The 144,179-nt window shown below is 45.4% G+C and overlaps 1 protein-coding gene across 1 annotated transcript; it reads right to left on the bottom strand.

Moving 5' to 3' along the window:
• Positions 1 to 31,107: 31,107 nt before the first annotated feature.
• LOC147666114 (carnosine synthase 1-like) lies at positions 31,108 to 85,103 on the bottom strand. Its single transcript, XM_086949290.1, has 3 exons — positions 84,645 to 85,103; positions 32,311 to 32,515; positions 31,108 to 31,250 (listed from the first exon to the last, which is right to left on the bottom strand). The coding sequence occupies exons 1-3, from the start codon at positions 85,062 to 85,064 to the stop codon at positions 31,108 to 31,110; spliced, it is 768 nt and encodes a 255-aa protein (XP_086805416.1). The 5' UTR covers positions 85,065 to 85,103.
• Between the last annotated feature and the right edge of the window lie 59,076 nt (positions 85,104 to 144,179).

Here is a 144,179-nt window from a genome sequence, read left to right as displayed (position 1 = left end):
ACCGGCACCCAGTATGGCCGTTGAGTAAAATTCAAACGGAAGTAGGTATATTTAAATATCCAGTGATGGCGATAGGAGCTACCACGTCTAGCCTACAGAAAGGCTCTAAAGGGCTGCCATCTTAGAGTTTGTAGAAGTGATCATGTGTGGATGAGTTCAAATTGGGGAAAGCACATAATATTGGCCCCAGGAGATTATTAAATTAAGAACAAATGTTAGTTTGGCCAACTATAAAGATATCGAGGGCAAGAAACAGAATCATGTGATTCATGGCAAGAATATCAAAATGATATGATGTGCACTGACGATAAGGACCATAGTGCAGCTGTCAGCAATATTCAGATGAAAAGGGTCTGATGACGAACCAGGGAAACAAATGAATGTCAATTCATGGCAAGGATGCTGAGTTCATCGCAACACATGTACAATGTATGCCCTTATTTCAAAGTTAGTAGTGATAGAATAGAAGTACTGAATATATACCGTACTAAGAAAGAAAGGAAGAGAAGTGTCTATACACCCAGTGGAAAAAACGTGTGAGTTACAGCAGAATAGTATCAAGAATCCCTTAGTTGATTCTTAATCTGACCCTAATTCAGCATAAACAGTCAATGCACAAAACAGTGTATACAAATAAATTGCTTATGAATATCGCTATAGTACATCCATTGTGTAAGACATTAATCCTATTGAATTGAGACAGCAGTCACAATCAGAAACACATGTAGGCAGAATTGGGATATCAGTTAAATCCAACATTGCATCGTAATTTTATATTAACATTAGTGCGTAAATATGAGAATTGGGCTAACAGTTGATTACACCTTGTACACAATATGTCTTTAAAGAAAGGAAATAGGGCATAATATATTGTAACTGCATATCAGACACTTTGTCACATGGAACAATTAAAGATAGCATATGCAGTGAAAATGTTTGTCACAAGTTTATAGCGGTGGGGGGCGTGGCTTGCGCGCTGAGGCAAGATGGCGGACCCGATGTGAGCTCCGTCGCATTGTGGGACTCTGGCGTATTTTTTGTACCCTTCATCCCGGTTTTCCAGGCAGAACATAACGGTCCTGGTATTCGGAAGATGCGGTGAGTCTGGAAACCGCGTGTGGAACAATTTTCTACCATTTCTAAGCCACTTTGCAACAGCGGTAATTTTTTCCTCACAGAGACACGAACGGCCACCATTTTAGGTCGCTGCGCTAGCGTCTATAAAGTTCTGCTGTTTTTTGGGGGGGATATTGTCTCCTTATTACCTCCTTTCATACAATGTTTACGCTTGAACAATAATGGGGGTGTCAATTATTTTCCCCCTACATTTCTCTTTTTACATTCATTTCCTTTGAGCGTTTTAAAGCTTGCTCTTCTGCAATTCTCTTCATGCCACTTTACTAAGAGAAATGGAGCAGTTTTCTTGTCAAACAGTGCTTTCCTACATTATCTAAGGAGCTCCACTCAAGGTGCTTCTGCTACTAATACCTACTTTTTTGTCTTACGTTGAATGAACTATCACTACTACATTATTATTCTATGTTTGGGTTTTTCTACGACGTTTTGGTGCCATTAATTCACCTTTACTCCAGCTTTTTGCTGATTTCCTACACAATATACAATGGCTAATGATATCCACAATGCTAGATCCTCCGTATCTGGTACAAAACCAAAAAGACATAAAAATGATCCGCCTCCTCCTATTCATTCCTCTCAGAATCCTGTTTTGGACTCTATACTAGATGAAGTACGTGGTCTTCAACCCTTTATGTCCACTACAAATGAAAAACTAAAACAGATTGAGGAGAGGTGGATTATTATGGAAGGTAAGGTCTTGGATTTTGAACAACGTGTTAACGACTTACAGGATGTCTCTACAAAAATTCCATTACTTGAGCAGGAAATTCATCAATTAAAAATTCATACAGAGGACCTTGAAAATCGCAATCCTAGAAATAACTTACGCCTTTATGGTCTTCCGGAAAATATTGAAGGTCCTGACATGGTATCATTTCTACAAAAATTCCATCCAGAGCTCTTAGATCTTCAAGCTTCAACGAGTCCCCTCAACATACAAAGAGCACATTGTCTGGGTCATCTAAACCCTTCTGCAACTAAACAACATGGAATCATAATGCTTTTTTTCAGAATTTACCGAGCTGATGCACGTTTTGAAGGTGGTAAGACTTAAACGTCGACTTATTTGCTCTGTCCATAATATCTTCATATCTCAAGATATCTCAAAATATGTCCAATGCAACAAACGCACGTCGCAAAGAATTTCTTGCTTTACATCCTCAGATGAGACATCTCAACATCCAATATGGAATTCTCCACTCATGTCTCTGCAAGATGATGCATGATGGCCAATCATGTTCATTTTATGACCCGGAAAAACTTTAACTCTATGTTCATAACCTTTCTTCTCATGGAATGGATACTAATGTTTGATTTCTCTAAAGTTTAAGTTTGGTACCTTGAATCCAATTTATATGCATTCTTAATGTTCTCCGTTTATTAGTTTTTTCTTTTCTTATATTTATGTGGCTCTCTTCTTCTACTCTTTTTCTTATTATAGTGGTCCGTCACCATGCTCCACCTCTCTCGATTTCTTTTCTCTTCACAGATCTGAATGTTATTCCTTGATCTGTTTGTGTGCTTCTTCCTTCTGTTTCCTCTCTCATTCTTCCCTTCTTTTCCTTTCTACTCTTTTTGTTCTATCTCACTTTTTGTCTTGTTTCTTGGTAATTGCTTTATATTTGATAATTGGACTGTATCATCACATATTCAACATTGTCTTTCCAGTTTTCTCTTTGTTGTTTATGCAGCTTCATCGTCCTGTTTCCTGATGTATTCCCTAATCCTTCCTCATGGTTAATGTGGTCTCGTGGAATGTTCGTGGTCTTGGGCATCCTGTCAAACGTCACAAGGTATTGTCTCATTTAGCTAAACTTAACACCCATGTTGCTTTTTTACGAGAAACCCAATGTAATGATATTGAATCTCTTAAACTCAAATGCCAATTGGTAAGTCAAATTGGTTTCTCTCCTGCTATTGATCGTCATGGTGGCGTTGCTATATTGTTTCATGAATCTACTAATGTCCAAATTGTGTCATCAGATTGTGATCCTTCTGGTCGATAGGTGATGCTTGATGCTATCATTAACAAAAGACAAATTATCTTTTTCAATATTTATGGACCTGTTAAACCTGATCCAGAATTCTGGCAATCTATAAAATTGAAACTACTATCTGTATCTAATTCTAACATAGTGGTGATTTTAATAATTGGCTAGATCCTTTTTCAGACAGACAATCCAAATGCAAATTTAAACCAGATAAAACCCACAAATCTTTCCAATCTGCCTTGTCATCTCGTCCCCTATTTGATACTTGGAAAACGTGTAATCCTGATGTTTCTGAATTTACTTTTTTCTCTCTTGTACACCATACCAGGTCTCGTATTGATTATATTCTAATTTCCAAAGCATTATTACCTTGTGTCCACTCATCGGAAATTGGCTCTATTTTTATTTCTGACCATGCTCCAATTTTTACTTCTATTGATTTATCTATCACCACATGAAACAAGGTTGTTGGAGTTTTAACAACCACCTTTTATCAGATCGTTCCTTTTTTCCAGAAGCGACCTCCTTTATTAATGAATTTTTTGTTCTTAATGACTCTCTAGACACCTCTCTACACTATAATTGGGATGCTTTTAAAGCATCCTTTAGGGCCTACCCTTTTGCTTATTCCTCAAAGAAAAAGAAACTAATGAATGCTAAAGATGAAGAAACTCTATCACAATTCAAAACATTAGGACATAATTGTTACACATCCAAATCCTCTTCATCACTACAAGAGTTAATTAAAGCTAAATCTACCCTGAATACAATAGCTACTTTAGATGCTTGTAACATCCTTAGGGTTAAATAGAAATATCACGGAGGCCAAAACAAAGCAGGGAAAATGCTAGCAAATTATTTAAAAATCAAATCAGAACGTAAGGTAATTGGCCCTATCAAAGCAGAAATGAATAATACACTCCACTCATCTGATTCTGATATTATTATTATTACATTTCAATTATATTATAATCTTTTATACACAGAAACTACAAAAGCCGTCTGAAGAAGATTTTACCTCCTTTTTTTCAAGATATCCCTAAACCTAAAACTCTCCCGAATATTTTCACAAAACTTGAAGAGGATATTTCTCTTCAAGAATTATCTGATGCTTTGAAATCCTTGAAAAAATTGAAGGCTCTTGGCCCTGATGGCTTTTCAGCTGGATTATTTTTAGCCTTCTCATCAATTTTTGCCCCTAAATTATTAGAACTTTTTAATTCCTTTATATCCAACTCTAAGGCCTGTGGCTCTTTTTTAGAAGCCCTTAGTATTGTCATCCCTAAGCCAGACAAAGACCCCTCCTATTGCAAAAACTTTCGTCCTATATCACTAATCAATTATGATTGTAAAATGTTTGCAAAGATCTTAGCTTCTTGTCTCGAGAAAGTTATCCCTTCTCCTATTAACCCAGATCAAGCTGGCTTTGTCAAAGGATGTTTAGCCTCTGACAATGCCAGAATGTTTTCCAATATTCTTTCTATGAGTAAAAAATATCCCTCTCCCTTAGCTGCATTATCTTTGGATGCAGAAAAAGCCTTTCGACTGAATTATCTGGGATTTCATGATACGCGCTTTATAATGGTTCAGTTTTGGTCCAAAGTTAATTTCATATGTTAAATTATTATATACAAATCCAAAAGCATGTGTTTTTGTTAATGGTCGTTTCTCCCCATATTTCTCTCTCCAAAGAGGTACTCATCAGGGTTGGCCCCTCTCCCCACTTCTTTTCTTACTACGTATGGAACCCTTTCTCGAACGCATTATAAGCAACCCCCTTATTACTGGTTTTACCCTAAAGTCTCAACAAGTTAAACTTTCTGCATATGCAGATGATGTTCTTATTTATATGTCCAATCCGGCCTCTTTTTTACCCCCATTTGTACACAAAATCTCATTATTTTCTACTGTTTCAGGTTATACATTTAATTTCTCCAAGACTGAGATTTTGCCCTTAAACCCTTCATGTAATAGACATATGTTTGATTCTACCAATTTTACATGGTGTCCTCAAAAAATTAAATATCTAGGCACATGGTTCTCTTCTACCATACATGATACACTATCCCATAACTTTACTTCTTTAAAACTTAAAAGTACCAATATGTTAAATTCTTGGTCTCCTTTATTGTTATCATGGTGGGGCAGACTAGATACAATTAAAATGATGATTGTTCCCCAAGTATTGTTCACATTGTCAATGTTGCCATTCAGAATCCCCAAATATTATTTTACACAGGTTGATTCTTTATGTATTAAGTTTCTTTGGAATAATAAGCATGCACATATTGCCTTGTCTAAATTACTTCGTCCCAAGACTGAGGGAGGTGTAAGATTTCCTGATTTTAAATTGTATCACAATGCTTTCCTGATCCGTCAATGTCATGCTTTGTCTAAAGATTATCAAGATTAGCCTATACCTTCTTGGGTCAATGTTGAATGTTCATTATTAAATGATTTCTCAGTTAAAGATATTGTATATATGACTAATTGTACTTTTATATCCAAATATCCAACTTTGAAATATTCTCATTATCTGCTACACACACTTTTCTTTAAGAATTTTGATAAGTATTGTTTTTTGCTTGCCTCCTCAATATGGTTTAACAAACACATCAAATTCCGTCACAAATCATTTTATTACAAACACTGGAAAGAAAAGGGTATTTTTTATGTTAATCAAATGATTGTTCATAATGTGATTTTACCTTTTCATCAACTGCAAGTGACCTTTAACCTTCCTGATTCCTTCATTCAACAGTATAACATTTTAGCACCAATACTTCAGGATTGTTTACAGAGTTTCAATTCTCATCCAATTCCTACTTCTCTCATTCCTGATGCTTCCTTGTACCAAATTTCGTCTGACACTATTCCCAGTGCCTTCTTTGTTTATAAATCGTTATCTACTCCTAACTGCACACGGGTTAACCACATAAATGCTACAGCAATTCTCCATCTGTGCTGGGAGACTATGACTCCCATGGTTCATGGCGAGTTCAGCTCGTCATGAGCACACAAGCGTTGTACTGCATGACAAGCTGAGCTCGTCATGAGCATGGAAGGGTTTAAATCGAATATTGAACTAGAATGGGAACAGGATCTTTCTCAAACACTCTCTGTATCTCAGTGGGACAAATTGTGGCAAAAACTCTTCAAAACATCCAAAGCTGCAAATATTACACAATCCCTATATTTTATTTATAATAGAGTTGTTATTACTCCCCTTCTTTTACATACGTTTAACCAATCAGTCTCTTCATCTTGTTGGTCATGTCTTACTGCTGAAGGTTCTTTAATTCATTTATTGTTCTATTGTCCTAAGGTACAGGATTTCTGGAAAGCTGTTTTGTCAAAATGTGTATCGATTTTTTCCTATAAAATTCAATTTAACATTCACAATGTATTTTTAGGTACTTTGTCCCCTGACTTTGATCAAATTATCTCCAAATCAATTTTATTTGATCTATTTATTGCTATAGCTTTTAAGGTTATATTAACATGCTGGAAAGACAACTCTAAACTATCATTTTACTTTGATGGAATCTAATATGTGATAAACATAGAATTGCCTCGGTGCCCTATGCTTCAATTCATCTACAAATTAAATCTGATTTACTGTGGCTACCATTCACTTCTTTTCTATCATTGGATTCACCTTCTTTATAGTTTTCTCTTTTATACTATTTATTGCCTTCTTTTTCTCACTCCTTCTATCTTCTTTTCTTTCCATCTCCCCTTTCTCTCTTTTCTCTTTTCTATATAAAAAATGTTAATTGTTTTTCTTGAATACTGTTTACCTTCTCTTATTTCATGCAGGTTCTTAATTCACTAATACAAATTTTTATGTCCTAGTTCTATTCTTCTTATGTATTTTGCTTCATAGTCTTAAATTCAAGACTAGTAGTATAAGAATTATACAATCTGCTTTATATCACTTATTCTACTGATGCTTTGCATGTATACCTGTATACTTTTTCCTTCATAGGAACCAAATGATTTTATTTGTAGTCCTGTGTTATTTATCCTCAATAAAAAATATTTAACAAAAAAGTTCATAGCGGTGTCTTTATAGGGTGGATATCAACTATGTGCACTAATGTCACATACAGTCACAGTACTCTGACGTTTAATTAAGTCACTCTTCAACAGCCATGAATGGTCTGGACACTATGCCGTGATTTTACAACTCTGACCATTTGCTCCAACATAAGGGTGACTATTGATAAATTCTACAATGTGGGTTCCACTAGATTAATTGTGCAGTAGTAATTAATTTTGTAAGCATTACATTATGTTTTGGTTTTGTAACTTGTTTTCCAGTCCTGAGGAAGTCGTGGGTTACTCCCGGGCGACGAAACATGCATACTTTCACGTTCCCGTTCATCAGTCGAGCCAGAATTATCTTCGTTTTGATGTTGGTGATGACCACTTTCAGCTCCATGTCTTGCCCTTTCGTCTGGCTACTTCTCTGACAGTCTTTACCAAGTGGTGGCGCTTTTTCACTTACAAAGTATTTCTGTTTTTCTATACCTTGATTTCTGGCTCTTATCAGCTCCTTCTTTTTTTAAGGCTCAGTAAGACCTTCAACTGGTGCTTCGAACTCTGGGGGACTTGGGTTTTCTTGTCACCTTTCGAAAATCCCAATTGGAACGTACTCAGACCGAGCTGTTCATTCGAGTCCTGTTCGACACGGTGCAGGGGTTGGCTCACCTTCCTGCACAGAGAATATTGACAATTTGTGCCTCGTGGATAATCTTTTGGGATAGTCCTCCATTTTGGCTAGGGCTTGACTGAGGGTTTGGGGCCACTGGTGAATCATGTCCTTTGCTTTTAGAGTTCCGGCTCACAATAATACAACCATCTGATCCTGTGAATGTCTGCTGTCAGGAATGCTTTGACTTGGTGGCTGTCGGAGTCAAATCTGACGCAAAGCATGCCGTCCTGCTATCCCCCGCCTCTATATCTCACAACAGATGCCAGCATTTGGGCCTAGGGGCTGTGTTAGGAGATCGGGTGAGGCAGGGGGCCTGGTCGTTTTGGGAGGCACTTCAGTCCTCCAATTGGAGGGAGTTGTCAGCAGTCTGGCAGGTCCTGAGGGTTTTTTCGGCTCTGTTGATGAGGTATCATGTTGTGGTTTGTACAGACCATCAGGTCTTCAGTTCTTATCTGAACAGACAAAGTGGGACCCGATGTCGGAGTCTGAATGTCATTGCGGCTCAGATCTTTGCTTGGCCAGAGGCCCATCTTTTTGCTCTTGATGCTGTGTATGTTCAAGGCTCGCTCAACGTTCAGGCCAACTGTCAGAGCAGAAACATGCCATCCTCTGTGATGTATCACATCTCAGAACCAGAGTTCATTTGTCTGTGTGTTGTGCTCCCTGGCTGGATCTGTTTACGTCTCCACACAATGTGAGGCTTCCTCTTTTCTGTTCGAAGACTCCCGTTCCCAGGGTTTGGGCGGTTGATGCCCTCTTAGTCCCATGGCTCAAGGGGATTCTCTATGCTTTCCCTCCCGTTCCCCTTTTCTTGAGGGTGCTGCAGAGGATTTGAGAGGAGATCACATTGGTTATTTTGATTGCTCCTTTTTTGCCTCGGAGGCCTTGGTTCCTTCTCCTGTTGTCTCTGTATCAGGGGGTGTTTCTTCCTCTGTCCCTCCGACCGTCTACACTCCAGTTTCCCTCCCTACCTGTATCACACATTCGCTGCCGGCCTGGTTTGTGAAAGGGCCGGGTTTGATGGGTCTGGGGTGTTGTAGTGTTGTGGCTCTTGTGATTCTAGGAATCGCGTAAATCCTCGACCTTGAGGTCTTACAAGAATCACTGAAGTTTTTTTCAGAAATGGTGTGTTTTTAAGGATTCGGATGCACTGACTGTGGATAGTTTTTCTATTCTGAAATTTTTGCAGAATGGGTTTCTGAAGGGCTTGGCTCCGTCTAACCTTTGTGCTTAGTGGGCGCTGTTTGGGCGTTTCATGTACAAGGTTTCTCCCCTGGTGTCTTGTCTCCTTAAGAGTTTCAGGTTTAAGCGGCCGGTCGTTCTGAAATCTGTTTCTTCTTGGGATTTCTTAGTGGTCCTTCAAGGTCTCCAGCTGGCCCAGTTTGAGCCTTTGGATTCCTGTCCCCTGGCTTGGTTGTCTGCAAAGCCTCTTTTCCAGTTGCCATCACATCTGCTCAGCATTTTAGTGAGCTGGGGGCTCTACTGTCCTCTTTTCCCTTCTTACGCTTCTTTCCGGACAAGGTGGTGCTTCGCCTAAAATCCTACTTTTCTTTCTACAGTCCCTCGGATGTGGACTGGGTTCCGTCCTTCTTGGATGTGGGTTGCGCCCTCCCAATTTATTTGTTTAGGACCCGTCACTTTCAGAAGTCCTTAGGTTGGTTAGTCTACTTTGGCTCCGGTATTCTGGGTAACAAGGTTTCTTCCCAGTCTATTGGCTGATGGGCGAAACAGGCTATCCTTCAGGCTTCTGCTGATGTGTCTCCAACTTCTGGTGTTCAGGGGCATTCTACTCGTGTAGTGGCTGATTCCAGGGTTGAGGCTGAGGGCTCTTCTATTCAGAAGATCTGTTGTGCTGCAACTTGGTCTTCACAGCTGACTTTTGCACGTTATTTTCTGGATTTGTCTGGGGCTGAGCGTTCCTTTGGGATATCTGTTTTGTGAACAGCAAGGGTGTAATTATCATTCTCTAATAAAGACTTGCTGTATGTGAGTTTGGCGTCAGTGTGCTTCTTGCTTGGTATGTCCTCACAAGTCAGGACTGGGACGCGGAGGATGGAGGTGAGAAAGCAATGTCCTCTTACTTACCGGTAATCTTAATTACCCTGAACAGGAGTCCTCCTTGTCCCACTCCACTCCCCTCCCTTCCACCTTTTTTTGTTCGCCTCCACATGTTTTTCTCAGACTTGGTATTAAACAGGAGGATGGGCGGGAGGGGTGGGTCTTTATGCTTCTGTCATAGAGATGGAAGACAAATCTACAAATCCTATCATGTAAATATCTGTTGGAGGTGGAAATGCCTCAGAAGTCAGGGCTGGGATGGAGAGGACTCCGGTTTGGGTTCTGAAGATTATCAGTAAGTAATAGGACATTACCACCCTTTTTCTCAAACTCCTCATGGTTACTGACAGCTCCTTAATCAATGTAATGTAATACTGATTTGAAAACGTTTAACATGTCTGAAATCTTTTCTGTGTTAAAGCTGTTGTGAGTGGAGCAGGGGTCCACATATGATTAGACAGCAGCACTGACACAGGTACTTCTAGACAAAGAGCCGAGGCACCTCACAGCCCCTTTTATTTTCCCAGTTGGCTTTGCCTGGCCTTCGGGTGCCTGCAGACATGTTACATCATAGCGTTGGACCAGGTAGCACACTACATCATCAGCTCAAACAAAAAATTAACTGGGTAACTTTTACTTAACTCAAGGATCTTGACAGTGCACAAGTATTCACTAGACCTATGTGATTGTTGAGTGTTGTACTTCAGTTTGTCTCTTCCCTGACCTCGTTATGAGTTGACTCCCGCCTTATGGGATGGAACCTGTTTCTGATATTGGCCTCACTGGCCCATCCCTCTGCTGTCTTGAAGGAGTGGTGGTGAGAGCCGCTAGCCAGGTTCCCAGGAAGTGTGTCGGATCTTAATATGCTTCTCACTCAAATTCTTTTATCATATTCTTCTGTGGCCTCCTCCAGTGCTGAATGGAGTTACTCTTTTGCACAGTGGCATATTCCTGGTCACAGTTTTGTTACATCGTCGGGCTGTCACCATTGTACCATGCCTGGTCAGAATGGTCCATGGGGCACACTCAAACGACATTCGTAATTTGTTTCAGGATACCTGTTGTATACCAGTGCCAAGTCACCTACTCATATTTCACTTGCTTGCATTCTCCTTACTCGACTGGCATATGCTTTATTTTTAGCCTGCTTGTGTTCGGCTTGTTGTGGTTCATGCAGAGTTGTGGTCTTTTGCTAAGCTGCATGCATTACTTGAAGCACCGGTCTGCCTAACACAAGATGGATTGGTGCACAGTTTGTGATACATTGAAGAATGAGTCGATAGAGCTACAGGAAGTGATGTATGCCCCACTTGCGTTATAGGGCTAGATGTACAAGGTTTTTTGCATTCGCAAGCTGGCCGAATTCGCGGATCGAGCTGTTTGCGTATGCAAAACGGCCTTTCCAAATGTACAAACCCTAAATTGTTACCTGGTAATCTGATCCCGAATTGCAATTTGGTTTTGCGAATCGGTATTTAGAAGAGGGGTGTTTAGGCATCCCTTCCAAAAACCAATTCACAATGGTTTGTACTAAATTTTTGCAACCAAAATGTGATGTATTTCCCACTAAGTGTTATAGGTGTAGATGTTCGAAGCTTTTTTTGCATTTACAAACAGAATGTAGCTGTTTGCGTATGCAAAAAGGCCGTTCCAAATGTGCAAATCCTAAATTTCTACCAGGTAACTTGGGTTTGCAAATCGGTATTTGGAAGGATCATGTTTAGGGCGTCCCTTCCAAATAATGATTCGCAATGATATGTGCTAATATTTTGCTACCGAAAGGCACTTTAGTGCCAACTGGAAGTTGATGTTAACTCTTTCGCAAATGGCAAGAGGTCCCCAAGGGATTTCTACCCCTTTGTAAATGGATGAAAATGTGTTTTTAGAGCAGGCATTGGTACAAGTGACCACTGCCTACTCCTATAAAAATGAAACTTAAATGTTTCATTTTTTTTAAGGAAAACGGTATGCTTTTTAAAAAAAAGGGGATTTATTAAAAAGCAGTTACAGTCCTGGTCTGCTAACACCAACAGGCCACCGTCCCTCTGACATTAGCGAATCCTAGTGGGTCGCAAATTAAAACCTACCTCATTAATATTTATGAGATAGGTCTGTTTGAGACCCACAAGAGTCGCTTAATGAAACTCAATGAGTTGATTACATTAGAAATGTTAATTTCTTAATTGTGATTTACACAAAAATCGCAATTAGGAAATCGCTATTCCTAATCTTTGTACATCTAGCCCATAGTTCTGTTCTATTCCAGACTTAGGGCACAATGTAGGTAATTAGTATTTACCGTAAATAACGAATTTTACTGATTCGGTATTTACTAATCGGTAAATGCTATGTAGGTATTTTTACTGAATCAATTACCGAATCGGGAATATTTGGTAATTACTGAATCGGTATATACCGATTCGGTAAAATTACCGAATTGACAAGGGGGACAGGGTGTCACTTTGACACCCTGTTGCACCCCTGATTCAGGCTTGTGCACAGGTGTACATGCACAGATGTGCACGTACACAGGAATTCGTTATTTACCATGCAATAGTATTACATGGTAAATAACAAATTCTTAGGGGACTGTGGCACTGTTTCCAGCTACATATATGTTATGTTATGTTATGTTACATCTGCTTATATAGCGCGGCGGCTGCCCCAGCGAAGAGGCGTCCCGGCGCTGGACTAGACAGGAGAGAGCACAACATACAGACAGGCTATCAGGTCAACTTAGCAGAACAGGTGGGTCTTTAATGCCTTTCTGAAGGCAAGAAGGTCATTTATACTTCGGATCCACAGTGGTAGTGCGTTCCATAGTTTGGCAGCCATGTATTGAAAGGAACGTCCTCCAGTGCGGGCGAGTCTGACACGGGGAATCATGACCAGATTTTGTCAGATATAGTCCCACCTACATATAGATTTACCGATTCGGTTAATTTATTGAATCAGTATTTTACAGAATAGGTATTTTACAGAATCGGTAAATTTACTGTATCTGTAAATTTACCGATTCTGTAAAATATAGGCCCCCTACATCTCAATCACTAAATACCGGTCGGTAACGGCCAAAATCGGCCGTTACCGACCGGTATTTGGTGACCTACATCTGGCCCTTAGTGTCTTATTCAATGTGCTCATAAAACTTTCTGACTCCCCTTCACTTGTTGAGATTGTGGGGTAATATTTAGATGGGTGAAGACTAGTTCATTCACATATGCTGTGGATTCAGCTCCTTGAAAGAGCCGACCATTGCTCATCATTACTGATTCGGGATGGAGTATGAGGAGAAGTTTTTATTAGTTCTAGTTGGACTTGGTCAAAGGCTGTGGGGTTTAGGATTTCGATTGGTATTCTATAAACGCATCACTGATTGCCAACAATTTCTTCCCAAAGACAAAAGTCCACAATAAGAGTGTATCGGGGGTTTCACAGGCTTTGGGCTATCAGTTGGCAAAGGCTTCTTCCAGCTGGTTTCTTTTGAAGTCCGGCTTTGGGCTTGATGATCCCTTGGTGGCCTTGGTATGCAAGTTAAATCACGTGGCCTCTGACAGACAATGGGACTATGATTTTGGATCGTCCAACTACCATGCTTTATAGAGCTGATTAAATCCCTTAATATGCACAGGTTCAGGAAGGGGCAATGGTTTCAAAGTCTGTGTTCTATTTTTTTAATTTGAAATGTGTAGTGGCAATTGGAGGCAAGTGTCTTCTGCAGTAACCTTTTTGAGAACCCACATGTATATTTCTCTCAGACATGTTGACTGGGCCACCAAATTGATAAGTTTCGCAGCATCATCCGATGGGAGCAGCTGGCATTTTCTGGAGTAAAGATGGAGAAAGTTAGGTTGGCTCTTACAGTTGGGGTGTATGTGTTAAGCTAAACGGATACCGCTGCAGAATCCATTTCCCAATGCCAAGTGGTGGGGTGTGCCTGCAAAGAGGTATATTAGTGACTTGTGGTCAGTTGCTATTCTGAGTTCAAGTCCATGCAAGTAACGGTGGAAATGTGTGCAGCTACATTTTGTGATAGGTGCTTCTTTCTTGATCTGGGTGTATATAGTCTCTGTGCTTGCATGTTACTTGCAAATGCTACTGGGCTAATGTGGCTACCTGTTTTTCTTGCAGCAACACTACTCTTAGCCTGACTGGACTTGTACTAGTAACTAGGTTTGTCTTCAGCTTCAGAATTAAATATTTTAGGACCATGATTCAAAGTAGTGCATTCTTGACTTCTGAGTAGGCTTTAAGGTGTTCTTCATGATAATGCCAGGGGCTCGAGTTGGCGAAGAATGTAAATGTAAATGTAAATGTAGTGGTACTTGTATAGCGCACAACTACCCTGAGGCATCTCGGCGCTTGTACGAATACTGCTGAGGAACCCTTCCTGGCCTTTCCCCGTGAAGTGCCCACTCCTGGGCACCCCCAAGGTGAAGCTAGGCATCCTAGCATTATTGGGGCCATTGTGGAGATTAAGCAAGTTATTGCCCAGAGTTGCAGAGTGGGACCCATGATTAGAATAGGCACGAGGCGAGAATTATCAGGTCCGAGGAAGTAGAGCCCAAGACCCCGCTGAGGCGGGAATTGAACCCTGGTCCCGGGCTAGACCTCTGCATCAGGGTCTGCTGCTCTAACCATTATATATCGATATTTGTTTGTTGTTATGTATTTTATATGTATGTGTTATATGTTTTTTTTAAAGTATTTTATTTGTTTTAAATTATATGTGTACCATTTTTTGTACATTAAAAATTTTATTTTTTATTTAATTTTATGTTTTAGTACTGGAGCGGGTTGTGGGTTTATAGGGGAATAGGGTGGGAAGCAATTTAATTATAGTAAATTAAATATAAATTTTTAGTAATTGTAATTTAATTGTAATTAATTTTAGCGTTTAAGTTCTGTAGCGGGTTGTGGGTTTATAGGGGAATTGGGTGGGAAGTAATTTAATTGTAATTAAGTAATTATTGATTTTTTATTGGTATTGATAATTTCTTTATTTCTAATTAATTATTAATTGCTAAATAATTATTTTAATTGCTAATTATTTTTTTTATTGGTAATTAAGGTTTGTATTGGTAATTACATTTTGCAATTGGCTATTAATTTTTTAATTGGTAATTAAGGTTTTTAAATGGAAATTGCATTTTTTAATTGGCAATTATTTTTTTTAATTGGTAATTAATTTTTTACAATTGGTTATTGATATTTTTAATTGTTAATGACTTTTTATTAATTGCAAATTTGTTTCATTAATTGGTAATTAATTTTTCATAAACTTTTTATTTAAAAATAAATTTATTGTTTTCCATTTTTTATTTGTTAATCAATTTTTAATTATCAGTATGTTTTTGTTTTGAAAAATATTTTAGTGTTCAATATTTATTATTTGGTCGTTTATATTTATTAATTCATATTTATTGGTATTTATTGTTAATTTAGTGTTAATTAATTATTCAATTTTAAATACGTTTTTAGTAATTATTAATGGGTATTTGCAAATGATGTAGAGTTATTTAAAAATTAAGGGGCCGATTATGATTGCGGTGAATCCGCATCCTCTGGGCCGGCGGAAGCCACTGCCGGCCCGGAGTATGCAGATTCACCGCTGCGGTGTTTGTAAAGACCCCCCGCCAGATTAGGACGGCTGGGGGTCATCGGCGGACGGGGAGACCGTCTGCCGCTTTTCCGCCGCATGTCTGAAGCTCTAATATGGTGGCGGTGTCTGTCAGACACCGCCAGCCATATTAGGATTAGCCTTGGGACATGCCTTCCGCGGCGGCAATGCCGCCACGAAAAGGCACACAGTCTTTTCTTTGGGGGCCCGTTGCGGGCCCCCAGGGTGAAGGGGGGTGGGGGTGCGCATGGGGGGTACCTATGGTACCCCCCTGCAGTTGCATGCACATAGCGGCTGGCACCGCGCGGTGCCTGCCGCTTTGTGCATGCAAATCCACTGCATGCAGTTTTAACATTGCGACAGGTGCTGCTTTAAGCAGCACCCGCCGCAATGTTAAAAATACAGGATGTGACCGCCAGGGTGCCGGTCACATCATAATTCGCACGGAGGGACCGCCGCTGCCCCTGCGGACAGTCCCTCCACCTCTGGGGTGGCGGACGGACGCAGGTCCGTCCGCCATCATAATGAACCCCTAAATTTTTAAATATTTTATTTACAACATTTATTTATAAGTATGTGATATTTAACGTCTACGCTATCCAATGCTTTCCCTACTGTTGCACTCTCTGGAGTGGGAATAGTAATTTTTACCCCTACGCTAGCCAACGCTTTCCCTACTGTTGCACTCTCTGGAGTTGGAATAGTAATTTTACTGCTACGCTATCCAATGTTTTCTCTACTGTTGCACTCTCTGGAGTGGAAATAGTAATTTTTACCCCTACGCTATCCAATGCTTTCCCTACTGTTGCACTCTCTGGAGTTGGAATAGAAAATGTTACCTCTATGCTATCCAACGCTTTCCCTACTGTTGCACTCTCCTGAGTGGGAATAGTCATTTTTACCCCTACGCTATCCAATGCTTTCCCTACCGTTGCACTCTCTGGAGTTGGAATAGTAATTTTACTGCTACGCTATCCAATGCTTTCCCTACTGTTGTACTCTCTGGAGTGGGAATAGTAATTTCTACCCCTACGCTATCCAACGCTTTCCCTACTGTTGCACTCTCTGGAGTTGGAATAGTAATTTTTACCCCTACGCTATCCAACGTTTTCCCTACTCTTGCACTCTCTGGAGTTGGAATAGTAATTTTTACCCCTACGCTATCCAACGCTTTCCCTACTGTTGCACACTCACTGGAGTTAGAATAGTAAATTTTACCTCTACGCTATCCAACGCTTTCCCTACTGTTGCACTCTCTGGAGTGGGAATAGTAATTTTTACCCCTACGCTATCCAACGCTTTCTCTACTGTTGCACTCTCTGGAGTGGGAATAGTAATTTTTGCCCCTACGCTAACCAACGCTTTCCCTACTGTTGCACTCTCTGGAGTTGGAATAGTAATTTTTACCCCTACGCTATCCAACGTTTTCCCTACTCTTGCACTCTCTGGAGTTGGAATAGTAATTTTTACCCCTACGCTATCCAACGCTTTCCCTACTGTTGCACACTCACTGGAGTTAGAATAGTAAATTTTACCTCTACGCTATCCAACGCTTTCCCTACTGTTGCACTCTCTGGAGTGGGAATAGTAATTTTTACCCCTACGCTATCCAACGCTTTCTCTACTGTTGCACTCTCTGGAGTGGGAATAGTAATTTTTGCCCCTACGCTAACCAACGCTTTCCTTACTGTTGCACTCTCTGGAGTTGGAATAGTAATTTTTACCCCTACGCTATCCAATGTTTTCCCTACTCTTGCACTCTCTGGAGTTGGAATAGTAACTTTTACCCCTACGCTATCCAACGCTTTCCCTACTGTTGCACACTCGCTGGAGTTGGAATAGTAAATTTTACCTCTACCCTATCCAACGCTTTCCCTACTGTTGCACTCTCTGGAGTGGGAATAGTAATTTTTACCCCTACGCTATCCAACGCTTTCTCTACTGTTGCACTCTCTGGAGTTGGAATAGTAATTTTTACCCCTACACTATCCAACGTTTTCTCTACTGTTGCACTCTCTGGAGTTGTAATAGTAATTTTTACCCCTACGCTATCCAATGCTTTCCCTACTGTTGCACTCTCTGGAGTGGGAATAGTAATTTTTACCCCTACGCAATCCAACGCTTTCCCTACTGTTGCACTCTCTGGAGTGGGAATAGTAATTTTTACCCCTACGCTATCCAACGCTTTCCCTACTGTTGCACTCTCTGGAGTTGGAATAGTAATTTTTACCCCTACGCTATCCAATGCTTTCCCTACTGTTGCACTCTCTGGAGTGGGAATAGTAATTTTTACCCCTACGCAATCCAATGCTTTCCCTACTGTTGCACTCTCTGGAGTGGGAATAGTAATTTTTACCCCTACGCAATCCAACGCTTTCCCTACTGTTGCACTCTCTGGAGTGGGAATAGTAATTTTTACCCCTACGCTATCCAACGCTTTCCCTACTGTTGCACTCTCTGGAGTTGGAATAGTAATTTTTACCCCTACGCTATCCAATGTTTTCCCTACTGTTGCACTCTCTGGAGTGGGAATAGTAATGTTTATCCCTACTCTATCCAATGCTTTCCCTACTGTTGCACTCTCTGGAAATTGAATAGTAATTGTTACCCCTACGCTATCCATTGTTTTCCCTACTGTTGCACTTTTGGGAGTTGGAATAGTTATTTTTATTCTACGCTATCCAATGTTTTCCATACTGTTGCACTCTCTGGAGTTGGAATAGTAATTTTTACCTCTAAGCTATACAACGGGTTCTGTACTGTTGCGCTCTCTTGAGTGGGAATAGTAATTTTTACCCCTACGCTATCCAATGCTTTCCCTACCGTTGCACTCTCCGGAGTTGGAATAGTAATTTTTACCCCTACGCTATCCAATGTTTTCCCTACTGTTGCACTCTCTGGAGTGGGAATAGTAATTTCTACCCCTACGCTATCCAACGCTTTCCCTACTGTTGCACTCTCTGGAGCTGGAATAGTAAATTTCACTTCTACGCTATCCAACGCTTTCTCTACTGTTGCACTCTCTGGAGTGGGAATAGTAATTTTTGCCCCTACGCTATCCAACGCTTTCCCTACTGTTGCACTCTCTGGAGTTGGAATAGTAATTTTTACACCTACGCTATCCAACGTTTTCCCTACTCTTGCACTCTCTGGAGTTGGAATAGTAATTTCTACCCCTATGCTATCCAATGCTTTCCCTACTGTTGCACACTCGCTGGAGTTGGAATAGTAAATTTTACCTCTACGCTATCCAACGCTTTCCCTACTGTTGCACTCTCTGGAGTGGGAATAGTAATATTTTCCCCTACGCTATCCAACGCTTTCTCTACTGTTGCACTCTCTGGAGTGGGAATAGTAATTTTTGCCCCTACGCTCACCAACGCTTTCCCTACTGTTGCAATCAACCTAGAGGAAAGTCAAACTACAGGCTCCAGTGGAGGAACGTGGTATGCGGATCTAAATGCTGAACCAAAAATGAGTAGTAAAGAGGCAAAGGCATCCCTAGAAATAGACATAGTGCTACCTAACCAGAAAGAACACACTGAACAATATGATTAAAAAAAAAAAAATACACCGGAGGAAGGGGGGGGATTTAAACCCTTCTCCAAATCATGTCCCATTGTCAACTGGTAAAGAATCGCACTCAGCAAACCACTCTCTTTCTGATGAAGATTCTGAATCTGATCTATATTAGACAGGGATGTCTATCTCAAGCAACTCAAGCGATTCAAGTGGCTTTAGCAAAATGAGTAACTCAAGAGAATCTAGCCCAAGTGCACAAATGGGCACAGTACCACTGGAGATCTCTGACTCCAATGACTCGAGACCACTTAGTGAACTTAATCTCAGGGGGAAAAAAAGGAGTGGGGGGAAAAGAAGGTCAAAATATAAAAGAGAACAATATTTGCTGAATGAGGAAACAACTGATCCTGGTAATAATACGGACTATTCCATAAGCAGACCTAACTTTCCCCAAAGGAGTCCAAGGCATAAATCACCCAGAGAAACACCATGTCAAACTTCAAACTCACAAGAGAGCAAAGACAGATACCAAAAAACAACAGAGCCCTCACTGAGTCAGGTGCTTAGCTCAATTAAAAACTTTCACGCAGATGTAAAGAAAGATAGCCAAAAGAATCGCTTGGCTATTGAAAAATTACAAGTCTCAGTGAAAAAAGTGGGCAGCATTTGCTCTGAGATCTCTGAGAGAATGGGCATGGTGGAAACTCGTACCGAGAACCTTGAAACCGATGTTGTGATGCTCCAGAAAAAAGGAAAAGAGCAAGATGGAGCAATAAGGGATCTCTTGCTTAAAATGGAAGATCAGGAAAACAGATCCAGAAGGAACAATTTAAGGTTTCTTGGAGTTCCGGAGAATTTTGAGGGAAGCGATGCCAGAGGGGCAATCATTGATATTCTTAAAAAGTCATTTCCGGAGCTGGAAGCATGGGATATGAAAAGGGAAGTATTGCGGGCCCATCGCTTTCCCTTAATGATATCAAAGCATTCCAATAAGCAAAACCAATATCCCAAGGCAATGCTGGTCTGCTTTGGCCCTGAAGAGACTACAAGGGGTTCAAATTCTTTGTCAGACCTGACTTCGCTCACGCCACCGTGGAGCGAAGATGGAAAATGCGTCAGCTATTTGGACCTTTTGAAAAATTTGGAGCAAAAGTATTTTTGCAAAATCCGGCACGCTTGAAAATAATATTCAATGGCTCGACAAAAAGCTTTAATAGTGAAATACAGGCGGAGAACTATCTACATGAAATTTCTGAGTCCAACTCTCGAAATCCAGGGAAACAATCTTAACTCTAATTATATTAATGAAATGTTGTAGAAAGAACGGACAAGTTGAACTAACTATTTTCTTGTGAAGTTTTTTTTTTTGCCTCGCTTTCTCACACTAGGAAATGTGGACTATAATATAAGCCAAATGGTTGAGCAGCCTAGGGAAATTAAACCTGAGATATTATTAGAGCTTTCAGCTTTTAGTTCAACTGGTTGTAGATAAGCAAATTACTTATATTAACAATTTAGCCTAGCCCGTAGGGCCCGCTTGGCCGGAAGTCACAACCCTGGTCCAGATAGGCCCAGGTAACCTTCAAAGGTGGTGGTGGGTGGGGGTTGGGGAAGGGGAGGAGGGAAGGCAGGACAGGTTAGACACACAAGGTAGCAAATCTTATAGGGAAATACATATAGGGATCACAGGAAATCAGAAATCCTGGGATAAAAATTATGGCTCTTTCCAATTAGTAGCATGGCTGGGATAAAAATACTATCCCTGAATATTTGTGGCTTGAACGATCTTAAAAAAAGGCAATCAGTTGCAATTGGCCTACAAAACTGGGGAGCTAATATCATCTGTATGCACGAGACGCATATTGAAGGGTCCCAGAGTCAGCTGTTAAACACATTAGGATATAAATTGGTTTGTGCTACCTCACAAAGTGTAAAAATTCGGGGGGTTGCCATTTTGGCTAAAGGGAGTGGACTGGTGTTTAATAAATCCAAAACTGACAAGTTTGGCCGTTGGGCTATCACCGAATGCAGTTACCAAACAGGGCAGAAACTAACAATTTGTGCCATTTACGGGAGCAATACAGGCGACCCTGAGGTTTTTATGAGGTCTCTAATGAATTGTCCCACTGGCCTCTTCGAGTGATGATCGGTGGGGACTTCAATATAAACCTCCCGTCCAACTGGTCTTTGAATGATGATTGGGTGTATAAAGGACGTAAACCCAAAGTATTTCGGTCTCTTAAAATCTGTGCCTCGTACATGGTCTGGTGGACAGCTGGCAGACTTCTAATACTAATATTGGGGACCCTGGCTACACCTATTATTCAAACCCACATCGCACACATGCCAGAATTGATTATATATTACTCTCAAATTCACTAAGTAAGAACTGCCATACAATCAAATTGCCAAGGATACTATCCGATCATAATCCCCTTTTTTGTGCACTGACTATTAGACCAACAAAATCAGAGTCCATTCACTGGACATTCGAAAAAGCATTACTGAATGATCCTCAATATTGTCTCCATACGAAAGAATGAATCCCAAAGTTCCTTGTTGAAAACATTGACAGCATGTCAATAGAGATCGTCTGGGATCCCCTGAAAGCTGGGATTCGGGGTGAGACGATATCATATTCGCTTAGGTTGAATAGACGGGGGAAAGAGGAGATACAGAGATTACAGGAGGAGCTAATGCTAACTGAAGTAGGACTTGTAAATGCCACCAGTAACAGAGATACTATTGGGGATATCTCTAACACTTTAGCTAAAGTAGCAATTGCCAAGGCAGCGATCACTAACTTATTTACAGATAAGGCAATCCGGAAAGCCACGGCACGAAAAGAATTAATCTATGAAGTTAATGAACAAGTGGGCCATCAATTGGCGGTACGTCTACGTCAACAGGTTAATGCAAACTTAATTAGGGAGATAATAGATCCAGAGGCAGGGCAATTAAAAGACCCAGAACTGATTCGGCAAGCATTTTGGAGGTTTTATAAAGAATTATATCCGGAGAATGGTGAAGGGGACATGATGGACATTGAAAGGTACCTAGAGAATTGTGAGGGGGTAAGCCTTGAGGAAAATACGCAGCAGATATTAGAGGAAGTTCCTAATATGGAAGAGGAGTTGACCGCAGTCAAGAGCCTTCCTAAAGGGAAGGCAACTGGTTTTGATAGCATCCCATCTGAGTTCTATGCTATATTCACAGATGAAATTAAATATATCTTAAGGGATTTAATTATCCATATTTATTTGCGGGGGGAACCGCCCAGCTCTTGGTCTAGGGCCAAGATTGTAATTTTTGCTAAAAAAGGGAAACCCCCAGAACATCTAGGATCATATCGCCCTATAACCCTTATAAATGCCGATTCCAAAATATATTCTAAAATCTTGGCAAACCGAATTGCACCTATAATACACAAGGTAATTACTAAAAGTCAGCATGGTTTCGTTCCCGGAAGGTCAACTATTAATCATATTCAGAGGGTGATTACGCTATTTGATGGAACAGAAACTACAGGAGACCCTATGGCCCTAATTCAGGTCTCCTGGCAGTTTCTCTGGAAGGCAATGGCGATAATGGGATTCAGAATCAAGTTTATTCAGGCTATCCAAAAAATGTATATTAATCCCAGAGCTGTCGTATCTGTGAATGGAAGCCTAACCAAGGAAATTATTATTTCCAGGGGAACCCGCCAGGGATGCCCATGCTCGCCGTTGCTTTTCGCAATATATATAGATTCCTTTGTTCGTTATTTGGATAAAAACAATAACATAACACCCATTATGTCACAGGGGTTCACTACCAAAACATTAGCATATGCTGATGATATTGCCATAGTCACCGCAGATCTAATAGTTGCAATGTTGACCATCGAGGCCGAGGCCAGGAAATTCGGGCTAGTTTCTGGCTACGCGCTAAATCAAGGGAAGACGCAAATCATTCTAAACTCAAAAATTGCGATGGATGATCAAAGGGTAGTGAAAGAAGCGATATATCTAGGAGTCACAATTTCCTCAACGCTGGAGGAAGTTGTGGATATAAACCTTAAGCCAATGTTAAATACAATACAAAAAGATTTACAACGGTTAGATAATCTCCACCTCTTCCCTCCTCTTAGTTGAACCTCGCCACTCACGCTTTCTCCCTCCCTCACTCTGTCTCACAGCGCCAGGAAGCCTTTGGTGTCAGTGCGCTTTATAAATTGCTCTTAACATAACATAACACCTATCCATCATTGGGAGGGCAAATGCAATTAAAATGGTGTATTTTCCCAAAATACTATACTTATTTAGGGCAATCTTTCTAGAATTCTCGAGTCAGTGGTTTACATCAATAGAACGTATCTTTTCTAGATTTATATGGTCATATGCACAACCTCGCCGGGCATATAAATTTCTCACCCTTCCCAAGGATAGAGGTGGGTTAGCTCTTCCCAACTTAAGGAGATATTATTGGTCATGTGTACTACTATATAGCAAAGAATTATTGCAAGGGGGGGAAAATGCAGAGGAACAGACCGCTTCAATCTTTCAGCTATTGGTGGGGAATTCCAGCTATGGCTATCTTTGGAGGCACATACACGACAGCTACCACAAAAAGGTCAAATTTAAGACTCTATACAGCTGTTTTAAGGTTTGGAAGGTTGTCAAGAAAATATTAGGAATAGGACCAGTTTCACTCTATACTCCGGTATTGAATAATCCAATTCTTCCTCAAATAATATTTAACGACAACTGCGTAAACAAATGGTATAATTTAGGAATAACTCAATTAGGGGATTTTTACACTACGCAGGGGATTAAATCTTTTAATGATCTGAAAGAAGAATTTGACTTAGATTGGCGGGATTTCTTTAAGTACCTCCAAATAAGGGACTTCTTAACACATAAATTTGGGGCAAGGATACTTGGGGAAGAATGTACGGTAGTAGAGACAATAATGCACCCTAGAAAACATTCAATAGGCGGAGTTTATGGTTTATTGTTGGATATGTTCCCAGACGATCTAGATAAAATGGCAATAAAGTGGCAAAGCAAACTTGAAATTTCAAAGGAAGGATTTTTATATTCCTATCAGCTAGCCCAAACTATTCTTATTTCCACCAAATTACAGGCACAATTTTACAAAATCTGCTTTTTTCTCTATTACACACCTGACAAGATCGCAAAATGGGGAACTGGCAAGGGGACTTGCTTCCAGAGATGCAATCTATCAAAAGCAGATTCTGTTAATATTTTTGCCTCTTGTCTTGCGTTAAGACCCTTGATAGAAGATATAGAGAGATTTCTAACCTCAGTGCTTTGCAGAAATTTCACCCTTTCACATAATGTAATGGTACTTGGGACGGAAGATCTAGATAACCTCGAGAGTGGCCATGAATTTATATTTGTAGCTATGGCAGTCTTGCAGCTATGCCTAGCCTCGGCTTGGCTTGACACGTTACCACCCTCCTTTCAACAGTGGTTAGCCAGACTATTAGCTGTATATAATACTGAGATAGCTATATACAAGCAGAAAGGCAGATTGCAACGTAATAGAGGTAAGAAAATCTGGAGCCCTCTTACACAATGGCGAGACGCACAAAACTAATCATCATTATCAATTGTTATGTATAATATCGAGACAGCTTTATATAAGTTGAAATGCAGATCTCGATCCTAAGGGGTATGAAAACCTGGAATTTTCTCACACAATGACGAGATGTATAAAACAAAACTGATAATTTTCACTGTTGTTGCCTATGTAAGTTATAGCTTTTGTTGTTTTTCCGTGATACTGGGAATATATTTTTTTGAAAAATGTCTATAAGGATTATGTATGTACGATAAGAACAATGAAAAACACATGATGCTAACGTGTAAAATGCTTACCTGTCCGGGGGAGGAGGGGGGGGGTATATATATATATTTATATATATATGTCAAAAAACAATAAAAACATTTAAAAAAAAAAAAGGAATGTTGAGTCTGATGATGCCTCGGAATGCTGGGACTGAGAGAGGCAGAGCGACAGTTGGTCATGGGCTGAGCAGCTGACAGGCAGCTCCTGGTGGGGCTCTGGTGTACCACATAACTACATGATGTCCTGTACCTTACTACATGGTATCTTCATGGATAAAGAATCTTGAAATACTACCTTCCTGAGTGGACCTTCATCATTACATATTTTGGTGACGAAGAACCCACAGCTACAATCAAATTTCAGGTACCTGACTTACAAGTGGATCTGGAGATGGCACAACGTACAGAAATTACAGTGGGAACAACCACAATTTTAGGAAGAAGAGGTATCCACAAGAAGAAAATAACTGCGAAGAAGAAAAATGTGTTTTCTACACAGTACAATAAAGACAACTACAAGGAAGAAACAAGCTTCTCACATAAAAGAAAAGAAGACATCAAGAAACAAGTAAGCATAAAGCACTACGCCTTTATGCCCCACCAGTGGCCTCACCACCGGCCAGCCCTTGACCAGGCGTTCTGTGTTTGTAAAATATTACTTATTATGGATTTTGTGTTCCCAGTTATGTTTGCATCATCAAGCCTATCAAGATTCAACTTCCACATTTTTTTGGGTCACAAAGGTGCATTTCCTGCCACAGTATGTCTTACCCTAAGGACTCACAAAATCGTTTATTTACATGGAAATTTGTTTTCTACAAGCTGTGTTTCACACATCAAGCCTTTCAATCTACACCTTGCATATGCCGTCCACGCTGAAAACACTCAAAATCAGCAGAGTGTTTGGGAAGACATTCCTGCCATCGAGTATGGGAAGAAAGGTGTCTGCCCACTATCTTTTATGGCAAGTGACACAGCGCCGGTGATGGTGTGATTATGGGGCCAGGACTCACTGTAAGCAGTATGTCACACGGATTTCCTACGATTTTGTGTTTCAACAATATAAGGACTTTCTCTCCTTTATCGAGTCTGTCACTGTGGCAATGTTGTAACTGATTTTTCTTATCTCCGTATGGAAGTTGAAGCGTTTAACATTTCTAACATCTTGTGAGTCGGTTTTTTTTTTCATCACTTTTTCTCTCATCAAAGACCCAGCTCTTGTGGCAGTTAAACCGCAATTTTGCCGTTTGGTTTTTTAACGATTTTTCTGCTTCTACGTGCGAGTTCCTACCTTCATTCCTCATCGCGTGACGCTCATACATCATTGCCTAGTTGCTAGGCCGTTCCCCGAGCTGCTCTAGGACGCTTTTAAACATGAGCGCGCCGGGATCCTCCCGGCCCTGCGCATTTTACGTGCTGCCATGTTTCTGTTTATTATTCTTCCATTGCAGAGCTATGTTACTAGAGAACCACATTGGACTTGCCAGAAGAACCCGTGGGCGCTTAGTATCCCAGAACTAAAACATCGGTGATGCCGCAAATGTGAGGTTTGCATATTTCACACAACCTACTTGGGCACCAATTTCCATTAAACAATGCCTAGACCATGTTTAGGTTTCGACCTGGCGAGGGGCAAAGCCCCTCCCAGATCGAAAACTATTGTCTACAGTAGGGATGTTTGGACCGCCTCTGTCTATCATTGGCTAGCTCCATAAATGGAGGCTAGCCATTGGGAGACAGAGGCTGTCAATCGCGCTTTCTCCAGAAAACGCGATTCGGGGGCGTTTCTGGTGCTTTTTTTAAGCCCCGCCCCTTTGTCCCGGGCCGCGCTGCGATTGGCTGCCGGCCCGGGACACCCCCGTGACGTCATTCCCGGGCCGCGCTGTGATTGGCTGGCCGGCCCGGGACCTGACAGCCTCTGCAATTTGTGGCTTCAAAAATCGGGAGATTGCCGCTTGTTTTTATCATTTTCGGGAGGCGCACGCCGCATTTACAAGCTATTTGGGACATGCCAAGTTGAGCCACAGAAGTTAGCTTGTTTCCCTGCTTGACTGTGAAAACTTTCGTGGCTTCAAAAATTGGGAGTTTGCCGCTTGTTTTAATCGTTTTTGGGACGCGCACGGCGCATTTACAAGCTATTTGGGACACGCCAAGTTGAGCCACAGAAGTTACCTTGTTTCCCTGCTTGACTGTGAAAAACTTTCGTGGCTTAAAAAATCGGGAGTTTGCAGCTTGTTTTTATCGTTTTCGGGACGCGCACGGCACATTTACAAGCTATTTGGGACAGGCCAAGTTGAGCCACAAAAGTTACCTTGTTTCCCTGCTTGACTGTGAAAAACTTTCTGAGATAAAACAAGAAGCAGGCGCAAGAAAGAAAAGTGAAATCGGATGACCACGAGTTTGGCGTGTATCAGCAGAAAGAAAAGAACGGTGTCCGTGATACTGCTCATGCCTGTTCACAGATGGCGAGGCTGAATGAACAGCGACGACAAGAAAGGAGAGAAAACAGAAAGCGTCATTATGAGCCGCTTCAATTTACCCAACGAAGGCCTCATTACAGACGGAGAGAAACGAGCAGTGTCATCTCATTAACTGCGTGTACTTTATTTTCAGGTGCCGAGCATATTAACCGCTTCCATTTTGTGAGCCCTTTTGCATCTTTTTCCTCAAGTGGCACTGGGTCCGGCAGCAGAGACGTAATGTAAAATGATGCCCTCCCCCCTCCCCCTCCCCCTCCCAGAATGTGAAAGGGACCCCTGAGCCCCCCATCTCACCCCCCGCACCCCCCACAAACACACACAAGGATTAGGGCCAGCTTTGCTGCTGCGGTCTGCATTGCGGTCCGGTTCCACACGGACCATACTGGCACAGGCAGACGGATTTACTGATTATGGTCGCACGATCACATGTAGACGAGGACGACTTCCTTTCCCCCGGTGCTGCAGCCGCTCATCCTTCGAACTGGCAGTGCTTCCCCAGTCTCCTGGTGCCTTTGAATCCATTTATCACAGTACTTTACACTGCATCTCGCTCATGTCCACAGGACCCCTCAATCTCATATTAATTTATGGGCTTTAGGCTGAATGGAGATCCCTGAAGAGTGGAGGCGGTGGCTGTTTTGCAGGGAGTTGCAGGTAAGTGGCTCGTATTTTGCCTCTGCCGGAAAATAGGGGTCGTGGAAATGGCGAAGTTTCATGCAACCGAATCACACTGAATTACATCCAAATTCCGCGAGACTCTGCGGAATTCCGTTATGTGCGGGGGGGGGTGGTCATTTGGCGCTATTTACATAGTGCTAAATGCACCCTCTTGTCCCCCATTTTTTTTACGAAGGTGCATTTTGTACTATGAAAATAGCGCAGCCAAACATACCGTGGGGCATGTAGTGGTTTCTCCACGTTGGAAGCCATTGCATACTTTTAATCTCAGTGGCTGAATGTAATGAATCCGATTATTCCAAGTTAGAAGACTCCGCCGGCGGAATCAAAACCTCCCCAAGGCCCCTGCAAAGGTAGCGGGTTACAGCGACCACTGGCGGCGGAAAGAAGTCAAACTGCAGAATCCCGGACCTTATGTGAGAGGTGAAATTTGGGCAGAGTTGTCGATGCGCCTGGCCGAAATGCAGCTCTGGCTGCCCCTGCCCTGTGTTGGGTATTGATCACCAGCGCGTCCCGTGCCCTCTGTGCCCGCAGGCGGGGCAGTGGGGGCACAGACAGCCTGCAGTGGGGCGCAACCCTGGAGCTCACGTGCCCCGGCCCTCAGGGGTGCCTCAGGGCGCTGTCTCTGAAGCTGGCTTGTATTTTAGACCGTGTCATGCGCTATGTTTATTTCTACCTGCTATTACACAAGGACTTCCTGTCCCTTTACACGTGAGTCAGTGTGACTCAGTCGCCACGAGCCCTGTCAAAGGCGCTCTGTGTCGCTGGTTATTCTTCCGATATCGCCGAGCTGCATAATTTGGACTGGAAAATAATTCAACTTTCACTCGTTGGCTGGGAAAAGGTGAAGTTGAATCTGTCTGAAAGCCCTGAGGCCCTGGTTGTGCTCGCCTGGGGCTCACAAGTAGTGAAATGTCCGTGCTTGCTTCTGCACAGCATCTTCCCTGACGTCACTGTGGGTACAGCATCCTGTGTTCAGGCTGTCGTTGAATCGGTGAGCAGACTTGGAAAAGCGCAGGACTGCAAAGCCCATTCCTTCTAGGCGTCCGCAGGATCTTTTTGGGCATTTAGTTACTTTTCTTCATTTTTCTTCCGTGTCTGCACTGTCCAGGGTGTGGGCACTCTCCACACCTTGGGCATTCTAAAGTGATTGCTGCCTCTGTGGTCTCCTGTGCGAGCTGCGTCTCTTCCAGTGTTTGTACACACACTGAGCCTTAGTGTTCCACTCAATTTTTAGCAACATATGAGACACTTTTTAAGGTCGTAAAAATGTCACACGTGTAGGAATAGCACCGTCCCACCTATATCTGTACCCCCTTACTTACAAAAATACGACACCCCCATGTCCAATTCAACCCTGTAAGCTTAACAGCTGTGTAGGCATCCTAGAGCCTTGAAACAGTGAATGTGTACCCGCACAGTACAGCCCTTGCGATCGTTATGCAGTTGGCATGATTTTTTTTTTTCTGTTGCTGCTCATGCTCTGTGTGCTTCCACTTTAGCTGTTCATGAGGTGTGCGCCCCCTTCCTACCTGTGGGTGAAATTTCACAAACGATGTTTACATGCACACAGACAATGCAGACCCACAAAAGGCGAAACCATTGCATTGTAAATGCTTGGTTTTTTTTGCTGCGTCATTTACACTTGGTTAGAGTGAGGATCAGTTCTCTTTGACTCTGCCCTCATTTTCAGCATCAAAACGACTAGCAGTTCGACTAAAGATGTGGTCCTACTTTCTTTGCAACAACTTCATAAACATTTGATGTGGTAAGAAAAGCATTAAGCAGATGGTGGGATTGATCTTCAATAGTGTATTCACAAATTCACTATGTGTTCACGGTTTGTCACATCACTGCTGTAGTATTTATGGGGGTTACAATATGTTAAGTATTCCTCTATTTACGCTCCTCCACAAATGTATACAGTGCTTTGCTTATCTTGGATTGTATTTCAAAGCTACATAGCTGTCTAGTTACCCTGTCTGGGATTGTTTGGTGAAAGTTGGGGAACGTTATCTCACATTGTAACATTATCTTACATCTCTGACCTAGGGTACACACCTTCATGGATCCTTTTCGCAGTTGTTCACCATACTCTTTCTTCCCTACATAGGGACGGCAATGGGTCCTTGCCCCATTTGCCACTACACTCATGCCTACTTGGGCTTCTCCTTACACTCATGGACTGTGGGTACATATCTCCAAGTGTTCATTGTCTGTGTTACATGTGAATTTCTGTACACATCAATCATCCCTTCACAGGGACAGCAATAGGTCCTTGCCCCATATGCTCACATAAGTGCCTACATTGGCTACTTACGTTTTTCTCCCTTACACAGGGGACCGTCTTATGGGTTACAGTCCCATTTACTATTACATTTACATCATACCCTTACACAGGGCACAATTTGATGGATCTTATACCCATTTACATTTACACGGTCTCCCTACACAGGGCGTCATACGGGTTACAGTCTCATTCAAAGTTGTGCTTCACACTCTTGCATAAGAGTAGAGGACGGTCTTGGGTTTTAGTCCCTTTGGCCGACATTGTCTATTTACATTCTGTAATTTTGCTGTTTTGTATAACGCAATGTTACACTTACATCGTATTGTCAATGTTTAATGAAAATAGGGGGAAGTACTTGTTATACCGTAGGTATCTACTTTGCCTCTTCTCTGTTTTCCTTTTCGTCCAGATTTCCTCGTGGTGTCATTATTATTGTCATCCTTGGTTTCTGGATCTACACTTCTTGTTGTCGTCTTTTGTCTCCAGCCTTCTCTCGTTCGCATTTTCATTCTTTTCCTTCCCTGCTAAGGTGGAAATCCATTACTCCTTCTTTCCTGTGTCTGTGTAGAGGCTGGTGTCCGTTTGCGTTGTGCCTTGTTCTTTCTTCCCTTCCTGCCTACCTGGCCAGTGGGTGTGTTCGGGGGTTAGTCTCTGGTGCGTCTGTGTTCTTCTGCCCCTTGTTGTTTCCGACTTCTTGTTACTTGTTTTTTCCTCACACCTTTTCTATGTTCGTGAGGTTGGGTTATCTCCATTGGTTTCCGCTTAACTCTTCTCTTCCTCTTCTTCGTCTTCCTCCTCGTTTTCTTCCACCTGTCTCTTTGTGCTGCTTTGCTCACTTCTTTCCTTTACGTTGTATCTGTTCCTCTGCTGTTCTTCCTTGCTATCTCTTCCTTGGTTCTCTCTCACTATTTGTTATTCACTTAGTGGTTTAATGCTTCTGTTATAACGAAAGGGGATATGTAGTATCCTGCATATTATACTGTAAGGTCTTTTACCAACCCTGCTCAACCTAGTCCTGTGCTGTGACTCATTGGAATGTTGAGTCTGATGATGCCTCAGAATGTTGGGACTGAGAGAAGCAGAGCGACAGTTGGTCATGGGCTGAGCAGCTGACAGGCAGCTCCTGGTGGGGCTCTGATGTACCACATAACTACATGATGTCCTGTACCTTACTATATGGTATCTTCATGGAATAAAGAATCTTGAAATACTACCTTCCTGAGTGGGCCTTCATCATTACACAGTGTCGCATAGGATGGCTTGTGGATGGTGCCAGTGGCATTTGCTTTTTGGAGCTTGACCCATAGAGGCAGTGATTCCAGTTGAGTGGATCTCAGTTCTGATTTGTGGCATTCTCCCACTTATTTGTGGGCTTGCGGCTGGCAGGTGGGGACTAATTGGCCTGTGCTATGTTGTCCAGTCACTGAACCCAGTCCTTGATCCACTATCCTTTTCTACCCCCGGTTGTAGCTGCTGTCTTTCTCATGGGGACTGCGTTTTCAATCAATCAATCAATCAGTAATTGTTAAGCGCAACTACTCAGTGTTCAGGTATTACAGACACACGCCAGTCCAGTGTATTTTCCGAACTGAACTCTTCACAGTTATGCACAGTCACTCCATCTGACAATGCCTTACCTTTGGCTGTGGGCAGCCACCTTACATCATGGTATAGTGCCGGGTGGCACACTGCAGAAGCATGCCAATGGGTTACTTGTGACTCTTACTGAAATGCATGTTTTCTTTACTTACTGCTAGCTACAGAGTACTTTGTGGCACTAAAATACATTTTTGCAACATAACTTGTATTATTTACAATTAAAAAGAAGTCATACCGAGACATTACTGACAGTTAAAGATATAGAGTACATTTTTAAATGCTTGTGTCACACAAGTTCATGGATGCTGGATGCTTAAATATTCGGGTCCCTAATCCCACTGCCCACAAGTGTTGCGTTGCTCTTACTCTGAAAGGCAGCCGGGGTCTCCATAGCAGGTGCCCGCACTACTGGAAGGGGTGAATAAACTGCCTCTAACAGGATACTCTCTCCTTCCTCCAGCTTCTGCATCAGGGACTTGACTGATAAGAGGACTCCAGGGAGGTCACGGCTGGGGTGAAAGGTTGCGGTACATCTCTCGCTCCATCGTGGGCCTGTGGTCTCCACTAACACCTGCAGGGAAGATACACATGAGCTTCAGCAAACAATCGTTGGAGGGCTAGGCTATGTTTGTGTACCTTACACAACATGCCATGTAAAGGCCTCTAAGCACTAAAAGAATGGAGTGCTCTGAGCTTCTAATAGCCAGTAGAATCCCGGAGCATCAACATTCCAATGTTTGGTCACAGTGACAGTTGTGAACAAAGGCCTCACAGAGCCCGAGGGAATTTCAACCCCCTCGGGCTCCGTGAGGCCTTTGTTTTGCAAATTAGTACATTCTTCCCTCTAGGACAGGGGTCTTCAAACTGTGGGGCGCGACCCCCAGGGGGGCCGTGGAGTGATAGGAAGGGGGTCGCGCATTCCCTTCACACTTCTGCCCAGGCCCATAGCTTCAGCCCCCTTCCTTCCCCGTAGTGTCTCTTAGCCCGGGCTGCTGCAGTGCAGCTCGCGCTGCTGGTGGCTCGGCTGGGAGGTGTCTGGAGTCTTATCTCCGGCCGCCTGAGCTTTTCACAGGTCTTTAAAGACCATTTGCATATTTACATGCCTTTGTTAACTGGTTACATAGGCTTAATTTTTTTATTGGTTCCAGTACCCCCTGGGTCCTACTCTGCTTATTCCTTACATTTGTATTTTTACACTTACTGCTGTAGTGTGAGAATGCATTTAATGAAAAGAAATATAAAGTTGGGTAGCCAAAAGAAAAATGCCTGCCGTGTGTTGTTTAAAGAGCCCTCAGAGACCTGCTCTTCACACTAAATAGAGTTATAAATAAAAAAGTATGTATTAATTAGCTATGTGACTTTTCTGTCTTTGTTCTCTTTAATTATCAGTCATGGATCTTAGAGGCAGCCCTAGAACAAAATTAAAAGTGCTTTCTATTTATATTTGCTGTTCTAAGTATTGATAGATAAGTGCTAAACATACAGCTTTAGGTGACTGCTTATTTCTGGGCCATCAAAATAATGAGCTGTATCGGCACATTATTTATTTCCTCCACCCTCGATCCCTGATTAATGCCATCATAGCAATAGTTTAATTTATATCTGAAACCCTATGCTTCAAGTTTCTGGGAATGCACCCTGCATTCAGACAACTCACTCCTCATTCTCGCCTTCACTTTCACGCTCGCCCTGCACTCACACTGATCACCGTGCACTAATAGTGATCACAATGCACTCACAGCTATCACAATGCACTCACACTGATCACAATGCACTCACACTGATCACAATACACTCACACTGATCACAATACACTCGCACCATTCACCCACTCACCCTGTACTAACAGTGATCACAATGCACTCACACTGATCACCATGCTCTCCCACCATTCACCCACTCACCCTGTACTAACAGTGATCACAATGCACTCACACTGATCACCATGCACTCACAACATTCACCTGCTCACCCTGCACTCACAGTGATCACTCTGCACTAACAATGCGCTTGCGTTCTTCACCCTGTACCTCACCCTGCAGTCACATGAGCACACTACTCACCTTGCACTCATGTGACACTTCACTCACCTGTCCCCCCCTCACTGCTCAATCTGTAGCTCACTCAAACAAGGCCATCACTAACCATGCATTACTTTGTCCCACTCTGCACTTACAGCCGAACCCAAATTCATATGGTCACCTCACTCACCCTGCAGTCACTCCTTTTACCCTACTCTCACACTGTTGCATCGTTCACCGTGCAGTCATTTGGGTACTCTGGTCACCCACACAGGGTTTAGACATTTTTGTCAGGAGGGGGTCCTTACGCCTGAAAATGTTGACAGGGGTGTCTCGGCATCCTAAAGTTTGAAGACCTCTGCTCTAGGAGCAGAATGTTGTAACAGCCTTAGAGCCCATCGTAGCAGACTCTACTGGCCATTAAAGGCCTGTTTCATCGTTTAAGGCCCTTACCTTCAGCTCGGGCCTTTAACGCTGGAGTGGGCCTTTAATGGCTGATAGAGCCTGCTATGGCGGGCTCTAAGGCTCTAGCATGAAGCACTAATGCACTGTAAATTATTACAAAAACAAAATACCTCAAACATTACAATAGCATCAATGAAGAGGCCAAATGTTGCTCTTCTCCACATACTACTCACTACAGCACAAGGCTTGTATTTCATTTACACCACATCCAGACATTTATTTATATGTATGTCTGCAGTGCAGCTGATGATATTGAAATTCCCTTGATTAGTTACTTTGGGAGCAACACATACCTGAAGGAATGAATTACTTTAATTTTATACATTAATGAGTTGAATAATGATCTAAATCAAATCAAAAAATCTTTTATTCGATTAACGTATTGATAATCATAAAAAGTACATCATATAAAGTAATACATTTCCATAAAAACACATTATTATATTGCAGAATAAAAATATTAAAAGAATATTAAAAGATTATACTATAATTCATAATACAAGAATTGGTTGATTCAGAAGATCACAAACTCAATTAAACATTGTCTCCATGGCATTACGGATAGTTAAGCATGATTTTAGAAAAAGCAGTACGTTCTTTGCCACATATTGTGAGTCTAGATGCTGAAGAGCTAAGAATGCCGGAAGACAGGTTCTCAGCCCCATTTGGCGCAACAGTGGGATAATCCAACGCTTACGTGATTCATTATAATAACGACAAAACAGAACAGTGTGCATAGTCGTTTGGGGCGAGACATGATCACACGGACATTTAACTAGGTCTTGTGACCAGTTTGTCTTAGTCGGAAATGTGACAAGGCGGAAAAACAAATTGAAATGGAACCTTGTTAATAGGTATTTTTCATAGTTCGATAGATAAAAAGTGAGATAGGGCTGGATACCTGTAGAAACTTGGACCGACAGAACTTGCACATTAGTTTGTTTAAGTACTTCACCAGAAAGGCGCAGTTCTCTTAGGTGGGTGAGACATTGGTTTTTAAGTGCATTTCTGCTTATTTCTACTGTTGAAGTAGGATCCGTGAAGTAATGTGTAAGGTTCAGGTCCTTCAAAAAGTTAAAAACATACGTCAACCAGGGAATTTTCTTCCAGGACATCATTTTTAGACAATCTGAGATCAGGGCACGTGTTAGATGGCATTGGGGTTTGCTCCAAATGCGGTGCCATAAGAGGATTGGTTGACATTTGATGTTATCTGTGAGGTAGTCAATACCAAGCTCTATATGGCAGCCGTATATCGGAGCACTCTGCGGAAGTGCCAATAGGTATTTTATAAAACCGTTTTGGATTTTTTGAAAATCTTCAGTGTTTACATGGCCCCAAACACCTGCGCCATATGTTGCAATACTTTGACATTTAGCTTTATAAATTTTAAGCAACTCGGATGGAGCAGGTTTGCCCAATTTTCTGGAGAAGGAGACAAGCGCGGAGGTCGCTCTCTGGTAGAGCAGTTTCCTGCTTGCCGTTGCCCTTTTCCAGGTTAATTGGTCGTCGATTAAAATACCTAAGTAGGGATATTCCCTAGTTCGTTCCAATTTGGTTTGTTCAATGTACAGATTTTTGGGATTTTTAACCTTCGGTCCTGTGTACATGACAAAGGCCTTGCCTTTATTTACTTTTAGACCCAGAGAAAGCATATAGTTACAATATTTATCCAGTTGTTTTTGCAGCTGTACTAGGGTTCGGGCTAATATAACGGAGTCATCAGCATAGAGTAATGCTGGGATAGGGCGTTGGTTGATGGTAGGTAGGTCCTGGCTCCCCTCTAGCATGGCTATTTCCAGCCCGTTAGTGTATAAATTAAACAAAAAGGGAGCCAGGACGCAGTCCTGTCTGACTCCTCGTGTTATGGAGAATGAGGGTGTTAATTCTCCACCCACCCCGTATCTTACACAAGCTGATGCGTCAGAGTAAAGGTCTCGCAGAAAGTTGATAAGTGGGGGATCAACGCCCAGTTCCTCAAAAATAGACCACAACCTGGCGTGTATTACGCAATCAAACGCCGCACTAAGGTCGACGTAGACCATGTACAGATTGCCCCGTTTTACTCCCACATACTTGCCTATTAAAAGGGATAGATTTAAGGCCTGTTCGACGGTACCAAGTCCCTCCTGGAAACCATACTGGAGGTCGGTAATGATGTTCTTTTCGGTCGCCCAATCCTGGAGTCGTTCCAGAATTAGGCGTCCCGCGACCTTCCCCATTGAATCCAGGAGGGAGATGGGCCTATAACAGGCCGGGTTGTTTCTGTCGCCCTTTTTAAAGATTGGAAGGAGTATGGAGGAGGACCAAGAGTCCAAGAGACCTATTTTTGATACTGCCACCATCACCTGGGTGACGATAGGGGACCATAGGTCAATATTGGAGACAAAAATATCAAGGGGGACTCCGTCTGGGCCGGGGGCCTTTCCGGTTTTAGAGGAGGTTAACGCGTGAATGATCTCACTGAGAGTGAAGTGGAGATCTATTGGAAATACCTCAGTTCTGGGGGAATCGACTACCGATTCAACCTGTGCGATGCAGGCCGAGGGGGGGTCACTAAAGATCTTGGAAAAGTGAGTCACCCACTCGTCTGCAGTCACAGCCACATCCAAATGCTGATGCGAATTCGCTTCAGCCAAGAAGGGGGATTTAACTATCTTCCAGAACTGGGAGCAGTCCTTGCTGCGGCTGCTTGCGTGTAATTGAGCCCACAGTTTTTTCTTGTGGTCTCGTTTACAATTGATTTGGGCCTGTTTATATTCGGATCTAAGTTTAGCTACTTCAATTTTATCTCTAACTGGATTGTGTAAAGCCTTCATTAATGCGGTTAATGCTTTACGACAAGCCGAATTAAACCATCTTGGGGCTGTCTGGTTTCCTGTTTTGTGGTGGCGGAGTAATGCAGCCTGAATGACTTTTAAGATCTCCCGGAATCTAGATATAATTTGTTCGGGGGAGGAGTCATCCGCCAGACAGGTATTTATCCATGGGAGTGCCTTGGATATAACCTTTTTAGTGATTGTTAAAGGGTCAATCTTTGACCATTTCACGGAAAAAACGTTAGTTCTATCCATGGCCAGAGATTTTTGAGTCAGTAGACTCTTCCTAATGGGATGGAAATCGCTTGAAGTTAGCTTAAGAGTAATGCTGTTAGGAAAATGATCACCTGCAACTTCTGAACCAGTGGTAAACTGGATAAGTTTACCCTTTAAGAAATAGGAGCATAAGATAAAATCTATGGTGGTTGAACAGCCCCTACCGTGGAAAGTGGGACTGAAATCTACAGGGGGATCAGCAAGTTCGTTTACGAATGTCAATTCTAGCGAGGCAAGACTGTCGTTGAAAGAGTCGTTGAAAAAGTCACCTAGATGGGAATGGGTGAAGTGTGTCAACAGGCAGTCTTGTTCATCTAGAAGGCCGCACGTACCTAATAATGATCTATCCAAATTGACTAAGGACGTCCCAATGATTAATGGCAAAGTGCTACCCGATTTGTTGTACGCAGTCGATACGGTCCTAATGGGCTGCACACCCAATGCACTGCGCACTTTATTTGGGGGTTTTGTGGATTTTATGAACAAGCTGGACCTTTGCACAAATTTAAAAAAATCATTTTTAATGAGTTGTGGACCCAAAAAACATTCTGTAAATGTAATTCATTGTAGCTCTGAAAAATTAATGTGCACACGCACTTTTCCATATTTGGGCTTGATATTTTCAGATAACGGCTCCTGGGCTGCCCATCTGGCGCATAGCAGGAGTAAATTCTTAAAAGTTACTAACTCGATTTTGTGTCTACCACAACCAAGAAGAACTGAGGTAGTGCTTCCCCTGTTGAAAATATATAAAACTCAGTGTCTACCTACCGCAACATATGGAGCAGAAATCTGGGGCCATGTAAATTGTAATAACATCCAGGTAGAAGAGAATAGATTTTGTCGGAGGGTCTTGGGGGCACCAATAAGTTCTTCCTTATTTGTTTGCCATCATGAGTTAAAATTACCATTTATTGAGGATTATATTAGGACCCGCCAGTGATCCTCTTGATGAAAGTGTGGCAAAATCCAGCAGCTACGCTAACCAGAGATATCATAGTTGATTGTCTTAACTGCAACAAGGGTGGAGACATACCATGGTTGGTGGCTGTCAAGACCAGCCTGAGTATTGTAAATCTGTCATATATTTTTACCGATCCAGGAAATATAGCAGGTATTAATAACAAGCATTTGCAATGCAATAGGTCTCGCATTAGGAAGGTTTGAGCTTTTGGTATTGTAAATTATACATTTTTTATTTATGTGTTGGTTTTGCAAATAGCTAAATTAATAGCTTTGTCATTTACAATGCCAATAGTTTTTACTTTCGCAAATGTGACACCTATAGCATTTGTAATGCAATATGTGTTGTATTTATGTGACTTAGATGTATTGATATTACAAATAACAATGGCTTTTAATTTTTTTAAATAATTAAAACTTAAATAAAAGTTATTGTAATTTATAATGGCAATAACTTAAACTTTTATAAATAACTTTTGTGAAGATTATGTTCATGGAATTTTATTGTGACGAAAATCCAAGAACAGAAGTAAAATATTAACATCTTTTTGTGACATCCATACTAATATAATAAAGAGAGAGCCCAAACCTTTGATGCGGGTAATCTCAGGAACCACAGCACTAATCACAACACCCAATACAGCGTTGGAAAGGGCAGTTGCAGCAGAAGGACATAGGCTATGCAGACGCCCACCATATACATTTAAAGGGTAAAAGAACTGTACCTTGTGGGCGTATCTGCGGTGTGCTGGGGGCGTGACAAACGCTGGGGGCGTGTGGTACGTTCCGCCCTTCATGCCATGTCTCATATTGTGTGCTAATCCCACCCCGCTCCCTTTAATTACCCCTGCACACCATAATCATAACCCACCCTTACTCCTTAAAATACCCCAACACCCGTAAACACTAACCCATTTTAACCCTATAATTATACCCTGTACCCCAAAACCCAAACCTACCCCTAAACTCTAAAAATACCCCTGTACCCCAAAACCCAAACCTAGCCCTGAACCCTAAAAATACCCCTGTACCTCAAAACCCAAACCTACCCCTGAACCCTAAAAATACCCCTGTACCCCAAAACCCAAACCTAGCCCTGAACCCTAAAAATACCCCTCTACCCCAAAACCCAAACCTAGCCCTGAACCCTTAAAATACCCCTGTACCCCAAAACCCAAACCTACCCCTGAACCCTAAAAATACCCCTGTACCACAAAACCCAACCTATCCCTGATCCCTAAAAATAACCCTGTACCCCAAAACCCAAACCTAACCTGGAGAAGTGTGGCTCAATGGTTAGAGCGGCAGACCCTGATGCAGAGGTCTAGCCCGGTACGAGGGTTCAATTTCCCGCCTCGGCGGGTCTTGGGCTCAAAAATTCCACAGACCTGATAATTCTCGCCTCGGTGCCTATTCCAATCATGGAGTCTCTGGGCAATAGCTTGCTTAATCTCCACAACGGCCCCCACAACGCTAAGGATGCCTGGCCTCCACCTTGGGGGTGCCCAGGAGTGGACGCCTCCCAGGGAAAGCCAGGATGGGTTCCACCGCGGTATTCGTACAAGCGCCTTGAGACCCTTGCGGGTGAGTAGTGCGCTATACAAGTATCAATTTACTTTACATTTACATTTACCCCTGAACCCTAAAATACCCCTGTATCCCAAAACCCAAACCTACCCCTGAACCCTAAAAATACCCCTATACCCCAAAACCCAAACCTAGCCCTGAACCCTAAAAATACCCCTGTACCCCAAAACCCATACCTCTCCCTAAACCCTAAAACTACCCCTGTACCCCATAACCCAAAACTATATCTAAACCCTTAAAATACCCAAACACCCCGAAACATATACCTCAGTATCCCAAAACATATACCCCTATACCCATACTTACCTTCCCTCATAACCCACCCGTACTCCTTAAAATACCCCAACATCCTTAAACACAAACCCATCTTAACCCTATAAATATACCCTGTACCCCAAAACCCGAACCTACCCCTGAACCCTAAAAATACCCCTGTACCCCAAAACCCAAACCTAGCCCTGAACCATCAAAATAACCCTGTACCCCAAAACCCAAACCTACCCCTGAACCCTAAAATACCCTTGTACCGCAAAACCCAAACCTAGCCCTGAACCCTAAAAATACCCCTGTACCCCAAAACCCAAACCTAGCCCTGAACCTTTAAAATACCCCTGTACCCCAAAACCCAAACCTACCCCTGAACCCTAAAAATAACCCTATACCCCAAAACCCAAACCTAGCCCTGAACCCGAAAAATACCCCTGTGCCCCAAAACCCATACCTATCCCTAAACCCTAAAACTACCCCTGTACCCCATAACCCAAAACTATATCTGAACCCTTAAAATACCCAAACACCCCAAAACATATACCTCGGTACTCCAAAACATATACCCCTATACCCATACTTACCTTCTCCAAACATTTTTAAAAAAACATGCTTTTACCATTCATGCATTTACAAAGAATTTCGTTGTAAATGTATGCCTGGTAAAAGCATATAAAATGTAATGCCAGGCGTTATAATGGCATTGCGGAGTCATGGTACTTTCGTAATGAAAGCATGCGGAGTGATCGTATGCGGAAAGAAAGTTGCGGAATAATGAGTGTTTACCCTCCCCCGGTAAGTACATTGGTGGCACGGCGGCCCACATCTCCAGCAACATACTCATATTTTTTCACCACTGATTTGAAAAATGCACAGGTCTCTCTCATTGATGGCCAGCACCGACATACACTTTTAGACACACCTCCCGCCACAAGTTCTAGAATTGCGAACTTTAGAGCTGGGGAGCTACGTTTGAATCTCGGCATCAGCTCAACATCCTGTGATTCCAGGCAAATCACTTTGTCTCCCCGTGCCTACCACAAATGAATGTGTTCTTCTGTAATGTAAATTGTACTCATGCCATGTTGTCGAGTTCACGCTATATAATATTGCAAGGAAAAATAAAGTAGGGAAACTCGAGTTCACACACTACTGAACGTGCACTCTTAAGTGCATAAGCAGTGCACTGTGAATCGGAGTGTTTCACAGGCCTGTCACAGATAAGAAATGCTATCAAAACGAAATCCTACAAAACAATATACTACTGGCCGGCAGCAATTCATACCCAGACAACGTCGGGACGGGCTGCTAGTTTATTCCCTACAGTGCACAATACCTCCCAGCTCATCCAACCCTATTCAGGGTAACGATAACTACAACAGATGGATCACCAACTCCTTGGACCTTATACTCCCTCTGAGTAGCATCCATCCCAAGCGGGGCAATCCTACAGCCCCTTGGTACACAAACGATCTTCGGGAGAAAAAACGTGCCTGCAAACGTTTGGATAGAAAATGGCGCATGGAATACCGCCTAGCAGACAAAGTTAGTTATAGAGCAGCCATTAAAAATTACAAAGTAGAGATCCAACAAGCTCAAGCCACATACTTTGAACTAAAGATAAGTAATGCAGCGTCTAAACCTAAAGAGATTTACCGCATAGCTAAATCTCTCCTGCAACTCCGGAGATTCCCAGAGATCACAATGACACTCAGACTCATTGTGAGGACATAGCGGAGTTTTTCCATCATAAAATAGAATTCATTTACTCTTCCTTTCCCCCCCTGCCATCTCGGCCAGTGACCTCATCACCACAGATCCTATGACAGTCCCACTTAGTATCCTCAATAACCTTCCGGCTCTTGACGAAACTTCTCTAGAAAAGCTAATGAGACTAGTCAAATCGGGATCACCTGTCGACCCAGCTCCCCCTAGTGCTCTCACTCAAATAACCAGCCAGATATTACCCACCATTCGAGACTTGCTCAATTCCTCCCTTGATACTGGCATCGTCCCCCCCCTATGGAAGAGAGCTATGGTCAAAGCTCTACTAAAAAAAAACAACCTCGACCAGTCCAACCCTTCCAATTACGGTCCCATCTCCCTTCTGCCTTGGCTCAGCAAACTTCTTGAGAAACACGTCAACTCCGTGTTGGCAGCCTTCCTAGAAACTAACAATATACTGGACCCCACCCAGACGGGCTTTAGGCCTCGCCATGGAACTGAGACTGCCTTGATTGCAGTGACGGAGGAGGCAAGGAGGTTCCTGGACGGTGGCGGCTCCACGGCCATCGTTCTACTTGACTTGAGTGCCGCCTTCGACACTGTAAATCATGGCATCCTACTCCACCGGCTTGCTATGATAGGGGTGTCAGGAACTGCGCTTACCTGGATAGAATCGTTCCTCACAGACAGATCCTTCCGGGTATTCGAAAAGGAGTTCACCTCCTCTAGTAAACCGCTTAATTGTGGAGTGCCTCAGGGCTCCTCCCTGAGTCCAACCCTTTTTAATGTTTACCTCCGTCCTCTAGCTGATGTCGTCCGCCCCTTCGGGGTGAAAATTGTCACCTACGCGGACGACACCCAGCTGGTGGTGGCACTGGACCCCCCTCTCAACTCTCACCACAGCCTACATAAATGCCTAAAAGCTGTCGCAACCTGGATGTCAGACTCCTGTCTAAAACTTAATGGGGATAAAACAGAGGTAATGCTCCTTGGAAATAACATCACCAAATCCATTGATACCATCTGGCCCCTCTGTCTAGGCAGCCCCCCACAACCCAAAGACCAAATTAAGAGCCTGGGCATCTGGCTCGACCAAAACCTCACTTTCAACTATCAAGCCACCAAACTTGCCGCCACCTGCTTTGGGCTGTTGAGACTACTCCGAAAGATTCTCCCCCTTCTCCCGCTTCACTCAAGACGGATCATGGTCCAAGAACTAATCTTGTCACGTCTCGACTGCGGTAACGCCCTATACCTTGGCGCCCCACAGTCCGCCCTCGCCAAACTACAAGTTGTTCAAAACTGCGCGGCAAGAGTCCTGTTGAACCTCCCCCGCCGCTCCTCAGTCAAGGCGAGACTGAAGGACCTTCATTGGCTCCCTGTGCGTGCTAGGATAGAATTTAAGAGCATGTGCGTTGCACACCGCTCTTACTGGGGAACGGGGCCCGCCATAAACCAGCCTCTGGTAGAAGCCTACCACCCTTCCCGGCCCCTCAGATCCGCGACCTCTCACCTCACTTTTGTACCACGCATAAGAAGAGCTAGATGCGGAGGCCGCTCGCTCTCCTACAATCTGGCCAAGATCTGGAATTCCCTTCCCCTTTCAATCAGGTCAGAATCCAACCTACTTACCTTTCGAAGGCTGTTAAAAACTTGGCTTTTTAATAAAACTCCCACCTAACCCCTTCTGTTCCTTACGAACCCCACTCCCCCCTCCTCTGCTCAACCATCCAGTTTTCTACAGCGCTGGGACACCCCTGGGTAGCCATCGCGCTCTACAAATTCTCATTCCATTCCATTCCATTTTATATATCGCAAACTCGACCCGAAGGTATCAGTGCAGTTTACATGAGCACCAGTTATGTTACAGAGTGACACATTCATTTTGTAAGGCACAAAGAAATTGAGTCATTTGCCCAGAATCACAGGGTGTTGAGCATCCTTGCCAAGACTGGAACTCGATCCCCCAGCTTCAAGGTCGTCAGCTCTAGCCGTTAGGCCGCATCCTCAATTACATTGTGACATGGAAGATCCACAGTATCGCTTGTGTTTTCAAAACCTGAAAAAAAGTGCACCGCCACCAAAACACTGACTGGTGTTTGTATCTTTCAAATGTTTAGCTTGCCTTATAACTCCGGATGTGTGCAGTCCTGTGTCAGTGATTTTGCCATGTAATCCTTCCGTGTTCATGGTTGATACCAATTTATAGCTTATTTGTCTGTGGCACATAAGAAGATATCACTTTTAGATGGTTCTATAGCTGTCACAATGATCCTTGGCTGATCATTAAAATGAAGAAAGACAATGTTAAACAAGCATTAGAAATGCAATAGGTCTCGGATCTATTTGAGTTAGAGCTAATGGCATTGTAAATGGCAATGTCTTTTAGCCATGTGTTATGGAGTGTGTGCATGTGGTGTGTAGTGGAATTATGTGGGTTGGATTGGAATTGTAGCAATGGTGGCATGCTGCGCTTTAGATGAATATGTTTAAAACTAAAGTGCACCATACTGCGATTGCTACAATACTTAATTGTGGATGCGTTAACAATTGATGTATGCACTGATGGCTGGTGGTGTGTGTGCCTGTAGAAATTGTGCACTGATTGCTGGTGGTGTATGTGCTTGGTGGAAGCGTCCACTGCCGGCTGGAGGTGTGTGTTGTTGTTTTTGGTAGCGTGCACTGATGGCTGGTGGTGTGTGTGCCTGGTAAAAGCGTGCACAGACGGTTGGAGGTGTGTGTGCCTGGTGAAAGCGTGCACTGATGTCTAGTGTTGTGTGCCTGGTGGAAGCCTGCACTGACAGCTGGTGGTGTTTGTGCCCGGTGAAAGCGTGCACTGACGGCTGGTGGTGTGTGTGCCCGGTGAAAGTGTGCAGTGACGGCTGGTGGTGTGTGTGTGGTTGTTTGTGGTTGCGTGTGTGGTGGTGAGTGTGTGGTGGTGTGTGTGGTGGTGAGAGTGGTGTGTGTGTGTGTGGTCTTATGTGTGTGGTCTTATGTGTGTGGTCTTATGTGTGTGGTTTTATGTATGTGTTTTTATGTGTGTGGCTTGTGTGTGTGGTCTTACGTGTGTGGTCTTTTCCTGCACACTCACTCTAACTCTTCAATCATTCTGCACTCATTCTGCACTCACTCTCACTCTGCACTCACTCACACTCTGCACTCACCCACACTCTGCAGCACTCACACTCTGCAGCACTCACTCACACCCTGCAGCACTCACTCACACTCTGCAGCACTCACTCACACTCTGCAGCACTCACTCAAACTCTGCAGCACTCACTCACACTCTGCAGCACCAGAAGAGGCTTGGACGCGCTGACTGAAACCGCTCAGTATCCTAAAAAATATTGAAAGCATTAGACGATGAAAAATAGGCACATTCGCAAGAAGATATTTTAATGTTTTGAATATTGACGAGCCTGGTGTGTTGTGCCGAAGTCTATTTTTGCAATGACATATTTAAACAGTAGAGGCATGTTCGGCAGATTAAAGTTTCTATCAAACTTTGAGCAAGCAAACAATTGTGCCTGTTCAAGGAGCGAGGACCAGGTTTAACGCTGGAAGACCCGGACAGGATTGCAGGACTGGAGTGAGGTGTCCTATTGTTTATGTGGCTGTAATGTGGCAGCAGCCTGAGAGCGGGATGGGTCAGGTGTCTGTCTGTCTCTGTGCTTTCGTGTCAATGCACCGTAGTCTGTAGGAGTGATTCGTGATAGACTCATTCTAGTAGTATATAACTATTTTTAACAGTACCGTTTGTGGTATATGTGTTTCTGATTTCTAGCCGTGGGCATTGATATTATGTGGATTTGCCGCATAAAACCAGTTTCCATTATTGCAAGGAAATGCACATTATATGGCATAAGGCGGTACATTGTGTCAATCTAATCTCGCTTTGTTGTCTTTGGAACAATGAGTAGTATTGTCTGGGCATAAATTTCAGCTCATTGCTATACATTCAGCTCACAATTTTGCCAATCGGCTAGTAAAAGGTGAACAGTTAACCTTTGAAGTGGCATCTCGAGTTTTAGTAACTGTTGAATGTATTGAGCTAGAAACTATGTCTGTCGAAATTTGCCTCTCTTTCGAGTTTCAAGGGAGGCTCAGAAACACAGGCACTTTCAGGAGAAGTCCGCCCCGTGCGTGAAGCGCATCATCAGAGCTGTGTGAATAATAACTGCGTCAGTCTCGTGAGTGAGGTGCATCATCAGAGCTGTGTGAATAATAACAACTGTGAGGCCGTGCGTGAGGTGCATCATCAGAGCTGTGTGAATAATAACAGTTGTGAGCCCGTGCGTGAGGTGCATCATCAGAGCTGTGTGAATAATAACAGCTGTGAGACCCGTGCCTGAGGTGCATCATCAGAGCTGTGTGAATAATAACCGCTGTGAGCCCCCTGCCTGAGGTGCATCATCAGAGCTGTGTGAATAATAACTGTGTCAGCCCCTGAGGTGAATAATAACTGTGTTAGCCCCGTGCGTGAGTTGCATCATCAGAGCTGTGTGAATAATAACAGCTGTGAGCCCATGCCTTAGGTGCATCATCAGAGCTGTGTGAATAATAACAGCTGTGAGCTCGTGCCTGAGGTGCATCATCAGAGCTGTGTGAATAATAACAGCTGTGAGCCTGTGCCTGAGGTGCATTATCAGAGCTTTCCATATCTCACTGGTATGCAATTAAACACATTTTGTCGAGTTACACTCACTCTTGTAATCTCACCCCATCCACATTGCTCATGTCACCCAAATTCCTGCACTCTCTACCACACTGCTTTCAAGAACAGCATACTCTTGCACACACTGTCACTGCTCACCAATTCAAAGTTTGCTAAAAAATGTATGCAATGCATTGTCATACACAATGCCAATAACTCAAACTTTAATGCTGCGAGACCTATTGCATTGTAAATGCTTGTTCTTTTTAGTTTCCCTTTCGGCTACTGCTCAGTGGCAAAGATTTAGCATGCTGTATTGACACGTGCTGTGTCCTTACAGCACTGACGAAAAGTAAACGATACAAGCTGGGGGAAAGCTTTCTCCCAGACTCCCTAAACGGACGTCAGTGTAAAGCTATGCCTTTCGATGAATTAAAAAATTGTATTTGACTGATGTAGAAGTGTAATGTTTTGTATAATTTTTATGCGCTTCTAATTTTATTATAAATTGTTCTGTGCTTTCCCAGTACTCACATCTGCTTACCTTCTCTGTAGTATGTTTATCTTTTGCTGCCTAATATGAAAATGTGGAACATGAATAAGAAAAGCCCTTGTGAAGGCTTGCGCTGCTGGTTAACAATTCGATTAATCACAAGTACAGTATTTTGCCTCCGAGATGTACACTACAGTTATAACATGTATTATCTAGTGCAGTAAATAATTGGTATTTATACGCACACACTGATATTCGTATATGAATATATTTGTAAAAGCAGGGGTATTCCTGTATCCATTTCTAAATGCCACTCGATTTGATTTAATTTATAAAATAAGTAAAACAAAAAGTTTTCCCGCTGGGAAGTATTATAACCTGTTGCTGGATCAGGATTCGAACTCACAACCATAAATCACAACATTCATTTTTGTGGAACTAAAGCTATAACTTAAACTCATATTCGGCGTTGCCAACAACAATTCTGGTCCAAAGGAACAACATTCCTTCCATTGTTGTCAAACTAGATGTCCGAAATGAAATGAAAAAGATAGATAGCAGTGTCTTTCCAAAATTTCTCCACGTCCACGTTAGGTGGCTCTGATTGTGTTTTAATATTGTGTATAGGTTTGGGATTTTTTTGCTATATATGTTTTTAATTGATAACCTTGTCGATAAATTTTGTAACCAATTATTTTTAATAAATTGCAACTTTTTTATAACTTGTTTGTATATGTTCCTTCTTGGTAAGTGTTTTAGTTCCACAAAAATGAATGTTGTGATTTATGGTTGTGAGTTCGAATCCTGATCCAGCAACAGGTTATAATACTTCCCAGCGGGAAAACTTTTTGTTTTACTTAACAGTACATTGGCGCTCCATTTCCCTCTGGGTAACATAGAGCCCCTCTCTTCTTGTTTACACCATTTATAAAATAAGCCCTAAGGGGTACCTCCGCGCTACTTGGGAATGAACAAAGGCCAGAAGGACTTAGTTTGCGAGAGCTCAGTTTCAAGTGGCTTCCTAAAAGGAAGATGGTCCAAGCACTTCTGGAGGTCAAGTTACAGATAGTTTCAGTTCCATTCAGTTGGTAGTATTTGAGTTCTGTGCGCATTTTGAACTTCCACGAAGACCATTCTCGTTGAATCTTGGAATGTATTGGTGTCTGGTGGTCTCTTTGTATTTCAGCTGGCACGTTTTAGAAACAATTTGCAACTGTTGCAACTAGAAGATTCACCAGAGTTTGCACCCATGCATATCTGTGCCGTACCATCTTGTAAAATATAGGTTAGTGGAGTGCATAGTGAGCTCACATAATGTGGGTCCTCACGCAGGTATAGCTTGGCTGTACTTGTAAAATTCCGTGTAACCCTTGTACACAGATACACACTTGTATTCGACTGCGACGTGAAAGGCAGAGCCATTCGCAGTAAATAATTGATGGGCACACACACCTGCACGTCTGCATCCTCTTTGCTCCGCCGGTGCTTGGTATAGGCTTACACAATAGCTTGCTTTTCTGTATCCGGATCGAGTGCTGTTTAACAAACCGGCTTCAACCCGGTGTTGTTTGCATTGATCTGAGGTCACTGTCTCCTCTTTCCCCCACGAGCGTGGGAGCACGCGGCCAGCGCAAGACCCGGCTCCGCCGGAGCCAGGTGCGGCCGCTCAGCTGCGAGCTGTTGCTAAGTGAGCAGCTCCCCCACTTCACAGACAGATGGGGCTGAACCAATGGCAGGCTGCTGCTGACAAGTGGAGAGACGGGGCCCAGCAGTGCTGCCATTCTTTCAGGGAAGAGACGGAGGGGGGCGTGGGGTGGAGGCTGAGGAGCTGGGGAGGGGGGACCCAGGGAGAGCCGTGCGCGAGCCGGTCTCTCCCTGCAGGGCCGGCTCTAGGCTCATGGTGGCCCTGGGCAGGAAGCGTAGGTAGGGGGCCCGGATGAGGGGGTCCGGGCGGGGCGGAGCGCGCAGGCCAGTAAAGAGGGGGGGGGGGGGGGGTCAGGGAGTTTAGAAGTGGAACAGAGCCAGAGGCCGCCAAATCCCTGCCAGGGGGCACCACGCAAATATGTATCCATCCTCAGAGGATTAATATATTAAGGATATATATTGGTGTGGTGGCCCCTGGGGTTTGGTGGCCCTGTGCAGGTGCACAGCTTGCACATGCCTAGAGCCGGCCCTGCTCCCTGGGTAGGTTTGCGCGAGAAGGGCTAGCCACAGGCAGGTGGTGCAATCAGCGTAGGGTGAGGTTATAATTAGGGCCAGAGCAGGCGGGGGAGGAGCGCGTTGGTTGGGAGGCGGTTAGAAGGGATTTGTTTTTGCCCCACCCACCCTTCCCCTTTAGGCCTTTTTTCCATTCTCAGTGCTTTAGGTACTGATATGGCTTATAGGCATGCCACTTTAGGACAGGTGAATATTTTTCTTTTTGTAGGCGGGTTTTTAGTGGGGGGTGGGCAGCCTGGAGTGGGTTGGTCCATCCTCAAAGGGCAGTTAAAGGAAAGGAGGGGGTATTCTACAAGAGTTAGTTGCTTCTGGTTAGGTTAGGGTTAACTTGGTGGGGGGTTTACTCTTTGGTAAGGATGCTCAGTTAAGCTGAAAGAATTTGAGTTATTAAACAAATAAATATATGTGTTGAACAGTTGTTTTGTTTCACACCTGTCTTAAATAAAGTGGCCATTCTTGCTTTCAAAGAAGTGGTGGACAGTGATTTTTTGCGCGAGAGAGAGTAAGGCAGGCTGGAGGAGGTGCGGGCTATTAGACTTTGCTGCTCAGAAGAGAAATGCAATTTCTTTTTGTTAAGTAGTGTAACAAGCTGCTGTGCTACAGCTGTGAGCACCTTCCGTGTGTTGCCTAATCTGTACACGCAGCACTGCAGGGTCCGGTCTTGATTCAGAAGAGTTCGTGAAATGGCTCGGGTGTCCTGAGAGTAGTAGTACATTATAAAACGCATGCTTGGGTGGCTCAGTAGCCGTTCGGACCAGGTTGCCTTGTGCATCCATTGTTGCCCATTGTTGGCACCGAACAGGCCCTGCTCACTGCCTCCAGTAATAGTGAGCTGGATTTGCATAAGACTGTGCAAACTAGTGGGATGTCAAAGAGGGAAGCGCTTCATCAGGCGCACTGCGTCTCATAGCGCCTGTCGACTCCTTATTGTATTCATACCAGGCAACTTATAAAATACCTTCACTGTGTGAGGAGGGAGCGGTGCCTGGTGCCGAGAGCTGTGTAAGGGGCACTCTGCCCCTCACCTAGCCCCCTCCTCCCAAAACCCCCTAAACAAGCATTGGCCGTGCAACGTAAAAGTAACGCAGCGCAGCCGCAAAATGAAAAAAAAAAACATGAGTGCCGCACGCGGCAGGGGAGAGCGGAGGGGAGCGGGCGCGATTCACTTGCAGGAGCGATAATTGCGACCAGATGGGCCGCGCGCTCCCGCAAGTGAATCTCCTGACGTGCACGCGTTGCCATTGAAGGCAATGAAACGCGTGCAGGTGCTTGGCTGAAAAGCCAAAGCAACGGCAAAAGGCCATTTGCCTTAGCAGCACATGCACGCTGTGAAGGTGAGACCTAATAAGACCATTCAGGGGGCCTTGTACGCTTACTATGGCAACCTGCGATGTGAGCGTGAAATTTTGAAACCCTTGGTTGCCCGTTATATAAGTATGTTAGGCGTAGCTGGCCCCCCACAAAATTTCCAGCAACATATCTCTTAAAGGCGATTAATCGCTGGGAACGATGCTTGCTCTTTTGTCTTAGGGCTGGCACTCTAAAATATCTACTTTGCTTTCCCTTAGGCTTCAACTCTGATCTTGAGCAAATGCTCTGCCCTTGTGGTAACAGTGGCAGTCAATCCATGTTACGATTCTTATTTTTTCGTGATTTTTATAAAGTATATAGTAAGCAGTTGTTGATTCCCTATTTTAAGACCCATGATATCACTGATTTTAGGGAAGCATACAGGGAGATTGTTATGCTCAACGGGGACAATTTAATATTCTGTGTCAGTACTTTCCTGAGACTGCCTGTTCATTCCCGTGACTTTTCTGAATACAGCGTAGATAGTTTTGGTTATATGCCTGGCATTCAAATTAATTTATATGTGGGCCGCAGAATCTTTATTGTTCTTATTATTATGCGCCAAAGTGGCAGCTTTTAATATTTTTGCTGCAAAACTTGAAATATTGCACTTTTATTATCACTGAACTTTTTAGCTAAATTGTACGCTTATGACTGATGTATGATTGATTTGTTGAATTGATTTTTGCACTATGTATATAATCTTCTGTAGCCATATTAATATGTTCATTGCACTTATTGACTTTCTTTTTTACCTCCTATTTATGTATGTACTGTCTTGGGTTTATTCTGTACTTTTATGGATGTTCCTTTGTATCCGAATAAAGACATTGATTGATTGATTGATTGATTGACTTGTATAGCTCGACTGTAAAGATCTTTGAAACTAGGTCACTGCACTTTTCGCTCCATGCAACTGACCTTGTCTTTGCTCAGGTGATGAGATGGCATGAGCTGAGCATCCACCTTAAACTAGGTAATGGTACCTGGGGGTCATTGAGAGATCGGTATGCACCTGTTACAACGCATTTTTTACTCCGCACTACCACTACAACGCAGGCATTACAACGCATACCGTTACAACGCATTGCGCTGGGGGGCGCTCTAGGATAAGAGGTAAGTTTAATTTACTATCCAACACCTTCCCTAGGGTCCACGGGGACTGGAGTTAGAATAGTAAATTATACTTACCACTATCCAGCACCCCAAAGCGCTATGCGTTGTAGCGGTATGCGTTGTAAATACCGCGTTGTAATGGTACGCGGATGTTATGGCAGGGTTTTTGGCTTTATTTAGCAGTGATAATAGATCATTATTCTTGCTCGCATCTAGTATAGGCCTTCTTAGCCTGTGTTGGCCCTTTTAAGCCCTTTTTCCAGACCTGGAAGAGGATAGCTGCTTAATATGCCTTTATTCTTGACTTTAACCTGTCTATTGCCTATTGGCTTTGACATATTAGACATATTGGTATGGTTCATGTAGGTATTCTGACAGAGCTAAGGAGCATTTCACCCCTTTCAGGCCTAAAGCTAGAGAGACTCCATCTTGATGGAAGCAGAGAGGCTTTTCAGGGCAAAGGCGAAGTTTATAGTTAAGGCTGTTTTCCACTTGGAGAGAACCGGTCTGGGCCAGCCCTTATCGGTAGGCTGTATTATTCTCTGTGTAGAAGACACAACAAAAGGCCGGCCGGCTGGTGTGTGTCCTTGATGCGAGGTGATGCAGAGACCTGGTAAGCGGTGGGCTGATGGATGGAACTTTCCATGAGGAAACAGCATTCTATATTTGTGAAGTGCAGAGGCGGAGTCAGTTAGTCAAGCAGAGGGGAGTCGAGCAGAGGAGAGTCCAGCAGAGAGGAGAGCAGTGGAGTGGAGTTGGCAGAGAGAGAGAGAGGGTTCAATCTGGAGAAGAGCTGAGTTGAATAGTGAGCTGGAACTGAAGGAAGCAGTCAGAAGCAGTTGTTTATCAGGAGGAAGTGTGAATAGCTGGAGTCTGAAGTAATGCCTTTTTAGAAGAGATAGAGGAGAGCTCGTGGATTAACCTATGGGAGCAGATGGAATTGGACATTGGCGCAGAGATAGAGCGAATAAGAGAGACAGAATGAACGGTAATCAGAGCGGCAGGAACTATTAAAAGAGTGAAGAAGCAAAGTGGAGAGACAGTTCGTGTGGGGAAGAGGAGTCCAGAGACAGAGCGATCAGCGCAGAGGTGTACCCAAGAGTGCAGGAGAGGAGAGAGAGCATGAGATGAGCCAAGGCACAGACGAGAGAGGAACCCAGATGACAGCTAGAACAAGACTTCACACTAATCAGGTGATATTGTTTTCATCACATTAGCTACACTTAATCTTTTCCCTTTCAGCGGAGTGTTCCTGTTATGTGTAATCTTTTCTCTTTCAAGCGGTGTGTTCTACCTATAGCCTTTGTTAGATTTGTATTAATGTTTATATTACTGTAATAAAATAACACCCCCCAGTTTATAACTAACTGGTGTGTAATCCCTATTCTTGTTCACTAAAGGTAAACATAGCTCCTAGGTAATTGCTGCATGAATGGATGAGTAATCCCAATCAGGTGAGTAGTGATCACATAAATAGGGAGTGAGTGGACCTTTGATGCCAAGAACAGGTAATACATTGTAATCTGAAACCATATCCAAAGTCATCATTGTAGTTTCATCCCGAGTAGACAGCTGAGATAATATCACAATATATATATATATATATGTATAGGTGTTCATAGGAATGTGGTCGTCGTTGATATGCGGCGTTAATGAGAGCACTGGGGAGGATTACCAGTGTGTAGGGCTGCCGGATTGCAGCCCGTGTGTAAATGAGAGCGGTGAGAGGGAGATCACCGTGTATGTTTCGCAGGATCGCGAACGCTTTGGAAAAGGAGAGCACTGGGGCTGCAGACCCACGTGTGTAGCAGATCTGCCCTAGGGTAGAACGGTCTGGGTCAGGGTGGCCGCGAGACCAACTGATGTGAATAAGTGTGGTGTAGGGTATGGATATCCCTAGTAATCAGTGAGTATTCTTAGTATCCCTATAGATTTAGTGGTGTTCTTAATAATATGAGCCTGTATATTGCGAGTTCCCTATCCTCAGGTAGGTACCAGGTGCCTGGATATAGAGGAGTCCTGAGGACGGAAGGTGAGTACGTTTTGGCTGGGTCACAGGGGCCCCTGGGGGCTGATCCCATCTAAACAGAAAATCCAGCCATTACATTTTGGCGTAGTCGGACAGTTTACGAATCCTGTGTGACCCCATGTGTTGTGAGTGAGCGCCAAACATTACATTTTGGCGTAGTCGGACAGTTTACGAACTCTGTGTGCCTGCCCATGTGTTTAGAGAGTTGCCCATGTGTTCTGAGGGAGTGCCCTGAACGCTAGTTCCATCTGGCGTAATGTTGCAGTTTATGTAGCCTGTTAGACCTATTGGCTTGAACAGTTGCAGCGTGAGGAGATTGTATTACATCATGGCATTTGGTTTATTCAGGGTGGAAGGAATGGTTTTCATCTTGGTGTTTAAACTGTCAGAGTTGAAGGATGGCATTACATGAGAAAGCCAGTTACATCTTTGTGATGGTCCAATTGTATAAATGTGTGTAAAAAATGCTTTTAAATTGCCCATTCAATTGCTTGCTGCATCTGCTTATGCTGTGCAATGTGAAATGTGTTCATTGTTCTATGATCTGTGGAGTTCTGTGAATATAGCTCCTTGTAAATAGCTTGTGAATAGCGCCATATTTTTGTGACTTGTGAGGTGCATGTTCTCATGTTGATCTATTGTGTTCCTTGTGCATTGCGCCTTGGAAATGTTGTTTGTGAAAGGCTTGTCTTGTAAATATGGCTTGTGAATAGCGCCATGTGGTCATGGCTTGGACAGGGCATGTTATCATTACGTTTGGCAGGAGAGAGCTGGATCTTTCTCGGGTGCTTGGGGATAACGTTTTTGAAAATATGTACGTGTCATTTGTAAACGTGAAGAAATGTGCTAATGATTTTCCCATGTATAAATGGACGTTGGGAAATGATTTTGCTTGAGCTGCCAAAGGGTTAATATCTTGAGTTGAGATGGCAGCCTTTATTTTTTACATGCTGTCAACATGCATGGTTATTTGACCTGACTATAGAAGTCAGTGGATTTTTGATGGTTTGATTTTGACTTTTTTTTTGGTTCCTTGGTCAGCCTACGTGCTTTGTCAGTTTCTTGACGGAAAGGTAACATCTTGTGTTTTGAGAAGAGTTCTGTTCATTTCACATTCCTTTTGAAATGCGTCTATGTATTTGTGTGGGTTCACCTTGGAATTGAAGTGCTTATAAATCAACAAGTGAATTACGGAGAAAGCTGTTCTTTTAAAATGTGAGAAATGTTAAAAAGATAGCCCGTTAGAGTGCACGCTACGAGCTGTTTTCATTAATTATTTCTGTGAGGGGTTTCCATCTAGACAGGAATGTGCTGGTTTAAAAATAATAAATCTTGCCCGACTGTGCATGGTAACATGTGCTTTTAATTAGTGACTGGCAACTATTTGCCTTTGAAATGAAAATGTTCAAATGAAAATGTATGTTTTTATAAATGTGAACTTAAATACAATGTTGAAATGTATTTGCATTTTTATGCTGTTTTACAAATTATTTCTCTTTGACAAATGGACCCTAAATAAGTGAAATGTCTTGCCTTTAGTTGAGTTAGTTGGACAAACGTCTTTTTAAAAAAAAAATTGGACCTTTTTTAATTGGCAATGCACTGTAACAGAATTGTTTTTGTTCAACTCGAGCTTCTGTTAGTTACAAAATAAGGCAGGAGAAATTTGTTTTTTGACCTTGGCAGCCCAGCTGGTCTGCGCAGACGAACTTTTTTTTCATTCTGCAAGTTTCGATCACGTCCCAGTGTGTTATGATTGGCTACAGTTCAATTTTCTTCCGCGCACGGCTTGTTTATTTAAGGGCGGGGTGGCCTGGCTCTTCAGACTCTGACCTGGGAAAATGGGAGGCTTGCAGTGCCCTGCTGATGCTGTCACCATTTGGGCGGTACTCCAAATTTTTTTTTCACACTGTAGCATGGCTCTTGCCCAGAAGGGTGAGACTGGCTTAGTTAGGATTAGGGTATGTTAGGCCCCACTCAATGTTACTAAAAGTTACATTTTGAATGTTTTAATTAATTAGGATATTTCCTTTTCAATAATGAAAGGCACCCGGGGTGCTTTTTTAAATGGAAAATTTTATTTTACAAGAATAATGATACTTCTTCTCTTGTTTCTAGGATGGCTGCAGTTGGGGTGCGTGCGTGCGTCTGCCCACTCCCTTTATTTGTTTTAGCTTTTTATTTTCATGTTATTATTTTAGTTTATTGTTTTGGATGATGGAACCAGACCAGACCAGACCAGACCAGACCGGGTGATGGATGGCCGCATTGGAGGAAGTGCCCTGGATGCAGGGTGGTGGCCTACACTGAAGAATTTGGACATTAAATAATCCCTTGGACAATCAGACCCCACTTTTAAAGCAAAAAAACGTGTCACCTATTATGACTAAGTTATTTGATTCCCTGGCCTGCAATTTTGACATCGTTACAAGCAGGCCCCACTTTTAAAAAAATATGTCACCTATTATAGTTTTTCCAAATGAAGGACTTTCTTTTTTCAATGATGGTGCGCACATGTGTTCCACCGTGTGATTTAAAATTTTTTTTGTTGTTTTAAGCTTGATGTTACACCAGCTATCTTATAGACATTTTCACCTTAATTGATCAAAGGGTGGTTACCTTAAAATTTTGATTATTCTGGGTAGAGTGTCTTTTAGTATGATTATGTATTAATGTTTGCCCAGACCTTGCAATTGTATTTCTCAGATTTCACTTTAAATTGACAAATGTCAGCAGGTAGGCCTCATTTAGGCCTATTGTTATTTTCATCTCACATATTAGCACCTACACCAATAGCTTCATGAGTCATCATTAGCTTAAGTTGCCTATAGTACGTAAGGCTCATTTAGGCCCTTTCTTGTTCTCTCATTAGAAGTTGAAACACATTTAGTTTTTAAGTTCACAACTGTAGGTAGGCCTCATTTAGCCTTAAGTTGTCCGAAGTAGGCCCATTTAGGCCCCTTGCTGTTTTCATTCAACACATAAGTCCCTACATCACTAGATTTCACCAGTTATCATTAGAAGTTGAGGCACATTTTAGTTTGAGGATGCTTTGGTTAGTTTCTGTTGTTATCAGATCCAATCTCAGATATGTTTCAGCATTCAAGTCAAGGGTGCTTTGATTTGTTTTTAGGTTTCTATTCCCTACAATTGAGTTTCAGGTAGAATTTTCTTGAGTTGTCATTGTTTTTAGGGAGTTTTTTAGGTTTTGATTTGTTGATAGATTGTGTTGATGTTTGTTTATTTAGATGTTATTGTTTGTCAGATGTTCGCAAGATAAGGATCTAAGGGTGGTTGGCAGAGTTTTTTGGGCTTTATTTAGCAGTGATATAGATCTTAATCTTGCTCACATCTAGGATAGGTATTTTTAGCCTATGTTGGATAGATTATGTTGATGTTTGTTTAGATGGTTGTTGTTGTTTATAAGATGCTCGCAAGATAAGGATCTAGGGTGCAATGTTATGGCAGGGTTTTTGGCTTTATTTAGCAGTGATAATAGATCATTATTCTTGCTCGCATCTAGTATAGGCCTTCTTAGCCTGTGTTGGCCCTTTTAAGCCCTTTTTCCAGACCTGGAAGAGGATAGCTGCTTAATATGCCTTTATTCTTGACTTTAACCTGTCTATTGCCTATTGGCTTTGACATATTAGACATATTGGTATGGTTCATGTAGGTATTCTGACAGAGCTAAGGAGCATTTCACCCCTTTCAGGCCTAAAGCTAGAGAGACTCCATCTTGATGGAAGCAGAGAGGCTTTTCAGGGCAAAGGCGAAGTTTATAGTTAAGGCTGTTTTCCACTTGGAGAGAACCGGTCTGGGCCAGCCCTTATCGGTAGGCTGTATTATTCTCTGTGTAGAAGACACAACAAAAGGCCGGCCGGCTGGTGTGTGTCCTTGATGCGAGGTGATGCAGAGACCTGGTAAGCGGTGGGCTGATGGATGGAACTTTCCATGAGGAAACAGCATTCTATATTTGTGAAGTGCAGAGGCGGAGTCAGTTAGTCAAGCAGAGGGGAGTCGAGCAGAGGAGAGTCCAGCAGAGAGGAGAGCAGTGGAGTGGAGTTGGCAGAGAGAGAGAGAGGGTTCAATCTGGAGAAGAGCTGAGTTGAATAGTGAGCTGGAACTGAAGGAAGCAGTCAGAAGCAGTTGTTTATCAGGAGGAAGTGTGAATAGCTGGAGTCTGAAGTAATGCCTTTTTAGAAGAGATAGAGGAGAGCTCGTGGATTAACCTATGGGAGCAGATGGAATTGGACATTGGCGCAGAGATAGAGCGAATAAGAGAGACAGAATGAACGGTAATCAGAGCGGCAGGAACTATTAAAAGAGTGAAGAAGCAAAGTGGAGAGACAGTTCGTGTGGGGAAGAGGAGTCCAGAGACAGAGCGATCAGCGCAGAGGTGTACCCAAGAGTGCAGGAGAGGAGAGAGAGCATGAGATGAGCCAAGGCACAGACGAGAGAGGAACCCAGATGACAGCTAGAACAAGACTTCACACTAATCAGGTGATATTGTTTTCATCACATTAGCTACACTTAATCTTTTCCCTTTCAGCGGAGTGTTCCTGTTATGTGTAATCTTTTCTCTTTCAAGCGGTGTGTTCTACCTATAGCCTTTGTTAGATTTGTATTAATGTTTATATTACTGTAATAAAATAACACCCCCCAGTTTATAACTAACTGGTGTGTAATCCCTATTCTTGTTCACTAAAGGTAAACATAGCTCCTAGGTAATTGCTGCATGAATGGATGAGTAATCCCAATCAGGTGAGTAGTGATCACATAAATAGGGAGTGAGTGGACCTTTGATGCCAAGAACAGGTAATACATTGTAATCTGAAACCATATCCAAAGTCATCATTGTAGTTTCATCCCGAGTAGACAGCTGAGATAATATCCCAATATATATATATATATATGTATAGGTGTTCATAGGAATGTGGTCGTCGTTGATATGCGGCGTTAATGAGAGCACTGGGGAGGATTACCAGTGTGTAGGGCTGCCGGATTGCAGCCCGTGTGTAAATGAGAGCGGTGAGAGGGAGATCACCGTGTATGTTTCGCAGGATCGCGAACGCTTTGGAAAAGGAGAGCACTGGGGCTGCAGACCCACGTGTGTAGCAGATCTGCCCTAGGGTAGAACGGTCTGGGTCAGGGTGGCCGCGAGACCAACTGATGTGAATAAGTGTGGTGTAGGGTATGGATATCCCTAGTAATCAGTGAGTATTCTTAGTATCCCTATAGATTTAGTGGTGTTCTTAATAATATGAGCCTGTATATTGCGAGTTCCCTATCCTCAGGTAGGTACCAGGTGCCTGGATATAGAGGAGTCCTGAGGACGGAAGGTGAGTACGTTTTGGCTGGGTCACAGGGGCCCCTGGGGGCTGATCCCATCTAAACAGAAAATCCAGCCATTACAGCGGAGTAAAAGTATGCGTTGTAACGACATACATCCTGAGAGATCTCTTAGTGCTATGTCTACTCCTGCGGTTCCACTACCAAAGCAAGGTCTACTGAGTTGCTTTTCTGTGTGGACTACTGAACCCTCAATGAGGTAACCAAAAGCAGTGCTAATCCAACCCTGAGAGCGGAGGAGCTTGTGAATTGGTTAAGTTCTTCAAAGTACTTAAGCACTTAAGATATGATGAGTGGATATTGGCAGATACCTTTGGCGCTGAACACCAAGGAGAAGCCAGCATTTTCTATGCCAGATAGGCTGTATCTGTTTAAGGTGATGTCATTTGGATTGAAGAATGCCCCTGCCACTTTTCGGTGCCACGTGAACCATGCTTTTGCAGGGTTGGAAAATTTCTGTGTGGCCTACCTGGATCATGTTGCAGTGTTCAGCAATTTATGGAAAGACCACCTGAGGCACCTTAAGCAGATGTTAACTAGGATACATGAGGCTAGCAAGGAACCATTTCAGTGGCTCATTATCTGTTCACACCACAAACTTAGTGCCAAATAAATGTGGGTAGAACTTAAGCAAAACCCATACTGTGGCAAACCACTCCTTCTCAGTAGTTGACCAGTTCTACGGTCTAAGTAGTAATGTCCTTCTAATAAAAGCTACCGAGTGCTCTCTACTTTTGTCAATCAGTTGAGCTAACACTAAGTATGGTCGAATTTTGCAGATCTGCGGTCCGCGAATTCGCAAGCAATTGCAAAACAATCCGCACATTTTTGGATTTTCGCGAGAAATCGCGGATTCTTTTGCGATTTGCACTGGAGTACTTTCTACTGGCTAATCCAGTAAGTGCTTCCTTGTTGGGTAAATGTAAAGTGCTTTTCCTACACTGTAGCTGCGTAAAGGGCCAGATGATTTGTCTCCACTGACCATGTGTGCCTGTAACTTTGCCACCGCGCCAAAAGGCACCGAGGTCCCTTGAGTGAGCTGTCCATCATAGTTGGGAAAGGGCGGGAAGACGTTTAATACTGCTAGTGTGTGGTACGGGGCTTTTATGCATGTCAACATGCCTCGTGTATAAAGGGTCAGAGAGCGAGCAGGGCAGCAGGTGAGGAGAAAGCAGCTTCCTGGTCACAGGAACGGGGATTGCGCTCGAGAAACTCAGGGATGCAAAGACCTCCCTCGGGTATTACAGATCATTTTCGACGGCAGATATGGGGTTAAAGCACACTTGCCCAGCCTCGACCGTGCTCACTAATGTTTTGGGCTGATTAAAACGTTACTGAATTTGAGCTTCAACTCGGGCACCTGCTTTATTTATATCTGTAAGTGCTTCCTGTTGAGGTTTAATTTTTGTGACAGGAGCATTGTGCCATACATGTAACTATTCTCTGACCCTGCTTCGAGGGTCAGACAGGGTCAGAGAATAGTTGCAAGTAGGCAACAAATTCTCTGGAGGCGCCGCTCAGGAAGCACTTACAGGGTTACAGCAGGTGCCCAAGTTGAAGTTAATTTCTATGTAACCATTTTGTAAATGGTTGCAAAGAAATTAGCTTCAACTTGGGCACCTGCTGTAACCCTGTAAGTGCTTCATGTACTTCAGTTTTGGAAAATCCGTCCCGCTCGCGGAATTGCGGATTTTTCTGCAATTTCTAGAGATTCGCGGATCGCGAAATTGCACGAATTTTCCGCCCACACTTAGCTGACACTGCTCCAACTCCTTTGTCCAAGTCATCCACCTATACAATAAAGGCTGACTGTAGTTAGGTCCATTCAGTACCAGTGCCTTGGTCAGTTCCTCAAATGATTCTGACACCCTTCAGTCTATATTATCTTCCCGATATCTTCTCCAAAGAGTAAAAATGTCTACTTGGTCAGTTGCTAGCCCCAAACTAGAACAGTTAATTCACCAATGATTTGTCAAAGATTAATCAGTTTGTCACTAAATAGATTTGATGTCCTGCAGGCGCGGCAGCTTCTCCTGCACCAGGGCCTCAGAGATGGGACCGTCTCCTCCCGATGGCGCCGGGACCTTGCGTAACCGTTGCAGCCCAGGCCCTCACATGTAGCACCAGACAGGGTCCGGTCAGCTCCGCCGTGAGGGCTCCTCTCTAGGAGATATGCTATGGTGACTCCCCAGGGCACTCAGGGGACCACCGCGTGAGGTTGGGCACTTATCCTCCCGGCTGGGATCGTTGCGAGCCTCTCCAGGATTCTGACTGCGTCTCAGGGCACTCCTGCTGCCGCCAAGTGGTGCCGCCGAATGGTGCCACACTGGAGCGTTGGTGCCACCCTGCACCTTCTCTTCTCTGTGGGACAGTGCTGCCCCCCCCTAGCCTCTTAGGACCCCAGGGAGCCCACCACCAAGGCTAATTCCTTTAAAGGAGAGGGGCTGCGCAGCCCCTGTCCCTGAGCCATTAATTGCCCCGAGGACCCCATCCCCTGGGCCTGCTCACAGGCAATGTCACAACAGCACTGAGAGGGAAACTTGTGTATCCCACTGAGCAGGACCAAACACTATGGGCTCCATTAGGATGTCGTGCGGATTTCCTCCGCAAGGGTAGCGGTGGCCACCGCCACCCTGGCGGACGCAGTCCGCCCGACATCCTTCCCAGCATTCCCCCCCGCCATATTACGATGGCTGAGGGGACCACAGCGGTGGGAAACACCGCCCGCCTGTTTTCCGCCCCGGTCGCTTGGCCGCCGGGGCGGACAAGGGATAACATGGTGGCGGTGTCTATCAGACACCGCCAGCCTTATTAGAATAGGCAATTTTCAATGCCTGTACGTGGCGGCAATGCCGCCATGGAAAGGCATGCAGTGTTCACTCTGGGGGGCCCCTGTGGGCCCCCAGAGTGACGGCCAAAGGAGGGTGGCACACAGGGGGGGTACCTGTGGTACCCCCCTGCATTTGCATAATCGCAGCGGCAGGCACCGCGCGGTGCCTGCCGCTTCGATTATGCAAATGCGCGCATTTGTTATTAACATTGTGGTGGGCGGTGCAGTGAGCACCGCCCGCCACAATGTTAATTTGAGGAATGTGCCCGCCACTGTGGCGGGCGCATCCTAATGCCAATGTCGGGACCCCCGCCCTTTAGGCAGGCGGTCCCGATTTACGATGGGATGACGGGCGGGCAAAGTCTGCCCGTCATCCTTATGGAGCCCCAAGTCTGCTCCCAGTGGATAGGAGCTTAAAAATGCTCCCGCCTGCTGGGAGCGGATTTTGGATCTGTTTCCTTGCCCACAGGTAGCAGAATTAGGAGCTGCTCCCTGCAGCCGGCTCCTGCTAAATCACCCCATAGAGGGGAACCCCGTGCCCCCGGCCCTAGATCATGCTGCCAGGCCCTGGGGATGGGGTACCCAGGGGCTGAAATCAACCTGGGGAGGGGGGCCTCACACACCCCTCTCCCTTCTAAAAATGTTGACTGGCCCGAGAGAATGAGCTACCCAGAGCTAAAAACGCTCTGGGGAGGGGGTTGTGTGCCCCAGTCTCCCGAACAAGCATGGTGGGCCCAGTAGGATGGGGTCTCCAGGGTTGAAATCAGCCTGTGGAGAGGGCCACATGGCCCCCCTCCCTCTGGATAATAACGCCGGTCCCCGACGAATGGGGTCCCAGTGTCCTGAATTATTTTTAAAGCGTATTGAGGGGTAGGGTAGAGACACTCTGTCCCTCGGGCATTGAGACCCAGAGAGAGTCCATGCAGAGGTAATAACTGAAAGAAAATAGTGTGAAATGTAAAGGGGCACCCTGGGTGGTGCATTTCAGTTGATTTCATTGGTTAAGGACACTTAATATTGTTGATAACCCTATCCAAGATTGAGTCTCTAATCCCAGTGACTCCCGCTGTAAATGGGATAATGCTGTTCTTCAAGCCGTTGATGAATCGTTGCCCATTAAAAAAACCTCTTAAATCTTTGAGCAGGAAAGTTAATCCTTGGTTTACAGAGGAGCTTGCCAAATGCAAGGTAGAACTTAGGCAAGCTGAACAACTATGACACCAAACCTATGAAGTAGATTTAAAGAATAAAGGATCACATGTACTAAGAATTTGTCGCAATTTACAATCAGTATTGGTAATTTACAAACCTACCTATGTACGAATATGTAAGTTCCAAAATTACTTATAAGTGGGTCACAATTTGTCCTACCTCATGAATATTAATCGGATAAGGCTCAGTCTCCAGGGGCAAGATGGCCACGGACCGGTCTGCTGAGTGAGGCGCGGAGTCATCCCTCTCCCTGAGAATGAATTTTGAGTGAAAGTAATGCAGAGGCCTATGCGGTTGGAAATAAGAAACCGAGGAGCGAGAGTATTGGTATTGCTGCGGCTGGAACGAAGGGCATTTCGCAGAGTCCTTCAAATTATACAGCATCTAGAGGAGTTCACGTTGTCGGTCTAGTTAGATGCGCCATTGATTCGAAGCAGGATGTCTCTACGCGGCGCGAAGCAGGGGGGGTGAAACAAAAAAAATACTGGTAACACAGATCACCGCCAGGAACCAAGTGGTAAAAAGCAAGAAACCAGAGTTAGATGCTGATATGGACCCGGCCTCCAGGAAAAATGAGTTAAGGAGAAAGGAAAAGGAGAGGGATGCCGATACTAGAGCTGAGCAAAGAGCTGAACGTAAGGCGATAATGGCAGCAGCGGCCGCGGAGAGAGCGGGGAAAAAAGCATTGAAAGCAGAAGGTGCATTAAGGAAAGAGACAACTCCTAAAACTGGGAGAGGGGTGCTACGGCAACCTACCTTAGCGGAGTCCTTTGCGGGCACATCAATGCATATCAATAGTGGGTCGCCACTGGAGCCGGGTCAGGACCTGGTGAATTTAGAGGCTGACTCAGCGTCGCTCATGGTACCGGCATTACGAGAAACAGCCCCTGCAGACATGGCGCTACCGGCGGAGGGAGAGTCAGCCGAGGTGGCAGAGACAGAACAAGCAACAGGAGTGGGAGCACTGAGTAGGACGTACGCGGAGAGCTGCTCGACGGATCCGAAGCCAGGAGGAACAGCAGAGCAGCAGCCGGAGGGTCTGGAGCAGGAGCAGTGCCTACGCGAGACTGTAGTTTTGTCCAAGGAGCCGCTGGGTGCAGATGGAGGTCGGGAGGCTGAGCTGGGACTAGCGTTTGGCGAGGAGCACCTAGGCGAGCTGTCTCCCGCCCCTATCAAGGTGTGGTCAGTTAACGTGACTCTTGGGTCTGGCGGGTCTGACGGCAGTGTGCTACTACCATCCGAGGCAACGGTAGCAATCACCGGCCCAACCAGTTCATCGGAGGGGACTGTGGGGGCCGAACTATCAAAGGGCCTGAGCCTAAGCGGAGAAGTCAGCTCCTTGGATGTGAAAGGTAGCGGGCAGGGAGATAATGAGCTGGGGCAACAGCGACTGGAGGGGATACAGGCGCTGCCAGGCACTCAGCTTAATACTCTTCTGGGCAATCCAGACACAGGCACAGCCACAGGTACAGGTGACACCACAAGGAACTTAAATTTAAATAAGAGCATGCTAGGAAATGGGACGGCAGGGGCAATGTCGATACTAAACATAGCCAAGACAGGGGGTGCAGGCACCTCTACTAATAATTCTATTGCTTCTGGCACCGACAGAGTTTCTGTGTCAGGCACGATACCAGGCACACCAAGCGAAGAGTTTTTTTATTCGGTAAATGATGAAACGGATGAAACAGATAGGGCTTCTGTAATGTCTAAAAGTGGGGAGTCAGAATCAGAGACTGAATCAGACGAATTTGATGGGAGTTCAGTGCTCAGCGGATCATCTATTTCAGACCAAGACTTAGAGCCTGGTGAAACTTAGTCCTCTCCAGACGATACATCGCAACGACCTACTGTAATTCAGAAGAAACGGCACCATACCAGAAAACAGCAAAGTAGGATTAGCCCTATGCAGATGGAGATGCCCAGAAAGCTGGTTTGGGATTATAGGGCAACCTCTAAACTATACCCAGAGGAAGGGGGAAGGAGGGTCTAACAACCTGGTTCGACCGGCTCACAAAATCAAGGTCAGGGTCCCACAATGGGGACACTCTATGCAACCCTTAGACAGATGCAGGGGGAAGCTATAGCAGAGACTAAAAGGTCTAAACGAGTGAGCAAGAAAATTGAGGGCTCTTTGAGTAAAATGAATAAATTATACGCAGAAATGGCTGGTCGTGTGACTGAAGTCGAAGAAAGAACAGGACATTTAGAGGATGAAGTATCTCAATGGAAAGAGTTTAAGGCTGCACAGGAGAAGTTTAACGAGGACCTGCAGTGGAAGGCTGAGGATGCAGAGAACAGGCAAAGGCGTAATAATATTAGATTACTGGGTATACCGGAGGGGATCGAGGAGCAAAATCCGAGAGCTTTTGTGGTCACCTTGTTGAAAGAGGCATTTCCTGAGATTACTACATGGAATTGGGACGTTGAGGTACAGCGGGCACATAGGTACCCCTTGACAATTAAGAAATCTTATGGGGCCCCACAGAATGTAAAACCAAGAGCGATGCTTATATATGTAGGGAACTTCCTGGCTAGACTGGAGATAGTGGATAATGCTAGGCCACAAGATCGCCGTTCCTTCAAAGGGACATCTTTCTTTGCTCGACCCGACTTTTGCCACGTCACGGTGGAAAGGAGATGGAGACTGAGGCAAATGATAGACCCCTTTCAGAAAATAGGATGTGAGGCCTATCTCTTGTTCCCTGCAAGATTAAAAGTAATTTCAGACGGGCACACAAGAATGTTCTTCTCAGAAGTTAAAGCGCAGAGTTTTTTGACTGAATTAAAGGAGAATAGAAAGCATGGGGTCGGTAGACCAGGCCTCGAATGAACTTGAATGAACATGGACTAAATAATTCAGCAATGACGGTTATCTATTTAAAACACGTTGTTTGGTTTGGCTGGTTATGTGGTGGAGGGATTAAGGAGGGGATTATTACGGGGGTAATTACCGTGGCTCAAGGGTAAAGTTAAAGCTTTAACTATTTGAAGTAGGTGAGGTGGACTATAGAGTTGGTTTCACTGGTTTTATTATTGGGTAGTTGTCCTTTGTTATCGGCACTCTGCAAACAAGGAGAGGCGAGAGGGGAGAGGGAGGGTGGCGGCACTCAAGGGGCTGGGAAATAGTCATACGCAGGTCAGGATTGACCTAGTTGCCTGTGATGGGAGGGGGGTGAGGGGGAGGGGTTCTTGGGGTGGGGGAAGCACTGGACAGTAGGGAGCAGTTTTGATTTCACAGGAAAAGGAAGGGAATTATGGCAGCTGGAAACGGCAAGGGAGGGAGAAACAGATAGAACTGAAGGTAAACAGTAATAAGAAATATGGCAATCAGCATAGGTGCAAGAGATTCACACTTGTAAGGGGTCATTTAGGGTTAATGAATGTGGGAATCATTGAAGACTATCTATGAGTGCAAGTATTAGAATAGTTACTATGAATGTATGTGGACTGAACGACAGAATAAAGAGACAGAGGGTAGCTTTTTTGCTGAAGAACACTCAAGCTGATTTTATTTGCCTCCAGAAAACCCATATAGAGGGGAAAAAGCCATTTATGCTGGAACAACTGGGGTTTCGCTTGCTGGCCCATTCGAAACAGGGGGCTAAAATTAGGGGGGTCTCTATTCTAACGAAACACTTAGACATAAGAACAAGGAACAAATTTGAAGATCAATGGGGGAGATGTGCTCTGATTGAATGCTTTATAGGAGAGGAATGGGTCACTATTGGCTCTATTTACGGGTCTACAGAGGATGACCCAGAGTTATTTGAGTTTTTAGATATCGAATTATCTTCATGGGCATCAAGAGTTATCTTAGCTGGGGACTTTAACATTAATGGGGCCACAGGTCTGGGTTTGGATGCTATGGGACAATATGAAGGCAGGAAGAGGAGGGTATGTAGAGCAATCTTGAGTATGGCTAGGAATAATGCATTGGTAGACGTATGGGGGGCAGAGAAATTTTTGGATCCCGGTTTTACATTTTTTTCGGCACCACATCGTAAATGTGTCCGGCTGGACTATTTTTTTACATCAAGGTCATTACTAGCTAATATGAAAATAGAAAGACTGCCACATATCCTGTCGGATCATAATCCCCTAAAGCTTATCGTGGAAGGTAGTGGGTTTAGGAGGCGGGCAAAATCATGGACGTTTGAAAAAGAGGTATTGAAAGATGAAGATTATATCACACACATGCATTCATGGATTAAAGATTTTTGGGATATTAACAGGGGGAGTACTAGCACTGGGAATGACTGGGACACGTTCAAGGCAGAGGTTAGAGGGGAGACACTCAGTTATAGTATAGCTAAGCAGAGAAAAGAAAAGATAAGGAAGACCTGCTAAATACTGCCCTGTTAGAAGCGGAAGCAAGATTGGTTCAGGCCACGCTAGATCATCAGGAGTTTGCTCAACGGTTATTGGAGGTAACGATAGCTAAGACAGAGGCTGTAGAAGGAATGGCAATTAAGGCGGCTAAAATATATGATACACAGAGGGAGAACTGTTATGAGTGTAGTGAAATTGTTGGCCGTACTATAGCAGCGCGTACTAGACAAAGGTTCGCGAAAGGAGAAATAAAAGAAATAAAAGATAGCAGTGTTAATATAATCACGGATGATAAGGGGATTGTTGAGGTGTTTAGGGAGTTTTATTGTAAACTCTATAAGGAGGAGCAAGACAGAGTTAGTGAGGAAATATTGGGCTACGTACGGAATATACCTGCCAAAGGGCTAGATAATGAATATGGAGCATCCCTGGACGCTTGCTTAAGAGACGAGGAAATTAGTGAAGCAATTTTGGGTTTACTCTCTGGTAAAGCAGCTGGACCTGATCTGATACCAGGAGAGTTCTATAAGGTATTTATATCCTCAATTTTTCAGGATTTAGTGAGAACTTTTAGGGGAGTACAGTCGGGGTTATCGACTCCAGCTAGTTGGGCCGGGGCAGATATCGTAATATTACTCAAAAAAGGGAAGGCACCGACAGAACCAGGCTCATATCAACCTATAACCCTGATTAACGCAGACCTAAAAATATTCTCCAAAGTATTGGCAGCTAGATTTGCCAAGGTAATAGGGCAGATCGTTAGTATAAATCAGCATGGCTTTATACCACAAAGAGGTACCACGTTGCATATCAGGAAGATGGTTACGTTATTTGATGTTCAGGGTACGGAGGGGAATCCTATGGCTGCTATGCTATTAAATGCCGAAAAGGCCTTTGATAAGGTGGCATGGGAGTTCTTGTGGGCTGTGTTAAGGAGAGGGGGGATTTGGTGAAGGGTTCATTAGAGTGATTCAAGCATTATATACGAATCCCACGGCCTGTGTTAGGGTAAACTCAGGCCGCACCACCCCCTTTGCAATCACCAGGGGCACGAGTGCCCGTGTTCACCCCTCCTATTTGCTATGTACATCGACCCGCTGATTTTGAGATTAGAGCAAAATGTTAGAATCAGTCCGTTAACTACCCGTATGGGGGATATTAAAGTCCTTGCTTACGCGGACGACATCGCGGTTATTACACCTAGGCCGCCGGAGGCAATAGGAGAAATTGAATTAGAGGCAGAATTATTCGGGCGGGTGGCAGGGTATGCCCTGAACAAAAGCAAGTCTCAAATTATAAAGAATTCCCACACAGTTTGCACAGATGTACGGGTGACCCGTGAGGGGGTGTACCTGGGTATCACTATTACGGCAGAATTGGAGAAGCTGGTGGAAATCAATATTGATCCAATTATTAATATAGCAAGGAAGGATTTAGATAGGGTACATAATTTGTACATGTCTATAGTAGGTAGGGTAAATTATGTAAAAATGAATATATTGCCGAAATTTTTGTATTTGTTTAGAACGATACCACTTTTTTTTAATATGATTTGGCTAAGTAAGATAGAGAGCATGGTGAATCGATTTATCTGGTCACAGGGTAAGACGAGAAGAGCTCTGAAATACATGTCCTTGCCACGGGACAGGGGAGGATGGTCACTTCCAGACTTACAAATGTATTATTGGGCAGCAGCATTACAGCAGATGACAGGCCTGTTGGGAGGTGCTGATAGGGAAGGGGAAAACTTTACAGGATCTACAGAGGTGTAAGGATAGAGCGGCAGACCCTGATGCAGAGGTCTAGCCCGGGACCAGGGTTCAATTCCCCGCCTCGGCGGGTCTTGGGCTCAAAATTCCACGGAGCTGATAGTTCTCGCCTTGGTGCCTATTCCAATCATGGAGTCCCACTCTGCAACTCTGGGCAATAGCTTGCTTAATCTCCACAACGGCCCCCACAAGGCTAAGGATGCCTGGCCTTCACCCTGGGAGTAAAGGAGTGGATGCCTCACAGGGAAAACCAGGACGGGTTCCACAGCGGTATTCGTACAAGCGCCTTGAGAACTTTGCGGGTGAGTAGTGCGCTATACAAGTATCAATTTACAATTACAATTTAGGTGATGAGACAAATAATGCATTCCTTAGATATTCTGAACCAAGTTACTTTAAACGAACCAGATTCAAGACGCTAGAAGCTGCATATAAAGTTTGGAAGGCGTTTAAAAAGAGTTTTGGACTGGGAAGGTATCATGCACATACTAGGCTTACAGAGGATCCTATGCTGCCTCCAGAGATTTTTTATGACAGTATATTTAAGGAGTGGGGCCGACTGGGAATTAAAAGGATGGGTGACTTAATAGGGGAGTCAGGGGTACGGCAATTTATAGAAATTCAGCAGACATTCGGAGTTAGTACAAGGAGTTTTTTTAAATACCTACAGACAAGAAGTTTTCTGGGTAGTAAAAGAGGGGGTCCAATGGGATTCACGGACAATCCAATACTACAGAAGGGGGACATTCGTGCACAATAAAAAGGTTTTATGCAGAACTTATAGAGCACAGAGGGGATGACTTAGGAACATTTGAAGCTAAATGGATGGAAGCATTAGGAATATCGGAGGGTGTCTTTGAAAAAGCACTGCAGTTAGGGCAGGATATTCTTTGCTCATCGGCTCTACAAGCTCAACACTATAAAACTCTTTTTAAGCTCTACTATACCCCAGTTAGAATTGCTCAGTGGGGAGGGACACAGGGGATCAGGTGCCCAAGATGTGATAGCTTAGAGGCTGACATGAAACATATGTTTGCGGAGTGCCCAAATCTTCTCCCTCTAACAAGTAGTATTGAAGTATTTTTTGATAAATCTTTGAACTATAAATTGAAGTTGTCTCCTGAAGTAATTCTATTAGGGGTTGAGGAAGGCATATCACAACAACAATTTGGCTGTTTCATATTTGTGGCCATGGCTGTTCTTCGCTTATGCATAGCCTCAGCGTGGCGAGATAAGTTACCACCCTCGATGCAGCAATGGCTGGCTAGGCTATTACATATGCATAATCTTGAAAAGGCTATTTATGCTAGGAGAGGGATGAAAGGTAGAGCACTAGGCTCACAGATTTGGAAGCCAATTGTAGACTGGAAAAACAGGATGGTGAATGTATAGGAATTGTAGAAATTGGATAAAAATGTACATGTATTTCTTATTTCTTCTCACTTTTTTGTTCTTATTTGGTGTGGAATGTTAGTATATTATTGAAACTTTTATTTAGTGGTATCATATGTAAAAGTCATGTAAGGTATACTTAGGTGTTGCTAACCTTCTTCTTTTTCCTGTGTTTGTATTGTCAGGTGCGGGGGGTGGGGAGGGTAAAAATGTTGTAAAAATTGCTTTATAAAAATAACAAAAAATAAAAAAAAGAATATTAATCGGATAAGTCCCAAAATGCGACCCACTATGAATTGCAACCATCAAAGTGATGGTGGCCTGTTGTGGCCATCAGACCATTATGTCTGTGATTGCATATTCATACAGCATTTTTTTTAAATACAGCTCTTATCCATCAAATGAAAAGAGGCTGCGTTTAAAAAAAAAGTTCCTTTGTTTTTTCTTGTTTGTTTAAGATGGACGGGGTAGTCCCGTGACCAGGGGCGCCTCTTAAACAACTTTCACATTCACAAAGAGGAAGGGGTCCCAAGTGTCCCTCATTGAGTCCAACCTAGATTTAACCACATGTGTTGCTTGTATTACTAAAATATACTTCTTTCACCTTAAAAGCGTCTGATATATTCTTCTGTTTTTGTGGAAAGATCTAGGATTCCTGTGATTAATGTCCTGACTAAATCCAGGGTTGACTACAGCAATTCCATCTTGTTAGCAGCCCCTAAAAAACAATTGTTTGCTTCCAACATCTGCATTTACTTTGCGGAATACAATAATAATCTGTCATGCATGACGGAAATAATCTTCACTGGCTCACAAACCATAACCATTGCTCAAAGAGCTATCTATACTAAATAATTCTCTTGGTATATATTACCATGGTTATGATCTTAAAAACTTTTTTAAATTGCAGATCACTAAAGTTCAGACCACCACTTTTGGGGATATTCTTTTCTGTTTACCCTTTGGAAATTATCCTCATTACTTCTTTTCAGAAATGTAATTGCATCTTTTTAGTACCTACTGATTGTCTCAATAACGCAAGTGTGTAATTCATTAATCATTAATATGAATCAGTATCAGTTTATTAATGTGGGGCACCATGAAACCAATATTCATGTGTGTGCACTTTACAAATACCATAGCCAGAGCTTCTACTGTGGGTCTGAAGTATTCTGGTGGAATGGAATCTTCTTGTTTAAAGATGGTGCAGATGGTGCATTGCCACTTTTGGTAGATTTTTGAATGGTGAGGTTTAGAGAGCTGTCAAGTGAGAACCCAAGAGATCTGCCTTCTGACGAGTGATTGTTATACTTACGGAGTCTAGTTCATTCAGGCATATTTCTTTTTATGAGTGAGCACTGTGTGAATGTAGAAGTATGAGTTTTATCTTGGTTGATTACAATAAAGGGAGATGGCAGATGTTTATTCAGCTTCTATTGAGGACAGTTTCTTCGGCTGCTGATGTTTGAGGGTTACCTACAGTAGAAAGCTGGCTCTGTATAAATAAATACTGGTATTTGTAAAGCACACGTTCACCCATCGGTATCTTGGCACTGAATATCAGATGTTTGTTACCCAACTCAATGCTACTCTTTTTCTCAACCTCAGATGGATTAAAGGCTGAGTGGACCCACTGGGATTTGAACCTGTGACTGTGAGGTCAAACACAGGCCCATGCAGTGGACGCATTAGTCCACTATGTCACCAGACCCAGTATATGCTATACCTAAGTAAAGTATAGTATACGGGGGTCCTCCGAGGTATAGCAGAGGCTAAATTAGCTAAGTATCAACAGATCTCTTTGTGGTACTGTGGGTGAGCAGTTAGGCTTATCTAGAGGGTGTGTTAAGCATTTATTGTATTCAATCAATCAATCAATCAATCAATCAATCAAAACACTTATGTAGCGTGCTACTCACCCGGAAGGGTCTCAAGGCGCTTGGGGGAAAGGGGCAGCTACTGCTCGAACAGCCAGGTCTTGAGTTGTCTCCTGAAGGCGAGGTGGTCCTGGGTCAGCCGAAGGTGGATGGGGAGGGAGTTCCATGTCTTGGCCGCCAGGTAGGAGAAGGATCTGCCTCCGGCGGTGGCTCATCGGATGCGTGGTACGGCGGCGAGGGCGAGGCTGGCGGACCATAGCTGGCGGGTGGGCGTGAGGAAGGTCAGGCGGTCGTTGAGGTACTTGGGGCCCAGGTTGTGGAGAGACTTGTGTGCGTGGGTTAGGAGCCTGAATGTGATCCTCTTGTTGACGGGGAGCCAGTGCAGGTTCCTCAGGTGGCCGGAGATGTGGCTACGTCGAGGGATGTCCAGGATGAGTCGGGCGGAGGCGTTCTGGATGCATTGTAGTCTTTTCTGTAGCTTGGCTGTGGTTCCGGCGTATGTTATGTTATGTTATGTTATGCGTTTTTATTTGGCGCACAGATGCTCCAGCTAAGGAGCGTCTTGGCGCCCGACAAGGCAGCAGCACAACACAACGAAACAATAAACAAACAGTAAGCAACCTAAGGAAATAAGAAAGTTTTCACCGCACGGCGAAAGGAGAGCAGGTCCCTCTCAGCCCGAATCACCGGGGGCAGGGAGTTCCACAGAACCGCCGCGCGAACTTGAAACGAGCGCCCTCCTGCCCTACTCCGTTTAAAGCGTGGCACAACAGCCAATTCCAGGTCCGCAGATCTTAAGGCTCGGGTTGGGGTGTAATGAGCTAGGAGAGCCATAAGAATCGTTGCTGGAGACCCCTTCAGAATCTTGTAGGCGTCACAGAGGACCTTAAACTGGATCCGCTGGGCCACCGGGAGCCAGTGCAGTGAACGCAGAGTGCTAGTGGTCGGGCAGAATCTTGGTAGGCCTACCACCGCTCTAGCTGCGGCGTTCTGGATCCGTTGTAAACGCCCGATCTCTGCTTGATTCAGTCCAACCAGTAGGGAACTCGCATAGTCCAGCCTAGAGATGACTGTGGCTTGGATCATGAGCTGCCTCGTGGGGGCATCGAAAAACCTAAGCACTGGACGAAGCCCACGCAGGATACCAAAGCAGCAGGCAGCCGTCCGTTTGGTATGACACACAAACGTAAGGGTAGGGTCCAGCCAGACCCCGAGGTTCTTAAGCTCGGCGACTGGGATGGGAGCAGGACCCAACTCCCCTGGCCACCATCTCTCTCCCCAAAGATCCGGTTGTCTGCCAAAGACCATGACCTCGGTCTTACTAGCGTTCAGCTGGAGACAGTTGGACGTCATCCAGCTGGCGACCGCCCGCAGTCCTTGTTGAAACCTGGGGGCGTCGGCTTCGGCATCCCCGCTGATCGTGACCGCTAGCTGGGTGTCATCGGCGTATGACACCATCGTCATACCCCATTGCCTGACAACCTCAGCTAGCGGCCTTACGTAAAGGTTGAACAACGTAGGACTCAGCGAGGAGCCTTGGGGGACCCCCAGGTTCAACGGATGGAATTTGGACTGGTAAGGTGGGACGGTCACGCTAAAGGCCCGATTGGCTAAAAACGACCGGAACCACTGGAGAGCAATGCCGGTGACACCAGCCTCCTCTAAGCGCCGCAGAAGGATCGGGTGCGAGACGGTGTCAAAGGCAGCGCTCAGGTCTAATAGCACCAGCGCTGCCGTTTGTCCCGCGTCAAGCACGGAGCGAAGATGCTCCACCATATAAAGCAGAGCCGTCTCCGTGCTGTGACCGGCCCTAAACCCATTCTGCGTAGCATCGAGGATATCTGCATGGCGGAGATGTTCCGAGAGGACTGCGTTGACATGCGCCTCAGTCACCTTAGCCGGCCACGGCAGAAGTGAAATTGGCTGATAGCTCTCAGGCTTGCTACCGTCCAGGCTAGGTTTCTTGAGGATAGGACGAACCATGGCTCGCTTCCATTTCAGTGGTACCTCGCCAGATGTGAATGACGAGTTGATCAGAGAACATAGCGGCGAGGTCTCATGTACCGCTAGGTCTTTGAACACATCTGGGCAGAGCGGGTCCTCTGGGGACCCCGACTTCACCTGCCGGGCCAAAGTGTCAAGACTATCAGATGTTAGGATAGGAAAGGAATGCAACCCCTCAGGGCGTAGAGGGTGTTTCCGTAGTCCAGCCGGCTGGTGAGGAGGGCTTGGGTGACTGTCTTCCTGGTTTCGATCGGGATCCATCGGAAGATCTTGCGGAGCATGCGGAGGATGTGAAAGCATGAAGAGGAGACGGCTTTGACTTGTCTGGTCATCGAGCGGGTGGAGTCCAGGATGAAGCCCAGGTTGCGTGCGTGGTCTGTCGGCTTCGCCAGTGCCCAGGGCTGGGGGCCACCATGAGTCGTCCCAGGCGGAGGGTGATGGTCCAAGGATGAGGACTTCCGTCTTGTCTGAGTTCAGTTTCAAGCGGCTGTTCTTCATCCACTCGGCGACGTCTTTCATCCCTTCGTGGAGGCTGGTTCTGGCGGTGTCGGGGTCTCTGGTGAGGGAGAGGATCAGCTGGGTGTCGTCGGCGTAGGAGAGGATGTTGAGGTTGTGTTGGCGTGCGATGGCTGTGAGAGGTCTCATGTAGACGTTGAAGAGGGTGGGGCTGAGTGATGATCCTTGCGGGACGCCGCAGATGACTTCGGTGGCCTCGGAACGAAACGGGGGAGGCGGACTCTCTGTGTTCTTCCAGCGAGGAACGAGATGATCCACTTCAGTGCCTTCTCTTGGATGCCGGTGTTGCTGAGGCGTTGGGCTAGGGTGCGGTGGCAGACAGTGTCGAACGCGGCGGAGAGGTCCAGGAGGATGAGTGCCGCTGTTTCCCCCTTGTCGAGAAGGGCTCGGATGTCGTCGGTGGATGCGAGGAGGGCGGTCTCGGTGCTGTGGTTGGCTCTGAAGCCGGACTGCGAGGGGTCGAGGGATCCATTCGTCTCAAGGAAGGCGGCAAGCTGTCTGTTGGCGATCTTCTCGATGACTTTGGCAGGAAAAGGGAGGAGCGAGATGGGGCCGTAGTTTTTGAGGTCGGTGGGATCCGCTGTTGGTTTCTTCAGTAGGGCGCTCAGCTCGGCATGCTTCCAGCTCTCCAGGAAGGTGGCGGTGTCGAAGGAGGTGTTGATGACGTCTCGGAGTTGGGGTGCGATGGTGGAGTCGGCCTTGTTGAAGACGTGGTGGGGGCAGGGGTCAGTCGGAGATCCGGAGTGGATGGTGTTCATCGTGCGGGCTGTGTCTTCGGTGGTCACTGCGGTCCAGGTGCGGAGGGTCGCGATGGGGTGCGTTGGTTCGACGGTTGGGTGCGTGGATGGTGCGCCGAAACTGTTGTGGATGTCGGCAATCTTGCGGTGGAAGAATGAGGCGAGGGAGTTCCAGAGCTCTTGTGAGGGGGTGATGTCGTTGTTGGCGGTGCTGCGGTTGGAGAACTCCTTGACGATGCTGAAGAGTTCCTTGCTGTCGTGGGCGTTGTTGTCCAGTCGATCCTTCAGAGATTTCTTCTTGGTGGTGCGGATGAGCTGGTGGTGCTTGCAGGTCGCGTGTTTGAGGGCGGTCATGTTGTCAGTGGTCCGGTCGAGGAGCCAGGCTTTCTCGAGGGTGCGGCAGGTCTTTTTGGATTCCTTGAGTTCGTCAGTGAACCAGGGGGCCTTCTTGCTTCTGGGTTTGCTGGGAGGGTTCTTCAGTGGTGCGAGTCCGTCGGCGCAGGCTGTCAGCCACTGCGTGAAGTTGCGGGCTGCTTCGTTGGGGTCCGGTGTGCAGGCAGGTGGGTTCTGGCTGAGGGGAGGTGGTGAGCTGGTCAGCGGTGATCTTGCTCCAGCTTCTGTGAGGAACCTGTTGCGGGTGGTGGTGGGTAGTGGTTTTTCTGAAGCTGAAGTGGACGCAGCTGTGGTCAGTCCAGTGAAGTCCGGTGGAGTGGCTGAAGGTGATGTGCTTGCTGGATGAGAAGACGGGGTCAAGCGTGTGGCCGGCTTAGTGGGTGGGGGTGTTGACCAGTTGCTTGAATCCGAGGTTTGCGAGGTTGTCCAGCAGGGTGGCGGTGTTGCGGTCCTTGTTGTTCTCCAGGTGGAAGTTGAGGTCCCCTAGGAGGATGTAGTCGGTGGAGGGGAGGGCGTGTGGGCTGATGAAGTCCGTGATGTCTTTGCCGAATTGTGTGCGTGGTCCTGGGGGTCTGTAGATGAGGGTGCCTCTGAGCGTCGTCTTTGGGTCGGTGTGAATCTAGAAGTGGAGGTGTTCAGCGGCGGTGAAGGTGGCGTCGGTGTCGGTCGTGATGCGGATTGTATTCTTGTGGATGATGGCGATGCCTCCTCCGGTCTGGTTGACGCAGTCCCTCCTGATGATCTTGTATCCATCCGGGATGGCGATGGCGATGTCGGGGGCCGATGAGGCGTCCATCCATGTTTCAGTGAGGAACACGACGTCTGGTGATGTTGTGTCAAGCAGGTTCCAGAGTTTGACGGCGTGTCTGTGGACGGAGCGGGTGTTGAGCAGGATGCACTTGAGATCGCTGCTGGGGTTAGGCTTTGCGGGCGCGGTGCATGTTCGGAGGCAGGTGAACTTGCAGGTTGCGCAGGTGAAGGGTCCGTGGAAGCGTTTCGGGGCGGCTCGGAAGCAGGCGGGGTTCCGGCCGGCATTGAGTGCGATGAGGGCGGCGGCGTCGTAAGTCTTTCGGGTCGTCTTGCGTCGGTGGGGGCCAGGGGTCCTGGCGCTGGGCGCGGTCCAGGCGCGGACGGGCGCAGACGGGCTTACCTTTGGCGCGCCTTCGGGACTGACTATTCACTCAATCAAAGCTGATGGCCTCCAGACCAATTAGGTAAGTATACAAAAGGTATACTTATGTTTTATTTAAAGAACCACACAGGACTTGGCACAGCACAGCTAAGTAAGAAAATACTTTCAAATGCAAGGCTGTACACAGAAATGCAATTGTAGATTGTATTGGAATCGTTTACAGGTTTCTATTACTTTTAAAACAGTTTAAAATACAGTGAGATTGCATTTGATTACTCTTGGATTACTTTTTAGTTACTTTGAGTACTTTAGGTGATATGCCAAGATAGCATGCTCTAGGATTGACCACTTACAGGTAAGAGATTAGAGGGGAGAGGAATTGGCCTAACGGCTAGGGCAGTTGACCTTGAATCTGGGGAACTGGGTTTGAGTCTCAGCAATGACGCTGAACATCCTGTGATTCTGGGCAAATCACTTAATCTCCCCATGCCTGAATGTGTCTTCATGTAACACAACTGGTGCTATGTAAAGTGCACTGATACCGGATACCTTCAGGTCATGTTCGCGCTATATAAAACTCTGTGCAAATAAAAATAATTTTTAAAAGTACTACAGTTCTTAAGCTAAAGCAAAGTTATGTTCTTTAGGCCCAAATTCTTATAACATGGGTTGCTATAGGAAAAAATGGTTAACGGTTTCAAATACGTATATGTTATACAAGTTGGAGTTTTTGGGGTTAGAACCAAGTTTCCCCAAGGTCCAGGCAGGCACTCAAATTGCACCACCAGCAGTACTAGGGAAGCCGAGTGCAGAGTGCAGGATTACAATGTTAGACAAAGGGGCTAGGGGTACCTCGGTTGGGGGCTGCTCACCGGCAGGCCACTCTGGCTCGGAAGGCAAGCTCCTAGGATTAAGGTCAGGGCAAAGGGGGTTCCAGGACGGCACCAAGTCCACACCACCAGCAGTTCAGCGACAGCTGGGTGCAGAGTGCTTAGAAGGGGTCGGAAGCCTAATACAATCCTATGGAATTTGCCGCTTTGGGATTTTGGCTGCTGGCTTGGCGCCAGGAAGTCTTCCAGGAGGAAACACTGGGAGGACAGGTAAGTTGGAGGTCTCTGGGACCTAAGTGCACCTCAGGTCCTCTTCTCCAGGGCGCAGAGCGGCTGATGCATTGGTGACTTTTGAGGTTGGATTTCACCTTACAGGGCCACTCGTGGTTGGAGGGGGTCTCCGTTCAGAGGCTGCAGGTGATGTCAGTGTGTCCTGTAGGGGTCAACCTTCAGTGAACTCCGACTCTGGAGCACTGGGGTACCTCGCTGGGACCTGTGGGCCACTTGGACTCTGGCCGTAGGAGATGGGTTTCTTCTTCCTCAGCAGACTCTGAATTTCTCTTGGTAGTTTCTTTTGAACAGAGCTGCTGTTCTCAAGAGCTCAGGTATTTGATAAAGGCAGTCAGTCCTCCTAGGGGTTCTGGAGGTCACTGGCTGCAGGACAAATTGACTTTTGGCGCAGGATCTCTGGAAACTGCAGATGGGCTGGTAGGGCTGGGGCCAAGTCAGTTCTGCACTACAGTCTTCTCTGCTGGGCGTCTTCTTACATCCTTCTTCGTAGTACGTTGCCGGAATCTGCCTTCTTGGTTCAGGGCTATCCCCTAAATACTTTATTTAGGGGTCGTTTTGGGGGTCTTGAAATCAGTAGCCAATGGCTTGGGCACAATCCCTAACCCTGATTAGAGAGTGTCTGGCAGTGGATTGCAGGCATGGCACACAGGTGTGTGTGCCATCTCGACTCTTCACCAAAACATGTAGCCTGCAATGGCAGTGTGTGTGTGTGTGTGTGTGTTAAGGTACAGGACTTCTAGGGGTGGCACAATATATGCTGCAGCCCTTAGAGGGCTTCTCTGGTCACAATGCCTTTGGTACCCATGGTAACTTTTACAAGAGACTTACCTGCGGCCAGGGAGGTGCCTATTAGGGGTACAGAAGTCCAGTTTTGGGAAAGAACACAGGCCCTCGGATCCTTATTAGCAGGTTCCCAGGGCACATCAAGTCAAAGTGCATCAGAAATCAGGCAAAAAGTAGAGGGTTACTGAAACAGAAACCTACTTTCCTACACCTACCCAAAGAAAGATTCACTGGAAATAATTCTAACAGGGACTCTTTCGCCTTTGGTTTTATTTGCCCTTCTGGTTTCCTTCTCGAGTTAGTGTAGATATATATTTGGTTGTTCTTCCATTCTTCACTTGCACTGCTTGAGGTTTCAGGTCTTTGGCTCTCACGGGATTTAGTCTGGTAAACTGGTGAATGCCTGATCTTGTTCCCACCAATAGTGCCCTCAATCAGCATAAGCTACTCCACGTGCCTGTGAGTAACTCCTTTCTGCACCAACTAATATTCGGTAAAACTTGTGCATCTGATAGAGACTTCTAGCTGCAGATTCCTTATCATTGAATTTCCCAGACATTAGGCTGGATCGCAATACTTTTGCTTGTGCAATACCCTTTCCGCGCGACGTCGTTAGCATCGTGAGCATCGGTTATGATGTTGCGGTCACCTATATAGGCACAACTCAGGTTTGCGGGCTAAACCCTCTGGTGAGCCTTTGGGCCCCACATGCTTGGAAGGGGACCCTTTGGATTAAAATCTGTTGGCTCTGGCCACAATGCTGGTGGGACCTCAGGAATTTGATTCCAGATCTGGGATGGCGCCAGTGTGCTTACGCAACCTGCCCTGGAGTTGGACCTGAAGTTAGTGCCTTCAGTGCTGCCGGCGCCCTGATGCCCTCGTCGCTCGATGCCGATTCCGACGCCGGTAGAACCTAGTTGTTCCATGTTGTCACATGTTCATTTTAATGATGGTTCAGGCACAGGAGAGAACTACAGACCCTTTAGAACACCAGGATGGATCTGTAGAGCAGATGGACTGATATGAGGAACTTGGAGAAGGCAGTGGACTGGATACATCCCCAAATACTGGTATGCTCTCTCCTCCAACTGTGGCTACAGAGGAGAGGGCTTCTTATGCCATGATGGTAGGGTGGGCAGCTGAGGTTCTTGGACTAGAGTTGCCCTCTGTGCAGGTCAGACTGAAGTTCTTTAGCCTGGGGCTTCCACCTCTGAACCTGTATTGCTTTTTAACAATGCACTAACTGATGTCCTTCTAGGCATGTGGTCCAAGCCTAGCAAAGGGGCTTGTGTGAAGAGCAACCCAAAGTTCCTCAGCCAACACCCAACCCTTGAAAACGTAGTGGTGCAGGCTTCAACTTCCCAAGGCAAATTCCCTTCCACCCCCCCAGAATCTGGAATCACTTTGGAAGAAAATGTTTTCTTAGTCCAGCCTGGCATTGCGGTTGATGAAAACCACATACCTATTGGGCTGTTTTACCCACTCTCTCTGGGAGTCAGTGTCCAATATAGCTTTTGCCCTTTTCGTGGCAACGGAAGGGGTTTACAGCCTTACAAACCCTATTCCAGTCACCGTCCTGTGCAGACTTCCCAAGTTGTGCGAGGATGTGGATGCGGCTCATTCTAACCTCGGAATGGAAGCCAGATGTCGTCTACTACCCAGCCCTCAGAAGCTTCCAAACACTCTTAGTCTGACTCTGCTAGACCATGCTACTCCAGTTGGAGGGAGAATCTATCATCATCTCCTCCACTGGAGGTCCATAACAGCGGACAGATGGGTTTTGCAGGTCATTCAGGATGGCTATTGCAGGATACTCACTATATCTCAGGTCTTGTCTGCCCAACACCAAGAAGACTGGATGGTAGAGTTGGACCTGCAGGATGCTTATTTAGACATCCCCATCCAGCAGGACACAGACGTTATTTGCGGTTCACAGTACGCCACAAGTACTTTCTGTTTACCGTTCTCTCCTTCGGCTTTACTAGTGCCCCTCAAGTATTCACCAGGGTGATGGCGGTGGTTGAAGTTCAGCTGCACAGGTTTGGGGGTTTCAGTGTTCCCCTACCTTGACGACTGGCTGTTGAAGGCGTCTTTATCCCAAGCTATTGTCTTCCACCTTCTCTATAAACATCCCGAAGTCACACCTGACTCCTTCTCAGATGCTTCCTTTCATCGTAGCTGTTCTGGACACAGTGCAGTTTCGGGCCTATCCTCCCAAGCAGCGAGTTCAGGATATTCAAGTTATAATACCAATGTTTTGGCCTCATCCTGATTTTCAGTGAAACTGACTCCTGCATCCTGTTGGTAAAGCATTCCAGGTGGCGTATGCTGGCTCTGCAGTAGAACCTGATGTTTCAGTGGGCACAGCATCAGGGAAATCTCACATGGTCCAGATCTCTGGAGCAACTGTGAGAGATCTGCGGTGGTGGTTAACAAACCGGGATTGAATCCGACGCAGACCCCTCTTCCTTTCCTAACCAGATCACACAGTGGTGACAGATGCACCACTCCTGGGATGGGACGGCCATTTCGGAGAGGTGGAGATCAGGGGACACTGTTTTCCGGCAGAGTCGGGGCTCCACATCAGTTTATTGAAGCTGCGAGCAATTTGGTTGGCCCTAAATCCATTTCTTCCCTCTGTCAAAGGGAAGTTGGTGCTAGTGTTTTTGGACAACACCACCACCATATCGTACTGCAACAAACAAGGCAGGGTGGGGTCATGGACCCTTTGTCAATAGGCTCTGTATCTCTGGACATGGCTGGAACAGCAGGGCATAACCCTAGTGGTTCGACACCTGGCAGGTTCTCTGAATACCAGAGTGGACAAACTCAGCCGTCAATGCCTAGCAGGTGACGGATGGCATCTTCAGTCAGAGTGGTCGAAAGGTATCCTTCAGCAGTGGGAAGAGCATTGGTTAGATCTGTTACCCTCTGAAGAGAACGCGAAATGTCGGCAGTTTTGCACACTGGAGTTTCCAAGGTGGCTATCGCTTGGCAACACTTTTCATCATGAGTGGAGCTCAGGCCTATGTACGCCTTGTGGTGACCCAGAGTGTGCTGTGCTGCCGTACTTAGAAGCGGCGATGTAAGCTTTAGAGTTCGACTGCTCGCCGTCCTCATGTCTACTCATGCTGTAGACACACCTGGCGCATATAAACGCAGTCCAGTCTTGATTTTTTGGGGCTTGACATTACAGCTCTTTACATGAGCACCCGATTACATAACATGAACTCAGATTAATTTATGTAGGCATGGGTCTGATAACTGATTTGCCAATAATCACAGGATGTTGATTTAATGCCGTGAGTGAATGTTTTTGTTAATGTGTCTTTTCCACATCTTGAGGGAATGTGGTTGAGTTGTTAATTAAAGGATTGTTTTGGATGTTGAGAATACATTGTTGTGATAATTTGTCTAATAGACAATGAGATAGTCAAGACTGTTGAATTTGTTTAATGTCAGCTGTGCAGGGATCAGGCCCAGGTGTTATTCTATTTTGCATTAGGAAGTTAATCAACTGTGTGATGTTATCCTGAACATATAGTTTCCTGGCAAGATGGTAATTTTCAGTATTTCCGGGTATGTTGAAATTGCTTAAATAAATGTTATAAGGTCAGTGCCTAATTTAATGGTTTAGGAACGGGCTTTGGGCATAGGCAAGTTTCTGATGTTGAAATCCTCCTATTTTTATTATCTTCCTGATTTCTCTCCTGCATTTAGCTCATTGTTTTCCCAAGGTTTAAGCAGTCTTTCAGTTCTTTTTAGATCTCGGCTCTGTCTCGAAAGAGACATGTTGCATATATTTTGTGGGCTTCAGCCCACCCGTTGGCATCCCATTTGCTGGCCCCATCATCACTCTCCTATTCCTTCTCCCCATTTGTCCATGGCATGCATGCTTCATGCCTCTTCCTGTGTTTAGCCCTCCCCAAGAGCATGGACCAATTATTCATCCACGGTTCACATCTAATAACCCTTTGAGGAACATCTTTTTTCTTTGTTTAAGAGTACTGATCAGCGGCGCTTGCGTTTTCACTTGCTCCAAGCACCTTGGAAACAGGGCTATAAATCATGTTCTTATCTTGTAACATTTGCTGAGCATTTGAAGACCAAAATTAAATTTCAGCCACTGTCCTGGCAAGATGGTAATTTTCAGTCTTCCGGGTATGATGAAATTGCTTAAATAAATGTTATTGGCATATTGTGAGGGCATATTTAAGATGAATTATTCAAGATGCTCCGAGAAGATGGGTTGTGTCTCAAGGGCGGTATATGATGTGGAAACACTAGGTCATATTATGGTTTGGGTTGAAAGATAACAATAAGGGGTTGTATGAGGAGAAATTAAGATGAAGCTGATTCCATACAGACCTAAAGCTTTTGTGTATTACGGTTAAACCTCAATTGTTAATCAATCTGTATTTCTAGGTAATGGAGTCATTGTCTGGTGGTAGGATGTCTAGAGGTGAGTTGGATGTAGGAGCGAGCCATGTTTCTGTGATATGTTGTTATCTTGTATACTATATTCTGTGATGTATTGTCAACTGTTTCTAATATGTTATATGCTTGTGTTTATTGTGCTGTTTAATTGTATTGTTAACTTGTAATGTTGTTATGTTTTTGTATTTGTTTGAAGTTGTGTTGTTTGTTGCTGTGGTGCTGTATTATAGTTATACGATGGATGGCCAATATGGTAGAGTTTATGTTCAAGAGGAAAATCCTATCAGTTATTGTTCCTATTTTAATTGCATGTGGGGTGGTAGCGCACCATCTCCTCTCCATAACCGGCCTTAAGAGCTCAGCAGTATTATTTTAAGGATTTCTTTCTAAAGTGTATTCTCTGTGTTGTATACCTTCAGAGTAAGTGCTCATAATCGAAATGTTGGGTTTGTCCTCTGTTGATTGTTTGGGGTGACGGTGTATTTATCTAGCATAAACCCTTTTCATAGCACAATGGGCACGCTCTGGGTTTATAAATGCGAATGGTTAACTAAATACCTTTGAGTAAGTCAAGAGTGCAGAATCCTCGGATGTGAGGAAGTGAGGTACAGAGAAGAGAAAATGCAAAATAATTTACACAGCGGATAGTGGGCAGTCCAGAACCCAGACTTTAAACTACATAAAGAACAAATAGAAATACAATTCTTCACATTCACTTTTTTTAGGTTAAAATAAATGGGATGGCAAGGACAGTATGATGAAAAAGACTGATGGAGAGTGAGAGAGAAAGAGGCACCTTGAGAAATGCAAATCTTTGTGAACTTTGTGCCTTACCTGCTTGACCCTGTGCAGGTCTTGAGACTGCAGAAAGTTCTGGATCTCCTCCTGAAGTAGGTTCTCCTCCCCCTCCTTCTGGCTGACCTCCACCGTGCGCACGTGGCTGCTTGCTGCATGTGCTTGTTTGTATGTAAAGGCCAGTGTGGGTGGCACCACCACGCCGACATTGTCCAGGAGCAGGCGTGTCACAAGTTTGTTGTGCAGGAGCTGAGACAGTGATTCAGATCCACCTGAAGGACATTCCAGGTCATACGTAAGTGCCACCAGCCCTGGCAGGCACTCCTCATGGGAAGACCATGAGGTGGTATAAAAATAGGTGACGTGGCGTGGCGGATCAAAGTTGTCCAAGTAACTGCGTCCCCCAAGGTCAAATGTCACAGCTTTTTGTAGAAGGAGAGTGTTTTCACCTGGTTTCATCTTTGATGGAGTTTTGGAAAGCCAGCTGGGGGAGAGACACAGCAGGATACTACCTAGGAAAGGAAACAGAAGGAGAGAAGGGATAAATGGATGGGTGGGGAGAAGGTCAGGAGACAAATAAATATGGACTGGAGATGGGTGGGACGAAAAAATAGAGAGAGATAGGCAAATGGTGAATATGAGAGGCGGAAAAGGGAGAAGAATATGATATAGGGACAGGAGAGGAAAAGGTGTTGCCAATGGATAGGAGGTGGGGCTGTAATGAGGCGAGAATGTTTTGGGGAGATGGGGTAGGAGTGAATGAAGAAATCAAGCGAGAAAAGAGTATGGTCTGGAATGAATGTTGCAAGACGTGGGGAGATGGGACAGAGAAGGGAGGAATAAAGGATAGAAAGGAGAGGAAGAGATGCCGTCAGAAAAGGCAGATGGTGAGAGGATATAAAAGGCTGGAAGAGTAAGGATGGTAAAATCAAAGGGCAAAAAAGAAGAGATTAAAGAAGAGGGAAAGAGCAGTTATTAAGGAAAGATTAATTATTAAAAGATTGTTACAGCTTCAGGATGAGTGCATGTTCCCTTTTTAAACAGCTAGAACATTGTTCTCTGTCACTGCATTCTGCTTTTCTAGGTTAGCTCTGTAAAAGGTTGGAAAGGGGCCGTGAAATGTTTCCCTGTAGAGATGCCTGTAAATCATTTATTTCTCTTACTTCCGGTATTACCTTTATACCTTTCTGCTAACCCATTGAGAATATGGTGCGATAAGCAATGGTGTGGAGGTGTGTAAATCTACTGACAACTGAAGATGTTCTACCAGATAACAGCTGCAATGTATATCTTGTGCTTGCCTTAGCTCTGACTGTCCTCACCTTCCAAGCAGATGTTGATTTGAGGTAGTCAGTGGAAGAATTAATCTTTTAGACACTGTCCTTCGAGAATACTTTGAGTGTTATGTGAGGATTGTTGTGAGGTTTTATCTATTAAAGTACGGAGTTCAAAAGGAATCAAACTTCAACCAATCAGGAGTTGTGAACCAGCACCGCGTCCCTCCGTTGCCACCGTACTTCAGATTTCTTACCACACATCATGTGAATTGAGTATACTCGAGCTTTGCTCAGTTTTTCTGCTCTGAGCACGCTTTTTCTTCAATTTTAAGTCTATATGATGACTACGTGTAGCAAATCACCCTTCCTCATCTCTTGATGATTTTGTCTGACAGATGCTCCTAAAAAGGCCACTTCAGTTGTTGTGGTTCCTTTATAAAATTAATACTACAATCTCAAGATACCCTCAAAGATTGTATTTGCTGTCTTCATCCCAGACTCAAGAACAAGGAATTTAAGATCTGTTGCACCTTTTCTGCAAAGACTCCCAAGGACTGGGGAGGTAGATTACTTTTTTGATTACTAAAGATCAAAGCCAAGGAGGCACCATTGTCAGGAGAAGAATGAGAAGGTATGGCAAAAACCTCTTAAAAAGGCACACAAAAGGGATCATCCTGCAGAAAGTTCTCCTAAACATTCCACACAAGGGGATTTTCTGGTAAACCCAGCAGGAAAAGGCATAAGCCCACAGGGGTGACACCATCTAGATGTCATGGTTCTACTCCAGACCTCCTGGAATTTTCTAAAGGAAAAATAACTTTCTTCAGTCCTTCTAAGTCTGCAATCTGAACCTCCCACTCCATCTCTGAAGGTTCACTCTCTCAACTCGTCCAAATAAATATCTAAATGACCATAGACAGATCCTTTGTTGGCAACACCGTTGATGAAAACATCTTTGGTGCGACACACTGACAATAGCAGATTGAGTTTGGTCCCTAAACCCACAAAAAAGATGACAACACCATTGATGGGAGCACCTTCAATGGCAATCTCAGCATCAGTCTTAAATTCAGCACAATAATGAAGCCTCTGTTGACAACACCATTAACATTCTCATTAATGAGGCCACCCAAAGTCATATTAATATCTGAAAAGAGCATTCTTGTACCAGAACACACCCTCAACTCGCCCAGTAAAATCTCGAAATCACTGTGATTGAACACAGAATACTCGGATGATATATCAATTTTTCCTTGCTTACAGTACCACTCAACTTCACATCAAATATCAGGAGGACGATGATCAATATCTTGAGGAGGAATTCTCTTTTCCTGAGCAACCTGCATCCCAGCCTGGAATGTTTAAACCAAAGAGGTATAATCTTTGCAAGAACAATATAAATATGAGTCCTGTGAAGTGAGTTCCATTACCCAAAGGAGTATATGAATTCAAGTACCCAGAACGTTAGTTAAAGATCTAAGCGTAATGATTGCAGACTACCATAAAAGCTTCCCGGAGGAATCCACTCACCAAACTTCACCTAGATCTCAGCCTTCAACTCATCCATTTACACCTCGAACCCCAAAATAAATGCCTTCTCTGGGCAGACCTCTGCTCAGGAAACATTTCCAGATCCTGGGGATAATTCTAAAGTAAGGAAATCTCTATCAGAGTAGAATGAATATGTGGCACTATTAACTGCTCCATCTACTCTGCACCCAGCAAATTCGCCCCCTGATGACATCGGAGAATTTAATGCATTGCTTGGGAGAGCATCAAAGAGATTTTACCCTACCTCAAACTATGAAACCATCAGAATGGACTTGAATGAACCAGCTCAGAAGTTGGTTCAGTCTATCTCGAATATTGATTATATCTCGATGGAATGCCTAAAAAAATGGCAAGCCCATCAACTGTAGCTACCATTGTCCTTGTCTGGACAAGAAATACAACTCTCCTGAATCCTCATAGGCCACTCTAGGCTGGACTCTGTTTTGACACAAGCAGCACAAAGGAGGTAAAGGAGTCCTTCTACTCCATGTTGTACTCCATCTGACCGAGAGGGTAGAAGGTTAGATAATGTAAGAATATTTCTTTGGCAATGCCTGCTACCAGTGTCAGAACGTCCAATCCCTTGGCTATTCTGGGAAGATGCAACAGACTGGTGTGGCCTGAATTAAGTGCAATACTTGTATTCCTCCCAGAAGAGAAAGGAAATTAGGAGAAGTCTATTCTACAAGAATGTATGAAGCTGGATTTTTGTGTAGTGGTGCCAATGTAAGGTCACAACATGCAAAAAAGTCCAGAAGACCCTTATTGGTTTACAGGGCTTACTTTAATAATCCCAAGCAGTGACATAGCAAGAAGGGTGTTGGAGGTGGTCTGCTCTTGGCGGCATGAGTTTGTGGTTGGGGGCCTCACCCCACCCCCACTCTTACCAATGGCCACGCGGGGGGGAAAAGTAGGAAACTATCACCTGCATCCCCGCTACTACAGTCCCTGTGGGCCACAAAGGCTGGGACCGCCACAGGCAGCAAAAAGCCCAGCTATGTCACTGATCCCAAGTACTCTATTTCACAGTGCAGGGCAGGAACATCAGACGCACCACAGGAGGTGGAGCCAGCATTGTGGAAGGCAAGTACCGTCCAGGAGCACTCTGTTGACAGTCTTCCTTCTCTTCTTTCAGTGTGCAGGTCAGAGACATCAGACACACCACAGGGGGTGGAGCCTGCATTGTAGAGGGAAGGCCCAGCTTCATGTCCCAGGTGCAACTCCTCCCTCCCATCTGGATGCAGATCTCGCTATTCACCACTGGGTGGCCCCAGCCTGTCTCCTTGAATCCCCCAGCCCTGTCACTTCTCAAAACCAGACAATTACACAACCTAGCAGAGGCAGGGGCGGTGACGGGGCAGGGGCGGTGACGGGGCAGGAGAAGTGACGGGGCAGGAGAAGTGACAGGGCAGGAGAAGTGATGGGGCAGGAGAAGTGACGGGCAGGAGAAGTGATTAGGCATGAGCAGGAACAGTGAACGGGCAGGAGCAGATAACAGGCAGGAATAGTGAACCGGCAGGAGCAGTGACGGGGCAGGAGCAGTGAACGGGAAGGAGCAGTGACGGGGCAGGGGAAATGACAGGGAATGAGCGGTGATGGGGTAGGAGAAGTGACCAGGCAGGAGAAAGTGACAGGGCAAGTAAAGTGACTTGTACTTATGCTCCTTGCCTATTTATTTATATACTATTGCATGACATACACTGATGTGTCTACAAAGCATACCTGTTGTCCTGAATTTTTGTCCTGAATTTTTACCTCCTGTTCTGAATTTTTGTTGTGAATTTTGATCCCTTGTCCTGACCTTTACACTCACCATCCTGAATTTGCACCCATGCCAGTTGGCCACCTTACTCTGCAGTGCCCACGACTTTCTACCCCTTCCCTTCTATCTAGGGACCTGCAAAGCAACACTGAAAGGGCCATCAGACAACTGTGAATGAACTGGTGACACAACAGAGCAGAGCAGATTGTTGACAATGCCATATCGGCCCTTGATTAGCAGTGGATTCCAGAACAAGGAGTGTAAAATCCTATGTGTAGAGGATGCTGTGGTGCAAGGAGACACACAAACTAGTTTAATTTAACAAACTGACTACACTGAACGTGGTACCTGTGCACCCTAAACTGGAAACACAGTGATCCATGACGTTTATATCTAATAAGCAAACATATCTGCAGTATTGCATTGAAAAAGGTAAATATGCCGGACTAGCCGTTCCAGGCATCAGGCGTTTCCCAGGGCGACTGCAAGGGTAGGGCGCCAGTTTAGTTTGGGGGGCTGGTTTTGTACAAGTGCAGGAGTTTTAAAAACACTGCAAAGTTCTTTGTATATTCAGCAGGTTTCGGTCAAGAATACAAGTGCCAGGCCCTGGAAAACAAAATTGGAGAGGTGGGCACGGAAGTGACACTCCTGCGGCAGGATCTCTGAAACTTAGCCGAAAGAGTGACGGCCTCGGAGGCCAGAATAAAGGAAGCGGAAGATAATATACAGGACTTGAAGAAGGGCCTGGTGGACCTACAAGCCTCACACAAACAGCTTCTGTGGAAAGTGGACGATGCGGAAAACAGGGCGAGACGCAACAACTTCCGCTTTGTGGGTTTTAGGGAAGGACTTGAAGGAGTAAACATGGCGGAGTTCCTCCACTCCTGGCTTCTCCGCACATTCCCGGAAGACAAATTCTCCACGTGTTTCGTCATTGAGAGGGCACATAGAGCATTGCTGGCGAGACCTCCGGCTGGCACACGACTGCGGCCGGTCATTGCCCGTTTCTTGAATTTTTTGGATCGGGACATGATCCTTTGGGAGGCTAGGAAGCTTGGGGACATCCGGTATGAAAATGCCCACATAATGATTTTTCCGGATTACAGCCAGGAGGTACAGAAGCAGCGGCGCTCCTTTGACTCGGTTAAGGCTAAGCTGAGAGGTCTCCGAATACAATATATGCTGTTATTACCTGCAAAACTGAAGGTGATGTACAAGGAGAAAACCTATTTCTTTCAGTCTCCCGATGAGGAGTGGCAGTGGCTGGAGGAGCGCCCTCATCTGGTGCGGCAGCAGACGGGGGAGAGGAGGCCACCGGAGACGGATCGCTCTGGGGGGATCTACGAGGATCACCGAAGACACAGAGACTGAGGCAGAGACGCAGCAGCCTAGATGTGGCGGCAACCCCATACACCATATCCGGAACATCACGGAGGAGACGGCGGAGCGCGGTCTCCCTTGACTCGATTCACCTGACGGGTTCCCGTTTTAGCTGCCTGGCAGAGAAGACACAGTCGGAGGGGGAGGACGAGCCTGGTGGTACCTTATCCAAGGGAGAAGAACTGTTGGGGCGCTCGTTGCACCCCTTGGTGGCAGCCATAAAGGACATGGAGCAGGAAAATACGCAGGAAACTGAGGCCTCACAGGGGGACCCTCAGGACTCCAATTCGTGAAGATGGGACACTAACGGTCAGCCGAGTGTGGACTATGTGGCCAGGAACACCCAAGTTAAACACCCCCCTTCTATTTGTTTATCTTGACTGTGTTGGATTGATTTCCTTTTTTATTTTTTCCTTTTCTACATGCCTGTGATTATGCCTTTGAACGATTCTCTGTTAGAGGTGTAGAGCGGGCTCGTTACTAGTTGGAGTTGAGGTGGGGTGGGCTACAGACCTCCTTCACCTGGAAAGCTATATCACTGTCTCTAGGATGGCAATGGGTCTGAAGGTAGAGAGAGGTGGGGAGGGAGAGGGGGGGTCCCGGGGTGAATCTGAAGGGGTGTTGGGGAGGAGTGGGAGGAACTGTTGGGTTATAGGGTGGGTGGGGTCTATGGTTATTGTTATCTTTTTTAAGCATGTCGCAGACAGAATTGTTCGATACACCTGGGGCCTGCCGGTGCATGTTCTGACCAAGCTCGATGTCCCATGAAGTGGAGGAGGGCCTCGGGATAGAGGCACAGGACACTGAGACAGTCAAAATCCTTACATGGAATGTGAATGGCTTGGGCACAAAGATAAAGCGGGGATTGGTTATGGCCTTTGTTAAGAGAAAGGCCCCAGACATTGCCCTACTCCAGAAGACACCCTTACAGGGTACACGGTGTGGATTCTTGGCCAGAGGAACGTATAGGGTACTGGCACATGCGGGGTATACATCGGGCTCAAGAGGGGTAGCCATTCTGGTTAGGAAGTCTCCCCCCGTTCACAGTGGCCAAAACAACGACTGATCCACAAGATACATATGTTGGGGTGGGAAACATCACTTACAACGCATTTATTACAACGCACTACCATTACAACGCAACCATTACAACGCAAACCATTACAACGCATTGCGCTGGGGGGCGCTCTAGGATAGGGAATATATTTAATTTACTATCCAACACCTTCCCTACTATCCACGGGGACTGGAGTTGGAATAGTAAATTTAATAATTCACTATCCAGCGCTTAAAAGCACTATGCGTTGTAATGGTATGCGATGTAAAAACCGCGTTGTAATAGCCTGCGTTGTAACGTCACCAATCCGTTGGGGTAACAGGGACATGAAGCCAGTCATTTATCGGCGCCAGATGTTCCGCCCAATAATATGCCTCAATGTTAGGTAGGGAAATCCCCCCATCATATTGGTTCCTCTGTAGAGTCTCCAGGGCTATCCTAGATTGTTTCCCCAACCAAAGCAACGTCCGAAGCCCCTTATTTATCTCTTTAAAAACCTGTCGGGGAAGGGGGAAATACTCATTTTGCAATACATAAAAGAACCGTGCTAGAGGCAAGCTGGGTCAGCTTACAAATGGTCAAGGAGAGTGGGAGGAGTCGCAAGAAAATGTGAGGATTCAGGGAGGCACCTAGTGCGTCATTAAGGTGCGCAGGCGACCCCTCCTCCAGAAAGAGATAAAAACACCGGACACGACCGAGCTGACCTTGTGAACCAACTTGAACTGTGACAAAGTACCACAGATCAATAAGGAAACCGAAAACAGCAACTATAAAACTATAAACTATAAACTATAAAACCTCCACTGGCTCCCCATCAATAAAAGGATTACTTTCCGTCTTCTAACCCACGCACACAAAGCACTTTACGAAATTGGACCCGAATGCCTCAACACACGACTGTCCTTCTACACCCCCTCCCGCCAGCTACGATCCTCAAACCAAGCCCTTGCCACTGTACCTCGCATCAACAAAATCACCATGGGAGGGAGATCCTTCTCCTACCTGGCAGCTAAAACCTGGAACTCACTTCCCACTCACCTTCGCCTTACTCAGAACCACCTAGCATTCAGAAAGCAACTTAAAACATGGATATTCGAGAAGTAATTCCCCTCCCTTCTGCAAGCGCCTTGAGACCCTCTGGGTATGTAGCGCGCTATATAAATGACTTGACTTGACTTGACTTGACATAAATGAATGTGAAGTAATGAGGCAACTGCCTCGGTATCTAAAACACACAACTGTCAGAAGCCATCTGACAGACAAAGAGACCCAGACCGAGATGCCCTCTTTGTCCTCTTGCCTCGATGCCCAGCGGGTGCAGCCGTAAACGAGTTGAGCAGCTGGTTTACCCGGGTGAAGGGCCTCACAGCGTAGTCGTTAGACATTTCGAGTGCTGCAAAGGAAAACAAAAAAGTACAGAACTGATTGCCGAACTGTAAGGGCAAAATATCAGTCTGGGCTTTGGGGTGCACTTTAAATGAAGTATGCGCTATATAAATGTAATGTCAAAAAGTGATTTTATTTCAAATCGATGCTGTTCTGATAGCCTTCATCTATTTTATGTTATTTAACTTTAATGTATGTGATTGCAAGCATTTTGGGACGAAGGCACGACAAAGCGCTTTACTTCAGGGGCATTTCAGACTCGAGGCGCTTTATATAGTATGGAGTGTGGGGTTATATTGAGATGGAGTTGCAAAAACTAAGATGTGATGAGGAAAGGGCTGCGGTACGTCTTCTTGGGACGGGATTTGTTAGATGACTTGCATCCCATATATTTACACATATACTGGAAGACGTTTCACACGCCTTCATTTTCTCCTCGCGCCTGCTGTATGCTCTGAGGGGCCTCTCAGACAATCTGAAGTGAACTTAACACGGCCTGATGTTTGTTCAATAGCTGAAGGAGCGTTAAGGCCAGTGTTGTTCATATAAACTAGTTAACAGAATAACAGCGCCAGGGCTACAGGTATTCGCTAGACAGGGGCTCACACTGTTGCATTTTGTGAGATCCGCTCGGGTATAGCGCAGTTCACTTTTGTGAAGGGTCACACGTTGTATCACAATCAGCGCTGTGCTTTCCTGGTAACTTTAGATCCAGTTCTGCGCGGCGAGAAGGAAATACATGGGTGTGGAAGTGTGCACAGTGTGAGAGAAGTTAAATGATTTGCCGACAATAACCCCCGCACTCCCCCATACCGTGGGAAGTATCTACCCCGAGACCAATACCCCTGTTATCCCAATACACTTAGCCAACAAGGTCGTAGTTGTTGTGGTGGTTGTTGGCCGCAGTTTTATTGGGATCATAAATCATATCTGGGTCATATACATGTCAACACAATATCCCATAAATTATATCTGGGTCATAAACATGTCATACAACATATCTGGGTCATAAATCATACATGCCATAGCCATAGTCATAAATCATATCTGGGTCATAAATCATACATGTCATCATCATTGTCATAAATCATATCTGGGTCATAAATCATACATGTCATCATCATTGTCATAAATCATATCTGGGTCATAAACATGTCAATCATCATATTGTGCAGATCATATCGTGGTACATCCAGTTCGTAGATGGCTCGCCTACCAACCAGTTCTTTTGTTGGTCCTTGGTAGTCCTCATTGACGTGTTACCTCTGGGACCACCATTTGGCTGGTCACCCACGCCCTTTGCGTGTAGGGAGGGGTAGCTTCTCCAAGGAGTTAGGCCCAACTCGCTACCTTTTTTGCGCCCTGCCGTCCGGCCGGGTCTGGGCCGCGAGCGCCGTCTCCGTTCGCTACTCCCCTCCTTGGCCCGGCCACCTCACCCTGCCGTGCGGCATCCCAAAATGAGTGGCCTACTTCTACACACCGCCCTGTTGGTGTGTCTCCTTAGCCATCCGTTGTAACAATTTCCGTCACGGCGCAGGGAGGCGCACGTCTTCCTGCGGCTCCCCCCAGCTCCCGTGATTAATGTGGCTTTTATGCGCAATTGCGTCACCGGACGGCACCTCACTGACTCTCATCCTTCCTTCCGCCAGCTACACTCGGTCGTGGCCGAATGGTTCTAGGCGACCAGGGCAAACCCAAGGTGAAAACCGCCATACATATTCTGAGACGGCCTTGTGTACTGTGCTTTTTCCTTTATTTGTGAGGCCGGCCCCCTTACCCACGCCGGGGTGGGTGCAGGATGTGCGCTCGGGGCCACTCGCACCCAGCGCAACAGTCATTCCCTTTGGCCCGGGAGACTAAGTGATTTGCCCAGAATCACAGGATGATTGAGCCTCCTTGTCGAGGCTGGACTGTGGTTTATGGTATGCTCAACCTGTTCACTGTCTGGACTCCTTCCTGTGGCCGCGCCATGTCGTATGCATTTCTATTTTTTTTTTTGTTGTTGTTGCACGATTGCCCTATGCTCTCATGTACTCACCGTCTGCCTTTTGTAATTTGCCCACTTGTAACTATCCCCTTCGCTGTTGCCGGTCGACCTAAAACATTCGCTTCATGGTGGGCCGGGCGTGACGGGTTATCGGATAGTCGTGATCCGCCCTCTGCACGGATGTCTGCCCCTGGGGCAAAGTAACTGCCCAGGTGGGGATGGGCACCCTGGTGCTGGCAAGCTTCTGTGCCTGGATCTAGTGGCCACGCGTATTCCTGTGGCCATTGCTGTGATTTGAGTTTGGCTCCACAGTCGCCCTTTCAAGTCCGAGTAGTGTTGAAATTGCTGAGAATCGGTTACAACTGTATTTGACTGGATTCAGTTGTGTGTACATACATAGATAAATATATTTGTACATCTATACAGATGTCGAAATAAACTATTTAACCTCTGCATTGTACTAATAAATGTATGCATTTAAGTTTTTTGGCACGCTGATACAAATAATATGATTGAAGCACATGTATCTTCACTAGCGTGAGCACCACTGGATTAGAGTTCCAGCTTCAGCTCAGGGTCTTGCCAGTGGTGTCATTAACTTTTTCGTGTTAACCGTGTCTTATGGGTGCATTTGATGAGGTCCACTTATTTCTGGTTTAGTCAAATAGGAAGGTTCAGTGATATAAAATATCACACCCAAACATGCACTGACGAATGATGAGGTTTACTCTCAGTAAAGCTCACGCCGCCTTCCATTCTTCAGAGGCGGATGCCATAGTACCTTTAAATTACGCCAGAACACTTTTATTGACAATGATTAGAAATGACAGGAGTGTGGCGTCAAGCATTATATAAAAACAAGTTACTTTACTGTGCCATAGTTGGTTTGAATAAAAACTGAATGTAACTGGTCAACTGGAATTTCTACCAGGAGACAACTTCAATTTCTTTAACAGGCTGGCGCCGTGACCCGCGCAAGTAGGGCATCATACTACGAGGGCCTTCAACTGACGGAAAATCTTAGTTAACCCAGGTCATACCTGCTGCCGTACACAAGCCTCGGATGTCCAAAAAACCGGCGATGCACATCGCTCTCTTGCTTTTTAAACGTTTAACGCATTTAAGGACAAAGACAGCATTGACTGGTCTAAAACCAATTAAATTGGACGGCGTTCCTAAACATGACACGATGGAGCGCTTGTGGCGACGCACAAAAGTGTGCTATCATCCTGGTGTTCTCCGCCATGGCACTGGGTCGGCGGGGGTCAGTTGCGGTGTCCGTGGTGTTCGAATTTCGCTCTCCTTGCCCATTGTTCGCCCTCTTGGCGCCACTGGGCATTCTCCTTCATTTGGCGGGAGGCTGTGAATCGCGGATTTCCCCTTTGGCTTCTGGGCGCTTCAAATGTTATGGCGCCTGCCCCCGCGCCTCACCCTCCTTCGAGGGGTGCGGCGGCCTTAGCAAACACTCCTAAATGTAACTGCTTTGCAACCTTGCTACCTTATCACCCTTCAAATCGTGTTTAGCCTCTGCATGCTTACCGGCTTAACATTGTTGTCTTCGATGACTTTTTTGTTCTCTTAAAAGGTTTTTAATGCCTCTTACCACATCTATATCGTGATGGCGGTTCTTTGATCGAGCTCTACCTCGGCATTGAGCTTCCTCTGTGTGGTATACGCAATAACAGTATCATTTTTTGGGGGGGATTCCACATCAGTGGCTCTTTTCTGCACCGATCATTTCTAAAGGGAAGCTCTATCTGCCCCCTTTGCTTCACATCTTTCGGCTTTTCCTGTGACCCCACTCATTGTAGTTGTTCATGTTACATGACGGGATTACAAGCCTGCCACGCATGCGCATCGTCGGTTCAGCTTATATGATTGCTGTTTACGACCTGTATTAAAACAACGCTACCCGGGGCACTTTCCCTCATTGCCTGAGCTGCTCGCGACCAGTCTTCCACACAACGCTACCATGGGCACTTTCTTAAGTACATGCGCCGGTCTCCCCCCGTGCTCTCCGGGGTACTTTCTTCATTACCTGTGCTGATCGCAGCCAGTTTTGCACAACTCCGACCGGGGGCACTCTCTACATTACCTGTGCCGGTCACCCCAGCATTACCCGGGGCACTTCCATCCTTGCCTGACCTGGTCGCAATAAGTTGTTTGCACAAATCTACCCGGGGCACTTTCACTCATGCTCAATTCACCCAGGGGCGGTGCTCTTTACAAGAGCCGACCGAACCGGACGCATTTTCCAAAGCATATTGTGCGTCCCAAAGCGACTTGAATACGAGCTGACTCCCTCCACGGGCTTCTATTTCAATAGTGGCCTTTGTCAAGCTGCCTATGCGGAGCGTGCTGCCGCTCAACGAGAGTCATTGTTTTTAACTATATGCCTCTCATTTGGCCGATCTGTGTGATCCTGGGCACATTGCTATCTCCAAGCGTGCAAGCTGCCGTATCTGCCAGGCCGCACTCAGGCCTAGTGTTACGCTGCTAAATGCTATCTACATTACCAGGTGCTGACTGCAAAGCACACAATGAACATTCCTCGCTTATGAGAGGAATTTGTACGGAAGTTCCCCTTCTAAAGAATCATCTGTTATCAGAACAATTTGCCCCTTTGTGGGCTCCACCGCCCAGCACTTTACACTTCGAAATCTGCATTTATGTCCGCGACTTATTCATGCCTTTGCTGCGGCTAGCGCTTAACCCCCCCTCACCACTTTAACTCGCCACCACCGCTACACCGCTCCGCCTGGTTCTTTGCCGAAGCTGAGAGCCTCTTCCATCACTGTCCGGGGTGGGGGGGGGGCTGAGGGTGCACTTCATCGCCGTCTTTTTTGCCGGATCGTCGCTGGCGCTACGAGCCTCTTGCTTCTCTTACGCTGCGCGCCTCTTGGCCGTGCCGGTCCCGTCGGCCTTGTCCTTCGATTCCCGGACTAGGCTCTCTGGTCAGGGGTCACTCCATACCTCCTCCGTCGATGGTCATCGGGCGCTCCCCCGAACCGCGTGCTTCGCCATCTCTGCCACCGGCTGGGCCTCGCTGCGGCACTCCTCTCCTGCCGCCCTTGTGGAGCTTGGGGAGATCTCCTACCACCTTCCATACGGTGCCATGAGTCCTCCGGCTGAAAGCTTCGACAAGCCGCCCCATGTATCCCCGTTCTAGGGGTGGGGGGCATGTTTTCTCGTGTACACAACGTCCAAAAATTCAGGTGCGCCGCTTCCCCCGCTCCACGAAAATTAGGAGCTATCTGGGGGGAGCGGTGGCTTATATCCCCCCCTTCTGCTCGTCCACTCCGTGCAGCTGCCCCCCCATTGGGGGTTTGTACCATGCTGTCCCCCCTATTGGCTGGGGGTTCCTTGGTGACCTAGTCTAGGACACCCCCCGCGCCGCACGGCCACCAGCTGCTGCGTGCACCTCCCGCCTGCCTGCCTCGTTGCTCCAGCTACCGCCGTCTGACCACGCCCCCTACCACCGAGCGGCGTGGTCTGTGCTCCTGTGCCCCGCTGTCCTGCCGTGTGCCCCTCTGCATTATTGTGTACTGTTGTTAAATTGATTATAACCTGTAATAGTCTTTTTGTCGCTGTTTGCCTGCATTCTCGCTCCCCCGTGTAATCCCTGCCCGCTCCCCGCTTCCCGCCACCGCCGCTGACCACGCCCCCTTTTCTTTGTGTACCCTCCCCGCTCCCGCCTCCAGCTGCTCCGCCCTCCCTCGCACTTGGCCATATATGGCGACCGTGCGACGCAGGTGAGTGTGACCTAGTCTAGGACACCCCCCGCGCCGCACGGCCACCAGCTGCTGCGTGCACCTCCCGCCTGCCTGCCTCGTTGCTCCAGCTACCGCCGTCTGACCACGCCCCCTACCGCCGAGCGGCGTGGTCTGTGCTCCTGTGCCCGCTGTCCTGCCGTGTGCCCCTCTGCATTATTGTGTACTGTTGTTAAATTGTTTATAACCTGTAATAGTCTTTTTGTCCCTGTTTGCCTGCATTCTCACTCCCCCGTGTAATCCCTGCCCGCTCCCCGCTTCCCGCCACCGCCGCTGACCCCGCCCCCTTTTCTTTGTGTACCCTCCCCGCTCCCGCCTCCCAGCTGCTCCGCCCTCCCTCGCACTTCGCCATATATGGCGACCGTGCGAACGTGCAGCGGTCACGCGCAGCGGTCACGTGCAGCGGGCGCGCCGATTGTGCGCCGAAGGCGCGCCAAAGGTAAGCCCGTCTGCGCCCGTCCGCGCCTGGACCGCGCCCAGTGCCTGACGTACACCGCCGCCACCCTCAACGCACTCAACACCGGCCGAATCCCAGGATGCTACCGAGCCACCCCGCGACGCACCCACGGACCCTTCAGCTGCCACGCCTGCAAGTTCACCTGCATCCGGACCTGCCCTGCACCAGCACCCACCAAGCCGAACACCAGCAGCAACCACCTCAAGTGCATCCTGCTCAACACCCGCTCCGTCCACAGACACGCCATCGAAATCTGGAACCTCCTCGACACCACAGCCCCTGACGTTGCCTTCCTCACGGTGACCTGGATGAACGCCTCTTCCGCGCCCGACATCGCCATCGCCATCCCAGAGGGCTACAAGATCACCCGGAGGGACCGCACCGCCAACCAGATGGGAGGAGGCATCGCCGTCATCCACAGGGACACCATCCGCATCACGACCAACACCGACGACACCCTAACCACCGCCGAACACCTGCACTTCCAGATCCACACCGACCCGAAGACCACCCTCAGAGGCACCCTGATCTACCGACCCCCGGGACCACGCACACAATTCAGCGAGGACATCGCCGACTTCGTCAGCCCGCATGCCCTCCCCTCCGCTGACTACATCCTCCTGGGGGACCTCAACTTCCACCTGGAGAACAACATCGACCGCAACACCATCACCCTGCTCGACAACCTCGCCAACCTCGGACTCAAGCAGCTGGTGTCCACCCCCACCCACCTCGCCGGACACACACTCGACGCCGTCTTCTCATCCAGCAAAGACATCGCCTTCAGCCACGCCACAGGACTCCACTGGACGGACCACAGCTGCGTCCACTTCACCTTCAAAAGAATGACGATCCACCACCACCAGCAACAGGTTGCCCGAAGAAGCTGGAACAAGATCACAGCCGACCAGCTCGCCGCTTCCCTGAGCCAGCACCCTCCTGCCAGCTCAGCGAACCCCAGCCAGGCCGCCGACAACCTCACGAAGTGGATCAGCAACTGCGCGGACGAACTCGCCCCTCTGAGGACCCCGCCCAGCAGACCCGGCAGCAAGAAAGCCCCATGGTTCACCGACGAACTCAAGAGCTCCAAGAAGAACTGCCGAGCCCTCGAGAAAGTCTGGAGAAGGGAACCAACACCGGGCAACATGACCACCCTCAAGCTTGCCACCCGGAAGCACCACCAACTGATCCGCGCCGCCAAGAAAACTGCATTCAAGGACCGGCTGGACAACAACGCACACAACTGCAAGGAACTCTTCAACATCGTGAAAGAGCTCTCCAACCCCAACGCCGGAAACAACGACATCACCCCATCGCAAGACCTCTGCAACTCCCTCGCCTCCTACTTCCACAACAAGATCGCGGACATACACAACAGCTTCAGCATTCAACCGACGCACGCCACGACCGCAGCAACGCCACCCACCACCACCCTCCGCGCCTGGACTCCGATCAGCACCGAAGACACCGTCCGCATGATGAACTCCATCCACTCCGGATCTCCGACCGACCCCTGCCCTCACCACGTCTTCAACAAGGCCGACGCTGTCATCGCACCCCACCTGCGGGACATTATCAACACCTCCTTCGACACCGCCACCTTCCCTGAGAGCTGGAAGCACGCCGAACTCAGCGCTCTACTCAAGAAACCTACAGTGGACCCCACCGAACTCAAGAATTACCGCCCCATCTCGCTCCTCCCGTTTCCAGCCAAAGTCATCGAGAAGACCGTCAACAAGCAGCTGGCCGCCTTCCTCGAGAGGAATGGATCCCTCGACCCCTCACAGTCTGGCTTCCGAGCCAACCACAGCACCGAGACCGCCCTCATCGCTGCCACCGACGACATCCGAGCCCTGATGGACAATGGAGAAACAGCGGCCCTCATCCTCCTAGACCTCTCCGCGGCATTCGACGCTGTCTGCCACCGCACCCTAGTGCAGCGCCTCAGCAACGTCGGAATCCAGGAGAAGGCACTGGAATGGATCATCTCCTTCCTCGACGGAAGAACACAGAGAGTCCGCCTACCACCGTACAAGTCAGAGGCCACCAAAGTCATCTGCGGCGTCCCTCAAGGATCCTCGCAGAGCCCCACCCTCTTCAACGTCTACATGAGCCCAGCTGATCCTCTCCCTGACCAACGACCCCGCCGCCGCCAGAGCCAACCTGCACGAAGAGATGAAAGATGTAGCCGAGTGAATGACGACCAGCCGCCTGAAACTGAACTCAGACAAGACGGAGGTCCTCATCCTGGGCTCCTCGCCCTCCGCCTGGGACGACTCCTGGTGGCCCCCCGCCCTGGGCACCGCACCCAAACCGACGGACCACGCATGCAACCTGGGCTTCATCCTGGACTCCTCCCTCTCCATGACCAGACAAGTCAACGCCGTCTCCTCTTCGTGCTTCAACATCCTGCGCATGCTACGGAAGATCTTCTGGTGGATCCCCACCGAGACCAGGAAGACTGTCACCCAGGCCCTCGTCACCAGCCGACTGGACTACGGCAACGCCCTCTACGCCGGAACCACCGCCAAGCTCCAGAAGAGACTCCAGCGGATCCAGAACGCCTCAGCCAGACTCATCCTCGACATCCCACGAAACAGCCACATCTCCGGACATCTGAGAGACCTGCATTGGCTCCCCGTCAACAAAAGAATCACCTTCCGTCTCCTCACCCACGCACACAAAGCCCTACACGATCAAGGCCCGAGCTACCTCAACAACCGAATCAACTTCTACGCTCCCAAACGCCACCTCCGATCAGCCAGCCACGCCCTCGCCGCCGTCCCCCGCATCCGAAGAGCGACAACAGGAGGAAGGTCCTTCTCCTACCTGGCCGCCAAGACCTGGAACTCCCTCCCGACCGACCTGCGCCTGACCCAAGACCACCTCTCCTTCAGGAAGAAGCTCAAGACCTGGCTGTTCGAGCAGTAACGGCACCCCCCCCCCCCAAGCGCCTTGAGACCCTACGGGTAAGTAGTGCGCTCTATAAATGTCTTTGATTGATTGATTGATTGGTGCCAACAGGCCTTTATTCAATGGCTCCAATCGGCATTACCCCTTTATTTTTTTATTATATTTTATGTTATGTTATGCAGCAGTCCGTATTGGTTCGAAACCAGCGGCCGACTCGTCAAACAAGAGATGTTCCAAAAACGTCCGTAGTCCCCTTCCCGTCTTGACCGGCTCTATACGAACTGGTAATAAAGGGGTAATGCCGATTGGAGCCACTGAATAAAGGGCTAAGCACTATCCTTGACTCGCCGTAATCCTTGCAGGAATTGACTCCTTTGGATGCTTCATTATATAACACGCATCCGCATCTTTCAATCAACCAATGGATGCTAGTCCCACGAAATTTGTGTCCCCTGACCAACTGTAACAGAATAACGTCCTATTTATTGAACCGAACGATACACTTGATGTTTTCGAACCAGTGATCCTGAGACCATATACGACCTGGTCATCTTGTTGCAACCTTGCTTCTTCAATAATACATCGTCGCGCTCAAGGAGCTTCTACTATTTACTTTGCCCTGAAGAAGTCCCCGCAGGGACGAAACGCGTCGGCTGTGTCCTTTAACATTTGGAGTGAATAAAGAAAAATCTTTTTTTGAGAAAAAATTTTCTTGTTTGTTTCATATACAAAAAAACTTTTTTGAATATATCTTGTGTGCAAACTAGAAGACCTTAGTTTACACATGTCTTTGTTGTGGTGCACCTTTGCTTAAAATTACGTTTTGTATCTCAAGTTCTATATAGAACTGCCAGTGTGATGGTGGGTGGTTGTCAGTGTGCACACTACTCCCTTTGTGGTATTTAGAGGGAAAATATTAATTCGGCTATTGTGGTCAGGTGCTCCGTTAAGAAAGGTTCCACCATCCAACTTGCTTCAACATTTTAACAGTAGATTAGGAGCATGAGTCCTCCCCCATCGCCTCCTGGGTCTTAATAAGAATGAAAACTACACCACCTCTTCCCACCACTTTGTGCACGATCCTGAGTCACCCCAGTTATCCCTTGTTTACCACCTTAGTTTAGGGTATACACATCTACATGCATATATCGAGTGTTGCATTAGACGCTTGCAAGATGGGTGACAAGGGTGTCCTATGCTATACGTATCGCTGAAATAAGCGGGATGCCAACATTAATATCGTAAAGAAAATTAATGAGGAAAAGAAAAAAACTCGAAGCCACATATTGCACTGTTCATCTACGGCACCTGGTAGCAGTAGTGGCGCTCTAAATACTTAAACACCAACTGCTGCATTCTTCTTAAATACCTGGCCCACTCCAGGACTGGGGGCTGCCAGGCACCGCACAGAACCGAGGGAAGTTAGCTTGTTTATTAAGGCCAACGCACATGCAGCCTGCAGAGTGGAACTTTATTCCACAAGTCTCCAGGCGTTAACCGAAACTCCGGAGCAGAATGACGACTCACACCAAATACAGCGCAGGAAGCAAGCAGTTACCTCGAGTCTGCGCAGTGTGTTCAAAAGTCATGATTAGAAAACTGCGCAGACTCTATTTCTCTGCTTCCTGCCTGCAGCCTCTACCCCACCCTTTCTCAACAGGTCACAGGGTGGGGTGTGGTCCCACCCTGTGAACAGTTTGGGGAAGGGGTGGGATGACAATGCCTCCACTCCCTGATTGATGTGAAGCCCCAGCACCTCAGCGCTTCAGTCTGAAACGCCCAGGGTTAACTTTATTCTCAGGCCATCAGTGGGTGGAGACTGGGCCTTGAGGCTATTGTCTCTGCCGAGCTGATGACCTCACACGCCTCAGTTCACTTTATTATCATGCACAACCCTTGATAGTCGCTAGTGTGTGGCATGCAGATAATTCATTAGTCTAGTTATCTTAACTTTCGCAGAATACGGAGTTATAGCTTGTATACTTTTCATGTATATTGTCAGTCGAGTTTTTATGGCATTGCAGGTTTGGGTTTGTCTTTCAAAGTTTCAAGGTATTGTCAATTCTATTTCAGACCCTTCATAGTTGTTCTTTGTTCTTCAGCCATAGGCAGTTCCTGAGACAAAAGGGTCACTCCATGGCATTGTTCTGATTGCTGCCTCAGTTAAATAATCTGCTTTTGATAGTATTGTTAGAAATGGCATAGCTTGTATGTTAAGAGTGTTTCCCACTTTCTCATTAGCACTTAAAAAAAGACAATATAGAGGAATATCATTTAAATGTTGAAGGTTTGAAATCAAAATATACTAGATTTCTGGGTGGTAGGTGGTGGGCCGGGCCGCCGGGGGGCCCGTCCATCTACTTTGCAGGGGGGCCCCCTCAAGTTTCGTTACACCATTGGTCTGAACCACAAATTACTTTGTGTGGTCAGGGGCCAGTAACACTGGTGCTAAACACTTCCTTCAGAGTATCAAAGGTCCTCTGACACTCTGGGGTCCACCTAACTTTCTTCGGCCGCTTTTTTGAAGTGAGTTCCGTCCGAGGAGCCACAATGCTCCCATATTTCTGAACAAATCTTCTAAAATACCCTGTCAGACTGAGGAAGACACTGACTTGTGTCTGGGTAGTAGGAGTGGAGATATGAATTTAATAATAAGTAAAGCCAAACAACAGTTTGCCTGCATGATTTATGTCTATCGTACTGTGTAAACCAGCATTAGCAGTTGGAATTTAACACAATCTGCCAACAATCTACAGATTTACTTTGTCCTGAAGAAAGCCTGCTGACCCTGAGTGGCACTTGTAAAAGACTGACACATGTTGACCTTACTGAGCTATGGATGTTGAGTCATTGCACTCCTAGAACATCACACTGTTTTTATTCCAGCTAACAGACCTTATTAATAATCAAGAATTAGACCCTGAAGGCTTTTTTAACTTTCACTTAAGTTTTAGTAAGAGCCACGCTTACACAATGTGTTGAGCCTATTCACTCACACTAGGTGCAATAGGTAGGGATCCCATGATGAAGCATGCCACTGGTGGTACTAGTAATATATCCATGTGATGCAAGGGTCGCACTGATTCACCTGGGTGCAGATCCCTTTCCACTTTGATATATATTGATACTAGTTAATTTGACCTCTTAAAATGTTAGTTCATCAGTTGTGAGGCTTTGCCTCTTTTTTGTAGTGATTACAATGTTTAAAGGAGGGTTGCTGCAATTTAGCTTCTCACTCCTTGTTTTTCTACATGCAAAATTGCTAGCCGTATTGCTGAAGGAGGTAAGAACACCTTTAGCCGAGCAGGCATTGTTCCTGGCCGCTGAGAGCAGGGGTTCTCCCTCGCATGGGGCCAGAAATCCATCTTTGGTGACAGGCTAGAATATACCAGTCTGCCAAAACACTTAGAGACTGGTATGGCTCCCACTGAGTGCAGGTCCCAATAAACTGATATGTCATCAGATCAGATTGAAAAAAACTAGGTGTTTGATACCAAACATCCTTATTCCCTGTGAAGCCATTATAAAGCTGTTTATTTCTTTTTTAAAATTTTTTTTTTATCATTTTAGCAACTGAAAAACATTGTACAGCTGTGAAGTGTGCATACATTCCCTTCCCATATAATACAGTAATTAATCAATTGGTCGCAGTTACATAAATCAGGTATGAATATCGTCAGCAATGGAAACATCACTTGAGGTTGAATCAGTACATCCATGACATCTTTCATATTTAGTGCTAACATCACCACTCTCAGCTTGGGGCAGCAGTACTGTTAACCAAGACCCAACAGTAGTATCAGGCTGAATATCCTGAGAAGGGTAATGCCGTGTAGATGGAACGCTTTATACAATTATTGTGTGCTTAGTCATCATCTGATTGTGCCAGCATATATGCGGTATGAGGACCCCATTTATCCCTTGGTCGAGACGCTGGCGGCAACCCCTCAGAGTAGCAAGTGAGCTGGTCACGGCAATATGCCAGATCCTGTAGCCATTGTTTCAGCTTGGGTGCCTGTCTTCCACCCCAGCATAGGGCGACCCTGCGTTTAGCTAGTTGCAAAGATAAACACCACCAATTTGCGCACTCCCGCTGGGACTTTGGAAACTACCCCCAACAGACACACCTTAGGATCACACCCAATCGGAGCACCCGTCATGGCAGACAGCATCTTAATCACGCCCTCCCAAAATGTAAGTATTCTGGGGCAAATCCACGCCAGATGCACAAAATCATCGCCCTCCGCACCACACCGCAAGCAACAATGAGAGTCCCTCAGTCCATATTTATGCAGTTGAGCAGGAGTATAGTACATCTGGTGGAGGTATTTATAATGTATGAGCCTAAAATTGCCATTTACTGCAAAACTCCCCGTCATCCTACAGCTTTCCTCCCATTCTTCATCCGTTAGCGTAGGTGGAAGACCTTCGCCCCATTTAACCCTAGAGTGAGACAATGCGGCACCTTCGTCTAGTTGTGAGACATGATAAAGTCAGGAGACTAATTTAGTCATAGTAGTTGCTGTATAGAAGAGCTGCAACGTCCCCCAGAGCGATCGGCTCGTCAGGAAAGCCTGGATACAAGCTACGCATGGCGGCCCGGAGTCTGGTATAAATAATAGTGGACATGACTTCATTTACCCCATCTTTTAAAAAGTCCTGCAGCGTGATAAATGTCCCACCTATAAAGGCATCACCCATGACACACACCTTGACATTCTACAGAATCCTAAGTGCCCCAGCCTCACCCGTCACTGATACGTCAGCATGATGCAACAAGGGCATTGCAGGAGCGTACAATGGCCGCCGCTCTGCTCTTCTCCCCAGCTCCGCCCATGCCCGAGCCGTACATTGTACCGTATCAACTTCACCTCTGTCGTACACTGAATGTGGATTCACTATCATCGCCTTTAGGGGCAAGGGGTGTACGGCGCCAGCCTCAACCGCCACATGTGGTGTGAATGGTGGCGTCGTCTGCCAGTAAGAAGCAAGGTGTGCCTGTGCACAGAGATAGTATAAGTGCATATCCGGTATCAAGGAGCCCTCCAGTTCATAGGGCTTGGTCACATCTCCCACCCTATGCGGGGTTTCTTACCCCCCCAAGCGAGCGTGATTAACAAAGAGCGTAGTGTGGCGAAAAAGTGTCTCATCAGAATAATCAGGACATTAACGAATAAATATAAAAATTTGGGTAGCACCACCATCTTGATCAGGGCAACCCTGTCAGCGAAAGACAAGGGTAAACGTATCCTCCTAGGCACCTGATCTTCAAGTTTTAACACTGCCACCCCATAGTTAGCCCTAATAACTTCGGGTTGCCAAGGTACCGCACAGGGTCAGACTCCCACTCAAAGGGGTAGTCCAGCACAAACATTGTTGTACTTCGCGTGAGAGGAAATATTATGGATTTACTCCAATTAATAGTTAAACCCGAGAACCATTCGAAACGGACATACTCCCAAATAACCTGTTCCAAATATTGCTCCGGCTCCCGTACATACAGTACCATAATCGTCAGCATAGATGGATACTGCTAATGGCCATTGAAAACATTGTAGCGCTGAACTGGCATGTCTCTGCCGTAGCACACATGCTAGTGGCTCCAGCACAAGAGCAAATAACAAGGGTGAGAGCGGGCACCCTTGTCTAGTACCCCTTTTTATTGGAAAGGCCTCCGTGACATGTCCATTAACCCGCAACGGGCCACCGGGTCCGCATATAAAAACTTTATCCAGCTGGTAAAAAAGAAGGGCACCCCCATGTGGTGTAGCACAGCGAACATGTATGTCCATGCAATCGAATCAAATGCTTTGGCAGCGTCTAAATATACTGCCACCGCCGGTAGTTCTGGTTTAATCAAGTGCAGGACAGCGAATAATGCTCTCAAATTATGGGCCGTAGACCGCGTAGGAATAAACCCTGATTGGTCCGGAAGAACCATAACATTAAGCAGTAGGCGCAGCCGTGTCGCCAGAACTTTAGCAAGAATTTTGACATCAGTATTCATAAGTGACAGTGGTCTGTAAGACTCGCTCTTATCTGGTGGTTTGCCTGGCTTTGGTAACGCAACAAGCAACGCCTCTCTGAGCGTGGCAGGTAGTCGATGCTGTTCAAATGCCTCCGCATAAATGGCCGTTATATGAGGCAGTAACACTTCAGCATACTCCTAATATAATTCAGATGGAAGACCATCTGTGCCTGCTGCCTTCCTATTCGGTAGACAGTGAACCAGTGAAGGTTTCGGATCCTACATCTACCCAGCCCGGATCTCTACAACATGAAAAACAGAACAGGGTGGCTGGACAGGACAGGAGTTTTTTTGAAACTTAAAGAATTTGAAAAAAGAAAAATAAATGTGTTTTGGAATATAAATCCAGTGGTCACGTGGTACATATAGACTGCGTGCCTGAACAATTCCTTTGTTAAACTTCCTATTCGGTAGAGCATCTATAGCATCTTTAATTTCTTCGGCAGTCAAAGAGTGCATTAAGATATCCTGCTGTCCCTTTGGCAACCATACTAGGGCCACATCGTCCAGATACTGTGCTATCGCCTCCTTATTAGCTGTTGTCCTACTCCGATACATTGCCTTGTAGTATTGAACAAATTGTCCCAATATATCAGCAGTGTCTGTCTGGACCTTGCACCCTCCGTAAGTTCCTGCGCTCCACAATACCTAGCCCAAGGCTCTGTGATGCTGTCAGCCAACACACGCCCGGTCTGCCACCCTCACCATAATGCCGGCCTTTACATCGCCTTGCAAGATGTCTCACTTCCTGCTCAGCAAATTCATTATACTTATCCACTTTCGATCGTATAGCAGCCAGGGTAGCCGCGGCTGGCGCTTCCTCATACTGACGTTCCAACCCCGCCAAGTTACACTCCAGCCGCCCCATGGATTCACGCAAGGACTTAAGCACCCCTGCCGGCAGGCCTATGCACGCCCCACTGATGGCCACTTTAAATGATTCCCAGATGGGGCCCATACATTCCACTGACCCAGTATTCTCAGCAAAATAATGTTCTATAGCCTCCCGTATACCTTCCCGAAATACTAAATCTAATAAGGCCGAGGGCTGCAGCTTCCATGTAAATGGGGCAGGGGCATAAGCAGGAAGAAGCATGTCAAGCAAAATAGGTGCATGATCTGATAGTGTATGGGGCAAGTGCAGGGTCCTCGCTACCCACTCATTAACATCACGTGTCGTCAACCAGTAATCCAAGCGGGACCACGTGTTCTGTGTATACTTGTAACATGTCCCCTCCCGTACTCCAGGGTGCCTCAGCCGCCACACATCAACAAGTTCCAAAGCACCCATACCATTTCGCACGGCCTGAGCCGCTTTTTTAACATGAGCACTGTTGTGCTACTTCCTATCCATATCTTGATCGAGCACCACATTTAAATCCCCCCCACAAATGATCGCAGATACCGGCAGGGCATATATTTTATTCCACAGTATAGTATAAAACTCAGGATCATCTATGTTTGGTCCATATACATTTATCATCGTGATCAATGTTCCACATAGTATCCCCTGCACTATAATGTACCTGCCCTCTTTATCAATCTCCTCATGTGTGCTCACAAACGGGACATTCTTTTTGATCAATATCATGACTCCCCTCGTATAAGAAGAGTAAGAGGAAGCAAGTGGCACCCCAGCCCATTTCTTGGCTATAGATGCCGCAGTATGCCCTGTGAGATGGGTATCCTGCAGGAAGGCAACCTGAACATTATAGCGGTCCAGATACGCCAGAAACTGCCTTTTCTTTTTCGGGTTATTCAAGCCCCTGATGATCCAAGTGAGCCAAGTGATTTTACCTGCCCTATCCATCAGAGATCATAGTGAAGTAACCTGCAACAGAAGAGATCAAATAGCACACCTTCAGATACAGTTGCCGATACTTTGTGAGCACACAGTACATACCTGTACAAAAGAAACATCCCCAAACCAGTCACCCCCTTGCCCCCAGCACCAGAACATTGTAAAGAACAGACCCAAATTTCCTGTCCCCCCTCCCACACCCCCGCGAGAGTTCCAAGGGCACACGATTAAGTCAAGCTGCTTGTTGGCGTTCATAAGATTAAATCAAGGAGGGATAATTTATCCTTCCAAAAAGGAATAGCTGAGAAGGACACCTTATCGTTCAGTGAAGAATGGATACAAAGTCTTATTGCTTCCTCTGCATTTTCCAATGTCGCTCTGAGCTCTTCTGCCCAACAGCATAATGAGTCAGATAAATTAATAAGGCTGAGCAAAAAACATTTAAGGACAGAATTACATGGGCACTTTTTACTAAAACATTTGAGAGGTGGGACTATTCCCTGGGGGCTACAGGTGAAAAATGTTCCTGTGATCTTCACTGAGGACACTGAATACAGAAGGGGATTCAGTTGCATCAACACGAAATGTAGTAGGGACCTGATGGTCCACACTATAGAAACTGCACAGAGACTCAGTATAAAGGAACTAGAAATACTAACCCAGGCCATCAAAGATAGTCCAACAATATCCGATGCCAAAGCGCTACTAGAAAAAATAGAGAAGGAGATCTTGGCATTTAAAGATAATACACTCAATAACAAAATTGCACAGTACAAGAGAGATTCAAAGGCGTTAACGCTTGAAAAGGCATATCCGTTTTTGAAAGACGAGTATTATACTCAGGCAGAGTCAAGGGAGGCATTGCGCAACTACCAGGGCAGGTCCCGCTACAGGTTTAAAACTTTTTCCGAAAGCTCGTCATCATCTGATTCATCGGGCTCTGACATACGTGGGAATCAAAATAAAAAGCAGGTGTCTTTTTTAGAGAAGGGCCAGCAAGGAACGACCAGATTCAAGGTACCATGGGAGATGCGGACAAGGAGGAGTTTCTGCAAATCATAAAGGCACCATCATCAATAATTATTCTATCCCCTAAAATACTAACAAAAGACGAGGAATCTGTATTAAATCTAGGATTAAAATTTGTTCCCCGCCAGCAAACAGACTTCACCCAAATGAAGCTTGAAACTATAGAATTTTGCCGCAAAATTCGACTCGGGGCTTTTTTTGCTAACCAGCCACCTATGATGGAAAAAGAAACAACTGGGTTACACAATAAATCGACTTTTATACCTAGCCAAAAAATTCCAAAACAGATCTATGCCTTCGAACAAATCATGCTATCCTCAAATTTGTATGTTTTGTGTTGTAAATAATTGTCAGTGAGTATGAACCATACAAAATACAATAAGGTGTCTTTTTCATACATAAAACAGTAAAAATTGAAAAAATTAAATAATAAAAGGGTAATAGCAATATACCCGGATTAACTAAAGAAGTCTCACTTGGTTTTTCTCCTCAAAAACAGAGGACTTAGAGCAATTGTGTAGTTGGCATTCTGTTTTTTCTAAGTTCCCCCTCCCACTTCAGCACCCCAAACATGCCAAAGCCACCCCAATGCCCTACCAATCCCTCTCCTCCCCCCAGAAATGCAAGCCAAATTTGGGATATACCAATATGTGGGGGCGCAGAGACAGAACACTCCGCTTAGTAGGAGTTGACCAAGCAGTAATATTAGAACAATACAGCATGCATCCATATATAGCAAGCACACAGCTTCCGCCGTGACATTGGGCCAGCTAGCTATGCACCTTGGATTTAAAAATAAATGGCGTATAGTGTGATGACAAGAAGGAGTCCCGGCCATTGACCAGCAACCAATCATACCGGAATAGACTACCAAGTTGCCAAGCCTCCAATGAGGTCTCATGCACTAGTAGAGGTCTAGGGGCCCGATTCACAGAATGAACTTAAGACTCAATCCTAAACTTACTAATATTTTGGTATTCACAGAATGCACTTACTACTTTTGGCATTCACATAATGCACTTACAACTTTTGGTATTCGCAGAATGAACTTACTACTTTTGGTATTCACAGAGTTAGGATTTTGTCTAAAGTCCGTCTTAAGTCTGTCTTAAGTTTGTCTGAAGTCTGTCTTAAGTCTGTCTTAAGTCTGTCTTAAGTCTGTCTTAAATCTGTCTTAAGTCTCTCTTAAGTTTGTCTTAAAACAAACTTAAGACAAAATCCTAACTTCTGTGAATACCAAAAGTAGTAAGTTCATTCTGTAAATGCCAAAAGTAGTAAGTGCATTCTCTGAATACCAAAAAAGTAGTAAGTTTAGGATTGAGTCTTAAGTTCATTCTGTGAATCGGGCCCTACATGCCTCAAATAGCAGTTGTCATGTACAGGCTGGGTGGTGCAAATTCCAATCTCAGAGCATTATAGCCAGGCCACCCAACAAAGGACCCGTCCTACTCTGGGAAAATGAATAATAAAACAAACATATCAGAGGGTGGTATAGCAACGCCAAAGTCCAGCCATTCCACATCCACAGTCTCCAGTCACCAGTCATATCCCCTGCGCTACCTCCTTCCATTATGGTCCAATGTTGCTCTACAAGCACCAGGAGGGCAGTGAGTGCTAAAGACCAAAGCAATATACTGTACATGTACATAGTAATCGTACATAAAGTGAACATTTCACATCGTGGCTGTCAAAGGAGAGAAATATAACTCCGAACTATTTGCCAGGGTCCGAGACGCCGACCAATGTACCAGCAGGCTGAACTCCACACTACTCCACCTCCTCAAGTGAGGCCTCAAAGTCTCGTCTCCGTTGCTTCAATTGCTTAGCATGCTCAATGGCTTCTTTTGGCGAGGAGACCATTTTATTATCCTCAACAGTCCCAACCTGCAATCGGGCCGGATACAGCATGGCATATGGGACACCCTCGTTTCTCAAAAACTGTTTCACCACTCCAAACTCCCTCCGGGCTGCCTGGACCGCCACCGTGAAATCCGGGGAAAAGACCAGTGTGTTACCCTGGTGTGCTATGGTGCCCTTCTCCCGAGCCAAGTGCAGGATAGTGTCTCTGTCCCTATAATTTAATACATAGGCTATTATAGGACAAGGGGGCGCCCCCGGAACCGGCCTAGTCGCTAATGAACTGTGAGCGCGCTCCACAATAAACATGTTGGATAACTGTTCCAAGCCAAAGATGTCTGAGATCAGACGCTCAACAAATGTCTCCATTTTGACAACATTGGTCGATTCTGGCAACCCAGTAATTCGGAGGCTATTGCGCCGGGAGCGCGCCTCCAAATCCTCGTTTTTAGCTTGGATCAGGGCCTGAACCTTTTCCATATTGAGGGTTTTATCTGCTACAGTGCTCAAGCCGCCCTCGGCCACCGACACTCTCTGCTCCACCTCCCGAACGCGCGGGCCGTCTGCTTTTCTAATTGCGACAACATACGATCAAGCCAATGATTCACCGCTGCCATTGTGCCCTCAATGGATCGCAACGTGCATTGCATGGCCATCAGCGTGGTTTTCAGCGTGGGGGGGTTATCCACATGTGTAAATGCTTCTGATGGCGCTTTTTGCACATTCTTAGGGGTCTTGCGATGTTCAAAATTGAGTCGCGGCTGGGATTTATCAGTTCTCCCCAACTCTTTACTTTTTTTGGCATTATTTAAAAGCCTCATACAACTGATGGTTGCATCACCTTCTCATTACACCTCAAAAATAGAGTTACTATTGATGTTTTATATCCATCAGTGGCACAATGATGAAATTCCACTGATGGATATGAAAAATCAATAGTAACTCTATTTTTGAGGTGTAATGAGAAGGTGGTATTTTGTATTTGATATTACAATCAAAGGGGGGAGATTTCCCAAAAATTGTGTAAATTGTTTTGCTTTTCCAGTTGGTTTTTAATGAAAAAACTACAGCACCCATAATGCAGTCGGACTCCATATACCATGTAACAGGAAGTGATGCAACCATCAGTTGTATGAGGCTTTTAAATAATGGCAAAAAAAGTAAAGAGTTGATCGTGACCAAGGTGTCTGCGACACCAAAACGCCTAGATTACTCGCTTTTTGAACCCTGCTAAATGGAAATGGTCTTTGATTAAAATCACGGAGCTGTGGATTTTACTGGTGGGCGCCTCGTTTTTCCTTCGTGAGAAGGATTGAGTAGTAATGTGAAAAGCAGTGTGGTTCCACCGCAGGGAGCTGCCCCCATGGTGAGCGCTGCGATTCCCGGATTTCTTTGAACCGACGCCGTGCATAAATCAAACCGGAAGCAGTGAACGCTTACAGAAGCTGACAGGGGATCGTAAGCTAAATAAACACACCGTTCGGCCCGAGGTAAGAGTGTGTTTTTGTTGAAAGTGACTCTGTTATTTCATTACGCACTCTATAGCGTTTAGTGTCAGCTACATGCCGGAAATAAATCAGCCTTAGCGAAAACTACCGCACTAAGCTTCAACGGAGGAGCAAGCGTTTGAAAGTCTTATTGGAGGAGCTGACTAAACAGTACGGTTGCAAAATCCACAAAAAGTAACCAAAATAAAAGCAAAACATAGGGGAATAATCAAAAGCGAAAATGGAAAAGAGAGAAACCAAACGCAGTGAATTATTAACGACGATGTTTGAAAAGGGATATGTGGATAAAGAGACAAATGTGACACCGGAAACACCTAAATCAGATACAAAAAGCAAATTACGTTTGTGGGAGAAATTAAGTCGCAAAGAGATAAATAAATCATGGTAACTAATAACATTGAAAAAATATTTGGAGGTTCAGAGAGTCCCCAGAGGACTATGCATTATGCTGATGCCGAGCCATCAAGATACATCAAATTAATTGTTACACGAATGGGGAGAATTCATTTTAAAGTCCTCATTAGGATTGATTGAAATACTAGTAAAACATATTGAAATTGACTTGAGCAAAATAAAGGACCAGCTTAATGAAACTGAAAAGGAGATATCACAACTGAAATTAAATACTGATATGGTAAAATTCAAAGAGGAGCTAGAAACTCAAATTAAAAAACATGAGAATGTGGTACGAGAGCGAAAGCACAATAAATTCATACGTGACACTGTGGATTATGCAGAAGGGCGCAGATTTACTTTCTCGAGAAAATATGATCATTTGATCAGCAAGGCCCAATAAGGAATATGGGTGACATGTCGAGCAGTGCATCAACTTTAATGTCATCAGATATAAGTGAAGGAGAAGTAGAGATGTCGACAGATCATACAAAGCAGGCTTTTTTAGGGGACATGCGCATCGTGTTGCAGCAGAGACAGCGGGAGCAGAATCGCACCACGCAACACCAACAGAGAGGAAAGGGGAAAGGGTGCAAATGGACCCCAAGAAACCAAAAAGAAGAAGCAAGAGACGCAAATGAACAAGCAGAAAAAATCGGAACGGAAACTCGAAGTATGCGACAGAGGAGGAACAACAAGTAACAGATGAACTTCCAATAGTGAATCTGTCAAAAAGAGAAATTACTGAGACGAAAATTGCACTATTGAAGAGGGGTATACATTTCTGCCCAAAAAGGAAAATGAATCTGGCACAGGTCAGAATTGATCTGTATTTATACATAAGAAAAATAAAACTGGCAAAATTATTTGCAGAAAATCAAGGAAAACAACAAAAAACAAGTATGTCGGAAGATGGAACACAGGCCTATCAGTGAAAGATTCGGAGAGTTATCTTACACTATTGAATTTGGATGTAATAGATGAGGAGGCAATACCCTTAAGTCAGGCCACATGCCAAGCTGGAGTGGGCATAAGTGGAAAAAAAACAAAATCGAAATTTTATCCCCAACTACCACCTGGGAGTAAGGTAGATCTTTTTCAGGAAGCGGTAATTCAGGACCTATACAAAATCAAGGGATGAAACAATGAGGACAATTTGACACAAAATGAGAGAAAAGCACTTGAAAAACTCACATCGGATGATCAGATTGAAATTAAAATAGCCGACAAGGGAGGCAACATAGTTATTTGGGAAAGAACTGCCTATATTACAGAGGCACATCGACAACTGAGAAATCTCAAATACTATGAAAAATTCAAAATCAATCCAACAACCCAAATTAAGAAAGATCTGGATGACAAACTATGGGAATGGAAAATGAAAAATCTGATCGATGATGAAGAGCACAAGTACTTGACAGTTTCTCACCCGCCAACGGCAACAATATATTTTCTGCCCAAGTTACACAAAGACCAACAAAAACCGCTGGGAAGACCAATTCTATCGGTGAAGGGCTCATTATTAGAAACCATCTCAAACTACATAGACTTTTTCCTCAGGCCATATGTAGCTCAATTAAGTTCATATATAAAGGATACAAGTGATCTGTTGTGAAGACTCCAAAACACTCCCTGGCAAGAAAATGATCAGTTTATCACTATGGATGTCATATCCTTGTACACCAATATAGGGAATGACATGGGCCTATGTGCATGTTATTATTTCCTACAAGATTGGAATATCCAATACAAAAACCACAACCAAATGTTACTTGACATGATCTCAATGTGCCTTACTAAGAACATCTTCTTATTTGGCAAAGAAATATATCGCCAAAACAATGGGACAGCCATGGGATTCTCATTCAGCCCTAATTATGCCTGTTTAGCCATGGGATATTGGGAAAAAGAGATAGCTTGGAATGCAGAAAAATAACCAAATGAAGGAGAAAATTGTAAGTTGGATACAGTTTATTAATGACTTGCTCATCATTTGTGATGGGTCAATTGCAGACTTCCAGAAATATTTTGAAATCATCAATAACAGTATACCAGGTTTGAAATTCACTTACGAAATAAGTAATCAACGAGTGATTTTCCTGGACACTGAAATCTACATCAAGGAAAACCAAATCTAAACCACCTTACATAGAAAAAGTACTGCAACCAATGCCACATTAGAAGCTACCAGCTTCCATCAAGAGTCACTCATCTCCAGTATTCCTTATGGAGAATTCCTCCGAATTCGAAGGATTTGTAGTGAGGAAACTGAATGGCAAAGACATAGTGCTGCCATACGAAAAAGATTCAAGAACCGAAAATACAACTCAGGCAATGTGGAAAAATGTTGGCAAAAAACAAATGAGAAATGCCCAGAGGAATGTCTGAATCAGCTAAACAAAGAGGAAAAGGATGACCCGGAACCCATACAAGTGATAATTGATTTTTCCCAGGAAAGCAAAGAAATTACTCAAATATTGAGGAAAAATTGGAAAATCTTGCACCTGGATGAAACTGTGAGCAAAATAGTGGTAAAACACCCAAGGATAACCTATCGAAGGGCGAAAACCTCAAGGACCATCTGATTCACAGTCATTTCAAATCAAAAATACGGGACACACCTGGTTAAAAACAAAAGGATTTATAAAATAGCATTCACGCAAAATGTGCCAAATCGGAAAACCAACAAAAGAAGTAAAAATGGCAAATAACAAGATGTGGGAGATACGTCAACTAAGCACTTGCAAAACATTGTACACTGTATATGTGGTGAAATGTCCATGTCCACTGCTATACGTAGGAAGTACTATATGTGAACTTAAAAAACGAATAATGGAGCACATAAGAGCAATGATCCATGAGGACAGATCGAACGCAGTTGCTAAACATATGGAACAATTCCATGAAGGCGACTGGAAACGCTTAGAATTCTTTGGTATTGAGACAATTCCAAGGAGTGAGCGTGGAGGAAACAGGGAAAAACTCTTGCACCAGAAAGAATCTCGCCACATTCTTAATCTTCAAACTTTAAGTCCGCACGTCCTTAATAAATCTGAGGAGTTATATATTCACCTGTAAAAAGGGACATCTAAAGGCTTGGAAAGAGGAAAAGAAAACAATACCTGAAAAATTGAAATAAACAAAAAAATAGGAATAAAACAACACAAATAAGGATATAAACAAAGAAGGAAAATTAAAAACAAAAGGAAGTCATGTGACTAAAAGTAGATATATACGTGAGAAGGATTGTCTAGTAATTTATATATATGTATAGATATATATATATATATATATATATAAACCACCAAAGCTGACCTCCAGAAGAAATCAGCGGGACACATGCTCCGGGCTCAAATGAAGGATTTATTTGGCTTATTGTACATGCACTCCTGTAGTCTGTGAAACGCTGTGGCAGACGCGTTTCTGGCCGGAATGGCCGTCATCAGTGCCGGTCCCACAGGCAAGTGAAAATTCGTGGGCTCCAGAGACCACTCCCTTTAACAGCAGTCTCTCGACTCCTCCTCCCACAGGTGAGTGTCTTAATTGTGCTGCACCACCCAGGAGCACTGCATTGTGGATGTTGCAGTTCACGAGGTCCCGTATACAGGTGTATGGGACACATGACTCAAATTAATGACCCCAATTTCTTGGCGCTTCCTGCATTCCACATCAGGGGTCCTGGGTATTGATGGTACGTCCAAAACCTTCATTAGAGCCCTTATCAGGCAGCTTGATGCCGCCTCCTCTCTCCCCTCGCGCAGATACACACCAATTGGGGAATACCTCTGCTTGGGGGGGCGCCGCGATGTACTCCTCGTACTGCACCATTTGTTTGCTGATTTCGCGGAGCTCCAGACCGAGAGGGCGTGCCCCTTGCCGGTATCAGCGAAAAGCCGGCTACACACAAACCACCAAAGCTGACCTCCAGAAGAAATCAGCGGGACACATGCTCCGGGCTCAAATGAAGGATTTATTTGGCTTATTGTACATGCACTCCTGTAGTCTGTGAAACGCTGTGGCAGACGCGTTTCTGGCCGGAATGGCCGTCATATATATATATATATTACTACACAATATATATATATATATTGTTTTTCCTTCGTGAGAAGGATTGTGTAGTAATATATATATAAATATATATATATATATTACTACACAATATATATATATATATATATATATATGTGTATATATATATATATATATATATATATATATTGTAAAACGATGCCCTTGAGCTTGCAGAGGGTTCACAATGCTGACCTCACCATCCAGTGCTTGAGCCTCGCAGCTGCTCCCCTGTCAGGTCTCCAAATGATTTACTCCATGCCCGATGATTTTCGAGGCTTCTACGCCCCGTAGTCATGGGCTGCAGAGGGTGCACACTGAAAACTTGCCGTTTCTTTTTTGAATGCTTTTATTCATTGGAAAAACGCCCCCAGTGGGCGTGGCTCACAAAAGATGCCCCAAGGCATGATGGTCGATGTGGTCCTTGAAAACGGCAGGCACATATGTCTCTTAAGTAGAGTCAGTATTTGCACACAAGTTTATAAGATGCTTTGTTAATTCCTTAAGTAGGACGGATTTCCTGTCAGGCAGCAGAATTGATTGCAGGTCAGCAGTGCTTAGTCAGAGAGAAAATCGTTTCTCTCAGAAGCCTTTCCCTGCCCTCAAAGCTTGATGGAAATGGAGCTCCTCTGCCACGGCCAGGACTGCCGTGTATGTGTAATGTAAAACAATGCCCTTGAGCTTGCAGAGGGCTCACAATGCTGACCTCACCATCCGGTGCTTGAGCCTCACAGCTGCTCCCCTGTCAGGTCTCCAAATGATTTACTCCATGCCCGACGCGTTTCGAGGCTTCTACGCCCCGTAGTCATGGGCTGCAGAGGGTGCACACTGAAAACTTGCCGTTTCTTTTTTGAATGCTTTTATTCATTGCAAAAACGCCAGTAGGTAGTTATAGTTAGGATTTTTTTCAATGCAAAATATCAAAATTCTATTGTGAATAACTTTGGCGCCGGTTGACGAATCTGCCTGAAAATTTCCTCAAATTTGCCGCGTGAAGCTCCGGTCCTTCCTTGAAAGTTTGGGGGGGGATTCGTCAAGCGGGGGCCGAGATAAAATGGGGGTCCCAAAACGTGTTTTCCCCATGTTAATTTCCATAGGGCGGTCGACCTCACTTTTAGCCCGAACGGCTGAATGGATTTCCACCAAACTTGGAAAAATTGTAGGGACTGGTAGCCCGATGTGCCTTTGCTATGTCTCAAGAAATGTGTTCCAATGGTTTTTGAGTAATTTAGGTTAAAAAAAATATATATATCTATGGCCACGCCCCGGTACGCACACCGGGGCACGCACCGGGCGCGCCACGCGAGGTGTGCACGGGAAGCTGATTGGCTCTCGGGTGTCTGTAAACATTCGAAACAGTCCGGAGCGGCCGCCATCTTGTGTCTCGGTAGGATCGAGACACAAGAGGTGGCAAAAACAAAGGAGGAAATTACCATAAGGGGGCAGAGTAGACCCCCCCCCCCCCTGACCCCCTAGGTTTGATGTGGGGGCTATAAAAGGGGAGCGCCCAGTACGCGCACCGCGGAGCGTACCGGGAAGCGTTCCATGGGAAAAAAGAATGATAGTTTTTTAAAAATGTAGCCTTTTTTTTTATAATTTGGAGGTAGTTCTAAAAAGAACTGTTTTTTTCTGTTGTGTTAGAACTTTAGAGAGCTAGTTACACTCTCACCCTCCCAGATTATGGGCCTGTTTCCATGAAGGGGTTGACAAACCAAGTACAATTTTAGGGCGTACATTGCATGGTTATCAAGCTCACAGATTTTATGGTCAAATTGGGGATAATGGCACCAGATATCCACTAAGGAAGGTTGGCTTTAGGCCTTCCCTTCCATTTAACAATCTTTATATAAAGCCCACTTGACACCTAATGAGATCTAAAACACATTCTTATAATCTATCATCCTCCCCAGACTCTCAGCTGAATCAGTTTCAGGGCTTTACTAACCAATCTTGGTCAAAGAGATATTAGGGGTCAACAACCGACTTAAGCTCTACAAAGCTCTGGGGCTTGACCTGTTCACACCCACTCTTCTACAAGCGATTTGCTCCTCATCTCCTTTTTATCCTAACTACTCTTTTTAACAATTTGACAGTGAAATAACATACGAAGTGCCAGCCGAATAAGATATGGTTTGTTGTTTATTTCACGAGCAGCAAGAAGTAAGTCTTCATCTGAAGCCTGGGTCATAACTGTCATGACTGGAATCCAGAACACAATGATGTTCTCGATTCCAGACATGACAAGACAACACCACACATTTCCCTTCGTAAAAACAATAACACAATTAACAAAAAAAACAATGCACTTATCATAAAAATAAAAAGGTTACATGTTATAAAATATCAAGAGATTTCACGTGAGATATATGAACAATATAAACAGGAACAACTAAAAAGGCATACAATTTGACATCTACATGAATTACAGAAATCACATTTAGACTTGTACAAAGCAATTCATTAACTAAATTGGTAATCCTTATACCATACAGGATCCTGACGTTTCCTTTGAACACGATGGTTAATTGAGGAATCAAAACTGTTATCTGAGGAATTGATGAGCTTCCTCTCGTCTAAATTGTCATCAGAAGAATCGGTAAATTTCCTCCAATTACCCGCATTATTGGCAGATTTAAAGCGTGACGAAACACCTGACTCATGTGTTTCTCCTTTTTGCCAAACACCTGAGTTATGTGCTTCTCCCTTTTGCCACAACCTCCTGGGAATCATATTTACTTTGGACATACTCCACACATTCCCATCAGAAAGCTCAACAGCCTGTCTACCCACACGTTTAACCTTTAATGGACAAGAATAACGAGATTCGCCAGATTTGACAAATCTCCCTTTTTTAACCCAGACCTAATCATTGACTTACAGTTGGGTAGTGTTAACCCTCTGACCATTCTTACCAAAATCCATATGAGATCCAACCGTTCTCATCCATGTTTGACTCCTATTTGAAACACACTTCCTTTCTCTCATCTTTTCAAAAGGAGACAGATCACCCATGCTCCTAGGAGTGTTCCTATAGCACCACAAAACCTCACTAATAGTTGGCTTACAATCCTTGCCATCCAATAAAGCTAGCTGAAGACCCTTTTTAAACACCTTAATCCACCTCTCAACAATACCATTACTTTGGGGGTAGTAAACAGATACACGTTTATGTCTTATACCATGACGCTCCATAAACTCTTTCATCTGAAGGGACACAAATTGTACTCCATTATCTGTTGTTATTGATTCTGGAAAACTTTCCCTTTCAAAAATTTCATTCAAGAACTTTATTACCACACCTGAAGTTACACATGATACCATTTTCACCTCGGGCCATTGAGACAGTTGATCTATCAAAATAATGGCAAACACCACATTCTTATTGTAAGACAAAGGCCTAGCAATATCTAACAAACACTCTCCCAAACACGTGTGGGTCTAGAAATGGGCAATCGATCATAAGAAATATGTTTTTGAGACTTATCGCTCAAACAACATTACATGCAATCTCTGACTTTTCGCTCAATGGCCTTATCCATCCCTGGCCACCAAAACTCACTTCTAACTCTCCTCTTCAAGCATGTCATACCGGGATGTCCCTCATGAGCCATTTCTAAAATACATTCTTGTAACTCACATGGTACAACCAATTGCAAACCTCTGAACAACACACCATCATTCACAGATAACTCTTGGGCAATCTGGAAATAAGGACAAACCTTTTCAGACAATAAAACTTTGCGAGGCCACAGAGACTTATTAAATGCAGAAACTTCACACAAAACTGTATCTTTTTCACAAGCTGATCTCCAATTATCCTCTTGAATACAACCCTTTGATATTTCACATATGGAGACAACTTTTTCCAAATCATTATCTTCCTTTTCTAAATTGTCATCAGGTGCAGGCAACCTTGACAAGCAATCAGCTAACACATTTCTTACACCTGGGATATACTCCACTTTAAAATAAAAATCTTGCAACTTGTATTGCCACCTTGCAATTCTTGAAGTTGCTTTGCCGCACCCTTGTGCAGTAAACAAATCAATTAAAGGTCGATGGTCCGACCAGACTTGAAAAACAGTTCCAAAGACATACTCACGAAAATATTCGATTCCCCACCAACAAGCGAGGGTTTCCTTCTCCAAAGTAGAATATTTATTTTCAGCACCCCTCAAAGGTCTGGATGCAAAACCTATGGTAACCAACTGACCCCTCTGACATTGCATTAAAACTGCTCCTATACCCACATTACTTGCATCAGTGACTATAATGGAGCTATAAGCTGTGTCAAAAGTTGACAAAGCAGGAGCAGACGCAATGCTTTCCTTCAACAATTTAAATTCTCTTGCACAATTTTCATCCCCCAAAAACTATACTTTTTTTTCATTAACAATCTCATGTTTACAGTTTTATCAGAGAACAAAGGAATACATTTGGCATAATATTCGGCAAGCCCCAAGAAATATCTGAGCTGATCCTTATTCTCAGGATCAGGAGCTAACTCAATGGCCCTGACCAAATTTAGTTTTGGAGAAATGCCCTCCTTACTTATTGAATGTTATGTTATGTTATGTTAAAATAGTTTTATATAGCGCAAAGCTACTCCGGAGAGTGTCCCGGCGCTTTAATAAAAACTAAGAAACAGACATCGGGGGCGAAAAGGGACCGAGCATATGACCTACTGGACAAAGGCCCAAGTAATCGACTGATGAAACACCAAATTTACATTTTTCCTTAGTGAGTGTGAGCCCACTATCTTGCAAAACACACAACACCTTATGCAGTATGGCTGTATGTTCCGACGGATTGGATGCAAAAATCAAAATGTCGTCCTGAAAATACAGAACCTTATCAAAATCTTTAAGAAGATTATGCATCACCCTCTGAAAGACAGAGGATGCACCTATAAGCCCAAAAGGCATTATTTTGTATCTGAATGCACCCTCAGAAATGATGAAGGACGTGAGATGTCTACTATCCTCGTTCAGAGCTATCTGGTGGTATGCATTAGAAAAATCTAATGTAGAAAATATGGATGCCCCCTTCAACTTTGTAAACATCTCATTAACATTAGGCAATGGATGCCTATCCACCCACACGCTGCCGTTGAGATCTCTTAAATCGACACAAAGTCTCACCTTGCCATTGGGCTTGTGTGCGACAACAACAGGGGACAACCACACGGAGGATTCTATTTCCTCAATTACATCCAAATCACATAAACTCTTGAGTTCACTCTTAACCGCTTCTCTTAAATGTAATGGGACATTTCTAACTTTATGAACTTTGGGTATAGCATCTTGCCTAAGAATGATCTTGTGCTCGAATTTCTTTAATAACCCCAACTTTGACGCAGAAAAAACACAAGGAAATTTCTTTTCCCATTCAGTACCAGGATCAGATTCAATATTCAGAACTAAATCTGAATAGCCAAGAACTTGCTCCGGGTGATTAGGATCTAAAGTTATCATTTAATCCCTCTGTTGAGCCCAACCCAAAAGACAAGACACATCTTTCGCTACATAAACCTTAGATGTAATAGTTTTACCTTTAAAACTTATGGTCGTGGTGTAAAAACCAAGAACATCAATGGATTTCCTCCCATACCCTACTAGCCTTATATCAGGAGGAGACAACTTCAAATTCGGAAACTCTTTTACCCATTCTTCACCAATAAGAGTATGCCTTGCGCCAGAGTCTGCCATTATACTTACATCTTTACCCCCAATCACAACTGTACAATATGGTGAATCTTTAACACATGAGTTAACATCATAGACAGCAAAAAGAAATTCTTCATCATTACTGTCGTTAACCTCATTAACACGTTCATCAGAATTTTTTTCCGATCAAAACCTTTGCTTTTATATTCGTTCCTATTTTTACACATTTTTGTAAAGTGACCTTTCAATTTACAATATCTACATACTTGCCCTATAGCAGGACACTTCCTATCATTTGCCAAATGACCTGGAATACCACATTTGAAACATATTGTAGTAATCCACTCCAGGATAGTTGATTAAAGAAGATTTATTTCAGCAGAGAAACACAGTACAGCATCTGCTCAGCAGGACAGGTCCAGTAGTTATGCAGACTGGAATCTAGAACCCTTGACCCATAGTAACAGATTGTAGTGCAAGGTTTGTAAAGCAACAATAGGCAGAACTTACTTAAAGAGATACATACAACATTGCATGTGGAATACAACACATCTTATCCCTAAAAAGAAAAAGAAAAGAAGGAAAACAGTTCAAAGAAAAAGAAGCGGAAGGAAAAAAATAAAAAGAAAGAAGAGAACAGAAGAAGCAAGAAGAATTTAGGCGTATAATGGAAAGGGCAAACATTTTTACAAAAGGAAAAAGCAAACATTTTTGTAGAACAATAAAAATGTGAAAAACATAGAGAACTGAATCAATTTCTAAACCTAAGTGGTACACTGACACTTCTCTTGTTAATTTTGACCCTAGAAGAAACAGAATCATTTTTAACAGGAGGCTTAACATTGTCAAAAGCAGGAGTGTGAAGATTAGAACACTTAACCACACGTCTGACATTCCAGACTTTGCCATCATTAGTTATAACGCTGTGGGTGTTAACTTTTACAACTTTTCGAATAGGCCCAAACTTGGAAGCCCCTTTAATCAAAAACCCAGGTTTGCGTATCCTGACAAGATCTCCCACTACAAAATCAGGAACTCTTACATTGTACTTAGAATCATGATATTCCTTCATCTTCTCCTGATGATGTTTGACTCTCAAAGAAGTGCTACGCACGTCAGCAGGAGAAGAAACAGCAGAAGAGCTAAACTTCTCTTTCATCCACCATGGACACAACTTTGACACAGGTTCCCTTCCTCTCAATAAACGGAAAGGACTAAGCTCAGTAACTGAGTGGGGAGTTATTCTATACAGCCATAACCTTTCTCTGATAATTTTTTTCCACACATTGGGAGTCTTCCTTGCCCATTCAACAGCATCTTTCAAGACGCGATTAAACCTTTCTACCTGTCCATTACCTTGTGGTTCGTAAAGGGGTGTAGTGATATGTTTAATCCCACAAGACTTGAGATAATCCTCTACTTCAGTAGAAATCAATTGCACCCCATTATCGGTAATCAAAACCTCAGGGCTACCTTCTCTTGCAAAAACTTCTCTGAGGAATTCAACAATGACCTGCGAGGAAGCAGAAGACACAAACCTAACTTCAGGCCATTTGGAATGGTAGTCTATTAACACCAATGCAAAACGGGCATCTTGAGGTAGACAATTGAAAGGACCGGAAATATCAAGTGCCAGCTTCCTCCAAGGATTCTCTGGCCAGGAAATAGGTATGAGTGGGGCAGGGTAGGTCTTCAACATTTTATCACTGCTGACACATATAGAGCATTCACGAACCACTCTGTCAATCATCTTATCCATTCCTGGCCACCAAAAACTAGTTCTCACTAATCTCTTCATGGAGGACATACCTAAATGGCACTCATGAGCAAGCCTAATAATTTCCTCTTGCATATCCTCAGGAGGTACACATTTTCCGTTTTTGAAAACCAAATCATTGTCAACTTCTAATTCACTAAGCACTTGATGAAAAGACTTCAATTCTGGAGGTACCATGTTGCTATTAGGCCAACCCTTCAAGATATACTCCTTAAGAGTACCCCAATTCTTGTCACGTGTGACAGCATTATCCCAAACAGATTCTGAAATGGAAGAGAATTCATCTCCTAAAAAATCCCTTAAAGAGGCAACAAACTCAACATCCTCTTGTCCTTTGTCATCTGTAATAGAATTAGATTCACAAGGAAGCCTAGAAAGACAGTCGGCCGTAACATTGCTCCTTCCAGGAAAATACTCTACCTCAAAATTGTACTCTTGTAAGCGAGACATCAGTCTAGCAATCCGTGCTGTGGCGTTCCGACCACCACCAGGGGAAAGTATGGAAACCAGCGGTTTATGGTCCGTTTTCAATAGAAAACGACTACCCCATAGAAAATTCCGAAAATGTTCTACTCCCCAGACACATCCTAAAAGCTCTTTCTCAATGACAGAATACTTCCTTTCTGTTTCACTCAAAGTACGGGAAGCAAACGCCACACACCACTCATCATTCCCACACTTTTGTGATAAAACCCCTCCTAACCCATACTCACTAGCATCAACAGTGACCACACACAGTTTATTGACACAGAACGGTTTCAATGTAGGAGCATTGGCAATATCATGCTTGATGACTTGAAAAGCAGACTCTTGTTTCTCACCCCAGTAAAACTCTACTTTCTGTCTTGTCAACTCTCTCAAGGGTTCCATCTTGGTTGCAAACCCTTTAATGAATTTGCTATAGTATTCACACAAGCCATTGAAAGAGAGTAACTTTTCCTTGTTGTCAGGACATGGTGCTTTAAGAATAGCTTCAACTAAACATTTCTTCGGAACAACACCATTGCCCGTAAGGGTGTGTCCAAGATATTCTACAGACTCACAAAACATTTTGCACTTGTTGTCCTTTAGTGTGAGACCATGCATTCCCAACCTCTTACAGACCTCCATGACATGATCTTTGTGAGACACATTATCAGGAGAGAACACAAGAATGTCGTCTTGAAAACACCTCACAAACTTGTAGAGATCTTTAAAAATATGATGCATAGTGCGTTGGAAAACTGATGCCGCAGAGGCCAAACCAAAGGGCATTCTTTTATACTGAAATAAACCCTCAGGAGTGAGAAAAGCTGTCATCTGCTTGGATTCATCTGCTAACACAATTTGGTGATATGCTGATCGCAAATCAAATGTGGAAAAGACTTTCGCTCCCTCCAACATACATACAACCTCGTTTATGTTAGGAAGGGGATGGCAGTCCACTATAATGTTTGAGTTGAGGGCTCTTAAATCTACACATAGCCTGAGACTTTGATCAGATTTTCGGGCTAAAACGATGGGCGAAACCCATTCGGAGGATTCAACTTCTTCAATAATGTCATCATCAATTAAATTTTTCAAAAGTGTTTTAAGATCATCTCTGACATTTATGGGAACATTTCTTAACTTCTGTGTAACAGGAATGGTTCCTTTCTTAAGTCTGATCAAGTGTTGAAAGTTATGTAACTTTCCCAATTTCTTTGAAAAAACTTTGGGAAACAACTTAATGATCTCATTTATCCATGTCTCAGTACCAGTTATAGCTTTAACAGAGTGAGTTTCTTTTACACAATCATCAATCATAACAATGGGATCTAATTTCCTGGGATTGAGAGTAATACCAAAACTCCATTGATCTCTCCATCCAAGCACATTCACTCCTTTTGTAGCAACGTATATCTTAATGAACCTCATTCGACCTCTAAAAAGCATGTCTGCTCCCAAATATCCTTCCATAGGGATAACAGACTCAAGGAAAGTTCTGGCAATTATGTCAGGAACTTTAAGATCCTCAAGATTGACAATGCCCTCAAACATTTCAGTGAAATACTGCTTGGTGATGATTGTCCAAGGCGAACCTGAGTCAGCCATTAATTTAAGATCTACACCTAAAACATGTACTATACATTCAGGTTGTTTAAGATGAATCAAATCTTGTTCATTATCATCAACAATTGAAACAACTATTCCTCTTTCACAAACATTCTCATTATCTTCCCCAGGAACATCAACCTCTTGCAAAGAATCAGTAACAAAAGAAACTCTATTCTTATTAATATTTCCCGAAGTGGTTCCTGTAGTGGTTTTGCATAAATTACTAAAATGTCCTTGTCTACCACATCTGTTACATTCCTTTCCAATAGCAGGACATTTGGGAAAGGACGCACCATGACTAGGACTACCACATCTGAAACAATGAAAAGATTTGTCATTCTTTTTGTAAGGACGTTGAAAGGAATAACTGGCACGTTGAGTTTTATTCGAAGATGACGCAGAAGAGGCGGATGACGCAGAAGAGGCGTCAGATTTGACAGCACATACTTCGGAGGAACTGTCTTTGTCCTTTTTATCCAAACATTTTATCCATTTGTCTGATTGTTCAATAGCTTTAGCTGTAACAATAACATCTTTTAAATCCGGATCTCCCATAATCCATAACTTTTCCTGGATTTTCTTGCTTTTGGTATGGACTATGATTTGATCTCTGATCATCTCATCAGAGATAGGACCAAAATTACAGTTAGTGGATAAATAACGTAAAGCTGTTAAAAAATCATCAAAAGTTTCAGACTCTTCTTGAGCTCTAGTATAAAACTTATAGCGATTCAAAGCCACACTAAAAGTAGGTTTAAATCTAGCTTCAAGACGAGTCATAGCATCATCAAACACATTTCTGTCTCCTCCCCCATCATGTAAAGGAAGTGTTCTGAATACCACTTGACCTTCAGAACCCAAGGAATGTAATAAGATGTTCTTTTTCCTTTCTTGTGAAAATCTCTCCCCATCTATGGCTTTTAAGAATGTCAAAAATTCCTCTTTCCAACGAATCCAAGGAATAGGGGGTTCTCCTTTGTTTTGTAGAAACTTAGGGGGGGGGTCAAACTGCATGTTTGATAGAATGCTTGAGTTAATAAATATTTGTAAATTCAATTAATTTTGAATGTGCCATGTAAAATAATATTTGTTAAAAATCACGGATAAATAACAGTAATAAAGGTCAAACCTGTAGAAACTGACTTTCCTTGGAAAAGAAACGATCTTTCTGTGAACACACGAAGAGTTTTATTCCTTGCGCGAAAGAAACGCGCTACACGCGATGCAGAGCTTCGTTGCCAAGCAACCGGTAAATAAAAATGGTGTCGGCGTGTGCGTGATGACGTTGAGTGCACACGTAGTACCAGTGAGTTGAGCTTGATAGACTGTCGCGCGTGAGGACAACAATGATGTGCAGGCGCGAGGCGAAGCCGTTGTGGTAGCAGAGCAGTAATTTTAAAAGTAAGCGCTCTTAAACTTGCATGGAAAGCAATGTCAAAGTTGTTAAAAGAAACGGAAAGTCAATCGGAAAACAGGGATCGTTTCTGGGAGATAGAAATTTGCGAGGCACTCGTGTAGGATTTAAACGGTGCGCGGAAAATTTCTAAAGAGGTTTCTCTCAGCCAAAAAACGAACAAAATTAGTGAAATTGTTGAAAATAATTCGTAGATATCAACAATTTAGCGTAGTGAGTAGGAAAATGAGTATACTTAATATGAAAGTCGTTTTGTAGGAAAATAAAGTATACTTAACAGGCAAGTCCAAAAACGATGAATATAATGCAGCGTAGGTAAAATCCTTTGGTTGCTCCTGTGTTTCCAAATGTAGCAAACCAATGTAGTCGTCGCCAATTTTGTAGTAATCCACTCCAGGATAGTTGATTAAAGAAGATTTATTTCAGCAGAGAAACACAGTACAGCATCTGCTCAGCAGGACAGGTCCAGTAGTTATGCAGACTGGAATCTAGAACCCTTGACCCATAGTAACAGATTGTAGTGCAAGGTTTGTAAAGCAACAATAGGCAGAACTTACTTAAAGAGATACATACAACATTGCATGTGGAATACAACACATATGTATTCTTTCTTATCTTGAAACAGTTGATTCCTGTTTTTAACCTTGTTGGAACTACTTTCTTCAAAACTATTTTCTCTGATGGCATTGACCTCAGAGACTTTTTGCTCAGAAAGTTCCTTTATACCAAGCTTCATGTCTTCAAAATGATGAGCAATATCTAGGGCTTTATCCAAGGTAAGATCCTCTGTGTCCAACAACTTTCCTTGCAGCTTGACGTCTGCAACCTTGTGTACCATTTGATCACGCAACATCTGATCCTGAAAAGTTGAATAATTGCACTTGGACGCTAAAATTCTCAAGTCATTCATAAAATAGTCAATAGATTCATTGGGCAATTGACCTCAACTAAGAAATTTGCGACGAGAAACCACTTTATTGATCTTCTTTATATACTGCTTATCTAATTGTTTGACAGCTTCGTTCAAAACATCTACTCCCTCTTCAGATGATGATACACTATTTGTACTGGGAGGCAGATGAATCAACACATGCCTACCCTCTGCACCCAAATTGTGCTTCAAAATAGCCAATTTCCGTTTATCAGTATAGTCTTCACCACCAATTGCCTCAATGTAGGCTTGAAAACCTTCTTTCCACCTTTTCTATTCAAGAATGGGTTCCCCAGGCAAAGGCAGAAATGGTGCAGGAGCAGAAAAACTTTCCATATTTTTTTTTATTAAATAAAGTAAAACAAGAGTAAAACAACAATTGCCGTGGTATGTGTAGGAGAGTAGGGTCTGCAATCCTATGATCACCCAGGTTTTTTTGCTTTTGTTTCACTGGTTTACGACTTTCTCTGGCTGTGGGCCTGCTAATCAGACCCACAGCCTGGCTGTTCTCTTTCTAAATTACGACATGTACCCTAGGTGCATTTACCAATTGGTACTGGGCCACCTTATCAGACCCTGTAACTCAGGGCATAGGTGTACCCAGGGCCGCCAGGGGCTGCAGCATGTATTATGCCACCCCTGGCTGGCCTCCTAAAATTTGACACAACTGGCTGCATGACAGCTGGGGCGAAGTCGTGTAATCACCCTTTGCTTTGGATATAGTAGCCCTATATCTAACCATACAATGGACACCTGAGTTCCTATCAGTCACTCCTATGGCAGGCCTTGACAATCCTGAAGGCAGAGTGCGTGGGCTCGTGTGAACTAGGCTCTGGCCCGAGCCGAGCCCGGTTGCAGCTTGCGGAATCAAGACCCAATGGCTGTTCCATGATAACGCGTACCACATCGGTAACTTCGGTGTCGCGTTATCAAGACATGTCGAGTAAGGTGTCATACGAATCGGGATGCTGCCCTCTCACCAACTCTGGCGACGAGGTTAGCATTCCGCCCTTCTAGAGGGACACGACATGTACGTAACTGTGAACCCCGGTTAAAGTTAACTAAAGCCTCAGCTCCACAAAATGGATGCTGCCACCACAGACACGAGTCTGACCTCCTGCTGCTGGGAGCCCTTCCAGCGAGGAGAGCTTGGACAAAGGGTTTCCTGTCGAGGGCGGTGTTCGCACCGTCCCAGACAGGGTTTGTGTATTCTGGGTAGGTAGGGCTTTTGCGAGAAGGTGACTGCGGAGTGGCACCCCGGTGCTCACTACGCATCTGCCGGTCAGAACCAGTTCCAGGGGCGCCAGCCCTGGCCTGGGGAAAGTCCGGCAGGGGAGAGGGGTGTAACTACCCCCCTTCCTGGTCCCACCCTTAGGGCAGGACCTAGTCATGTACCCACCCCTTTCTTTAGGATAAAGACCGGAGCGGGGACCCTTCCAAATTAGATCATCTTTGAATCAAGAACTACTTTCTACGAAAGGACACTCAAGACTCTTCTCAAGATTTCTCCCTTGTGACTAAGGAGTAGTCACCCTGCATCAGCGGGCACCATCTAAGAACTCTGCGGTTTGCTGCAAGTCCTTCCTCAAGGATCCGACGGCCCAGCTCGACGAGAACCGGCTTCCCTGGCACCTCTGACCTCTACCCACGTCATCAGCTCAGCTGTGATCTGTGGGTGCGACGAGACCTCGAGGGACCGGCCATCATCAGAACCTGCAAGCTCTTAACCAGCACGACCATCGAAGCAATTCTCTGGTGAGTGCTCTGGGGTCCGAGAAGCCCCGACCCTGAGCCGCTCCAGCACCGAAGTGCAGTCTCCCAGCATCTCCACGATCTGCGTGGGGCCCTTCTGCTCGCTGCTCAGCATGTTGTCTGGTCACTAGCCGCTGGCTTGTGCCCTTCTGTGACGACATCCGACAATCAACACTGCTGGTCTGGTTGCTCCAGACTGGCCCTTGCTTCCATCTTTGCGAGAAGCACCCCGGGCCCTCCTGGTCCACTCAAGACGCCATCATAGGCCCACCACGTGGCCCTGAGATCTGCCAAGGCTTGTTGCCCCATCCTGGGCCCAGCGACGCCGACAGCATCATCCTTCGTGGGACAGCTCGCACCTCCACCGTGGTCGCCGATAACGCCTCCTGGTCCGTGAGACTGCAGAGCCTAGCGTCGCCCACTCACCTGGTCGAGGTGACGGCCAACCGGTGCCCTCCTGGTACCCTCTGACTACTGGCTAGTAGTACGAACTTGGTCCCCTCTGCTTTCAGGTATCAACGATCTCTGATCCAGGCTTGGATCTCTACGAACTATTCATCACTGGTCGCCGGCCAGCAACTCTTTTTCTTCCGGCTCCTGGCTCGTCAGCGAAGACCCCGACGCCTGTAAGACTTGTGCAGCCGCAGCCCTCGTGGCTAGGTAACTCGGCATTTCGGTGCCTGCATAGCCCCTTTACTCTAGGGTCCCGAGTCCCTCGCTTCCGACTTGCCTTATCGGGTCCGCCCGAGACCTTAAACTTTCCGTGTCCTCGGACACTTGTTTTAATTGTGCACTTGAAGTATTTTCCTAAGAGATTTGGTTTGTGCTTAGTACCCTGTCCTCATAAAGAGTACAGGGCTGTTGTGATTCTTAATAAATATACTGTTTATTTTCATAACACTTGTGTGGTGTCCTTTCACTTGGTGTTCAAGGGGTATGTGATGGTATAACAGCTGGCTTAACACGCCCTCTCGAGTCTTTAGCCTTAGACTGCTCGTATCCACGCTACTAGGATAGCTGGTCTATAGGTTGACTTACAACCAAACACCATAAGGGTCGTTGGAACGATACATAGCGGTCGCTAGAATAGCGAACGCTGCATATCGGGCCAACTTCTCACATTGGTGAGCAGCGGTTGGGATTTGAGCTTGCTGTTGTTTTACCACACGTATCCTAAGAATATCTTGTTGAAAGATCACAAGTACTGGTAGTACATATAACTAAAGCTTAGAATACTCTGAGTTCTACTGAACCAGCTGTTGTAGCTCCTCAAGGCTTAGCACACCTTGGCTGCAACTCTTAGCAAGGGATCAGTAGGTAAACACATAGTGTAGGTAGGTGCATCACTTACACCACACTAGAAACAGTATGTCGGACAAAGGAGGAAACTCTGAGTCTCCCCTTGTGTCAGTTGACCCTCCACAGGTCATCCCTTCAAGATATACTGTGCTGAGCTTCAAGGAGTTAAGACAGGTGTGTCACTCCCGGAAGATCAAGCAGGGGTCTAACCCCACCACGTCCTTTCTGATTGGTCTCTTGGAGACTTATGATGCCAGAAAAGCTGAGACCCGTCTTAGCTCTTCTAATCCAGAAGGAGACATGCCTCCCCTCGAGGGAACCAGAGACGATCCTGACCTCATCCACCTCGCAACTGAGAACGAAGATGTGGAGGATGATGAGGATGAGGATCCCTCTGGGGATGAGGCAGATATGGGACAGGTAGAAGTCGTTAGACTAAGCAGGTCCAACTTAAGCAAACATGATAGTGGTACTGGGGGACCCCCAGCGCTACTGTCAGGTCCGCTTAACATTGGGAATGGACGAGCCCGATCTCTGTCGAAAGACTCTGGCAGATCCCTTCAAACCAATGGCTCTCACAACTCTTCGCAAAGAGGGATGACGTCCCCTCAGCGGACAGTGTACGAAGCTAAGGAAAGGGCAGCTAATCTGAGGATCGAAAGGGAAGAACTTGCCCTGGCCAAAGAAAGGCTTGCCTTTGCTAGAGAGCAACAGTTAAGTGGGGTAGTCCCCACTGGTGGCAGCATTGTACCTAGTAATAGGGAAAGGAGTTTTGATACGAAACACCTTGGTAAGATAGTGCCCCCCTTTAAACAAGGGGACGACATCCACAAATGGATTACTGCTTTGGAGAGGGCCTGCACTGTGCAAGGTGTTCCCCAGAGTCAGTGGGCAGCTATCTTGTGGCTCTCCTTTGAAGGTAAAGGAAGAGACAAGCTCCTCACCACAAGGGTAGAGGATGCCAATAATTACCACGTCTTGAAGAATACACTCGTTGAAGGGTTTGGCCTAACCACTGAGCAGTACAGGGTGCTGTTCAGGGATACCCAGAAAACGCAGTCTCAAGATTGGTCTGACTTTGTCGATTGTGCCACTAAGGCTTTTGAGGGCTGGTTGCTGGGCAGTAAGGTTACTGATTACAAAGGATTGTATAATTTGATGATGAGAGAACAAATTTTAAACAATTGTCAGAACCAGTTGTTGCATCAGCATCTTGTCGACTCGGATCTGACCTCTCCCCAAGAATTGGGAAAGAAGGCAGACAGATGGGTTCGTACGAGAGTTAAACAGAACCAGGGCCAGAATCAAGGTGGTCAGAAGAAAGCAGACCAGAAGGGTAAAGATTCTAAGGGGGAACAAAATGACCAGAAGTCTTCGACAGGTCCCCAACAACCCAAAGAGGGTGGGGGTCAGGCTCCCCAAAAGAAGAAAGAAGGCCAATCCAAAAGATGGTGCCAGTACTGTAAAAGTAAATCTCACTGGTTTAGTGAGTGCACCAAGAAAGGAGGAGGGCAGACTCCTGCCACTGCAGCCCCTAAGGCACCTGTGCCCCCTAGTACAGTCAGCAGTGGTAGTGCGCCTCCCAAGGGTTTAGTAGGGTTAACCCTGGGTTCTGAGGGGCGTGACAACTTAGTTGGCACACTCACTCAGGCTGTCCTTGTCAGTACAGGGGACGCGGACGTGTCCCCTGACATAAGTCCCAATACTTTGGGCAAATACAGACAGACGCCTTTCATAAATGGAAAGATGGCTCAGGCCTATAGGGACACTTGTGCCAGCGTACAGAATTCCTGGTGACCAATGCAAGCAATGTCACTACCAATCACAGTATGGCAATTGTAGCTTTCTCCTGGGGAGGGGTAACTGGCCAAAAGAAGGTTGTAGTTAGTCCAGACCTCCCAGTGGATTGTTTGTTGGGCAATGATTTGGAGTCATCACAATGGTCAGAAGTGGAGCACCGGACTCACATGGAAATGTTAGGTTTGCCAGCACATGTGTTCGCTGTGACCAGGTCACAGGTCAGGAAATGCCCCACTGAACAGGTGCTGGATCCTGGAACAACGGACCAGACACCTCCCAAGAAAAAGAGCAGTAGGGTTAAGGCTGCGCCTTCCCCCTTGCCCCAGGTCGTGGATCAAGTCTCAGAGGAGGCTGACCTACAAGAATGGAGGGAAACTGAGCCTAGGGAGTTCGAACTTGATCAAGTTGAATTCTTGGGTTCAGGGGGACCCTCAAGGGAAGACCTGGGGAAGGACCAGTTAGACTGCCCTTCTCTTGAACCCCTCAGACAGCAGGCTGCTGCTGAGGCTGCTGGGAACGCCACAGATACCCACAAGGTATACTGGGAAGATGGACTCCTGTACACTGAGTCAAGAGACCCCAAGCCTGGCATGACCAGGAGGCTGGTTGTACCCTTGTCTCAGCGAGGTTTCCTACTTACCTTGGCCCACGAGATTCCCTTAGCAGGTCACTTAGGCCAGACGAAAACGTGGGACAGGCTTGTCTCGCACTTTCACTGGCCTCATATGAACGAAGATACCAAGGAGTTTTGCCGCTCCTGTGTCACTTGCCAAGCCAGTGGTAAGTCAGGTGGCACGACAAAGGCCCCCCTTATACCAATGCCTGTGGTGGGGGTGCCCTTTGAACGGGTGGGGATCGACATCGTCGGTCCCATGGAACCACCAACAGCATCAGGGCACAAGTTTATACTGGTGGTAGTGGATCATGCCACCAGGTATCCTGAAGCTATTCCCCTTAGGACCACTACAGCACCTGTTGTGGCAAGAGCCCTAGTTGGAGTATTCTCCAGAGTGGGCTTCCCTAAGGAGGTCGTCTCCGACAGAGGTGCAAACTTTATGTCGAGCTACTTGACTGCTATGTGGAAGGAATGTGGTGTCAACTACAAGTTCACTACACCCTATCATCCACAATGCAATGGGCTTGTTGAGAGATTCAACAGGACCCTGAAAGGGATGATTCATGGACTACCGGAAAAGCTTCGGCGTAGATGGGACGTCCTGATCCCCTGCCTCTTGTTCGCCTACAGAGAAGTCCCACAGAAGGGGGTTGGCTACAGCCCTTTTGAACTTTTGTACGGACATCCTGTAAGAGGACCCCTGTGTTTGGTGAAGGAAGGATGGGAGAGACCTCTCAAAAAGCCTGCAGCCAACATAGTGGACTATGTGCTTGGCCTCCGCTCGCGGATGGCTGAATACATGGAGAAGGCATCTGAAAACCTTAAGGCCAGCCAAGAACTCCAAAAAGCTTGGCATGACCAAAAGGCTGTCTTGACTGTTTATCAGCCCGGACAGAAGGTGTGGGTGTTGGAGCCAGTGGCCCCAGCAGCACTCAAGGACAAATGGTCCGGGCCCTACACCATCCTGGAGAAAAAGGGAGAGGTCACCTACCTGGTCGACCTGGGAACTCCCCGGAGCCCCCACAGGGTGCTTCATGTCAACAGGCTCAAGGCATATGTCGACAGGAAGGACATGAGTTTGCTCATGGCCCTAGATGAGGGACAGGAAGAGGAGAGTGACCCTCTCCCCGACCTGCTCACTCAGAATCCTGACGATGGATCGGTAGATGGTGTTGTCTTTTGTGGCAGCCTCTCCGAACATCAGCAGAACGACTGTAAACAGGTTCTTCAGTCGTTCAGACATATGTTTTCTCTAACCCCCAGTCAGACCAATTGGTGCACCCATGAGGTCGACACTGGTGACAGCTTACCCGTTAAGAGTAAAATCTACCGGCAGCCTGATCACGTTAGAGACTGCATCAAGAGTGAAGTGCAGAAAATGTTGGAGCTGGGAGTCATTGAACCCTCGGACAGCCCGTGGGCTAGTCCCGTAGTTCTAGTGCCGAAACCTCACACCCAGGGCGGTAAGAAAGAGATGAGGTTCTGCGTAGACTACAGGGGTCTCAATGCAGTCACTAAGACTGACGCCCACCCAATACCAAGGGCAGACGAGCTTATCGATAGATTGGCTTCGGCCAACTACTTAAGTACGTTTGACCTGACAGCTGGGTATTGGCAAATCAGGTTAGCTGAGGACGCCAAGCCTAAGACCGCATTTTCGACCCCTGGTGGGCATTATCAGTTCGTGGTGATGCCCTTTGGTCTGAAAAATGCACCTGCCACCTTCCAAAGGTTGGTGAATCAAGTCCTTACTGGGCTGGATGACTTCTGTGCGGCGTATCTTGACGATATTGCTGTCTTTAGCTCCACCTGGGAGGATCACCTGGTCCACCTGCGGAAAGTGTTAGAGGCTCTGCAAGCGGCAGGCCTCACTATCAAGGCCACCAAGTGCCAGATAGGGCAGACACAGGTTGTATACCTGGGCCACCTTGTAGGTGGAGGCCAGGTTCAGCCACTGGAGAGCAAGATACAGTCAATCAGGGACTGGGCTCCTCCAACCACCCAGACTCAGGTTCGAGCTTTCTTGGGCCTGACTGGATACTACCGGAAGTTTGTCAGGAACTATGGTTCTATCGTGACACCATTAAACGAACTGACAAGCAAGAAAATGCCAAAAAAGGTTCAGTGGACAGCGAGCTGTCAAAAAGCATTCGATGACCTAAAGCAGGCCATGTGCACGGCGCCTATCCTCAAGAGTCCGGACTACTCCAAACCATTCATTGTCCAAACAGATGCTTCTGAGTTGGGTGTGGGAGCTGTTCTTTCTCAACTGAATTTTGATGGTCAAGACCAGCCCATTGCTTTTATAAGCAGAAGGCTGACCCCTAGAGAGAAGAATTGGTCAGCTATTGAGAGGGAGGCCTTTGCTGTGGTTTGGGCCCTGAAGAAGCTGAGGCCATACTTGTTTGGCACTCACTTCAAGATTCAGACCGACCATAAGCCCCTCTTGTGGCTAAATCAGATGAAGGGTGAAAACCCCAAACTGCTAAGGTGGTCCATTTCCCTACAGGGGATGGACTTTACAGTGGAACATAGACCTGGTACTGATCATGGCAATGCCGATGGGCTCTCCAGATATTTCCACTTAGAACAAGAAGACTCACCTGGTCAAGGTTAGCTTATTGTTCCGACGTTTGGGGGGGGGGTCATGTAGGAGAGTAGGGTCTGCAATCCTATGATCACCCAGGTTTTTTTGCTTTTGTTTCACTGGTTTACGACTTTCTCTGGCTGTGGGCCTGCTAATCAGACCCACAGCCTGGCTGTTCTCTTTCTAAATTACGACATGTACCCTAGGTGCATTTACCAATTGGTACTGGGCCACCTTATCAGACCCTGTAACTCAGGGCATAGGTGTACCCAGGGCCGCCAGGGGCTGCAGCATGTATTATGCCACCCCTGGATGGCCTCCTAAAATTTGACACAACTGGCTGCATGACATCTGGGGCGAAGTCGTGTAATCACCCTTTGCTTTGGATATAGTAGCCCTATATCTAACCATACAATGGACACCCGAGTTCCTATCAGTCACTCCTATGGCAGGCCTTGACAATCCTGAAGGCAGAGTGCGTGGGCTCGTGTGAACTAGGCTCTGGCCCGAGCCGAGCCCGGTTGCAGCTTGCGGAATCAAGACCCAATGGCTGTTCCATGATAACGCGTACCACATCGGTAACTTCGGTGTCGCGTTATCAAGACATGTCGAGTAAGGTGTCATACGAATCGGGATGCTGCCCTCTCACTAACTCTGGCGACGAGGTTAGCATTCCGCCCTTCTAGAGGGACACGACATGTACGTAACTGTGAACCCCGGTTAAAGTTAACTAAAGCCTCAGCTCCACAAAATGGATGCTGCCACCACAGACACGAGTCTGACCTCCTGCTGCTGGGAGTCCTTCCAGCGAGGAGAGCTTGGACAAAGGGTTTCCTGTCGAGGGCGGTGTTCGCACCGTCCCAGACAGGGTTTGTGTATTCTGGGTAGGTAGGGCTTTTGCGAGAAGGTGACTGCGGAGTGGCACCCCGGTGCTCACTACGCATCTGCCGGTCAGAACCAGTTCCAGGGGCGCCAGCCCTGGCCTGGGGAAAGTCCGGCAGGGGAGAGGGGTGTAACTACCCCCCTTCCTGGTCCCACCCTTAGGGCAGGACCTAGTCATGTACCCACCCCTTTCTTTAGGATAAAGACCGGAGCGGGGACCCTTCCAAATTAGATCATCTTTGAATCAAGAACTACTTTCTACGAAAGGACACTCAAGACTCTTCTCAAGATTTCTCCCTTGTGACTAAGGAGTAGTCACCCTGCATCAGCGGGCACCATCTAAGAACTCTGCGGTTTGCTGCAAGTCCTTCCTCAAGGATCCGACGGCCCAGCTCGACGAGAACCGGCTTCCCTGGCACCTCTGACCTCTACCCACGTCATCAGCTCAGCTGTGATCTGTGGGTGCGACGAGACCTCGAGGGACCGGCCATCATCAGAACCTGCACGCTCTTAACCAGCACAACCATCGAAGCAATTCTCTGGTGAGTGCTCTGGGGTCCGAGAAGCCCCGACCCTGAGCCGCTCCAGCACCGAAGTGCAGTCTCCCAGCATCTCCACGATCTGCGTGGGGCCCTTCTGCTCGCTGCTCAGCACGTTGTCTGGTCACTAGCCGCTGGCTTGTGCCCTTCTGTGACGACATCCGACAATCAACACTGCTGGTCTGGTTGCTCCAGACTGGCCCTTGCTTCCATCTTTGCGAGAAGCACCCCGGGCCCTCCTGGTCCACTCAAGACGCCATCTTAGGCCCACCACGTGGCCCTGAGATCTGCCAAGGCTTGTTGCCCCATCCTGGGCCCAGCGACGCCGACAGCATCATCCTTCGTGGGACAGCTCGCACCTCCACCGTGGTCGCCGATAACGCCTCCTGGTCCGTGAGACTGCAGAGCCTAGCGTCGCCCACTCACCTGGTCGAGGTGACGGCCAACCGGTGCCCTCCTGGTACCCTCTGACTACTGGCTAGTAGTACGAACTTGGTCCCCTCTGCTTTCAGGTATCAACGATCTCTGATCCAGGCTTGGATCTCTACGAACTATTCATCACTGGTCGCCGGCCAGCAACTCTTTTTCTTCCGGCTCCTGGCTCGTCAGCGAAGACCCCGACGCCTGTAAGACTTGTGCAGCCGCAGCCCTCGTGGCTAGGTAACTCGGCATTTCGGTGCCTGCATAGCCCCTTTACTCTAGGGTCCCGAGTCCCTCGCTTCCGACTTGCCTTATCGGGTCCGCCCGAGACCTTAAACTTTCCGTGTCCTCGGACACTTGTTTTAATTGTGCACTTGAAGTATTTTCCTAAGAGATTTGGTTTGTGCTTAGTACCCTGTCCTCATAAAGAGTACAGGGCTGTTGTGATTCTTAATAAATATACTGTTTATTTTCATAACACTTGTGTGGTGTCCTTTCACTTGGTGTTCAAGGGGTATGTGATGGTATAACAGCTGGCTTAACACGCCCTCTCGAGTCTTTAGCCTTAGACTGCTCGTATCCACGCTACTAGGATAGCTGGTCTATAGGTTGACTTACAACCAAACACCATAAGGGTCGTTGGAACGATACATAGCGGTCGCTAGAATAGCGAACGCTGCATATCGGGCCAACTTCTCACAGTATGTATAACCACTCTGTATGTAAAATGAGTTTATTATTCATGCACCGCTTGTAATTAACTTTCTATGCATGTATTCCATGTTACAGTCAATTGCTGTCAGCGTATACCAATGTAGATAAACCAACTTATCGATTTGTATCCACAGTGCATGTGAACACTATCCCCTTATATTTATGGAGGAGCAAATGAAAGAAATCTTCAATCTTCAATTAACGAGGCCACTTAAGATAGATAAAGGCACTAATAAAGAAGTGTGCGTATGGCTGTTTGTGCTGTGTGCTTTTAAAATTGATCGATGTAATGAGCCACGCGTTGCTGGGCAACCGTACAACAATGCCCGAGTGCTACTTTACATGAACGAGGACACTAATACAGGACTTGCGTGATGACGTAGAGAACAGTCTCGAGCCAAATCTCGGGACGCTGTCATGAGCTCCTCACAGCGTTAGCTTGCGCAGTCATAAAAAATGTAAAAAGCTTCAAAATTGTCGAAAGCACTCACCGAGTGTCACAGGAGCCCGCGGTTTTCAGAAAACACCGCCAGGAACAATATTCTCACACCAGATGAACTGCTCAGGGCATCAGCAGTAACCTTTCCCAGACAGCAGCGTAATCTGCAATAGAGCAGGACTCCAGGCTTCCTTTGTTCGCCCGATCGTCGCCAGTGAAATAACATACAAAGTGCCAGCCGAATAAGGTATGGTTTGTTGTTTATTTTACGAGCAGCAAGAAGATAAGTCTTCATCTGAAGCCTGGGTCATAACTGTCATGACTGGAATCCAGAACATGGTGATGTTCTCGATTCCAGACAAGACAAGACAACACCACAGACAGCCAATGAGGGACCACCCAAAGCATGACCGAAGCCTCCATCGCATTGATGCCAAAACCAGGCAAAGACCCAGCTCTCTCTCCATCCTTCTGGCCAATTTCATTGCTTTGCTCAATCTAGATCTTAGGTTTCTGTCCAAAGCCAAAGCCACCAATTGGAGTAACTATTACCTGATCTAGTACACACCGATCAAGGAAGATTCATACTTAACAGGGCCACCATTGATAAGACTAGGCAGGCCCTCCACCTCATTGATATCACCAGTAAGATGGGTGAAGCAGCAGTCTTCCTACCAATTTATTCTGAAAAAGAAAATTGACAAGGTGGACTGAGGAAATTTGATCCTGGGTTGCCTTATACTGCAGTCCCAGAGCAAATGTTAAGGTCACTGTCCTCAGTGCTGATTTACAGAGGCACCCGGTAGGTATACCCCTTACCCCCTCTTCTGTTTGATCACTTTTTGGAATTCATTCTATAGAAAATAACCCTGAAATCCTGGGCATCTCATTTTTCAGCAACACTTTTAAAATGTTAGTCTTTGCCGACTATATACTTCTCATTTCATGGACATTCAGCACTCACTTCAAGCCCAGATCCCTCGCCGGAATAATGGACAGTCCCTACAGATTATTGTAACTAAGAGTCTGATTTATAACGTGCAGGAGGCCCATCTTCCCACCAGGGCAACTAGGTAAATTACTCTTTCACCCTGTTGGAGTTACAGCCCGCCAGATTTATAAATGACCACCAAGCTGGTGGTCATTTATTAAGCACTAGCAGCCCGTCCAGACGTTGTCCGGGTATGAATTGCTGCCGGCCAGTAGTATATTGTTTTGTAGGATTTCGGTTTGATAGCATTTCTTATCTGTGACAGGCCTGTGAAACGCTCCAATTCACAGTGCACTGCTGATGCACTTAAGAGTGCGCTTTCAGTAGTGTGTGAACTCGAGTTGCCCTACTTTATTTTTCCTTGCAATATTATAAAGCGCGAACTCAACAACATGCCATGAGCACAATTTACATTACAGAAGAACACATTCATTTGTGGTAGGCACAGGGAGACAAAGCGATTTGCCTGGAATCACAGGATGTTGAGCTTATGCCGAGTTTCGAACGTAGCTCCCCATCTCTAAAGTTCACAATTCGGTATACAACGTTTAGCACGCATTTTTTACCACGCACTACCACTACAACGCAGGCATTACCACGCATACCATTACAACGCATTGCGCTGGGGGGGCGCTCTAGGATAGGGAATAAGTATAATTTTATATCCAACACCTTCCCTAGTGTGACTGGAGTTGGAATATAAAATTATACTTACCACTATTCAGCACCTCTAAGCGCTATGCGTTGTAACGGTATGCGTTGTAAATACCGCGTTGTAATGGTATGCGTGGTAAAAGTATGTGTTGTAACGTCATACATCCTCACAATTCTAGAACTTGTGGCGGGAGGTGTGTCTAAAACTGTATGTCGGTGCTGGCCATCAATGAGAGAGATCTGTGCATTTTTCAAATGGGTGGTGAAAAAATATGAGTATGTTGCTGTATGGTGGGCCGCCGTGCCACCAATGTACTTACCGGGGGAGGGTAAACACCCATTATTCCGCAACTTTCTTTCCGCATACCATCACTCTGCATACTTTCATTACGAAAGTAGCATGACTCCGCAATGCCATTATAACGCATGGCATTACATTGTATATGCTTTTACCACGCATACATTTACAACGAAATTCGTTGTAAATGCATGAATGGTATAAACATGTTTTTTTTAAATGTTTGGATAAGGTAAGTATGGGTATAGGGGTGTATGTTTTGGGGTACTGAGGTATATGTTTTGGGGTGTTTGGGTATTTTAGGGGTTCAGATATAGTTTTGGGTTATGGGGTACAGGGGTAGTTTTAGGGTTTAGGGATAGGTATGGATTTTGCGGTACAGGGGTATTTTTAGGGTTCAGGGCTAGGTTTGATTTTTGTGGTATAGGGGTATTTTTAGTGTTCAGGGGTAGGTTTGAGTTTTGGGGTACAGGAGTATTTTAAGGGTTCATGGCT

The sequence above is a fragment of the Lissotriton vulgaris genome, unplaced genomic scaffold (genome assembly GCF_964263255.1).
Source record: "Lissotriton vulgaris unplaced genomic scaffold, aLisVul1.2 SCAFFOLD_4821, whole genome shotgun sequence".
Lineage (NCBI taxonomy): Eukaryota > Metazoa > Chordata > Amphibia > Caudata > Salamandridae > Lissotriton > Lissotriton vulgaris.
This window is presented reverse-complemented; position numbering and strand designations above follow the sequence as displayed.

Coding starts and splice junctions, on each gene's coding strand:
- LOC147666114 (XM_086949290.1), bottom strand. CDS start 85,064: ATGAAACCAGGTGAAAACACTCTCCTTCTACAAAAAGCTGTGACATTT. Junction 32,516..84,644: donor ACCTGCACAGGGTCAAGCAG/GTAAGGCACAAA, acceptor TCTTCCCTGCAG/GTGTTAGTGGAGACCACAGG. Junction 31,251..32,310: donor GACCCCGGCTGCCTTTCAGA/GTAAGAGCAACG, acceptor AATAACAAATAG/TGAGAGAGAACCAAGGAAGA.